Here is a 144,179-nt window from a genome sequence, read left to right on the forward strand (position 1 = left end):
GACCAATGTGTTGTGAGCTCTATGGTTAGACACCTCTGTATATGCCTACTTTGTAGCCTTGTAGCCTTAGTATGTGACATGGCTGTCAGAACCTGAACCTGTAAATACACATTTTCCCAAATAATTCTACGAAGTGTAGGGAAATGAAATAATTTTTTAAGCTGTATTTATTTTCTATTCTGATTCTTACTGGTAACAGGCTGGAAATTAGCTTATTTCTGCACAAGACTTTTTATAGGGTATCAGGCGAGTATATTGTGATGCAGCCCTTAATTCATCGTTCTGTTCATCCACGTCACCACCTCAGACAATAACTTTAATATCCACTGACTGATCAAACTCAAACTTTGCATACGGCATTTTTTTTATTGGGAATGCTTTCTTTAGATTGCTTTAAGGGTCAAAAGTCAAGGTCACTGTTATTATCTATAGAAAATTGGTCCATTTCAGAACAATGAAATGAGTTCCATTGAACCGATCAAACTCAAACTCGATGTTTTTCATTGAGAGGCCAGAGTGCTTACTTAAAATTGTCTTTTGGTTCAAAAAGTCGGACCACAAGGTCAATGCTACTGTAGATGGTTACCGCCCAATAACTCGTGTTCTTTAGACCAATAAACCAAAACAGTGCCTTCTAACACGACATGGGATTGCATTTTTATGTGAAAGGTCAAAAGTCAAGGTCACTGTTATTTCAAGTATAAATTCATGTCCGTTCAGTTCCATTGGACTTAATAAAATCAACCCTTTAAACACTGTTATATCCGCTTAATATCTCAATTCCTTAAGCTGAATATCTTTTGAAAGTTTGGTATCTCATCATTACCTCATTAGGAGATATCTTATGTCTCTAAGTGATTTAATGTTCGGCTATTCCTCTCTTGTATGACAAGTTCTTTTTGCCCCAGTTCTCGTTTTGTGAACCTGACATTTCTTAGATATGACATAAATTTACACGGCAGCTGAATAATGTGAATTTCTGTTGTTTGTATTCTTCTCTTCATTGTTTGATGATTTTGAGATTTGTTTGTCGAATAATATTTATCGATCAATTTACTTTTTTGGAATTCTTCAAAATTTTCAATACTTTAAATTGAATTATGTATTTTACAGTTACATAATCGTAAGTTGTAGCACAGATGAAGTAGGTAAGGATAATTCATCTTCACTTGTTAAATCTCGGCTCATTCCGTAACTATGTACTTGCGTCAGGTGGAACGTACGAAATAGGTCGAGTTGTTGCGAATGCTCTCCGTTTCGCTCCACTGCAAGATATAGTAGGGTGTGTATGATTGAAGCGTGACGTAGCGGAGCGGAATTCCAGTTTTAATTGTGATTCAGTTCAATATCAAGACATTGTGTGGTAAAAAAAAGGATGTGAAATTCGATCGTAGTGACTCATATTTTATTTAGCAGCAACCTTTTATGAAATGTGTTGTTAAGCTTCAACCCCACCCACCCACACACCATGTCCTTTTATCAATACTTTTGTAACAGAAATATCTTCGAGGATGATTCTATCAAACTATTCTTTTCGGAAACCCTCTTCCTGTAAGGTTATGGAACTTGATCTATTGTGTTTTGTATTACAAGGTACATCGAACACCGAGTCTAATACGTGTATTTCGAGTTGAAAAAATAACTTTCTTTCTTAAATCCTGTCTGATTTTGACATAATGTAAAATTGCCCGTACGGTACTATCAATCTGTGATTTTACTTTTTGTTGATGTCGATAGTCAGAATTCTGACCTATATAAAACAGGATTTTATCGATTGATGTGTAGGCATTTAGACAGTGTTTTATATGATTTATTATATTGTTATATATATATAAAAATAATACATCGAAATTAAAATACAAAGTCATTGACGGTCGTTTAATATCTCGATCAACTAATTTTTACGACAATTTCACAGTTTCAAGCACATTAAGGAAATGAAATCACAAATAGATACTCGGAACACTTCGGACAAACTGTAAATGGGTTATTTGTTTTATTTCATTTCATTTATTTGCAATGAAATTTTGACCCACACATTTTGGCAAATTATGGCAATGTTGTATTTTTTGCAAACGCTGTTATATTAGCAACCCACAGGATCCGCAATCAGTGCCGTCATCATTAAGCGTAACACATTAAGCGCGAAAGCTGGCGTCATTTTAAATAACAGGAGCACAAACATTCCCTCAGTTCTTACATCCGCAACATTCATTATTCAATAACTCCATCTAAAATATGAGGTCTGCTTCTAATGAACATTTATGAGGGACTTTCCTTACAATTTCGTTATCACAAACATGGTCCTTATATATGAACCCCATAAAAAACGGAAGTACATTTTCACGTGAAAAGTTTTAGTTGTGACCTTTTGTATACTACTGTTATTATCAATCATATAAAGTTGTGAGTACAAATGATGAAATGGCGTGCTTTTAGTTTACTCCCGACACTGTTCACACGGACACATGCGCAATGCGTAAAATCGTGAAGCCTGCACGTGCAATCATGGATGTTGCCAATACAGGCGAGTTTTCAACGAGACGTGTCCTTTATAAAGTGTTCCATCCAAAAAAAAATTCATTCAGTGAAGTTAGCGCAAGTGATGTTCATGAAACACAATGATTTATACAATTGCAGAGAGGAATGGCTCTCGGAAGTTTGCAGGTGGGTACTTCCACATCTATTGTTGCCAGGCGCTTTGGATATCATGTTAGCACTATCACCAGACTTGCTGGACGCTTCCAACATACGGGTTCTGTTTCCGATAGTCCCTGGACGGGAGACCAAGGTTGACAACACAGGCCCGAAATCGCTACATCCGGGTAACTCACCTTCGTAACCGGACCCAGTCTGCAACCAGAACAGCAGCTGCTATCAGAGTTAAAAGACGCCCAGTGTCCGCCGAGACCGTCCGGCGTCGCCTATGTGAACATTCCATTAACTGCCGACGTCCTTACGTAGGGCCAATTCTCACTCAGTGACATCGACAGCAACATCTTCAATGGGTAAGGCATCATCAACAATGGCGACTTGTTGACTGGCGACGTGTTCTCTTCTCATACGAGTCTCGATTCCATCTGATGGCCGATTGCCTGTGTGGCGTTGACGTAACGAACATTACTCCGATTGTTGTGTTCTCCGTTGACGTTGGCACAGAGATTCCTCCAGGAACGGAACAATTTGCCCCAGGCATTCTTCCAGGCTCTCAGCAATTCCATGAGACGACGTTGCACAACCTGTATCAATGCTCAACGCATTGTTGAATGATTTCATGGGGGTATTGTCATTAAATAGACAATAGAATTCATTTTATGAAATGAAATGAAATCTAGTCACATTTTGTTAAATTGCAATTTTTAACAAACTACTGATTAATCAGTTCCTGTTTTTTTAATTTCTTACAAAAACGTGTCTTAAGTCTGACTTGTGTTTCTTTTAGGGCTCAGTATATTTTAATTACCCCTAACAGAAAGTGAGGGGAAAATCTCTCTCAAATTTCATCTGTCTGTTTAATGTCTAACATCTGGTGTCTAAACCCGAGAGATCTGTCTGTCAAATGTCTAACATCTGGTGTCTAAACCCGAGAGATCTGTGTCAAATGTCTAACATTTGGTGTCTAAACCCGAGAGATCTGTGTGTCATATGTCTAACATTTGGTGTCTAAACCCGAGAGATCTGTCTGTCATATGTCTAACATCTGGTGTCTAAACCCGAGAGATCTGTCTGTCAAATGTCTAACATTTGGTGTCTAAACCCGAGAGATCTGTGTGTCATATGTCTACATCTGTTGTCAATACCCGAGAGACCTGTCTGTCAAATGTCTAATATCTGGTGTCAAAACCCGAGAGATCTGTGTGTCATGTGTCTTACATCTGGTGTCTAAACACGATATATCTGTCTGTCAAATGTCTTACATCTGGTGTCAATACCCGAGAGACCTGTCTGTCAAATGTCTAACATTTGGTGTCTAAACCCGAGAGATCTGTCTGTCATATGTCTACATCTGGTGTCAATACCCGAGAGACCTGTCTGTCAAATGTCTAATATCTGGTGTCAATACCCGAGAGATCTGTGTGCCATATGTCTACATCTGGTGTCTAAACCCGAGAGATCTGTGTGTCAAATGTCTAACATCTGGTGTCTGAACCCCAGAGATCTAAGTGTCATATGTCTAACATCTGGTGTCTAAACCCGAGAGATCTGTGTGTCAAATGTCTAATATCTGGTGTCTAAACCCGAGAGATCTGTGTGTCAAATGTCTAATATTTGGTGTCTAAACCCGAGAGATGTGATCGCCAAATGGTTAGACGGTTTCCAAAGTCTGTAAATAGATGATGATGAGTGAAGAAAAATCCTCAAATGAAATTTGATTGGTGATCAATATCATTATTAGAATAGACTGTGTTTTTATTTATTACATTTTGTTGGCGAGAATTAAAAATCCTAATAATGAGTGATACATTGTTGGAACTGCAATCAGCGGGAATATAAAATCGGTATATTCAAATGTGTAATTAATTACGTTAATCATGCACAACGATCTAAGTATGGTGCTTTAACAGAGGAGTGTCACGAGAATTCGATGGCGGGAAACAAGATAATTTATTGATAGAAATAGTAAATATACAAGTCTGCTAGACCCAAAAACCCATTGTAGTGGCAGTATCGGACACGTGACGAATTCCTGACATATCCCAATGGATCCTTGAGGAGGCCGTCCTCCAGTTCGTACCGGAAACCTATCCCGACTCCTGCAACGAATGGACGGAGATTCCGTAAGGCGGGACTATTAAAATACCATCCCCTTGCGTCTGCTGAACACTGAGGGTGAAAGAAAACGAAAAAAAACATGTAAAGGAAGAAAACCTATCAGACCCTTCAGTTGTTTGTCACTGTTAATGGTTATATTAGGCTCTAGTTAATTAGTTTTACAACCTGAATTAAAATGATCGTAAAAGTAATTTGGATAATTGTATGTGTAATCTTTGTGAAGGCGGAGGATATGTACACAAGACGTTTTGAAAAAAGGAAGTATATTCTTGACAGGAATACGAATTTGTTTAATTCTAACGTAAATGCATCTTCGCGATTGAAATGTGCTTCTCTCTGTTCCGAACAGAAATGTGACTGTATGTCATACGTCTACAATGAAACAACCAGGATTTGTAGTATGACGTCAATCGAGATTCAATCAAATTACATGGGAAACGATGAGGCGTACGTGGACAAACCAGGTGCGTTTTGTTCTGCTTGTATTAATTAATTAATTTATTTTTTCTTCTTTATTTAAAAAAAAAAATTTTTTTGGCATATTTATTCATTTTTTTCATTTATTGTTCTTTTTATATATACCTACTATAATCGGCAAACGATATCATTCTCGGTCAAAAGGAGAAGTTTATTACGGCTTGCTTAGTATTTCTGTGTTTTCCGTTTCACATGTACTTATAAATAGGTTAGTTTTATATTTGAATGTGCTAATCTGGTCACATTTCGTCTAAACCTTTTTCGTGTGAAGCACGGATTGATATAAATATGTCAGTGCGTGATTCAGTCTTATATTTTGTAAACAAACAAACTGTCCCGCTCTCTGGGCACAGAGGAACTAGTGCAATTCAGCTAAAATCTTTCACTTAAATAGAAGTTTACTCATCCGCAGACAGAGAAATCGGGCTCATCAATATTGAAGGACAAACAATGCCATATAATTAAGATGCCTTTTCTGGGAATAAATGTTTCAGTTTGATGTTTTACAATCTATGTTCAAAATACGATTTTCGATGAAAAAATATATTTACATCATTCAAGTAAAGACAGGACGGGCCCATATCTGTATAAAATACCTTGTATTTAAATAACGTTTCGTTTCCCATGTAATTCAGCGTCCTTAAGCAAAATTTCATGGCGTGTATATCTTTATCGCGGTAAATAAAAAAGGACATTGATATCATCATTAGTTAGTTTAAATGTTTTCCTCGGCTTTATAAACGGAATGTTTTTTTTTCAATAACTTGAAGACACAAAAGAAATCTAATATAGTCATGATATACGACAATAAATAACGGTTTTTGTTTGTTTGCAGGATGACACAAATTTAACGATAGGGAAAACTCAGAAATATGATTTTTGGCGGTTCAAGATTTTTATTGTCAACAACAAAGAATTGGAATACATTGTGTATACTATTTATGTTCGGAATAAGATTCATCATCTTTAGATATATATCTTATCAATAACACAAATCAGCGATTGAAAACTGTAACTTGGGAAGCTTTCGAAAACGTCGGTCTTCTTTAACAAGCAAAGAGTGCAAATAAAAGAAATTGTGAAGTCAGTCGTCAAATTGTCACTATGCATTTTAGTCCCAACTCTTATATAGCAAGTAGGCTGAGGACTGATTAACGATTCATTCATCCTCACCAGCCCCCAGCCCCAACCCCACCCCACTCCCTTTATTTGGCGTTAAAATTGGATCATAAAGATGACTCGGTCTGTGCCCCCTTTCATCTCTGTTCATCAGTTCTCCTTCCACTATCACCCAGATTAATTCTTTGATATATCTCAATTTCTAGTTATACTCTCTGTCTCTTGAGAAGATGTAATATCAGCTTTAAGAGCTTGCTTTACTATCCGCTTTTTCGTTATCTGTATTTGTAAATGTTGGAAAGAAAATAATGTTAAATTTAAAAAAAAAAACGAACTTGTCTCAAAAGGCTCAAACTTTAAAATTAAATTTAAGACTCCGTGAAACATAAGGCAAGCAGTATATGAAATTCCGACATCTCTCCTATATCTAGTAATTAATGTATTTATTTATTTCAGATTGTTGTTCTGTTCCGTATGTCAGAAATGCCTACGGTATTGTTCACTACACCAGTAGTGGGACAGCGTTCAACTATATATGTGACCCAGACCTGTACATTGCTGCCGGTGATCCGGCCATGAGCTGTTCATGGGTCACTGGGCAGTGGTCAACTGTACAGTTTCAGTGTCATGGTAGGTGTTTCAATGTTACTCAATGTTACCGACAATAAGTTTAATTTCTGCGTTTAATTTATCATTAATTCATTCGTGTATTAAATCCCGTACGCGAAAAAATAATAATACGAGAAACTGACTGCTTATTACAAAAAAGTGAAATGAAATAAAAATGTTACAAATTTAAGATTTCAGAATAATTAGATAGGTATTTATATAATGATGCTATTAGTTATGTTAATTACCTTAGCGACTAATCAGCATTAGATCCGAACACATCGTGACTAATTAGATGATGTGTACATATTTCTTTGTCGAGATACGTTATTTAAAACCCAATAATCTTTTGTTGTCCGCTTTCTTCCGTCGCCATATTTCTTCTTGTCAATTGCTCCGTTGAGTTTCTGAGCAGCTCAGTTTAATGGGTAAATAGATTAGACTATGGAAGTTAATATGTATGCTGTACAGACAACAAAAAAGTTCAAAAATTCAGTTTCTGAGCAGCTCAGTTTAATGGGTAAATAGCTTAGACTATTGAAGTTAAGATGTATGCTGTACAGACAACAAAAAGTTTAAAAATTCAGTTTCTGAGCAGCTCAGTTTAATGGGTAAATAGATTAGACTATTGAAGTTAATATATGTATGCTGTACAGACAACAAAAAGTTTAAAAATTCAGTTGTACAAATTCGTTTCTTGAAGCGGAAGTAAACTTAATCCATACTAGACATTCATTACACACGGATAATATCCCCCACTTGGAATACAATCAAAATAACGGTAGAATTTTAAGGCACACTCAGGTAGGTAGTTAGTTTCATCAGGAGATCATCAGACGGTACATTTGCAGTTTGAGTTCCGTGTACTATAGATTCTGCCGATTTTGACCGTCTGGTGTGCACATAGATTATACAGTTCTTGTACATACTGTAGAAGCACCGACTTGTCATCTTCAGCTGCACCCACTGCACTTATTTTTTCTGATGCTTTAAGAAGCTAGATAATATGTTATTATGCTTTTGTAATCCAGCTTCAGATAGTATAGAAGTAATTGGTCTGTATTTTCTGGCTGCCCAGCAAACAGAAGGGAGAGAGACAGGGTGCTGATGGAACGAATATCTGTTGACTTGTAATGCATAGGCGTCTGTCAGAACCCTAGCCTTAATAATTGCATTGATGGCCTCTCTAGGAGACTCCATAGCTGTCGCTAAAACGAGACGATCTTGTTGTAGAGGGTTTCGCTGAAAGTGGACAAGTCTCATTGATGGTTTCGAGCGCTGGTCATCGAAGCAGATGTTATACCAGTATCTATTGATTGCGTTTCGGACCTGTTTTCTATCTGGTTTTATGTCGTGGATTTCGAATGAGAGTGAAGGCTGATGAGAATTAAAATTTCGCCAGGTTTGTCATCCTTCATTGCTAGTTGTCTCCATAAGTTCTGCTGAACTGGGCGGCTGCGCAGAATAGTTTCCAGAGTGGTGAACATGCTGATTTCGACTTTGATGTCAAATGTAGTGGCAGCAAGGAGATACAGGTTGGCAAGCTCGCACACCTGTCTAGTAGTGTCCTTATTTGGAATTATGTTAACCCTGCTGTCTTTAGGAATATGATCTCCGTTGAGGTAGGAATGACTCCCTCTAGCCCCTACGTGGACCTGGGTATAACAAATATTGTGCACAGAAATTATCGGATTTACCTCGCTCTTACCATGGAGGCCGGCTCCCATGAGAACGTAGATTGCTGTTCGTTCCGTTTGGCTACTGCTGGTCATGTCTGTTCCACATGACTTCCCATTGTCCTCGTTCTGTCCTTGACCCCCTTACTTGTGTTAAGGACAATACTTCACATTTCTTACTAGAGAAGTTATGAATAATACCTAGACCTGTCTGTAGATCCGTGGTTGCTTATGATCGCACCAGTGTTAATTTCCTTCAGAGACCAGAGGAGATCGTTGTATGATAAGGAATGATTCCGACAAATTATTTTGGCAATTGATTTTAGTAGATCCGTTTGTTTGGAGCTTCTGAAGAAGGAGCCAAAGAGCTGTTGTAATGCTTAGGTTATGTAGGTCAGGTAAGACCTTGGTGCCAGACTACATCAAAAACCTTTTCCTAGTCAAGGGTCGCTAATGCAATTGGTCTTAAGGTATCCTTGGCTTCATTTAACATATCTGTCACAACATTATTAGGGGATGTTTTGGGTTGAAAACCTCTGCATAATCTGCTTGGTGCCTCCTATATGTAAAATGTAGTAATCAATTTGTGGTTGCAACACAGTCTCAAGCTTCTTATTTAGAGTGGGGAACACTGTTATCCCCTTTTGTCAATACTGGTGTGGTAGTGTTGTTTTAGGATGTCTGGAAGCTCCATGCTATGTGTGTAAGCACATGCTTGTCACATAGATGGCCATCGGTCGTCTGCCACATTTTAGATGCTCTGCTGTTAGATGGAGGTGGTCTGCAGCTTTGTCGACATGTAGTTTCTCTATTGCTTTTGTTACCAGTCCTGTAGATAATGATCGTAAACGTTTGTCCATGTTACGATACTATTGTATGGAAATCTGGGTCGAAATGAGCCTTCTGCTTTGGTGAAAATTGTACTTTCCATCCTTCAACATTGTCATCAGGATTGGTGATAATCCTCCAATCACTACCTAGGACGTCAGTGTGTGTGACCTTCTCTCGTCCTTGCTGATTGACTAGTTTGTAGTATAATTTGTGTGGGGGGTATACATATATTGTCCTGATACAACTAGTTCCTTGTTGCACGGGGGATTTTAGAAGCCCAGCATAGTTTCTTCTTGTTCTTACGCTCTATGTTGGTAACATGAAGAGGGTCAGCTGGTTTACCTGTATATATCTACAATTCTGTTATTTCAGTGCGCTTTGTTCTTTTTAAATGATTTTGTTGTTGGTTTTCTGCTTGATAGCATTACGGCTTTCTACAAGACATCAGTGAGAGTTTCGTCATACCTACAGTTCTTTGTTTCTTTAGGTGTCATATTGGTTCGGTTGTCTGTGACGTCGTAACGCTTGAAAGAGTCAGTATTGCAAAGCTTCCAAACGATCATACTTAAAAGACTCTAATCTGTTTTCTTCCTACTCTTTTCACTTTATTTGATTAATAAAAAAATGATTTTTCACCATTATATAATTTATAATACAAAAATACAATAGTTTGAAAATAATGTTTTTGTCCCGAAGCACGTTTAAACGTCATTTGCTCGCGGTTGCAAGATGACAGCGTCCAGAAGTTCACGTCGATTTAGAATTATGAATCGGCAACCAATGTTTGTTTCAAATTATAGAACTAAACATGCCCTTACGAATGATTTGTATATGACGTACATCATTGAAAAGGATGGGTAATTGCAAAATGAAGGCATAATTTAGATATAATTGGTGAACTGTGACGAGGTGACTGGTTACGACCCAGCTGTAATATTTTATATACGTGAATATTAAACGTACATATTTTCTCTTTTCTTTGCTCCCTCTTAATACTTGTTTCGTATAAAACTGATCAAATAAATCATGTTCTAAAAATCGTTTCCTAGCATAGAGTTTTATATATCTTTCATATAATGTTTCAACCCGACCGCTTTATCACGTGTCACATGATTCAATAATATACAGTTACATACAAATCCATGATATCAGTTTACTTCTAACAATAATCATATTAGCTTTCATCACGAGCGCTGTATAGTGTCATCGGACTCTTTGGACGATTTCAGCATTAACATTAATTGTAATTGGATTTATCGCTCAGTCATCAGCGCCAGGGTCATGTTCATGCGGTGCCTCCTCGTAGAAACTAATGGCTACCTCGCCGAACAGTATGCAAAAGGTCCGCCGCTTGGTATACAAAGGAATGTTTGTAACCTTTCTTGCTTAAAGTCACAACGACCAGTATACAGTTCTTTGTATGTTAACCTTTAGGTTATAACCGTTTGGACTCTTATAAACGAATGTAATCAGGTTATTTGCGTTTAATTTCAGTTGGCTGGGAGTGCGTGCCTCTTGATCTCTTAGACATCATTGCAATAATTTTTCCATTCTTTACGTTACAACAAATTTGCGAGTATGAAGGTAACCGGTACACGTGGGGGTACAGCAGTTTAGCTCCAGGGTGTAGCATCTGTCATTGCTGCAGACGGCGAGCATACATTTATTGAGTATATCAGTGCAGTGTGAAACCACGTACACCAGTGCAGTGTGAAACTACGGACACAAATATAGTGTGAAACTACGGACACAAATATAGTGTGAAACCACGTACACCAGAACAGTGTGAAACCACGTACACAAGTACAGTGTGAAACCACGGATACCAGTAGAGTGTAAAACTACGGACACCAGTACAGTGTGAAACCACGGACACCAGTACAGTGTGAAACCACGTACACCAGTACAGTGTGAAACCACGCACACCAGTACAATATGAAACCACGTACACCAGTGCAGTGTGAAACCACGGACACCAGTGCAATGTGAAACCACGGATACCAGTACAATGTGAAACCACGTACACCAGTGCAATGTGAAACCACGGGCACCAGTACAATGTGAAACCACGGACACCAGTACAATGTGAAACCACGTACACCAGTACAGTGTGAAACCACGGACACCAGTACAATGTGGTTCCGTGGAAACTAGTGTAGGAGGTATCCACGGACCCCAGTACATTGTGAAACCACCAGTGCATTGTAAACTATACCTGACTTTACTGCGAGTTCAAAGTATTGACACATAGGTGTGGGTTAATTATGTTTAGATATGATTTTGCACATTCATATTTTCTGATTTTTTATTCAAACATTTTATTTGAATTTGTGTGATACAAAAGGGATTGGGTCGTCAAACGTAATCCAAAACCAATAACATAACACAATATAAATATACATAAGATTGCAAATTTAAGCTTAATTAACACTTTCATTTAACTTGAGGATTACAATGGGTATCGGGGAGAGAGAGGGGGATGGGTTCGATAATGTGATCAAATTTATTTCGAGATCGTGGTAGTGATCTTCCTCGACTCTAACTATACTTACTACTGTTCAATACACACAGCCTTACTTACGTCTATCACTTCCCGTAGCACGATTGCCGTCTCCTTGTACAGTCCATACTTTCTTGTATTCAATAACGGTACCGTTTTTGTCGGGGAAGACCAGAAACTTGAACTCTTTAATGTTAAAATGATTGACAACTATGTCAAGTATCAAGTTCGAGTTCTTTTGATTTCTCGGGATTTACGACACATAAGATGTAATCACAGCATATTTAACTGACAGAGTGCGATTAAAGAATTTGCAAATTAAAAACAAATGATCAGTTTTTCAATATTTCATTTCTTGAACGCTAAGTATATAACACACTCTTGGTTATCTTTAATAGTAGTTTTTGATATATTTTTTATGTAAAATCTGCATATAATAGACATTGTAGTAAAAAATTAATTTCGTCTTCAATTTCTGCTATCATTAAAGAATGATGATAACAACAAGCACTCTCTGTCGTGCGTCGGGGTATTATTTCCTTCCTTTTTAGGTCATCTGACCCCAAGGGCCAAGATGACCAATGACCGCCGAACTTCGTTCATCGTCGTGCGGCTACCACCGTGCAGCGTGCGTAACACTTTTCTTTAAACTCCTACTTCTCATTCACACCTGGATGGCTTTCAACCAAATTTGGTCTGATGCATCATTAGGTATGAGTTATTATTTCATACTTTCAGAATTTTGATTCGACCCTTAGGGGGGATGTCAATTACATCCAGTAGTCCCTTTACGGAAATGTGTATGTACTTTTTTTTTTACATCAGGGGCTTTCTGGAACCCCCCATATCTCACTTGCATAGATCAGAATACTACAAACATAAGTATCAAATACTGAATATTGAGTCTTAATTTTGCTTTTTGTAGTAGATTAAACAGAAATTCTTTCAATATACTACACACAGCAAAATATGCTTTCCTACCTCGATTGACAACATGCCTTTGTGTTTTATAAAACTTTGTAATAATTCACCAGCCACTACTATATCAACGTTATTATAAAAAAAATCATTGTCTACCACCATATCTCAATAACATCATTTTTGATTTTGAACATTGGAAGTCATTTTCCAATCATTATTATATATACACAGTGCACCTTATATATATTGGAGTCTGATGTGATTCTGCAATCAAAACAATACCATCGGCATGTATAATCAAAAGCTTACTTATCATGCCAATTTCTACTGATGTACAATTTTCTCTAATAGTTTACATATGATTTATATAAAAATTGACGGCAAATTTCCTGCTTGGAATAACCCGATCTTGATATTGTAATGTTGCAACAAAATTCCATCAATACAAGATTTCCCATTTTGATAAAATGATTGTGTAATTCTCAACATTTTCCCATCAATACCATGTTTTATGATTTTGTACCATAACCACTTCTGTCAATTACATCAAAAGCTTTTTTATAATCTATAAAACAGAAGTAAAGCCTTGTTTACACCTTATTTACCAAAGTTTAAAGTGCAGAAAAAGCATTTATAGTAGAAAGTCTACCTTAAAATCCAAACTGTGTGTCTGTTACTACATTGTGTTCATTATCACATTCCATTAACTTCTAACCAAATGGTTCACCTATACAGCCTATCTGTGACACATCTCAGTAATTATTCGGATCATCAATATCACCGTTTTTATAAATCGGAACTATAAACACTTTCGACCCAGATTCTGGAAAACCGGGTTGAAAATAACATGAAAAGGATCGGTAAGACATGACTATAATTCATTCATATAGTCTATGAACAATTCATTGAAGACATATTCTACTCTGAAAGATTCGTCTTTTTTTAATTCTAGTTGCTGCTACCACTTCTTCCTTACTTATCGGAATACCAGTACTCGCGCTATTGACACCGTCGTCATTGCAAAATTCGTCTTGTGTTAATTCTGGAAATTAGAAAAAAAAACATTAATTCATTGATATGGTAGACTTTGTTGCTTTGTTTTTAGGTCTCGAAAAATATTAATAAATTTGATTTGGATCATTTCAAATCAAACATGTCACCTTCATATATATAAACTATTTTGTCGAATGTGATGAAATATTATGTCTTTTTCTTAATTACAAACAACCAAATAAATATTATCAGTTTTAGGTCCAGAGGAACAAATTCATTCAGTTCTCGATACCATTTAGGCCATTGGTCTCCATGATTGTTAGAAGAAAAAAAGATATGGTAGCAATCTTAAACGGAGTGACCATATTGAGAATATCGGAAAACCAAGTTAGAATAGAATAGGGCACCAGCTCTGTCTCTGTGTCTGGTATGTAAAATATTTAATTTTCTATCGACAGTAAGATAATACCTGTAAATCTGCAGAGTTAGAGAAGAATTCTAAACGCTGTATATGAAACTCTGTGTCTTATGTCAATGTCCAATTGCAAAGCGGGTTGTAGGATGGAAAACGAACAAGGTTGAAACTTGAAGTCGAAAATAAGGTTATAGTCATCGGCCTTACGTAGATTGTATGTGTAGTTTGTGCGCGCAACTATTGTGAAGTTTGTTCTTCTCCGAGGTCAGGGTTGGTTCAAGACTACTTTCAGAAAACAGAGATTATCTGCTGGTCCAAGAGTTAGAAGGTAAACATGCAGTTCTTCAAATTAGTGTGCATTACCGATGGTACACCCACCCATACCTTACAATATTCTAACATGGAAGAATGCAGGATCTGTATATTTTGTTTAAAAGAGTTTGACCATTTTAAATATACTCGAGTTTGCGCAGTACACTCACTGTCTATGTAATAATTATGGTTACCCCATTTACAATTATTATCTAGATCTACTCCCAGGAGTTCATGATTATCCACGAAGTTGACATTTACAAAATTAGTATCTATAACATGATTAAGTTCAATGCTTGAAACAAGTCGTGCTTTCGTTTAAACAGGGTTAAATTTTATCCAACCATTTATTTCTGGCTATCCCATCATTATTGCAAGTGTTGATAACTTTGAGATTTTTGGCTACTGGCGCCTTTCAACGACTATAATTGTGTAAAATAATTAAGTATTTTCATCCATATTGGTATTAACATTAAGAAAAAAAGAAGAAAAAAAAAGAAATATTTCTTTGTGAGGGCAAATGTAACGTTTCAAGTATTTACATGAATTTCTTATACTTACAAATTTAGCATATCAGTGACGTCATTCCATGTTTTTTTTCCTTTTAGCGCCTAGTGTAATGGCCCCAGTACCAGTCATTGACCCAAACAGTACTTCCTCATGGGCATGTACTGCTTGGATCAAGGAGGCTTCTTCCGCTGTACTCCACTGCACTTTCTTCTCGGTGGCCATTATTATGTCGTCTGCTCGAATACAGGTGCGCGTACGCGAAAAACTGCGCGACATACAAAATAATCTCCAAACATTAGAGAGTTCTCTTAGTTAATGTGCTCAGCAGAGCACGTTTTCAGAAAGTTTGATGAATATGAATTTTGAGTACGTTCTCACTGGAGCACAGACTTGAGCATGAGCACAAAAGTTGAGTTTGAGCACGAGAACGGTTTCGTGAATACAGGCCCTGGTAGCAGCAACCATGGAAGGAAGATCCGTCATGCTGTGAAACGTCCGACTTCAAATTAATAGTTTACAATTCAGAGGAATTAGTTAATTCTAACGATAACATTCTGGCACCAGTCATATAAAATATTCCAGAATTTTCAGACAGTGATCGATTTAAACTCATTTATTGTCAACCTTAGAACAAGGGATGAGGCACAAAATATTACACCTGTCTTCTCCCCATATACATTTACATTGGGAAAACAATTACTATCATAGAAACATGCGTATATCTACAATAATAATATTATTATCAAAATCAAACTGTATCTGAAGATATATATTTTGAATTAAGGTCTACGTTAAGGTGAGGATTTCCAATGAAAATTTATCGAAATTGAACTGGGGACGTATAAAAGAGACTGCAGTAGAGTCTCTGAATGAACGCAACATTCAAAGTAGTGAAAGTTTAGATCAAAATTTTCCTTTAATTGGTATAGAAATAACTATGAAAAGTAGTGAAAGACGTTTTCACAGGAATAGTCACAAGTACACGGAGCTTTATTCACAAGTGATTTTAATTAAAACCAAACAGTCGACTCAATGATAACGAAGTCTGCTAGATTGTCCTAACATACAGAAATGTATAAATGAAAAATACATGTGTTTACAAAATAACTCTAACGTTCGTGTCTGCTGATTTTGATTAACGATGTATGATATTATATGCATATCATAAATCCAGTCAGCGGATGTTTTAAGGGACAGGTTATCTGATTATGGAATTGTTAAGTGAATGGAATTCAACTGGATCACCAGATTATATCAAATTGATGAAATGATTAATGTCATTTTGTTAAACGAAACATATTTCGTGTAAGTCCTTTCCAATAAAAATCATAATTACAACGTTTATTTAGAAATGCGTGGAAACTTTGGCTTGTTTTTCAGTTTCATTATACACTGTGTGCATGTGTTAGTCTTTTTGAAATATTGAAAAAAATTACTGTTGAAACTAAATGCAGCGAAATGATGTGTGTGATACTAAATTAGATATTCGTAATATAGTATTAAAATATATTTTATAATTAGATCTCGTTTGTGACTTTCTGTAGATTTTTTTGTACTAATTTCTTATGATATGAATTCATTGTTCGCAATTAGTCATTTTCCCCTAAAATGGCATTCAGTGTGATCATTAGCATGCTGTTGTTTGTCTTGTGTTTCTGCCGACATGTTCGTTTACGCAATATAATATGCTTGATTAAGCTGACTGATTCTGTGTGTACATGTTATAGATTTCAATGATTTATAAACATTCCATGTCAGAAACAAACATGTTCATAACATTAATGTCGAACACATTTTCTAAATTAATTTGGTACAACTATCAATATATTTTTCATTCTTCGCTTATAAACTGTATAATAAAATTTTTTTTCTTTCCCGATCTCTATCAGTTAACCTTATGAATAATTTTATTTTATTTTATTAAAATCTTGCCTGAAAATTGGGGCAATTGACGAGAACTTAATAAAATCTATATCTGCATATTTACAGCGAGTTTGTTATGTTTTTACCGTATATCAGAATCTGTATCTAGCAATGTTCTTTTGTATCCCTGTTTGTTTGATGTGTTAATAAATATCAACAATGCACCACTTCTCCGTGACTTATAAATAAGTAATGATTCATATTTACAGTGGAAATAGTGCGTATATAGTGATAACGTATATATGTTACTTGTATGTTTAGTTTCATTTATTTTAATATTCATTAAATAACAACCAGATTCCATACAACTGTTACCGATATGATTTTCTGTATATAGAAAAATAGGTCTCCAAACGAAGCTGAATAACTGATTAGAATGTCGTTATAACAGGTTAGAAGGCTATCTAAATCCACAGGTATTACAGTAGGTATATAATACACTGTACATATACATAGACCGTGGGTTGGGAATTCATGCAAAGTCCCGTTGCATCAACCTACAATTATCGAAAACTTGTGTTATAAAATTATCGATTAGCTGTCAACATTTATCATTTCAATTCTGAATAAATCTAGGTATTCCATTGAACAAAAAAAATTCTCATTTAAAAAAAATAGTAAAAATCATGGAATGTTTTAATGTATCTTTTTCTCAGTTTTTACACTACTTATTAAAATCAATAATTTTCTAAATAAAAAGAAATCATTGTTTACGAGTTTGGTGGCAATTATTTGAATATCGTAAAATAATTAATTTTCGTGGATTTCCTGTGTACTCTTAATCCACGAATCCATATGTCATGGAACAGTTCAAAAATCGTTGAAAAATTAGTAACAGTGGATTTACTGAGTTATATCTACCATCAAAACATCTACAGAAGAGTATTATTCTCTATAACCACGAAAATTGAGCATCCACGAAAATAAAATGAGTTTACAGTATTAGACAATCATTGATTTGCTACCTGCGCATACATCGGTCAGGCGATTACTTTTTTTTTTTTTTTTTAGAAAAAGATTAACATCTTCTTTTTTTTTTATGACATCATTGTTTCACCATTTTAATTAAATCACACATGCTAATCATTTAAAGGAATTTTATCAAGTGATGCGGAACTTACCGTAAGTAAAAATTTAGATTGAGTGTTAGTCAATATGACATTTTGTTTTATTCGCTGTATATCCTATAGATGTCAAGGTCAGCAAATTTGAAACATACGTTTCGTTGTAACACTGTTGAAGTCATTTAACGTTTTCTAGATCAGGCGAAAATGTTTGTACTATTACACCTGGTTAATTAACCCAGAAAAAGTCCCCGTGGGACTACCTCATTAATGCGGCCGCGAGTGTGTACAATAAAAGACTATATTCTAGGATAGTATACTTTGAATCCCGAAAGAATATCTATTCTGGAAAATGAATAAAACTCAGATGTGTTTTGTTGCACCTGTCTGATCAACAGAGACATTCTATTACTAATTAATTAGCTTGATACACAACCGGAAGATGTCAATTACAATAAAAAAGAATACTTTATTAACGGAAAACGATTTCCGGAAAACCTATATTTACTTACCATGTAGGCCACGTTTCCCATGGTCTTTGCGTAAATCTTTATTTCATTCAAATTTTCACATTTTTTCATCGATTTCGAGTTTGAAGTAAGGATATGTTTACCAGTCTAAAAGTATATCCATCATTCTGTTCTTAAATATTTCTCTCTTCTGTACTGACCCGCGTGTGATTATTTGTGTTTGCCTGCTGTCTGCTATTGTTTTTGCCCTACCTAAGATGGCTCTCATGATCCTTCTCATTGACTCTCGACTTTCTCTATTACGTTCCAACTTTTCCTGTCGGAGACATTGCTAGCCTCGGACGTACCAGTAACAAAGCGATGAATTAATTATAAAACATTGTTTTGCGGAATCGAATCTGGTTCCATAGTTACTACATCACTATACAGTTTATGTGGAAAGAGCGTGGGATTGGTTTCATACAAACGATAATTGTGGAAGCGGGGGCGTATATAAATTTATAAGTGAGGAAACAGAATGTCAAAATAATTTGATCTATTTATTGTATGATGTTATGTTAATGATGTCTTGATGTGATAAATAGCATTTAAACACTCCTTTAGTCTATATATAAATTTCTTTAATTACATTTAAACGGAAATAAGATATAGATCGCTCATAGATAAGATTTCCTTTGTTTTCTTATCTTGTGGTTTAAATTGCAAATAAAGGTACTAAAAATATCCATTTTTATTCAAGAGCCCTAATATGAATGTAGATGTATTATTTATGCTCAGCTTTCTGTAGAATGCGTTCAATCTATTCTTTAATATCAGTGTTATTATTGCTAATCAATGTTTTTTTCTCCCTTTTTTTCCCGTAAACACGAGTTTCTCGTTTTCATGCGTTGTCACTCAACTTCAAGTATTCATGTCGACGAACATTCTACGCTCGAGAAAAAATATGAAGTCTACATGTTAACTTAGAAATGTTAAATTTTAAGATCCGTTTATCTGTTGATGGTCTAGCAGTTGAAGGTGGCCCGATACACAGATGAAACTAGGCAGTAAAAAGGTGCGTCTTGTTCATTAAGAACGATATAGCATATGAATGCTATTTTCTCATTTATCGTGAGTGTTATATACAGACGTTCGTGTTAATCCTATTATACTTTATAATGATAATAATCCTAGTACGTTCATTCACTTGCTCAAAGGCGAGAACAGGAAACAGCCATAATGATTTAGTAAATTATTTAAAAGTTAATTAAGGAAGGAGGTATTCACTGTCCAATCTAAACCAGAATGTGTATGTATGGAAATGTTTTCTTCTGTTCCACCTCATTGTTGATAGAAAAGTGCGTTCGTATGAAGTAGGTTCAAATCACATTTATTATGATTGTCTTGTACTACAACTTAATTATAACGTTTAAGTTGATATTTACGATGATGGTATTAAGAATGATGTATTGATGTATGATGGTACGACTGCCTTTGTCCTATTGTTTTCTCTTGGTGTGTTTTCTTACCAATAACTTAAAAAAAACACTGATGAGATAAGCAATAAAATAGTTTCTAATGAAAAAAATGAAAATTAAATTTCTTCTCTGTTTCCCGTAGCTTAGGGCTGGACACACAAAGCACAGGGGTTGGGCACGTACAGCACGGGCTAGACACACACACACGTCACAGGGGCTGGACACACAAAGCACAGGGGTTGGACACACACAACACAGGGGCTGGACACACAAAGTACAGATCTGGAAGCACAGAGCCGGACACCAAGCACAGAGGCTGGGCACACAAAACATAGGGCTGGACACACAAAGCACAGAGCTGGATACAAACAGTACAGGGACTGGACACACACAACACTGGGGCTGGACACACAAAGTACAGACCTGGAAGCACAGAGCCGGACACCAAGCACAGAGGCTGGGCACACAAAACATAGGGCTGGACACACAAAGCACAGAGCTGGATACAAACAGTACAAAGACTGGACACACACAACACTGGGGCTGGACACACAAAGTACAGATCTGGAAGCACAGAGCCGGACACCAAGCACAGAGGCTGGGCACACAAAACATAGGGCTGGACACACAAAGCACAGAGCTGGATACAAACAGTACAGGGACTGGACACAAAGTTCAGGGGCTGGACACACACACGGCACAGGGGCTGGGCACACAAAGCACAGGGGCTGGACACACAAAGCACAGGGGCTGGACACACACAGAACAGGGGCATGACGCATACAATACAGGAATTGGACACACGAAGCACTGGGGCTAGACACGCACAGCACAGGAGCTGGACACACACAAACGACAGGGACTGACCCACACAAACGACAGGGACTGGACACATAAAGCGCAGAGGCTGGACACACACAGCACAGGGGTTGGATACAAAGCACAGGGGATGCACACACAAAGCGCAGAGGTTGGACACACACAGAACAGGGGCTGGACACACAAAGCACAGGGGCTGAACACACCGAATCTCAATACCACCTTCACTTTGATTTCACATCCTTTTCCTTACCAACACATTCCTCATATGTACCGTCAATGATCGTTGTTAGCGGATCGGATGATCACTAGCGACAATGGGTTATATAAACACCAACTTTTGAAACAATTCATTCTACCGGGGTGTTGAGTTGAAGATTTTAAAAAATTGAGTAAACCGGACATTTTTAGCCACACCTCTTAGTCTGCAGCGTGTGCAAGGAACAGTACGTACATACCATCAAGCTGTCATCTTCTATATTGTATATTACATTACCTCTAAGTTTGAACCATTTTCAATGGAAATTAAACAAAGAATGACGTTTTCCAATATAAATATTGATAAGCTGAGCCCCTTTCCAGGGAAATATGTGAGACACTGGGGTTACAAAATCCACAATTTTGGTAAAGTTCTTTGATTCTAACATAAAATTTATTTAGGTGTTGAGAAGACGATTATTGAAATATGAGTCAATTCGATTCGATCTGGTTCCGCCTCTCACTCCCTTTTAGGGCGGGGTCCATAAAATTCAAACTTTTGTTTCACGTTTGACCGACATTGAAGATTTATGCAGTATTCCATTGAAATTTGTTCACGGATTTACCAGAAAAAGATGAAAATGCCATTTTTTTTGACGTTGAATGACGCCGGACAAAAAGCAATCATCATAATCCACCGCGAGACTTTGTCTCACCAAATGATTAAATCTTTCTTACATTTGAGGAATTTCTGCATTCATTTCAAATTAGAACCAACTTTCTATAAAATTATGGGTTGACAGTAGTTAAAAGTTTTTTAAAAATAATCTTCGAGTTTCAGTTAGAGTTCCCTTCACAGCCTATTATTGTACCGCTCTTGTTTGTGCGAAGACCTCCCCACCCCCCATTTTTTTCCAAAAACGATTTTTTATATCATAGCTGCCTTACTACTTTAGTCGATATGTTGTTCTGGACTCAGCAAATGGAACAAAGAGTTTAATATTGAAAAAAAGCGATATATATACATAAGCTACCAATTACAGCAATACAAAAAACTGGAGTTGCAGTGATTCCAAATTCATACATCACACCAGGACAATCAACACATTTCTTACTAAAACATAATTAAACACTGGTTCGTTTTTGTAATGTTGAACATTAAACCATTGTTCATTGCTTATGGGAATGTAAACAGGTCGAAACGTTTATTCAACGATTTGAAAACTTGTTGGATTTAGTTTTAATTTCCGTTGCATGAAAAAAGGATTTTATTTTATGGAAAAGTCTCAGAACGTTGTATATATTATAGCTATGGAAATCTTAACCACACACTACATCTATAAAACTCAGCAATCCTTCAATCAAGGCCTTCATTGATGTCTTTAAAGACGATTTTCTGGTACATAAAATCAATAAACTAAAAGGCAATTAGACTGGAAAAAATGGAAACCAATTTTAGATTTGGTTCGTTATATCGTTACCTGTATACTATGGAAGAGCGTTAGGGCCACTAAGGAGGGAGGGGGGATTGTATCAATAACTCGTAATTTCGAGATAGTAACTCAACATTCAACCTCCTAACCCGGTTTATTCCCTATATGTCCCTGTTGCTCTTTTATAGCGCGTGTAGTGTAGGTGTCTTATTAGCTTCATGATAATTGTGATGACGACGACGACGACGATGATGATGATGATGATGATGATGATGATGATGATGATGATGATGATGATGATGACGATGATGAAACTATTTTTCCTTGAGTGTGGATGGCTGTAATTATTAATTCACTGTTCTTCGTATATATAAATCCTTCAGAAAATAATAATAAAAAAAGAAAACGAAACAAGATTGCCGAACCCTTTTTTTCTCAAAACATAGATTTGTGTGATTAATATTGATAAATACCGTATATTCTATGTCATAATGATAATTTCTCTGGTCCCTTTGTCTCTGTGGCTTTCAGTGTATTGCACTGCATTTCCCACCTCCGTTTTATTTACTAGTAGCTGCTCCACGTCCCTCTCGCTCTGTTTGTTAGGACAGCAACAGTTATGTCCCTTCCCCTGCAAAACACATTTTTCTCCTCAAAAATATTTGTCTATCGTACAATGTATTTTGTTGGACGTGTTGATGTGTCCCACGACATCAGACTAATTTTGTCAACGGATCTAAAAGAAAAAAAAATCAAGGGATATAGATAGAAACATCATAATTCACTTTTGGGATATTTTGTCACAAGTCTGATATAGTTTTGCTTGTTTGTTTTTTGAAAATCACATTTTTATCAGATAACACTTTCGTTTTACATATTTATAGAAAAACGTTTTCAAGACAAAGTATTGTCAGTCTTTTTAGGACTACTTCAAAATGAATTAGATACAGTATAAACTATAAAGAGTTTTTAGTGATATTTCGATCTCATCGTCGACATGTAACGTTAGAAGATTGTGTTCTTTTACAATGGAAAATTGACTCTGATATAATCCTTATAACATAAATATACGTTATGATATCTTTTACCAGTAACGTACGTTCAAGTTATAGTATAACTGTTGTTGCTTGCGTGAAAGGAGGAGCAAGTTTGAATTCACTTCTAAATATCGGTCTTATGACCTTATGGTCTGAACCCAGTAAGAAGTAATATATATTAATAATGTTATTAGAAGTGTTGTGTTAGAAGGAGCACAAGATATGCGCGTCAGCGTTGTATTGGTCTTCCTAAACCCCGCCCCTCTACTCTTAACAGGATCCCTGTCTGATATATATATAACACAAAGGTTAAATCTAAATTAGATTGTATAAATAGTGTATAAATAAGTAGGTAAAAATAGTAATGTGAAGGAAATGAAAGTTAAGTGAATATTTTGTATTTTGAAGGAGATATGAAATGTCTGTCTGTCTGTCTGTCTGTCTGTCTGTCTGTCCTAGAAAATACTTTGTAACTTTGCCACGAGTAGACATATGTAATCTTGATTTACATACTTAGATATGAATGCTTTCAACGTGATCTCTAACGAGACATTTCCCGTGTATCAGAATAACACTTCAGACACCATAATTCTCTGTAAACGTCACATCTAACTTACATACTCTTCCTTGAATTCTTTAAAAGAAAGATGTTTGTTATCAATAACAATGTCTTTGATATAATACATGCCTCCCTAACCAACCCCGTCTTCTATAGGAGAAACCCATCTTAGGAACTTTACTATAGCATAAAGACTGAGAGAACACATTGTGAGGGGCTGTGGGAGTGTTTAATTTACAGAGGAAGCCATTACGTGTAGTATTTCCGTCCAAAAATTACTAAAAAATATTCATATCTTCATTAATCTTGCCTTGGTTAATTTAAGTACCTTGTACTAAACGATATTTTCAAATATATCTAAAGCTAGTGTTTTCCGTGACGAGAAATGATTCGCATCTAATATTTTTTTCATATGCGACGTTATAAGGCATGGCAAAACGACAAGATATGAGGTACTCCGGAAGATCACCTCCATTGTAATCACTAAACATGAAATTACATTAAATTTTATCAACTTTGCAATTCCATACGAAATAACACACCCCCTCCCCCCACCAAAAAAAAAAAAAAACAAAACAAAACAAGCAAACAAACAAAAAAAATCTGTTGCCTACGTCTTCTCTTTATTTCTTCAAAATTCTAACCGAATAACCGGGAAGTACAGTACATGGTTGTATCAAGATAGATAGCGCTTAAGTTTTAATAACTGTCCTATGTATGATATATAGGATAAGTAATTCACCTGTATATTTAACGATTTAAAAAGTTCATTGAAATTATCTTCCTCTACACATATATTGTCTTTACTAAAAAGTAACTCCAAGAAATGTAGATTTTCATTCGTGATTGCAATACAAATTCCTGAAAAGTACGCTTAACATTATGATTTATCAAGAACTTTGCAGGCTACCTTGATCATTCGAACATCTAGAATTTTTAAATATTAACTTAAAATTAGTAATTCAGACAACCGTATTCTTAGGGCTCGAGCCTATTGACAGAGCAGGACCTATTATGACAGACACGTGACTATTGACAGAGCAGGACCTATAATGACAGACACGTGACTATTGACAAAGCAGGACCTATTATGACAGACACGGGACTATTGACAGAGCAGGACCTATAATGACAGGGAAGGGCCTAATGACAGAGCAGGACATATAATGATAGACACGGGCCTATTGACAGAGCAGGGCCTATAATGACAAACACGGGACTATTGACAGAGCAGGACCTATAATTACAGACATGGGACTATTGACAGTGCAGGACCTATAATGATTGACATGGGACTATTGACAGAGGAGGACCTATAATTACAGACACATGACTATTGACAGAGCAGGACCTATAATGACAGACACGGGACTATTGATAGAACAGGACCTATAATGACAGACACGGGACTATTGACAGAGCAGGGCCTATATTTACAGACATGGGACTATTGACAGTGCAGGACATATAATGACAGACACGGGACTGTTGACAGAGCAGGATCTATAATGACAGGCATGGGCCTATTGACAGAGAAGGACCTATAATGACAGACACGGGACTATTGGCAGAGCAGGATCTATAATGACAGACACGGGACTATTGGCAGAGCAGGATCTATAATGACAGACACGGGACTATTGGCAGAGCAGGATCTATTATGACAGACACGGGACTATTGACAGTGCAGGACATATAATGACAGACACGGGACTGTTGACGGAGCAGGATCTATAATGACAGGCATGGGCCTATTGACAGAGAAGGACCTATAATGACAGACAGACAAGGGGACTATTGCCATATCATGACCTATAATGACAGACACGGGACTATTGACAGAGCAGGACCTATAATGACAGACACGGGACTATTGACAGAGCAGGACCTATAATGACAGTCACGGGACTATTGACAGAGGAGGACCTATAATGACAGACACGTGACTATTGACAGAGCAGGACCTATAATGACAGACACGGGACTATTGACAGAGGAGGACCTATAATGACAGACACGTGACTATTGACAGACGTACCTATAATGACAGACACGGGACTATTGACAGAGAAGGACCTATAATGACAGACACGGGACTATTGGCAGAGCAGGATCTATAATGACAGACACGGGACTATTGGCAGAGCAGGATCTATAATGACAGACACGGGACTATTGACATAACAAGACCTATAATGACAGACACGGGACTATTGACAGAGCAGGACCTATAATGACAGACACGGGACTATTGACAGAGCAGGACCTATAATGACAGACACGGGACTATTGGCAGAGCAGGATCTATAATGACAGACACGGGACTATTGACAGTGCAGGACCTATAATGACAGACACGGGACTATTGACAGAGCAGGATCTATAATGACAGGCATGGGACAGAGAAGGACCTATAATGACAGACACGGGGACTATTGACAAGCAGGGCCTATAAGACATGGGACTATTGACAGAGAAGGACCTATAATGACAGAACAGGGGACTATTGACATAACAGGACCTATAATGACAGACAGACTATATTGACAGACACGGGACTATTGACAGAGCCGGACCTATAATGACAGACATGGGACTATTGACAGTGCAGGACCTATAATGATTGACATGGGACTATTGACAGAGGAGGACCTATAATAACAGTCACGGGACTATTGACAGAGGAGGACCTATAATGACAGACACGTGACTATTGACAGAGCAGGACCTATAATGACAGACACGGGACTATTGATAGAACAGGACCTATAATGACAGACACGGGACTATTGACAGAGCAGGACCTATAATGACAGACACGGGCCTATTGACAGAGGAGGACCTACAATGACAAATACGGGACTATTGACAGAGAAGGACCTATAATGACAGACACGGGGACTATTGACATAACAGGACCTTTAATGACAGACACGGGACTATTGACAGAGCATGGCGTATAATGACAAACACGGGACTATTGGCAGAGCAGGATTTATAATGACAGACACGGGACTATTGACAGAGGAGGACCTATATTGACAGACACGTGACTATTGACAGAGCAGAACCTATAATGACAGACACGGGACTATTGACAGAGCATGACGTATAATGACAGACACGGAACAATTGGCAGAGCAGGATCTATAATGACAGACACGGGACTATTGACAGAGCAGGACCTATAATGACACACACGGGACTATTGACAGAGCAGGACCTATAATTACAGACATTGGACTATTGACAGTGCAGGACCTATAATGATTGACATGGGACTATTGACAGAGGAGGACCTATAATTACAGTCACGGGACTATTGACAGAGGAGGACCTATAATGACAGACACGGGACTATTGATAGAACAGGACCTATAATGACAGACACGGGACTATTGACAGAGCAGGACCTATAATGACAGACACGGGCCTATTGACAGAGGAGGACCTACAATGACAAATACGGGACTATTGACAGAGAAGGACCTATAATGACAGACACGGGAACTATTGACATAACAGGACCTATAATGACACGGGACTATTGACAGAGCACTATAATGACAGACACGGGACTATTGGCAGAGCAGGATCTATAATGACAGACACGGGACTATTGACAGTGCAGGACCTATAATGACAGACACGGGACTATTGCCAGAGCAGGGCCTATATTTACAGACATGGGACTATTGCCAGTGCAGGACATATAATGACAGACACGGGACTGTTGACAGAGCAGGACCTATAATGACAGACACGGGACTATTGACAGAGCAGGGCCTATAATGACAGGCATGGGCCTATTGACAGAGAAGGACCTATAATGACAGACAAGGGGACTATTGACATAACAAGACCTATAATGACAGACACGGGACTATTGACAGAGCAGGACCTATAATGACAGACACGGGACTATTGACAGAGCAGGATCTATAATGACAGACACGGGACTATTGACAGAGCAGGGCCTATAATGACAGGCATGGGACTATTGACAGAGGAGGACCTATAATGACAGACACGTGACTATTGACAGAGCAGGGCCTATAATGACAGACACGGGACTATTGACAGAACATGGCGTATAATGACAAACACGGGACTATTGGCAGAGCAGGATTTATAATGACAGACACGGGACTATTGACAGAGGAGGACCTATATTGACAGACACGTGACTATTGACAGAGCAGAACCTATAATGACAGACACGGGACTATTGACAGAGCATGGCGTATAATGACAGACACGGAACTATTGGCAGAGCAGGATCTATAATGACAGACACGGGACTATTGACAGAGCAGGACCTATAATGACAGACACGGGACTATTGACAGAGCAGGACCTATAATTACAGACATGGGACTATTGACAGTGCAGGACCTATAATGATTGACATGGGACTATTGACAGAGGACCTATAATTACAGTCACGGGACTATTGACAGAGGAGGACCTATAATGACAGACACGTGACTATTGACAGAGCAGGACCTATAATGACAGACACGGGACTATTGATAGAACAGGACCTATAATGACAGACACGGGACTATTGACAGAGCAGGACCTATAATGACAGACACGGGCCTATTGACAGAGGAGGACCTACAATGACAAATACGGGACTATTGACAGAGAAGGACCTATAATGACAGACACGGGAACTATTGACATAACAGGACCTATAATGACAGACACGGGACTATTGACAGAGCATGGCGTATAATGACAGACACGGGACTATTGGCAGAGCAGGATCTATAATGACAGACACGGGACTATTGACAGAGGAGGACCTATATTGACAGACACGTGACTATTGACAGAGCAGGACCTATAATGACAGACACGGGACTATTGACAGAGCATGACGTATAATGACAGACACGGGACTATTGGCAGAGCAGGATCTATAATGACAGACACGGAACTATTGACAGAGCAGGATCTATAATGACAGACACGTGACTATTGCCAGAGCAGGGCCTATATTTACAGACATGGGACTATTGCCAGTGCAGGACATATAATGACAGACACGGGACTGTTGACAGAGCAGGACCTATAATGACAGGCATGGGCCTATTGACAGAGAAGGACCTATAATGACAGACACGGGGACTATTGACAGAGCAGGGCCTATAATGACAGGCATGGGCCTATTGACATAACAGGACCTATAATGACAGACACGGGACTATTGACAGAGCATGACGTATAATGACAGACACGGGACTATTGGCAGAGCAGGATCTATAATGACAGACACGTGACTATTGACAGAGCAGGACCTATAATGACAGACACGGGACTATTGACAGAGCATGGCGTATAATGACAGACACGGGACTATTGACAGAGCAGGGCCTATAATGACAGGCATGGGCCTATTGACAGAGCAGGGCCTATAATGACAGGCATGGGCCTATTGACAGAGCAGGGCCTATAATGACAGGCATGGGCCTATTGACAGAGCAGGGCCTGGATCTCAAAGAGAGACCTTAGTTTCATGATTTCTCACTTTCGTGACAGACCTCAATCACATTATAGACTTCGGCCTAACCACAAACTTCTGTCTCATGACAGAGATCACTTTAATGACGGACTTCAAGTTAATGGCAGAAGTCAGCTTCATGACAAACTTCAGTCTCATAACAGATTTTGGTCTAATTACAGAACCTAACTAACTACAGACATTTAAATACTTAAAGACTTTATTTGAGTTAAGTAAGCTTATATCTGATATGACTTGATTGATGCGTTTTTGGCTTACAAGACTCCTAAATGACTCAATACAGAAAATAAATTGAATGATACAATCAAACAGTATTCACATTTACTTGTCACTGCTGACTCTGTTAACTATAAGGGCTGATTGATAAGTTGTGCGCTTTATATTTATGGGTTTGACTTTTGGTGGACATATTGCACTTTTGCCAGCAACTTTAAATGCCTCAATGCCACTTTTAAAGAAGTCATATTCATGACCGTTCAGAGAGTCCTTTACTGCATGTATGACGTCATCATCTGAACGAAAGTGGGTACCTGTTATGGTCTTTTTCAATTTTAGAAATAAATGAAAGTGTTATGGAGTAGGATCAGGCGAATAAGGCGGATGCTCAATCAATTCAAAGACACAATCGTTAATTGCGGCCATGACATTGTCCCGGTGAAACAAAACACCTTTATTGAGTTTTCCGCGGCGCTTGCGTGTAATATTTTCTCTTAACTGCCTAAGAATTGATACATAGCGTGTCATTTTCGTTTGTCCCTTCTGTAGATAATATACAATTAGAATACCATCAGCATCCCAAGATAAACCGAGACCATAACCTTTTCAGCTGATGGAACAGTCTTTTCCTTCTTTGGCAGAGTGAACCAGTGTGCTTCCATTGTTTAGAATGTTGTTTGGCCTCTGGAGTGAAATGATGGACCCATGTTTCATCCATAGTCACAAAGATTTGCAAAATTGTTAGCACGATCTACCATAAAGTTCGTCTGTTGTGCTTACACAACGGGGTGGGAGCTTTCTCATTGCAAAATCTCCCGTAAGAACGGAAAGTACTTTTTCCTATGGAATCCCAACTGTACTGGTATATCTCTCTGTAAGTAGACTGTCAGTCATAACAATAGCATAGACTTCATTGACCATTTCTGGGGTTGCAACAGTGACAGGCCTTCAAGGACGGGCGTCATCATCAATGCTCTGCCTGCCACGCTTAAATTCCGCCACCCAACATTTCACTGCAGTATATGAAGGGACATCATTCCCTAGGCCAAAAAAAAAGAGATGAATTTCTGCTCTTTCAGCGATTTTGTTCGTTTTGCATAAGTCACTTGTCTTGTTCACATTAGAACGATACCTCTTCGACATAAACTAACCAAATTGCACGAGGCTTCTGTTACACATCTTTAAAAGGTCAGGAAATAATAGAGCTAAAAAAAGGACATCCTTGCTTAACTTCTTCAATACAAAGCTAACAAATTATCAATCAGCTCTCATAAGGCCAATAATTTTAATTTTATGCCAAATGTGCTTGGTCTCGGAAGGTTAATTCTATGACGTAGAATTGATAGAGAACTCCATTATCATATATATGTATAATCATATACATATAATTCATTATTCTAAAACAAATCTTTATCTTCAATTTATTGCTTGTCGTTTTGACATAAATGTAAAAATGGGTCTTAGAGTTAAAATCTCCAGTAAATATATTATATGCCAATTTTTAACAAAATTAATAATTTCATTCTCAATATCAATCAATGCTTCATTAGAAGTGCATTTTGGTGTTTCTAGCGGTACATTCACACATCCTAATAATAGATGGTTACAAGTATATATCACTACCTACTGGACAAACGCTGGTGAAGTTTCAGTTACTAATAATGACCTCAATTAAAGAATTATGATTATTCAACTTGAACATGGTCCATTTCTTGTTATATACTGAAAACCATTAGCATCATAAATATAATGTTTCGGGTTTAAAAGATTAAAAGACGACATTGAAGTTTCGGGTCGAAAAGACGAAAATTTAGGTTTCTTAATTCTCGTCTTTTCTGGGCAAGAAGACAAGATTTTTTAATCTGAAAAAAGAATTAAGACATACAAAACTGTTTAGCTCAACAAGGTTGTTTAAAGTTAACTAATAGAGGATCAAAGTTGGATATGGTTTTCAACCCTGTATCCTTGGCAGCCTTTAACAAATTCTCTCCCATTCTCTGTCTAATTTTCTGATGTGTGTAGTACCCGACTCCGTGTACCTCGCCCCGTAAACCTTTTTAACTCTGGCGTATTGCTCAAAGTATTGTTGAGATTCCGGAGATGTAACATTCTGTTGATCCTCAAGAACATATTTGTTTTGTTAAATCGTTCGTTCATCATTAGCAGCGTGTGGTAAAACGCTCACCACATCCGCACACGTTTCTCAGGACAGTTCCTATGACAGCTAGGTGGGTTGTTAGCATTTCTCAAACACCTTATTTCACTTACTACAGAAACTGACGGGTGAAAGGTGCTTCTTCTGTGTATATGTACTTAATTCTATCAAACCATATCGACCAACATTTACTGAAAAAAAAGTTGATTTAGTGCCATTTTGACGAAAACGAAAATTTCTTGAATGATGATGATCACGATGGCGGTGGTGACGACGACGACGACGACGACGACGACGACGACGACGATGATGATGATGATGATGATGATGATGATGATGATGATGATGATGATGATGATGATGGCGGTGGTGACGACGACGACGACGACGACGAAGAAGAAGAAGAAGAAGAAGAAGAAGAAGAAGAAGATGATGATGATGATGATGATGATGATGATGATGATGATGATGATGATGATGATGATGGCGGTGGTGATGACGACGATGATGATGTATGTTGTAACTTTATAAGAGAGAAGGAACAATAACCATAAATTCCTTTATTGTATGATTATCTTATCAGCTACATTGGCTTAACGTGGGGAAATGCATGTCTGTGTTGTATAATATTTTTTATTTATTAAATGCACCATCTTGATATTTCCCATCCCGTGCATGTAATTTTGATCAATATAAAAAAACATTTGAGATATAATTTTGAACAACAACAGCAACAACAATAAAAATATCCTTAAATTGATTTCATTGAATATTTATGTTTCACTTATTTGACCTACGATCAAACCCTTGATTGATTGACTGATTTATTTATCAATTGATTGATTGTTCTTAAATATTTGTGTTGTCTATTTTTCCATTGATAACTAGTTTGTACTCTGTTGACGTTATTTTTAAGTCTGAATAAAAATACAACCTCTAATTCATTTTTTCTTCAATGTGTTCCACTGTCAATAGCTTATCTGATTACCAAAAGTTGCCGGTAAGTGCATATGACGGAACAAGCCTTCACAATACAACCAGGCTTGTTTTCTACTCCTTTTCTTACCTGTACTGAATGTTACCTGTTCGGAATATTTGAAGGAATTTGATTGGTTGTTCTCGGTCATGTGACTTTAGCCCGTCACGACGCCATATTTGTAGGATCTTTGACACTTTTACAGGTGGAACTTAGGTACATTCTAGTAGAAAGTTTGGGCAACTTGTAATCTACAAAATGAGCGAAAGTGAAAGGAAACCTCGTCTGTGTCATCTAGTGAAATGGCCAGAATTTTCAGGCTATGGTTTCAACTTGCACGCTGAGCGGGGCAAAGCGGGTCAGTACATCGGAAAAGTCGACGAAGGTTCGCCGGCGGTGGCTGCAGGGTTGAAAGAGTCCGACCGCATAGTTGAAGTTAATGGGGTAAACATTGGAAACGAGAATCACCAGCAGGTGGTGTCAAGGATCAAAGCTGGTGGTGAAGAGGTTACTCTACTCGTCGTGGATGCTGAAACTGACAGTTATTACAAAGAAAACCGCATTCTGGTGACAAGTACAGACGAAGATATATTAAAGTTTTCGGCAGCCCGCGACGAGCCACGCCCGGCAGAAACTGAAAGCACCCCACTAGGTAAATATTCCCCATTACACCAAACCGCCCCTGTGTACCAGAGTTGTAAAAAGAGACTCGGTATTGTTGGTGCCACACCCCTGACATGCGTGGGAGATCTGTGGCTATGGTCCTATTTAGTGACATTATCTATGCCACACCCCCCAACTGCTGACCTAGAAAGCATAACTAGTATTGTTTACATAGTGTATAAAGGAATTAGGTATATGCAATATCTACGTTTGTTATCAGCACACATAATTTATTCAGCATCTTGAAAACGAAAGGTTTACGGCAGTGAATGTTTTGGCCTTGTGTTACAGTTTAAGATAGACTGCATTGGTAGGTTAAAAAAATGTTCCCCAAAAGAGAGAGAGAGAGAAAAGAAATATCTCCCTAATTTGAATCGAAAATGAAGTTGAGAATATTTTCACAATTTATAGAGACATGAGTAGTTGTGAAATTAATGTAAACAATGTGATTTACAATTTTATAACAATTTTTTATAATACATGTACTTAATTGATAAATATATAATTATTCAGTAGCTACACACCTATTTACTTTAGTCCAGATATTGTCAGATTTTGAAAAAGATGTATACATGTATCAGTTTGGAATTTGCTATTGCATATCAATGTTATGTGTACATTAGTGATTAATTTTGACTCTTAATAATTTTATATTTTTGTAATTATATATACATTTAAATCACAGGAATTTGACTTGGCATGTGTATGAATTAAAGAGGTAAAATTTTTAAACTTTAGCAGTTTTCAGCATTCATATCTGCGTAATATGTATATCAAATATGAATTTTGAAAAAGATCTTTTCCAACATCAAAGATATTAACCGTGCAAATTATCAGGCTTGAGTTATATGTCAAATATTTCTGGGAGTGTTGCTTTCAATTTGAAAAAAATAATTTCACATCCCACAAAACTTCAAATATACACCTTGACAGTCACATATTTGAAAAGATAGCCAATTCATTACCAGAATTCCTCTCTCTCTCTGATGTACTTGTGGTTCAAAAAGATTGGTTAGGGAAATTTAAATCGAAGTTATGAAACTACGGCTGTGTAAGTATCAAATTGGGAATGGGTCAGATCACAGAACCATATGACTACATTGAACACTCCTTGATCCTAACAGATGCTCTTCCTGTATCCTTTCTGTTAATTTAAAAGTTATAAACAGCTGGTACACATTAAGTGGGTTTTTTAAAAGTTTACTTAAAAATTTGAAATTTTATAGAGAATTCACAGTTACATTTTGTTACTAGCTATATTTGAATTAAGTGCAGCCATAAAGCTGTGCACAGAATTTTTTTTTTTTTGGAATGAAGTAAACAATTTGTCATCTTTACTTATTAACATATTCATGCAAAGTATACATTGTGACAAGTTCCTAAATTGGTGATGTCACAATATTTACGTACAGCCATGTTGATGAACAGGTTGACAAGAGTCGTATACTCCTATCTCACATCTGATTTTCGTTATTACAGTTAACATACAATACTTTTGCATAAATGCATATAAGTGGTATGTGTTTAATTTTCATCATCACCAATGTTTGAAGTATTTTCATTTCCTATCTAAGAGCCCAGTAGTGAGTAATTTCATGTACAGCAGTTGGTTGTTGTATAGAAGAATTTATATATTTGTTGTATAGATGCAGCATTCCATGCCCTTTTAAAGCGAATTTTAGAAGATTTCTATGGTTGAATACACGTAATACTTTGGCAGTGTCATAAATGAGTGTATGATTAACACAAGAGTTTCATTCGTATTGAGTGACATCAACATTGATGCCATTTTTTTTCAAAGGTGAAACTATGTATCATATATGGAAAGGGAGACTTTTTTGTCATTATCTTTAGTAGACATAAGTCCAACAATCTGAATTCTGGTGTCCATCTGAGTAACTTCAATGATAAATGATCAAAATACCACATTTTTCATGTAAATATTGCTGTAACCTGCCCCATTGCTTGGTTTAATTGTCTTTTAAAGATCAAATCAGGAACATTATTCAGATGGACAGTACTTTTTGAATGGTTAAGACTATGCTGTTTCTAGTAGTATAAATGTGGTATTACATATAAGTCATTTAGAGGTTGTACTTTTTGAAATGTGATTTGATTTCCTTTTTTTCCCCGACTGCCTACATTTTTAGGTGATCATACTCCTGTTTGTAAATTGATAACAGCTATAAACAGTGTTTGTTTTTGAAGTGATAGTCCTAATAATAACCACAGTATGATGATTATTAAGTGTGAGTGTGTATAGTGATCACCTGAGGGTGCAGACAGACAAACACCCGGGCACCCCATGGCCCCTTACCTGTGACACGAGCCTCATACTTGAGGCGATAGCAGGTGGGGAGATAAACACTCCCCTTTGTGTATATAATGAAGTCAGTGCCAAGGTGTTTGGGTGGGTAGGGCTTGACCTGTCCATGACTGGCGATTTTAATCATTTGGGCAGTATTCTGGCAATTTCGCACTTTTGCCAATGCAGTTTCTAAATTGTTGACACTGTCTGTTGGAAATTTCAGCTGCTGGGTTTGATTTTTACTGGGGTCACTGATTTTGTGAAACTCAGAAAGCATTAACCACAGACCATTTGGTATTATTGTGATTGAGCATGACATTTACCTGAATTACTGTGGGAGCTCCGCCTTGGCCTCCCACATTATGTTCAGTGAGGTAGCCACCTGCCACTTCAAGGAGACCTTTCTCAAAATGACTGAATTGTTGATGTGACATCATTGACCTGTTTCCACTCAAGGCCAAGACATTGAAATCTGGTACTGACATAACTCTATACAAGGTTAAGATATCCCTGTCTGCAGAACAGGATCATATTTGGTTATATTTCTTGCATACTTACAAACATAATCATGATATTTCAAATTTTTTGTCGTGCAATGTATATAAACATAGATACATCATAAATGGCCGATCAAATATTTATGTGAAATTGATGACATTATCAAAATCTTCCTATTCTTATGGGACTCGCCTAAATTTTGAAGACTCACTATATCTCAAAGTGATTGGGCTTTCCAAAATTTTTGAAATAGTTTTCTTAACTCATCTAATAAAATCCCACTAAAGTCAATGGCAAAGTTCATTACCTTCACATACACAAATAGATCATTGTGCATTGTCAGGATCTATGGTCAGTAAATGACCATTCTGTATACCAGTGGCCATTAGGTAGACAATTGGCTTGAATATATAATCATGAAGCCACTTTAGGGATGGTCCCACTAAGAAGCAAAAGTTATTTATAGCTCATGACCACATTTGAAGGACATTGAGTTAGTTCATTCAATGGAGCAATATATATGCATTGAATTTTCAAATATTATCCATTAGTGGTTATTAAACAAGTCATCCCATGTCATAATTTTAGGACTAATGGTTATATGACACTAGCAGTACAGTGTCTACAGAACCCTGACCATGTATGTCTAAATTTCTTGACTTAATTAAGTGAATTAAATTTTTTTTCTTAGGTTTCTGGACAACTCAACGTCTTGTTTATGATTTATTATGAATAATCATTGGCCATCATTGAGTTTTCATAAAACCTGCAATTGGCTGGAGCACTTTTATGTTTCCTCAAATCTGAATTAACATCAAATGTTTTCATTATTTTCTGTAGTGTTTTCTGATTTAACATCATAATTTTGAAAAATGAAATAATTTTGGCACAAAGAATCTTACTACAATCTGCAGTGAAGCAGGCAACATATTTACCAGTCTATAAGAATTGTGTGTATATACACATTAATGTAGATTGATAAACATAACCAGAGACAGTAATTAATTACCAGACAAATTACAGGTTGTATACCCAAACCCTATCAGGTAACACTCAGTCCCCAGTTAGTACTTAGTGACCAGGTAAAAATGATTATGTTGTAGTTAATAATTGACACCTGGAATTATTGACCAGTCTGGCTACCTAAAGGTGGAGACAGCAGTTTCTTTACACTTCCAGGAACACAAGTATTTTAAGATACAATGACTTTGCTTTTTGCTAAATTAGAAAAACCATGATAGATAGAGATGAATGATATATCACCACTGTGATATATATATATCTTATATATTCTGTGTATTGCAATATTGAGGTGGATGGATTGGAGTGGAGGTGTGTTTTTGTTGTGTTTGTTAGGGGGAGGTGGGGGGCATCTTGATCTCCATGACAAGGAAATGTGTGCATGCATGTTTTTTCAAAGGACTGTCCCATGAAAATGCATAAGATGACATAAGACTATCCAATGAAAATGCATCAGATGACATAAGACTATTCAATGAAAATGCTAAAGATGATATAGGACTCTCCCATGAAAATACATTAGGTGACATCAGACTATCCAATGAAAACGCATAAGATGACATAGGACTATCCAATGAAAATGCATAAGATGACATAAGACTATCCAATGAAAATGCATAAGATGACATAAAACTATCTAATGAAAATGCGTGAGATGATATAGGACTATCCAATGAAAATGCATAAGATGACATAAAACTATCCAATGAAAATGCTTAAGATGACAAAGACTATCCAATGAAAATGCATAAGATGACATAAAACTATCCAATGAAAATGCTTAAGATGACATAAGACTATCCAATGAAAATGCATTAGATGACATAAGACTATCCAATGAAAATGCGTGAGATGATATAGGACTATCCAATGAAAATGCATAAGATGACATAAAACTATCCAATGAAAATGCTTAAGATGACAAAGACTATCCAATGAAAATGCATAAGATGACAAAGACTATCCAATGAAAATGCATAAGATGACAAAGTCTATCCAATGAAAATGCATAAGATGACATAAGACTATCCAATGAAAATGCATAAGATGACATAAGACTATCCAATGAAAATGCATTAGGTGACATCAGACTATCCAATGAAAATGCATTAGATGACATAAGACTATCCAATGAAAATGCGTGAGATGATATAGGACTATCCAATGAAAATGCATAAGATGACATAAAACTATCCAATGAAAATGCTTAAGATGACAAAGACTATCCAATGAAAATGCATAAGATGACATAAAACTATCCAATGAAAATGCTTAAGATGACATAAGACTATCCAATGAAAATGCATTAGATGACATAAGACTATCCAATGAAAATGCGTGAGATGATATAGGACTATCCAATGAAAATGCATAAGATGACATAAAACTATCCAATGAAAATGCTTAAGATGACAAAGACTATCCAATGAAAATGCATAAGATGACATAAAACTATCCAATGAAAATGCTTAAGATGACAAAGACAATACAATGAAAATGCATAAGATGACAAAGACTATCCAATGAAAATGCATAAGATGACAAAGACTATCCAATGAAAATGCATAAGATGACATAAGACTATTCAATGAAAATGCTTAAGATGACATAAGACTATCCAATGAAAATGCTTAAGATGACAAAGACTATCCAATGAAAATGCATAAGATGACATAAAACTATCCAATGAAAATGCTTAAGATGACAAAGACTATCCAATGAAAATGCATAAGATGACATAAGACTATTCAATGAAAATGCATAAGATGACATAAGACTATCCAATGAAAATGCATAAGATGACATAAGACTATCCAATGAAAATGCATAAGATGACATAAAACTATCCAATGAAAATGCTTAAGATGACAAAGACTATCCAATGAAAATGCATAAGATGACATAAAACTATCCAATGAAAATGCATAAGATGACATAAGACTATCCAATGAAAATGCATAAGATGACATAAGACTATCCAATGAAAATGCATAAGATGACATAAGACTATTCAATGAAAATGCATAAGATGACATAAGACTATCCAATGAAAATGCATAAGATGACATAAGACTATCCAATGAAAATGCATAAGATGACATAAGACTATTCAATGAAAATGCATAAGATGACATAAGACTATCCAATGAAAATGCATAAGATGACATAAGACTATCCAATGAAAATGCATAAGATGACATAAGACTATTCAATGAAAATGCTAAAGATGATATAGGACTCTCCCATGAAAATGCATTAGGTGACATCAGACTATCCAATGAAAATGCATTAGATGACATAAGACTATCCAATGAAAATGCATAAGATGACATAAGACTATCCAATGAAAATGCATGAGATGATATAGGACTATCCAATGAAAATGCTTAAGATGATGTAGAGATCTTGGGAACATAAGTAAGCTTTGGTCATAAAAAGGGTGTCACTGTTATCACGGATGATTGGACATGAATATTAAGTGCTCTAGACCACTTTCGAAAAGAGAGCTGTTACATTTGTACATATCTACATGGCAGGTACTTAAGCCTTGTTGGTCAATACACCTACTTAATATATATATGTACTGGTTGTATTGACAGATGCTTTGTTTAAATAAAGTTTAGTTTGGTCTCTGAAAACATTAGCAAGTCAACTTCCAGCAGAAAGATACCCGAGTCAAGGACTTAGTTAAACTTTTGTGTTTGTGTGTTACACGTATGATACCTGTAATATAATATAATACATCTCGTATATAGATCATACATTTTATAGCTATTTAGTCATAGTTAAATATACACGTGAGACAGACATCAACATCAAATAATAAGAAATAAAGTGCCCAACTGAAATATTACAGATAAAGTGCAAGGTGACAAGTGGTTTAGGTTGGTTGTGTATTTACATTTATCTTTGATGTGTTAATCACAGTTTATGCATACTATACAACATGCCATCTCTATTTTTGACTTGTACATGTACAATCTGTAATTATTCAAATCAAAATTGTGATCATGCATTAATAACACCCTGTGGGCTTCTTGTTTATTTGGTATGGTGTATTATATCTGTGTGGGCCAGTTAACATTCCTGTATTTAAGTGTGATATATGTACAGGCATGCATGTGGGCAGGATATGGTGTTGGGCGGGACAAGTCACACATGTATAATAGACATTTGTGTGCGGATGTGAGAGTGATGGGTGACAGGTAGAGAAGGAGTGTCCTTCTGCAGGTAGATTTTATCACTGAGCAGACACCTTCAGGACACTCACCAAGATCGACGTTTCTTCTAATGGAGCCGCAAATTATCAAAGGTACCATAATAATTGCAGCGTATATATGTAACTCGGATATTCTGATGCAAATTACAATATGTTTTTCTATTAGTTTGAAAACAGAAAGGGAAGTGTAGGTTAGAGTTAATATATTCAATATTGAATCAGAAAAAGTAGAAGTGGCTGAAACAATGACGGTGATGATTCATATCTATGTACTTGATGTGTTCCTTATGTATGTTCGAAAAGCAAAAGGAAATTTTACAATGTACAAACGGAGATATTATAGAAACAGTACTTTGGAAGACAGCATGGAAATAATGATACTGTTTCTTGGAAATTTACACAGAAATTGTGATGTGTGTATTAGAAAATGGAAAAGTACTTGGAAATAGCTATATACACCTGTAAGGGTGTGTCTTGGAAAGATGGTTGAATTCCATTGTTCCTCGGTGAGAAGTGCTGGAATATATATATACTGGAGACAATTATATTATTGAATGTATGCATTTTCTTTTTTTACAAAAGACTGATAGACTACAAGTATATGTATTGTGAGATTATTGACAGCAAACTAATGAGAAAAGTGATTCCTATATTGATCATCCACAAGATAATTATAACATCAGATGTTATTGAGATCAACTATTCTAATTCTAAGCTGTTTGAAAATTTAATTTGAATTTTATATTGTGACAAATTTTTGAAAAGTAAAGTGATGGTTTTATGTCAGACTGTGGATTTTTCCAACATTTTACCTGTAATAATGCCTGTTTACATAAACCGCTGTACGAATGGCAATAATGAGGGTTTTAATGTTAAAGGAATTCTTTAAGACAGCTGGTAAATCTGTAATGTTCATGATCTGTTAAAGATCCATTAGGTAGAACTGTTATAAAGTAACCATAATATTTTGTTCCCGATCAACACTGTCCTGGATATATACATTGTATAATGTACTGATATTTTGTAAAACTGATGGCAACACAATTGTCAGGTACAACTCACTCTGGGGGAAAATATGATTATAAAAAAAAGACAAGCTATATCCCATTGAATTGAAGACGTGCTTAATGCAGTCTGAAAGCTCTGATGAATTTATAAAAGAAGTAATAATGATTATGTAAAAGATCAAAAGAGCTTTTGATTAATGACAAGAGAAAAGGGGGTATAAAGACCAGGATATTGATTCTAGAAAAAGGTATCATTTATAATAGATGGTGTATTTGCCAAACATGAAGTAATTATGTGATCGCAATGGACTAAAAATGTTTTCATGAATGTTTGGTACAGATATATTTATATAGATCTTTAAAAAAGATGCTAGTTTGAGATGTTGTTAGATTTAATTTTATTTTCTAGACCCTGAGGATGAGCCTGAACCAGAGGTTGAAGAACAGGAACCTGAGCCTGAACCAGAGGTGGAGCAGGACCCAGAAACTGTGCTCCATGACTACGAAACTGTTCCTCCATATGTTAACCCTCAGGATGAGGAGGAGCAGGAGGTTGCTGCAGAAGTAGAGCCAGAACCAGAACCGGAACTGGCACCAGAACCAGAGCCAGAACCAGAACCAGAGGTCAGCGTGACCCCGGCGGTGGTCAGTGATGTGGTGGAGGATACTCCTGTGAAGTTTTACCCACGTTTGTGTCACATGGCAAAGTGGCCTGATTTTGTCGGCTATGGTTTTAACTTGCATGCAGAAAGAGATCGTACTGGTCAGTTTATTGGCACAGTGGATGATGCCTCACCAGCTCAGACGGCTGGCCTTAAGGAAGGGGATCGGATTATCGAAGTCAATGGATCTAACATTGAGTCTGACTCTCACCAGGAGGTCATTCGCAAGGTGAAAGCTGGCGGGGATGAGACACAGTTATTAGTGGTGGACACCGAGACAGATGAGTACTACAAATCTCGAGGAATTCGGGTTCACAATGGTCTGGAAGAGGTCCGTTATAAGAAGTCTGATCGCAGCGGTAAGATTTCTCTTTAAGTATTTTTAGGCCTGTTTGAAACTTTTGGAAAAGACAAATTTCATCTATTATTGTTTTTATATTGTTTTGATAGAATATACCATTCTTTGGATGGTTGGGTAGTGCAGTGGTAATGCACTTGCCTTTTACCTAGCCATCTGGGGTTCGATTCCCGTAATGGATGTGAAAAGGTATGGGGTCACCTGCCCGACCACGTGGATTTTCCATGGGTACTCTGGTTTCCTCCCACAATAAGACCATACTCTGTATACAAGTATTAGTTCTTATAAGATATCCTGTACCCTGTATATGAGTAGTAGATTATAAAGATCCAACCAGTTAAGAAATAATTGGAAATAAAACAAACATTCTTGTCACATCTCACCTCTGAGTATTCTGGCCTTTTGTCTTTAATTTTTTCTCATGGTTTTCTTACATTGATGTGAAAGCCACTATATTGATGTAACCTGATTCAGCCTGTTAAGTCCGACACTCTATCTAATATGACTTGTGTGTTGTCTTTTTTGTCAGGTTTCACATAAATAGTCATTAATCAAGGAAATTCTCTTTTGTGTTTGTAGAAGTTCAAGAAAACAAGGAGAACCAGGTCCCCAGCATGAACTCGGACAGTGGAGTCACTGCCAGGTTATGTCACATTAAAAAATGGCCTCATTTTCAGGGCTATGGTTTTAATTTACATGCAGAAAAGAACAAAAGTCATGGACAATTTATTGGTAAAATAGATGATGGATCTCCAGCGGAAAATGCAGGATTAAAAGAGGGAGATAGAATTGTGGAAGTGAACGGAGCAAATGTAGAAGTTGAATCCCACCAAGCAGTGATAGGGTATATAAAGGCTGGTGGTAACGAAACAAGACTGCTCGTGGTAGATTCTGCAGCGGATCAGTCTTTTAAATCCCGAGGAATAAAGATTAGTGGTTCCATGTCGCAGCTCCAGTACATCAAGACGGAAGACAGAGGTAAGAATTTACTGATAAATATTAATCAAATTAAAATTCAAAATTGAAAAATGAAAACAACAGATAGAAATGTACTTATTTTTACAAAAGATATGTTCATAATTTTCCTGTTGAATTGTGGAAGTTAAAACCATTTGAAAAGTAAATACTTATGTGATGTATGCTGGTACATATATAAAAGTTTGAAAAGGGGAAAAACAGCATAAATGTGTGTAGACATTTCAAAATCACATGTTAGGAAACATTAGTATCATTGTTAGTTTAATAGGGACACAAAAGTTATATGACAAGTACATATTTCATTGTTACCAATCGCACGACTCATTGAATATGGACGTAAATTGAAAACCTCTTGTATTCATGCTGGTGGAAATATTGGAAGTATTAACTTATATTGAAACTTCAATATATACTCTATATGTTTACTGTAGGTATATCAGGAATGTTGCCTACATGTGATGTAGGTATATCAGGAATGTTGCCTACATGTGATGTAGGTATATGAGGAATATTGCCTATATATGATGTAGGTATACTGTAGGTATGTCAGGAATGTTGCCTATGTGTGATGTAGGTATATGAGGAATATTGCCTATATATGATGTAGGTATACTGTAGGTATGTCAGGAATGTTGCCTACATGTGATGTAGGTATATGAAGAATGTTGCCTATATATGATGTAGGTATACTGTAGGTATTTCAGGAATGTTGCCTACGTGTGATGTAGGTATATGAGGAATGTTGCCTATATATGATGTAGGTATACTGTAGGTATATCAGGAATGTTGTCTATATGTGATGTAGGTATACTGTAGATATATCAGGAATGTTGCCTATATGTGATGTAGGTATACTGTAGGTATATCAGGAATGTTGCCTTTATATGATATAGGTATACTGTAGGTATATGAGGAATGTTGCCTTTTTATGATGTAGATATAACAGGAATGTTGCCTATATGTGATGTAGGTATACTGTAGGTATATGAGGAATGTTGCCTATATATGATGTAGATATATCAGGAATGTTGCCTATATGTGATGTAGGTATACTGTAGGTATATCAGGAATGTTGCCTACATGTGATGTAGGTATACTGTAGGTATATGAGGAATGTTGCCTATATATGATGTAGATATACTGTAGGTATATCAGGAATGTTGCCTACATGTGATGTAGGTATACTGTAGGTATATGAGGAATGTTGCCTATAAATGATGTAGATATATCAGGAATGTTGCCTACATGTGATGTAGGTATACTGTAGGTATATCAGGAATGTTGCCTGTATATGATGTAGATATATCAGGAATGTTGCCTATTTATGATGTAGGCACTGCTTATTGATTGGTTAGAATGGATCAAGTGTAGATGCCTTATATTCATGTACAACAAATATAACAGTGCATTGTATGAACAATACATAACTCTCCACACCTTGGCTTTAGCCTGTGTGTTTATCTGCTCAGTCATGTGCGACAGGCACTTACTCGCTATATATAGCTCATTATAATGGTCAGTTGGGGAGTGTTTAATTTGCTAGCTCAATGTCTGTGCATATGAATTTAGTTTCTCTAGTTCTAAATGAAGATGATTTAAGCCCTGGGGCTGTCACTTTAAAAGGCTGTGGGACAGGTAATACACATTGTGTAGCAATGTTAAAGGTCAACAGGTACATTACCTGTGTCCAGGTCAGACAGATGTACGATAAAGTTATATAAGTTTTTAAGTGTTGACCTATCTGACACAATGAAGCAGACAAACAATGGCCACCTTATATGTTAAGATAACATCTCTCTTAACTGATGTTTATATGATGTATACATGTGTTGTTTTATAAGCAATCTTACCTCAGAAAATTTGTGATTCTCTTCTTATAAAATCAACCATTTACACAAGGGTAAAGTGAAATGATAAACGTAATATCTGCAAAATTGAAAACATGAATTGACGCAAAATGCTTGATATATCGTTAACAAGATGAAATATAAAGTAATTGACCGTCACCTGAATGATGGCGTATGTATGTTAAAAAAAAAGAGACAAAAAAGTTAATTTGTCACCATAATTGTATCGAAGATTGAGTGAAATGACAGTTGTTAGTGACCACTTATGAGAAAAATGAAGGACAGTGAGAAAACAATAGTGAATACATATACATGTAGTTTGAGGAAGCTATATACTTCTAGAGTTATTATGTATGTAAGTAAGATATACCTGGAAGATCTGATGAGGATGACTCAATATACCTTGATAAGTATATATATATACACATATGTATATTTTTCCAGTCATACATTAACATAGGCATAACCAATCAGGTACAAGGTCAGAAATCTTTGTTCATGTAACATTGATTGGCCATCTTTAAGGTATAGATGATCGTGAACATTGGTGTAGCCCGGGGCGAGACACCAACTCGAGGAACAATAGACTTGATGTCTGTCTGCTGTAATATATACATATAACACACACTGTCATCGTCACATAGTGGTCTCATTACATTGGTAGAATTGGACCTAACATTTACACTAATCATCCATATATTGTCAGATGTGTGGGAAATCAGATATATCATATACATTTAGATTTTGTATAGGGAGGAATAAGGTTTGATAAATTCCACTTTTATGTGTACCACAGCTGTCTCTTTTTCAAAAATGAAAATAGATGTTTTTTATTAAAAATGACATTGACTTGTTGGCTTAAAAAGTAAACAAGATGAATGGTTGTAGCTGGGATGTATACGTCCCTGGTTGTAGTGTTTGATGAAGAACTTTGTCTGATACAGAGACCAGTTTGGACATTACTGTAATTATTCAATCATACCAATATCAAAATTCAAACCAACAATCTTGAAATTGTTTTTGAATGTTTATGATTTATAATGACGTGTCTGTCAACAACTTTTGTAAGTTTGATCCACGATATCATCACAACTTGAAATGTCCGTGATGTTCATACCGTATTTCACATGATTAATGATAGCCAAATATCAGGATCATGTAATTACAGAAAAAATGTAACGGTTTCCTAATGAGGTGATCCAGTAGATAAACAACTGCTGCAAAAATTACCGAGTGGTCTCATTTTTATTCCATCTGACTATCTGTTACCAGGTCAACTGAAAACTTATGTTTCCTATGTATCTTGAAACTGATTTAGTGTACAAAAACACATGATTGTCATTGATATATGACTTGCGTAAGCAAAAAAAATTTTGCTTTTAATGGGAAAAATGACTGCTTATAACAGAATTACTCAAACATGCAATACTTTTTTACTTAATTATTCTGTGATTTTGTCCTAGTCTGTACCATTTAGTACATATTTGGAATGTGCTTATGACTTACCAGACTGTGACTATCAGTGTAATTAAGTCTTCACTGAAACAGGTTTCTCAAGTTGTATGTATGTGTCACAACTATGGGCCAGTGTTCAAAACTAGATACCCAGTACATTCACAGTAATGATGGATTCAGCAACACTTCATAATATATATAACCTTATTTACATGTATTTTGTTTTGTTTTTTAACGACTTGAAGAATGCGTGAGGGTTGCATTCACAGGATAAAATGAAAGGGATGAAGTGTAATGTGTGAATCTTAACCATTGATTAGCATTAATTTTCTTTCAAAATGAACATTGTTCTAGAATTATCAGTTTATTTGTCTAGATTATCTACATGTAGATGGAATTTGACCTGTAATCATAGATATCAGCATGTCTCACCTTGAAGCTACAATATAGCTGAAATTCAAGTTTAATACATCATTATGTACATGAATGGAAGTGCTGCAATGTTATCGTGATCCTTGATTACTGTCATGACCTTATGTCTAGGTCAAAAGGTCAAACAATCATTAAGTGCTAAATTTTTAGTGAACAGATTAAGGTTAAAGGTTGTATATTGAATCATCAATTAACATATATCAAAAAAATCTTGTCAACTCAATCAAAGATTAAAATTTAGGAGAGAAATAAAACAAGCTGAATCAGTAATTAATTTCTGAAATTGTTTTTTATTTCTCACTAATTTAATCCATCACAATGCTGATTGGCTATGACAAATAAGGGCTTGAATATAACATTAAGCTGTCTTGAACAATTGGAAATGACTTGGAAAATGATAAAAAATATTTCAATTTTTACCTGTAATTAATTTAAATAAAACTTTTGATCAGTTTTAGACATTAGAATGAATGATACTGATTTTAGACACCATTTCAGTCTTGTTTTATATATATATATATATATATATTAATATATAAAGCAATATAAAACCCCATGTCTTTGAAAATTTGAATTGTCTAAAAAAATTACTTAAATGTTGGTGTGATTGGTACATAAGTATTATACAGGTGTAACATTTTGTAGGTATGCATATACATGTAGGCTAGAATAGGTGTGGCGAGTCTTATCAGGTAGACTGTTTATTACCTGGTATATGTCAAACAGATAATGGTTCACTGTATAACAACTGAGACATGGAACTGGAGAGGTTTCTGATTAGGTTAGCAATAGTCAGTTTATTCTATAATCCTATACATCCACAAGTATAATCCTCCAAAGATCTTGATATGAAGGATTTAGGAGGGGCCATACTAGCTCTGTTAGTACATTATAGACCATCAGACTATACAACCTCATGTGAAAGTCTGAGGTGTGTGGTTCGATCCCTACTGAGGACAGTTTGTGTATTTATAAGAAGCTGAAATCACAGATTGTCGTGGGGAAGACACTACCCTCATTGCTCTTTAGTTAGTTAGTTAGTTAATAAGTTAAATAGTTAGTTAGTTAGTTAGTTCATTAGTTAGTTAGTTAGTTTCAGGTTTTCCATTTCTGCAACTCCTATTGCCAGGTATCATCTCACCGACAAACATCCATGATAGGGCAACGTGTAGTGGTGGGATTCGTAGGGCCTCTCATAGGGTGTTCAGCTAAGTATCTACCAGCTATCACAGGGAGAGTCTGCCCAGCTGGCTTTAACAGTTAAACAGATATAGTCGAGTGACCATTATAATCTGATAAAATCAAACTTTTAGGTTCACTTCAAAATCAGTATACAAGTCATGTCAGAATTCATATAGATTAGAATATAACAGAAAAGTCTTTCCAGTCTTTCCTCAATATAAAATAGACACATTAATTTTATAAATGAGATAATTGTGAAGCATCATTAATTATGACATTATAATAGTGTTATTACATGTGTGTCTTACGATGGCTTATGACAGGGGCGTGATATTTTACTGAACAGACCAGTTACATGTGATAAAATACATATGATGCAAAGTCTTCATCCTGAGCTGTCATGCATACATCATATTAAGATTAGAGAAGAGACACACGTCATATTATTAGATTGTTTTTGACAACCTGTTTAACACTAACAAGGATTTTTACTCTACAATAATTCTATCTATGGCTGATTTGGACTTCTTCTTGTTACAGGGGCTCCAGTCAATGGACAAGCAGAAGTCGTAAGTATTCTTTAGAAAATTATAAACATGTAGACTAGTATATGGCTAAAAGATGTTGACTGAATGGTTTTCAAAGTTGATTACAGTACGCATATCAAATTTGTTCAGGAAAAAAAAAGATGAAAGAGATTTCCTTTTTTTAATCTTTTTAAGAAATACAGAGCTGAATCGGATCAGAATCCTGATACTAATATATTGCCTCGTGAAAATCAATACCAAAGCCATTTAGCTTGGCTTGATGAGAACTTTTATGCCCTGTTTTTTTAATACATGAAAAAAATTCATTTTTTTTATTACCAAATGTTACAGTCTTTAACTAATAGTCTTTGATCACACTTTATCAAATATCTGTTTCAAGCTAATGCACATTGTACCAAATTTAATCAATTCTGCTTTACAGTTTTACAATTCTGAATTTTGACCTATGACTCATTGACCTTTTGACTTGTGTAATTAATCTATGCAATATTTAATTACAGTCTCAGCCTCAACGCCAAATGGCTCCTACTCCAGCAGTAAACTCTGCTCCGCCTCAGACAAATGGCAAACCTGCTGACCTGTCCCAGGGGCTCCAAATGTCCGCCAAAGAAATGAGAGAGATGCTTGCTCGTAAGAAGAAGGCCGATCCAAAACACAACAAGATGTCTTTCCAGTCCAAACTTGAGGCCTTCCAGAAAATGTGATTGTTGTAGCAACAGTCTATATCTGGGATGTACAGAACACCTCTGTGGGCTGTACAGAACACCTCAGTAAACTCTAGAGGTGGGAAATATGTTAGAATGATGTTTCATATGTTAGAATGAAGTTTCATAAGTATACAGATACATTTGAATTATATTCGTGCATCTGGTAAAGGTCGTCCATATAGATTTATTCATGTAAAGAGTCGAGGTGGACTTGAAATAGAGATACAGTGATGTTTCTGATGTAGGTTGATAGTACAGACATACCTATGTATCATGAGAATTACGGTCTTACAGATGTATACATAGAACAGAGATTCCAGTTTGTTTTTTTCTCTAACTATGATAGGTTATATCTATTAGGTGAAGATTATGAATATCTGTATGAATGTGGGTAAGAGCTCTTTGTATGACTGCTACATTATATAAGTTCCTCTATGGCCAATGTTCTGAGTGTTGTAAACACACTCTAATCTAGTATTTTCATGAACTGCTGGATTGACTTTTGGTCAAGCTGAGCTGAAGCCTGGCGTATATATAAACATGGTTGACCCTCTTGAATTATTAGACGAATCCCAAATGAAATACCGCATTTTGCTACATTGAAGTCTACATTGATCATCATTTTGCAGTTTCTTGTACTCAGGACCAAGAATGTTAATACTGTGTGTTATTCATGTTTAATTTCCTAAATTTTGTAAGTTGGTAGATCCATGTCCTATCTCCATTCAACAGGAAAAGTAAGTCCAGTCGCCTCCTATAGAATCCATGTACATTTATTTTGTTCTTGTTGATTAACAAAATAGCATTTCTGAAAGTACAAGAAATAGGATTCCAAACTAAAATATCAAACTTCACCTTACACCTTAAACTAGTGATGTTCTGTTTAATTGACCTCGTCAAGTATTTGTTGGTTACACCTATTAGATAATAATTGAATACATTGCTTGTCAGTAAAATAAAAAGTGGCATTCACGTTTTCTATCTTTCGCAGAAAAGTCTTGAATCTCGATCATGTCAATGAACATTACGAAGTGATTAAGTATCTGGTTTAATGAGACAAGTCATCATAAATAGACAGATCTTATCACAGTAGTGTAGTGTATTCTTCATGATATTGCGACAAAAAAGTGTTAAGTACAAGGACTACAATTTTTAAATTCTTTATTTCTGCATGATGTTATCAATTTATCATTGCAGAAATGAGATGTATGTCTTTCCTTTAATTGGTGATTAGTCAATAATTGATTTGTTCACATGATCTAATGATCGATCATGAAATCACAACTTAACACTATGTTAAACAACACAGTGGAAGAATATAACAACACAATGCTGATTTATCCTCCTTGTTAATGCCAGAACATTTTTGTATGGCAAAACATCTTTTTTTTTTCTTTGGTTTATTTAATTTTTTGGAGTTCTGTAGGAATCCAATATGTTTTGAATGAGATTTAAGTCAAACAAGATTTGGTAATAATTATTCTACGGGTAACTTAGGCAGTATAACTTTCGATATCAAGTGTCTTTTCGGTCATTAGAATGCGACTAAGATGGGAATTGGATCTATCTGTTACTGTAATGGATGCTTGCTTTACATTCATTGAATGAGAATTCATGCTACCTTTATGTATGGACCAAGTTATTGATCATGACCTGGTGAGTTGTCAGAACCAAACTCGAGTACATTCCATCTTTGTAATGGGAACAGTAAAAGAACAACAGCATTTGTGAACCATTTAAAACACTAGCATTTCATCTATAATATATATTAAATGACCAACGGTGTATTTTCTATTCCATAACATGTTGAAATTTCATTAATTATACAAATTAAAAATTATTCTTGACCATGCATCTCATTAATCTGTAAACTGCAGTCAGGCAAATCTGGAGAAAGATGTGGTAATGTAGTCTGGTTAAGGATTTGTTCAGAATAGCGCCATTTGCTTAATAAAGAAAAAGATGGGAAAAAAAGAGAGGAAAGAAAAGAATGGAAAAATAGCAATGCTCACTTTATTAATGCCAAATACAAGATTGTCATGTAGTATATATATATATAATTATGTAGTTCACATGCTTAAAACTTATTCTTGTGAAAAGATAATTGAAAGTGTCTCAGTGTTTACCTTGGTTGATAATACATGTGTAAGTGTTTGTGATGATCTTTAAGGCTGTTCGCTCATGATTGATGAAGTATTACTGTCGGTGATTGCGGCGTTTTTGTGATAACATTTTAAATCGTGGTTAGTGAGAAATATATCGGAAAGGAGAAAAACTGGATATTTAGTATCCTTATTTACATTGTCCTTATGTTCATTGATGAGATGTTAGATTGCCAGAATATGACATTTTTACTCTGTATTTGGTTTAAATGACTGATACGTCTTTTTTCACAGTTCAGACATTCTTGTAACCAAAATAATTAACGACTGCCCGTTGTTCGTAACTGTAATGTTTATCAATGTTGATGCATTCGTTTGTACATTACTAAGCAACAGGCACTTGTTGAGTCATATTTGGTCATAATGTATTGTTTTTTCAAGATCTTTTTTTTTTAAATCATTGTTAAAGATTGCAAACGTTGTCTCATTTTGTTATCATATTTTGTTAAAGTTTGTGAGTTGTAGTACATCCCACTGTATTTGGCTTATCTCTTTTTAGATATTGTGAAGGAAATTTTTCAACTGCTGCGACTTTTTCATTGCAATATCATCTCTTGAGAGGTCACCACAATACAAAAAAAAAACATTTTAAAATGTCAACAGTAAAGAAATTTTACTTGATTAGCTGTAACATGTGTAAACTTTTTTTTTTTTTTTTAAATTTTTAGCTTCCTAAGATTTTTTAGGATGATGTAGCTGTTTGATAAATCTATGAGATATGAAATGGTTGGTTGTATTTTTTCTCACAATCGGAAAGAGAGATAGAACCACTTACAAATCATGGGCTGATGCTTAATCACTTAACTTCATATTTACTCATGTATAAGTGTATCATTGATAATTATATAGAGATGTTTATCATACTCTGGAGTATTAGTTAGATTTCAATGACCCTCCCCCCCCCCTTCCTCCCCCTCCCACTCACCCACCACACACTTCCCTCTCACTATTCCTAACATTGAATTTGTTTTCACGGATTGGACAGAAATCAAACTTGTAAACACCATTGTTAACTAGCACTTGTACTATATAGCCATTTATTTGCCATAAATCAATTTTTGATCACCAGAAAGAGTTCTGATTGTACTAGTAAAGATTTAGAAAAATTTGTGTTCAGTGATAATGTGTTGATGAAATCTGTTTTTTGCTAGGTTTAGCCATTAGGTATAATCTGTTTTGATAATACATGTATATGAAACATTCCAGATTTATTTGAACCATTCTCTGGTAATTCTTTTCAACCATATACATATTTGAGATGGTTCTACTCATCCCATTGAAAGCTGGATGAATTTCTGTCCAGATATAATTTCTGTCTTTAGTGCTCAAACCCAATTCCTTTGAACCTGGTTTTAGATATACATAAGCAGGGCCAGTATGGTAAAAAGATATTAGTGTGAAGAGTTAAAAGTTGCACGTTTAAAGGTGATGGAATTATGAGAGGGCCTGCCCCGTAAATGTTTTTGCAAAAATGATATCCCTTTTTTATATACGTTTTCCTTTTCATAGAAGGGACCAATTAATCAGAACTTGGACAATCGAGAAGTCTACTTTGCAGGATGTTTGGTTTTGTATGTATACTTTTGGTATTTTACCTGCAAAATCAGTTTGATAAAATATATAGTTCCAGAAAGTTTTAAACATATACTGCAAATGGACTTCACTACTGAACTGTGAAATCAGTTAGACAAACTTAACTTTTACTAACCAAACAAATTGGAGTGTAATGGGGACTAATTTGCCATATGTAGATATTTTTTTGTTACAACCAGGTTTTTTTTTTTATTTAATCGCCACAACTGAATATTACAGCAATAATCATTCAGCTTTATCATCATAATCCCGTATGACTAATATATTGAGGTCTTCACCTGTATATATATATATATATATCTCACAGAAATTTCGTCCAACTAAAATGTGATTATATATTTAACCAGTGGAGGTAATGTTTACTGTCTATAGAAGGTTGTGTGCTCTAGATGTTCATATGTTAAATCTTTAATGTGCTTCAACCCTGCACAAACACTGATGTACTGTATATTTGATCATTTTCAAACAGGATTGATTTATAAAATGATGGCAGACTTGCATATATACAGTATTGTATATGCTTTTCAAAGCAAGAACAAATTTCAACAGGAATTTTTGCAGAAAAAAACTGAGTATCTTGAATATATTGAATCTAAAGACAAGCTTCATCAGCATTCACATTTTATATTTTTCTTTTGGTATTTGGGCAAACTCTGAAAAATTTGAATTCTGGTTTGTGTATGCAGTGTATGATGGATTGTTTACAGGGCTGTATACTGTTACTTTGTGCTCGACATTCTGTGCTTTATATAGACAACTTTTGTTGTCCAGGTTGAAATGGACCAGAGGATTTATCTGGTATATTTATGTACGTAATTCATATTTTTGTACAATTATGTCATTTTAATACTTTAAATTCCTCAAGATCGAAAAGAAAATGAAAGGTGTGGCTTGTGATTTATTTATTCAGAGCCAGAAAAAATGATCTCTGGTTTATCTTTTGTGAACTGGCAGGTTGGACTTTTTCATCCATTATAAATCTTTGGAAAATTGAAAAGGAAAGGTTTTACATTGAAGTGAGGTTTAGATCATAGCTGCTGTGATGGATGTACATAGTAATATATGCGTTATACTGTCTATATATATACAAAGTGTACCGTTATAATCTTGTGTCCAGACACTTGATATATTCCAGGAACAAAATGTTATATTTTGGTACAAATAAACTTAAAAAACAAACACCATATTGCTTGTTTTTTATTCTACTGATAGGAATTGGTCATTGAGTATTGAAGTCATCATTTCAACTGTTTCTGGCTCTAGATGGTCCCTGTCAAGTTCTGGTGAAATTTGTGAAGTAATTTGAAGAAAAACTTGCAAATATGAGAATGATAATGTGTACAAAACAGGAGCAATGAAAAATGTCTTTTCCAGAGGGAAATGTCCTGCCACTATAGGCATTTCCACTAGTGAAGACTTGAGTAAGGTGACCTGTACTCTCAACTTCTACCTACTCATGGGCCAGCTAATATCTGGAATCTGGTCTCTCCCGTTTCTTCATAAGTAATAATACAAACATTAAAATGGAAAATTTTCTTTATTTTATATTATTAAATCAGTGCTACTATTCAAAGTGTAACTTACACATATATCTTAAATCCCAATGGGACACTCACAACATAGGTCACATGGTCAGTTTTGACCTTGACCTTACATTTTGAAACATTAGTACTCCCACTTAGCAAGGGCAAGTTCAGTCATCCATGCCGTTTACTATAGTCCGGCCGGGCTATCTTTTATAGTTTCACATGCCAATAAACGCTAACCAAATGATGACGCAGGTAAAGACCGTGTCTGGTTGCTCTGGTCTGATCAAATGTTGGTCAAGCTATTGTCTAGAAAACTTTTGGTTTTGTTACATATCCGTACCACAAACTACTAAGTTTGTTTGATATTAGTATAGTAAGACTATGGTAACTATAGCTGGTGATCAAACTTGCCTCCGTAACAATTCGCATGTACACATACCACTTAGAAAATAAGTCAGGGACTTTTACATAATCGTATCATCATCAACAGATGCATTATGGATGAAAGGCAATTTAAAACATACACCTCCCAACAATAGTTGGCAAAAGAGTTTGATATCAGTAATTACCACCTTTAATTGGTATATACTAGCAGGTTATTTCACAATTGTCTACCATAAGCTTTGTAAATACATAAGGAATAAAGGTTCTTATTAAAAGGGTTTGAATCCAGGTTTACTAGTCTTGCCCTCTGTATATTGTGGCTAGTTACCATGGTTACACATATCAAATAGTTTCCACTGTTTGGTCCGGACAATTACACTGAAACACCACAAGTTGGCCCAGAGTACATATACCACATATATCCAACAACAAACCTATCCACATATAATAAACCCACCCATATCTATTGCTGTCAATTAAATATTACAAACAAATGCTAATTCATAGACCAGGTATTGAACAAATCACATGTCATCTCATCTGAATGCTTCTGTAAATGTACATTTTTTAGTGGTAACTTATTTTAGCATTTTTCATACTTAGAGTATTTGATATATTGCCTATATAAAGCCACTATTACTGATGTACAGAGTCATCATTATTGTACTAGTCTAGAAACTATCACCCAGCTTTAAGATATTAAGTTCTGCTATAAGCAAAAGTATATAATAAGCTTTGAACCATTAATTAACAGCTTGGCAAATTTTGATTGGCTGATTCTAGAGCACAGAAGCCAATCAGAATACAATCTGATTTTTGAATGAACTAACCATGATTGTACATGTCAGACAGCACCTGGATTTCAGTCATCAGGTAAGAAGACCACAGTTTTATGATGTCTCAAAAAATACTTCCCTAGAAGAGGTGGGACAAATTAGATAAAATTGTTTCCTGAGTGAGGCCAACTGTAACTATCATGTTTTCTCTATTGCACTCTTCCCACTCTGATTTCCTAACATCTCCAATTCTCCTGGCCAGGATGAAAGCACACGATACAATAACTTCTCCTGCTCAGCAACTTCTATCAATTTTTTTAACTTCCATTCCATTTTCCATTTGGTGATGTTGGAGACTCAAGTTACTCATCAAACTTCATAAACTTAGCAACACAATAAGGCAGATTCACCCCCATAGATCGACCTACTACTCTTTCCAATGATACAGGTTATAAAATTTGCGAATCCCACACTTTACTGCTCATCAGTCCATGATACAACACTATGTTATTAAAGGTAAAATTTTAGATATATATTTTAAAAGTAATGCTTTTCATTTTTATAAATACTATTACACAATAACTTGTCCTAAGACTGAAAATTATTACTTTTAAGTTCATAACATACACAGAAATTTTACTTTTTAGTATATGTACCTATTTTTCAAACAATTCAACTTGATTTTTTAATTAATAAATATTATTGAAAGTATGAAATCAGAATTTGTGAAATCTGTTCATCACATTCATGTAGCACTTTTGAAACAAGATTTTCTGGTGCAGGTGCTGTTTATATCTTCAATTCCGTCTTCTTGACCGAAAATCTAGTTGGTCATCAGCAGCTTGTGGAAGCATCTCCTCTCCTGTCCTCTGCACTAGTTTGGCCTGCACGAAATGACAATCACCTTCAGGCACCATCTGATCTCCGAGAAATATCCCCATCCTTCATGCATAAGCTAGTTATAGGATGAAGGAAGTACTTGTAATGCAGGTATATGTATCATCAAGACTGTTTGGTACTAAAAAGTTTTCCTGTCACAGGGCAGACATGTTTGTTTTTTGCACAATGTACATGTGTCACAACTCCATTTGGATAACGCACAAAAGAAGTGTCACCAAAAGCCCGATTACACATCGCACACATCCTGAAATACAGAAGAAAAAATGATAATGCATTATAAATGAGATCACAGATACTATCAAACATTTTAAAACACTGCCAACACTTAGGTACACAATGACTTTCACAACTTCTTTCCTGGTATCAGCAATATCAATGGATTGTCTGGAATTGTAAGGCTTTAGTAGAAGAGCAAATTTGATGATGTCTAATACGGTAAAGAAAAAGAAAAAACAAAAAATTTCAGGGAACAAGATTAAATTGACAAACTCTTGGAGGCTATGATAACGCATTCGGTAGAGCATTTGTATACAAGGCCTCAGATGTGTGATTTGACCTTCCCTTCTCATGGCAGTTAGTGTTTCTCAAGAAGCTGAAACAGACCAGTCTGTAATGTCATAATTTTATTGCTCTGGATGGCAAGCAACGAGCCTTCTGTATGTTGTTCGGTGAGACAATCACCAGCTCCAGGTATCTTATTACTCTTATTTGCTGTGTTTAATTGCCCTGTGGAAAGCCACCATCATTTGGAGAAAGGTTTCCTTGTAGAACCCCTAATCCAACATCATGGAATTGGCAAAGTGACAGAATAAGATTGTCAATGTGACAGAATAAGATTGTCGATGTGACAGAATAAGATCGTCAAAGTGACAGAATACGATCGTCAAAGTGACAGAATAAGATCGTCAATGTGACAGAATAAGATTGTCGATGTGACAGAATAAGATCGTCAAAGTGACAGAATACGATCGTCAAAGTGACAGAATAAGATCGTCGATGTGACAGAATAAGATGGTCAATGTGACAGAATAAGATCGTCAAAGTGACAAAATAAGATGGTCAATTTGACAGAATAAGATTGTCGATGTGACAGAATAAGATCGTCAAAGTGACAGAATAAGATCGTCAATGTGACAGAATAAGATCGTCAAAGTGACAGAATACGATCGTCAAAGTGACAAAATAAGATCGTCGATGTGACAGAATAAGATGGTCAATGTGACAGAATAAGATGGTCAATGTGACAGAATAAGATGGTCAATGTGACAGAATAAGATCGTCAATGTGACAGAATAAGATCGTCAATGTGACAGAATAAGATCGTCGATGTGACAGAATAAGATCGTCAAAGTGACAGAATACGATCGTCAAAGTGACAGAATAAGATTGTCGATGTGACAGAATAAGATGGTCAATGTGACAGAAGATCGTCAATGTGACAGAATAAGATCGTCAATGTGACAGAATAAGATCGTCGATGTGACAAAAAATCGTCGATGTGAAAAAATAAATACACATCGTCAAAAATTAAAAATCGTCAAAGTACTGGTAAGATCGTGACTTTACATATCTATCAAAGCATACCTGACAGTGCATAGATCGTCGATGTGCACTCGTCGATCACAGCTCTAAGATCGTCGATTTTGAATAAGATCGTCGATGTGACAGAATAAGATCGTCAATGTGACAGAATAAGAACGTCGATGTGACAGAATAAGATCGTCAAAGTGACAGAATACGATCGTCAAAGTGACAGAATAAGATTGTCGATGTGACAGAATAAGATGGTCAATGTGACAGAAGATCGTCAATGTCCAACAGGATCGTCAATGTGAAGAATATAAGATCGTCGATGTGAAAGAATAGATAAAAGTCAAAGTGATTGATATATGGTCAATTTTCAACAAAATCGTTATGACTAAAAATAAGATCGTCGATGTGACAAATAAGATTGTCGATGTAATGATTGTCGATGTCCATGTAAGATCGTCGATGTGACAGAATAAGATCGTCGATGTGACAGAATAAGATCGTCGATGTGACAGAATAAGATCGTCGATGTGACAGAATAAGAATAAGATCGTCGATGTGACAGAATAAGATCGTCGATGTGACAGAATAAGATCGTCGATGTGACAGAATAAGATCGTCAATGTGACAGAAAGTATTCCAAGATGTCTAGAATAACATGCTGATTTGTAGAAATACAGTTATATTTTTACAATAATATCTCAAGAACGATTGTTTTTTTAAATGTAAGAAAACACAGAATACAGTATTTTTCTTTCTTTTTTTGCAAGTATTTAACTAAAGTCAGAGAGACAGCGATATATCATCCAATTATAATATACTGAAATGTAAAAAAAAATTCTTAAAAAACATAAATACACATCACAAAAATTAAAAATCAAAATATCCCCTGGTAAGTCTGCCTTTACATATCTATCAAAGCATACCTGTCAGTGCATACATGCACTTGTCACAGCTCTCTTGCATTTTTGTTGAAGTTATTGACGGATATTAAATTTCATAGCACAAAAGGTAAAGTATTTATAGAGAGGTATCTATTCAGAAAAAAATCTGTTTGTCCTACTTACAAAGAAACCAGCTTTGTAGGCAAGATTTCCTACAGATTTTAAAATTTATTTTCTTCATTTTGTCCAACAGGATAGTTAAATAAGAATATATTATCTTTTAAAGATTAGATAAAAGTAAAAGTATTGATATATTTTTCATTTTCAACAAAATGCAGTGTATACTAAAAATTACTAATATTCCTAAATAAGAGATGTAATGTGCTGTCCATGTATGCTTGGTGACATATTTCTAATAAATCAAAAACTTCCATTGTCTCATTATATCCAGCCAGTGTTTAGGGGACAGATTGTCTCACTACACAGCCAGTGTTTTAGGGGACAGATTGTCTCACTATTCAGCCAGTATTTTAGAGGACAGATTGTCTCACTATTCAGCCAGTGTTTTAGGGGACAGATTGTCTCACTATTCAGCCAGTATTTTAGAGGACAGATTGTCTCACTATTCAGCCAGTGTTTTAGGGGACAGATTGTCGCATTACCTAACCAATGTTTAGGGGACAAATTGTCTCACTACACAGCCAGTGTTATAGGGGACAGATTGTCTCACTATTCAGCCAGTGTATAGGGGACAGATTGTCTCACTATCCAGCCAGTGTTTAGGGGACAGATTGTCTCACTATCCAGCCAGTGTTTAGGGGACAGATTGTCTCACTATCCAGCCAGTGTTTAGGGGACAGATTGTCTCACTATACAGCCAGTGTTTAGGGGACAGATTGTCTCACTACACAGTCAGTGTTTTAGGGGACAGATTGTCTTACTATACAGCCAGTGTTTAGGGGACAGATTGTCTCACTACACAGCCAGTGTTTAGGGGACAGATTGTCTCACTACACAGCCAGTGTTTTAGGGGACAGATTGTCTCACTATCCAGCCAGTGTTTAGGGGACAGATTGTCTCACTACACAGCCAGTGTTTTAGGGGACAGATTGTCTCACTACACAGCCAGTATTTTAGGGGACAGATTGTCTCACTACACAGCCAGTGTTTAGGGGACAGATTGTCTCACTACACAGCCAGTGTTTTAGGGGACAGATTGTCTCACTATTCAGCCAGTGTTTTAGGGGACAGATTGTCTCACTATCCAGCCAGTGTTTAGGGGACAGATTGTCTCACTACACAGCCAGTGTTTAGAGGACAGATTGTCTCACTACACAGCCAGTGTTTAGGGGACAGATTGTCTCACTATCCAGCCAGTGTTTTAGAGGACAGATTGTCTCACTACACAGCCAGTGTTTAGGGGACAGATTGTCTCACTATCCAGCCAGTGTTTTAGGGGACAGATTGTCTCACTATTCAGCCAGTGTTTTAGAGGACAGATTGTCTCACTACACAGCCAGTGTTATAGGGGACAGATTGTCTCACTATTCAGCCAGTGTTTAGGGGACAGATTGTCTCACTACACAGCCAGTGTTTAGGGGACAGATTGTCTCACTACACAGCCAGTGTTTAGGGGACAGATTGTCTCACTATCCAGCCAGTGTTTAGGGGACAGATTGTCTCACTATCCAGCCAGTGTTTAGGGGACAGATTGTCTCACTACACAGCCAGTGTTTAGGGGACAGATTGTCTCACTACACAGCCAGTGTTTTAGGGGACAGATTGTCTCACTATCCAGCCAGTGTTTAGGGTACAGATTGTCTCACTATTCAGCCAGTGATAGCTGTCCCATATCTGTTCAGAGTTTCTGACCTGATAAACCCATCAAGCCGTCTCCCAATCCAGCTACCACATGATAATTACTGCTATGACTAATGAATATCTACTATAGTCATTTGGTCCCCCAGACACATCCCCAGACTTATAGTGAGAGATATTCAGAAAAAGATAATGTTTGTCCCACTTACAAAGAAACCAGCATTACAAGCAAGATTTCCTAGATTTCAAAATTTCTTGATTTTGTGCAACAGGATGGTTATATAAGATTACATTATCTTTTAAAGATTACTAGGAAGTAAAGGTATTGATATATTTTTCTTTTGGCCTCCTGGGGTCCTGTTTTAAGCCCATCCCCAGACTTTATGTAAGAGGTATTGTATTTGGCCCCCTCGGGTTCTGTAGTAAAACTATCACCAGACTTGAAGCCAGAGGTAATGTATCATGCCCCCTCAGGGTTTTCAGGGTTCTATTATAAGGTCATCCCCAGGCTTTAAGATATGATATTGGCTTATTGCTGGAGAAAAATTTCTATGAAATGACAAATCCTAAGTTACCTTGATATATGAAAAGTGTAGACTTAATTCAGGATCACTGTCTGCTTAGATCACATAATAAATTCTCTGTAGCTTAAGTTATGATCATGTAAACACAAATGCCGAAATAAATACATTTCTACAAAATGTAAAGTCATAAACTCGTTAAATCTATTTCCTTCTAAACTCATTAATTTATTCGCTGATGGGTTTATGACTAACTAATTAATTACTTTCCTTGACTCGAATCACTTTATGGTAATCAGCAACAGTCTGTTCGTTCACCAGGATACACTATCATCAATTACAATAGACACTCTACTTCAAATACCGTACTCAACCAAATAAACACACCAGTCACTATAAACACACTCTCCCCACTTATCTCAGGAAAAAATTATTGATTAGCTCTTAGTAGACAATAAGCCCATGTCTGATAATAAGCCCATTCATACTTATTTCTTTTTGGTAGCACTTTGTATAAGAATAGTATTAAGCCCAACCCATGACTTTGAGTAAGAATATGTTGAAGTACTCACACCACTTACATTAATTGTTGTTAATTTACTGATTGGCAATGAAATCTTAAAATTATTGTCTTCCTTTGATACTGTACCTCTAAGCATGAAATTTCAAAAGTTCAAATAAGGCATTTGCTTTTAAAAACCAAGCAAATGTACAGGTTTATCTGGTTAAATGCTCCTCTTTGTCCTATTAACAGCCTCAGTCATTTAATTGATGTTTCAGGTTTTGATGGTGGAGGAAACTGTATTAATCAAATTTCCAATTTATCCATGTCTGGTGATAGGCCCACCCAGCTCAATCACAATTTCAGATGATCTGGATATTTTAACATAGGATATATCATTTTCCTGTGTTTGACCACACCCCTGCTTACTAAGTACAGTAATAGTCATTAGTTTGGTGTTGTCTCCCTGGGTTTTCTACAAGATAAATACGGTACCTGAAAACTGGCAGGAAAAACTTATCAGAAGTTAGAGTTTTCTTCCACAGTGTATTATACCTTTAGAATAAATACACTCTGTTGAAAGAGTGATATTTCAATCTCTGTCACAGGTAGATGGGATTTTTTTTCAGTTGTACAAGGGATGGGTTCAAGTTCAAGGTAGGTAAGGTAAGTATACACTAAAGCAAGAAGTACATTATGGCAGGTATTGTAGGTTTTATTACATTTGTAATTTCTACAAATATTAACAAGTATTTGTTATAAACAGGTGATCCTTATAGGCAAGTAGTTTTAATATACAGATGTCATTTACATATCAGTTTTTGTTGTATACAGTTGGTCTTTATAGACAAGGTTTTGTTGTACAAAGATAGCCATCATAGACAGGCATTAGTAATGTACTTGAACCCTTTATATACAGGTATTTGTAATATACAGGTGGCCTTTATAGACAGGTATCTGTTACATACTTGAGTCCTTGACAGACAAGTATTTGTACCCAACATAATGCCTTTATGGAGGAAATTTTTATATACATGTGGTCTTAATAGACAGGTATTTGTTTCATACTTGATTCCTTTATAGACAGGTATGTGTTACCTACATGTTGCCTTAATAGGGGAAGGTTTTATATACAGATGACCTTTATAGACAGGTATCTGTATCCTACATGTTACCTTTATAGGAGGTTTATATACAGATGGCCTTTATAGACAGGTATTTGTTACCTTCTTGAGTCCTTTATAGACAGGTATGTGTAACCTACATGTTGCCTTTGTAGGGGAAGGTTTATATACAGGTGACCTTTATACACAGGTCTTTGTTACCTACATGTTGCCTTTATAGAGGAAAGACTTATATACAGGTGGCCTTTATAGACAGGTATTTGTTTTATGTAGATATATATTATAGACTCTAAGTTTAATCAGCATATTTTGGCTGTATGTCAGGTGAAGAAACCAGTAAAGACACAAAGAGAGAGGTTTACTGTTACATGTACTACTGGTGCACAATGTTACCACATCAGTACATGTAAACTTATATCCATTGTGTTGTCTGAATCAACAAGATGGCAGGTAGTCCCGAATTTCTCACAAAAAATCCCTCAATGTTTATGTGCTGTATTTATCCCGTGATAAAGACAATGTCAGAGGGTGGGCTTATTGTAGGACATGGATAGAACAATAGCTGACATTCCTTCTGAACCTTCAATAATATATCTGATACAGGAGGATGTATAATATAAAAATTATGTCATTTATTGGTTTTTCCTCAAAAACTGCAAAAGATGCTGGTGGGCTTATCTTTGTTCGTTTAGTGAGTTTACCACCCTGTGAAGCTGGTGGTTACATCACTGAACAAAATATGGAAGGCCTACCACATGCTGTCCAGAGCAGGGTACAGTGACTTGCCCATGGACACAGCCACCTTAGCACAGACTGGTCTGTTTTTCAGCTTCCTGAGAGACACACACTGCCACAGATAGGGAGCAGTGAACTAAACACCTGAGGCCTTCACCTGTGTTGTGTAGGTCAATGCTCTGACCAACTAAGCCTATGGGATTAGCTGTCTATGGTTATAAATCTAGACTGCCACCAAAATAAGAAATATCATTATGCAAATCTTCAAAGTTACACTTTCTTATACATCCTACATAAACTCAAACTATGTCTCAATCAGTAGATGACAGTACATGTATCATTTGAGTGACAAAAATATATTTAAATCCTGATTGAATCACTGATACCCCAGCTATGATGTCATAAACCTCTTAAACTTTGAAGCTAAAAATGTCAAAAATGCTGATCTTTAACATAGTGAAGCATCATACGGCTAAAAACAACATCATTTATTTTAGTGGATGAGGAATGTAAGGAAAGTTTGTGGTGTTGATGTCTTTGAGATTTCCTTATAACCACCAGGTCTCCTTAATTATGTCTCATGAATCATCAGATGATTTTTGTCTAAAAAAAAAAGGAAGAAAAAAAAATTTGTTGCTGCATGACTCACTGCTTTACAAGGGAAACATCGTAGCAAAACAAAACCATCGGATGAAAAAACTTCTAATTTTATAACACAACTTTAACATGATTGGTTGGTTGTAGCGTAGGATGAAATTTATTTACGAACTTGTATGTCATTCGAGACAACACCCTCGTAGACATCGCGACACAACACAACAATATAAATAACTACGTGTCCAGGTAAACAGGGAATCTCCCAGGTACACTAGGACAACCACACACCTAGCTGTCTACACTGGCAATCAGAGGAAGCAAATTACACGAACGTTTTCCTATCATGATCCCCTCCTCCCAACATGGTAGGTTATAGAATGTTATCAGGAATGCAGGGTTACTATGGGCTCTTATCTTTATAGCATGCAGACAGCCTTTCAAAACCTCTTCATGAGACTAGGTAAGATTTTGACAAAATGCTCCAAGTAGATATATAAGTAACCATCCGGTGGTCAAACGTCTGGTCAACTTAGCAGTTCATGTCTGGTCAAGTCAACATTACCTAGATTGTCAAATGGCGTAGTGGTTAGGCACTTGTTCATCACCAAGAGACCAGGGTTCAACTCCTTGACTAAATGTAAAATGTATTGTATCACCTGCCCGACCACAATTGTTTTCCCTGGGTACACCAGTTACCTCCCACAGTGCTTCCATCTGGGTCAGCACAAGCGATCAATCTGTTCTGATATCTTGTTTTGTTATTGTTGTGAAATGAATAAAGTTTATTTTAAAACGCCACATTGTGACAAGTCAATAACAAAAAACTTCACTACAGTTAATATCCAATATTAAGCTCAGGGGGCTAATAAGTATATTACTTATGATTCGTAGTCAGAAGTGGGCTTATTTCAGAACAACGATTAAACATCAGTTAAATCTCTAACAATGAAAACTTATGATACAACAATGTTGATAAATCTATTGAGTTTGTGGACTTATTGCCAGACATGGGCTTATTTGCAGAAAACAAAATTTCTTTGCTACAAGATAACAAAGTTCTCAGACCTCCGTGGCACTATTAATGGATATTGTCGAGGGTGGATGTTATCATCGCCAAACCCTAATGTCAGATTACTCAAACATGCTAAATATTTATAGAAATTGTCACCTTATTAATTACTAGGTGTGGTGTTGGTCACCCTATCATACCACAAGCTGTGAAGATAAATCACCATGCTTTCTAACTTAAGGTATTTCATTAAAAAAAAGGAAAGTAAAACCTTTCAATGTACATGCCATGTGCTCCAAGAATCTTTGATATTTTAAAGTATAGTCTGCATTAGATTACAAAATAAAACCACACAATAACCACACAAGCAGGAATGCCTGAATAGATACTTAATTTGATTTATGAAAATTTGTTACATCCCTTATTCCATATAAGACAATGCCTGGTAGTAAGCCCACCTTCAATTTGCCGGCAATTGATTCATTGTCCTGTAACAAGCCTACTCATTGACGTTGCACCTGAAGTCATGTTTTGTTCACTGGGCTTAATAAAATATTATCACAAATGTATTATATAACTTATCCAGGTAATATCAAAAACAAAAAGGACTTGTGTTAACTGACACTGTTCCCTGTAATTTTTTTTAGTCACATCACTAACAAAGAATCTATTGTCCTTGAAGTTGTATGTCGATTCACTTCAGGAAACAATATTTTTTGTTTACAAACCACGAATGAAGCTTTGTATCTCCCTAACTACATGTCAATAAATCTATACTACCATAAACATGTAAACAACCTGACAAATTAAATTTCTCCATAAACACGGAAGTAATAGCTCAAACATAGGACATTTTTTCAGTTTTTTTTGTGTGTACATTCTCACTTTTTTTCCCAGATATTAAATTCCAAAAATTTTTTTATATAGTTTTTTTGTCCAATAATAAGGAAGCTCTACCTTGAGAATGACAATATAAAAAGAGTATATCACAGCTGTGACCCTGAAATTTGACATTTCTAACTCATCTTTCAGTGACACTGTGGTCAAGTGTATTTTAACAGGAAGTCTTTCACTCTAGTAGAGTCCTAAATTGTTTTTTCAGGACAAAGATATTTCTCACCTGAGCATATCCTGTTGAGAACCCACTACAAACTACAGTGAAATCTCACCTAACAACCACCTCAGAATTACGACCATGCTGCTATTACGGGCACTTTTTTCATTAGTCATTTGGCCCCACCCCTCTACCTCCACGTCATATTGCAAATTATGTTGATAGCCTGGCAGAGAAAAAAATCTTAAAAATATCAGTGGGTTTAAATGTCATACGTCTTGTCAACAGAATCTAAATATGAACACAAAAGAAATCCTCAGAATTTACATCAGAAACAACTGTATCTCATATTTTCTTGTTCTAGAATCTTATGTATAAAGAACTTTCAGCAAAAAAATTGTGAACATATGTTTATTGTACAAAGACTGCAAGTCCCTAAAACTATTGCAAACCGCACAGTCATAACAAGATAATACGCAATTTTTTTTAGAAATGTACCAACACAATGAGAATGGTGATAATAGTACCATACTTAAATATTAATTATCTGGAGGTTGCTTACTCAACAGTGAAAAATAGCTGAATGGACACCTTTATTTAAGTCCTGTATAACTACCCTGGTAGCTTTGAAACCTGATATCCCTTGATTTGACAGTATACCAATCCTGTATCACACATTTAAATACCATTGCTCCTAGTTTCCATGTAGTGCTGGATTTCAAGTTTTGTAAACTGGATACTGTAAAATCATACATTTTCATGGGGAACAATTTTTGTGGATTTTTGAAATATATCACTATTTTGTTGACACTTGATTTTTGTGGCTAAATACAGCTCAATAAATCTACCTCAAATGATTTATCAGTTTGTAGACGTATAAATTCGTGGATTCAAAAGACCTATAAAATCAATGGAAATAAATCTCTCGGTAAAAATAATGATTTTACAACATTGTTCATCATCATACCATTTTACCCTTTATACAATTCACGAATCTAGAGTCAAAAACAACTGTCAAAAATGAGTTATTAAATACCATAGATACCATAGATACCATAAATATCAGATATCATAGATACCATAAATATCATAGATACCATAGATACCATAGATACCATAAATACCATTAATATCATAGATACCATAGATACCATAAATATCAGACATCATAGATACCATAAATACCATAAATATCATAGATACCATAAATATCATAGATACCATAGATACTATAGATACCATAGATATCATAAATACCATAGATATCATAAATACCATAGATACCATAAATACCACAGATACCATAAATACCACAGTTACCATAGATACCATAAATACCAGATACCATAAATACCATAAAAACAATAAATATCATAGATACCATAGATACCATAAATACCACAGATACCATAAATACCATAGATACCATAAATATCATAGATACCATAGATACCATAGATACCATAGATATCATAAATACCATAGATATCATAAATACCATAGATACCATAAATACCATAGATACCATAAATACCATAGATACCATAGATACCATAAATACCATAAATATCATAGATACCATAAATACCATAGATACCATAAATATCATAGATTCCATAGATACTATAGATACCATAGATATCATAAATACCATAGATATCATAAATACCATAGATACCATAAATACCACAGTTACCATAGATACCATAAATACCAGATACCATAAATACCATAAAAACAATAAATATCATAGATACCATAGATACCAGAAATACCATACATACCATAGATACCATAAATACCACAGATACCATAAATACCACAGTTACCATAGATACCATAAATACCAGATACCATAAATACCATAAAAACAATAAATATCATAGATACCATAAATACCAGATACCATAAATACCATAGATACCATAAATACCACAGATACCATAAATACCACAGTTATCATAGATACCATAAATACCATAGATACCATAAATACCATAAAAACAATAAATATCATAGATACCATAGATACCAGAAATACCATACATACCATAGATACCATAAATACCACAGATACCATAAATACCACAGTTACCATAGATACCATAAATACCAGATACCATAAATACCATAGATACAATAAATATCATAGATACCATCAATAAATGGTTACACCATGTTTACTTAGAAGCTGTCACAATGAAATCATTATACAAAATTCATTATAAATCTTGTATATAATTTCACATATACTTTTTTGTGTTGTGTGCTTTGAAAGCCATAAAAGTCAATCAACTTCCTTAAATGAGTAAAACATTGATATTAAAGCTGTTTAATCTGTTTTGATGTTAATAATTCAAATACATCTACAATGTTTGTCACAAAAATAGCTCACAAGTGTTCATGTTTCCTGCATTTATCAAACAATAAGCCCAACTATATCTATCGCTGAGTAACAAATATTATACTACTGATGAACAGATGAACAGCACCTTTTGGTATCAATTCTGACTTAGATACAATATATCCAAATTTGAATTAAACTGTATCATACAGCTATTTCGTCCTTCTAGGACTCGTCTGTATAGCTGAAACCTAGGAAGTGACAAACCAATACTATTTTAGTTTCTTACAATAAGCCCACTCCCTAACTCTGAGTAAGATTTTGTATTTATGCCCCTGGGCCTATTACAGGACAAATACGGTTTGTGACTCTAAATAAAGTTTCTTGTCTGCTCTGGCAACCTATTCGCAACAGTGTAACATTTCTCTTCAATACAACACCAGGTTATCTGCTTATAGGGCTTTGAATCTTCGCACCAGTGGTCATGTGATAAGACTTCACAGATGATGTGACGACTCAATCTCTCTAGATTTAAAGTAGTTTTTAGGTTTTAAGAGCAGAATCTATTATTGATTAAATTCCCTGCTTCTCTTTTTCATATAATGCTACAATAAAAGGGTATTTTCTGGAGTAGAACTGTACCTGGTATAAACACCCTTATCCATTTCTCTCATTGTTCAAAAGGTCACCCAGTCATGGGAAAATCTTGTATACGTTAACAGCAATCGTTCAGGAAGTCAATAAAGTATTTGGTACATTAATGTGTGTTAGCCAAAAAGGTTACAGTTTTATTGATGAGTAGGTCAGGATTCTGATCACATCTTATATATACCTTGTTGAATTTTGATAATGTAAACTTAAACTTAAAACCACATTATGCAATAAATTTCTTTTAAAAAATTACTTCGAATTCAAACAGATTCTAAAATACATCTCAATAAAACTGATTTTGAAATAATATTAATAACTGATAAAAAAAACCCCATGGCAACTAGATACTGTGTTTCCATACCGTAACTGTGGAGAAATCTGATGAATGCAAAAATGATGACAATGGAATTTGTGAAGTTCAATGAATTCCTGATATTGAATATTTAAGATTTTTCAAGTTGTATAAATGAGAGAAAAATCAATTTTTTCCATTATGTATTATACAGGTGAGGTTTAAAATACACAATAATATAGATAAGCATGCTTACTTGTAACAGCTCGTAAATAATGGCAACACTTAATCAAGCTTATGGTAAACATATGTCAAACATTTATCACAAACATTTATAGTTCTGTTCGGCAACAGTTGGGATGTAATGATATACAGAAGGAGGTAAAGTTGGGGGGCAGTATAATGACTACAGGAGTACCACTGGAGTGATAATTAAATGACTACAAGGGGTACAATTGGGGCATCAAAAATAACAACAAGGGGTACAATTGGGGTAACAAAAATGACAAAAAGGTTGCTTATTAATCATGTTAATTAAAGATTTTAAAGGGGTACAAATGGGCAATGATAGTGACTACAAGGGGCACAATTGGGGCATCAAAAATTACTACAAGGGGTACAATTGGGGTAACAAAAATTACTACAAGGGGTACAATTGGGGTAACAAAAACGACAAAACGGTTGCTTATTAATCATGTTAATTAAAGATTTTAAAGGGGTACAAATGGGCAATGATAGTGACTACAAGGGGCACAATTGGGGCATCAAAAATTACTACAAGGGGTACAATTGTGGTAACAAAAATTACTACAAGGGGTACAATGAGGACAATATAATTACTATAGTTTATTATGGGTACAACAGTGATATATGTATTGAACACAATTAATGGTATATCAATCTTATATTTGGGGTTTTAGATATGTAAATTTTATTAAAGAGCTTTTTGGGCACCGATACTGACATAAGTTAATCAGGGGGTCATTTGGGGTAATAATTATAACATAAATCTATAAGGAGTACAATGGTTGTAATATATTGGGTACAATTGGTAGAAATATATTGACCTCAATTAACAGGGGTATCGTTGGGGGTCATATATTGACCTTAGGTCAGGAGAGGTACATTGAGGGTAATATATATCAGGGGTACAGTTGCAGATAATGTGTTAATCTCAATCAGGGTACAATTGGGGGTAATATTGAGCCTCATTTCAACAGGAATAACACTGATGAAAATTTATTGCCATCAATCAGTTATGAAAAATGAAAAATATAAATATTTTATGACAAAATTTATTATGAAACAGGGTGAAGATTTACCACAATATGTTTTAACAACCTTCACCAACGATGATAAAATCTAACCTGTGAATATGAAATTAGAAAGCGATTTTTGTCTTTGATGGATCAGACAATGATAAAATCTATCCTGGGAATATGAAATTAGAAAGTGATTTTTGTCTTTGATGGATCAGATGATGATCAAATCTAACCTTGGAATATGAAATTAGAAAGTGAATTTTGTGTTTGATGAATCAGTTGTTATTTTGTAGAGATGACACATGTGTTTCATCCTTAGTAATGGTAATGCTAAAATATACATGAATCTATCTAACAAAATGGTTGCTTATTAATCATGCTAATTAAAGATTTTATTGACTTAATGAAGATATATGAAAATACATGAAACTTAAAATTTAAACAAAAAATCATTAATTGCTCACCTGAAACTTTGGAATATATATATATTGTGAATTAAAACTTCTGAACTCAGTCATTTGGTTTAAATAAGGAAGACATATTGAAAACTAATGAGTTTTACCACAGATGATAATATGTATGAGCTAATCTTCCTTAACATGGCTCTTTCAATAGTTTTTTCTTCTTTTTGCAGCACAGATTTGAAATTCCCCTTTTAGAATGTAATTTGAATAAAAAATTATATCACACACAAAAAACCTCCCTTCACTACATAGAAACCATGACCACAAAAAAAACCCTGACCACACCACTACAGAAACCTTGACTACAGAGAAGCCTTGACTACACTAAAACCTTGACTACACAGAAGCCTTGACTACACAGAAGCCTTGACTACACAAAAGCCTTGACTACACTGAAACCTTGACTACACAGAAGCCTTGACTACACTAAAACCTTGACTACACAGAAGCCTTGACTACACAGAAGCCTTGACTACACAAAAGCCTTGACTACACTGAAACCTTGACTACACAGAAGCCTTGACTACACTAAAACCTTGACTACACAGAAGCCTTGACTACACAGAAGCCTTGACTACACTAAAACCTTGACTACACAGATGCCTTGACTACACTAAAACCTTGACTACACAGAAGCCTTGACTACACTAAAACCTTCACAGAAGCCTTGACTACACTAAAACCTTGACTACACAGAAGCCTTGACTACACAAAACCTTGACTACACAGAAGCCTTGACTACACTAAAACCTTGACTATACAGAAGCCTTGACTACACTACCTTGACTACAAGACGCCTTGACTACACAGACGCCTTGACTACACAGAAGCCTTGACTACACAGAAGCCTTGACTACACAGAAGCCTTGACTACATTACAACTTTGATTACACAGAAGCCTTGACTACACTAAAACCTTGACTACACAGAAGCCTTGACTACACAGAAACCATGCCTTGACACAGAAGCCAAGCCTACACAGAAACCTTGACTACACAGAAGCCTTGACTACACTAAAACCTTGACTACACAGAAGCCTTGACTACACTAAAACCTTGACTACACAGAAGCCTTGACTACACAGAAACCTTGACTACACTAAAACCTTGACTACACAGAAGCCTTGACTACACTGAAACCTTGAATACACAGAAGCCTTGACTACACTAAAACCTTGACTACACTAAAACCTTGACTACACAGAAGCCTTGACTACACTAAAACCTTGACTACACAGAAGCCTTGACTACACTGAAACCTTGACTACACAGAAGCCTTGACTACACTGAAACCTTGAATACACAGAAGCCTTGACTACACAGAAACCTTGACTACACTAAAACCTTGACTACACTAAAACCTTGACTACACAGAAGCCTTGACTACACTAAAACCTTGACTACACAGAAGCCTTGACTACACTGAAACCTTGAATACACAGAAGCCTTGACTACACAGAAACCTTGACTACACTAAAACCTTGACTACACAGAAGCCTTGACTACACTAAAACCTTGACTACACAGAAGCCTTGACTACACTAAAACCTTGACTACACAGAAGCCTTGACTACACAGAAACCTTGACTACACTAAAACCTTGACTACACAGAAGCCTTGACTACACTGAAACCTTGAATACACAGAAGCCTTGACTACACAGAAACCTTGACTACACTAAAACCTTGACTACACTAAAACCTTGACTACACAGAAGCCTTGACTACACTAAAACCTTGACTACACTAAAACCTTGACTACACAGACGCCTTGACTACACTAAAACCTTGAATACACAGAAGCCTTGACTACACAGAAGCCTTGACTACACAGAAGCCTTGACTACACTAAAACCTTGACTACACAGAAGCCTTGACTACACAGAAGCCTTGACTACACTAAAACCTTGACTACACTAAAACCTTGACTACACAGAAGCCTTGACTACACTAAAACCTTGACTACACAGAAGCCTTGACTACACTAAAACTTTGACTACACAGAAGCCTTGACTACACAGAAGCCTTGACTACACTAAAACCTTGACTACACAGAAGCCTTGACTACACAGAAGCCTTGACTACACAGAGGCCTTGACTACACTAAAACCTTGACTACATTAAAACCTTGACTACACAGAAGCCTTGACTACACTAAAACCTTGACTACACAGAAGCCTTGACTACACTAAAACCTTGACTACACAGAAGCCTTGACTACACTAAAACCTTGACTACACAGAAGCCTTGACTACACAGAAGCCTTGACTACACTAAAACCTTGACTACACTAAAACCTTGACTACACAGAAGCCTTGACTACACAGAAGCCTTGACTACACTAAAACCTTGACTACACAGAAGCCTTGACTACACAGAAGCCTTGACTACACTAAAACCTTGACTACACAGAAGCCTTAAATCAAAAATCAAAGTTGGACTTTCGTCTACAGAATAATTTGTAAAAATCTGAAATAGAATTGGACTTCTACCTGAAAAGCTATGCTTAAAAAACTGGAGAAAAGATGAATTACTACATACAGAATCTGTGGTAAAGAACCTGAAATTAAACTGCCTACAGAAGCTATGGTAAGGAAACTGAAATAGAACTGAAGTTCTGCCTATTGAATCTGTGCTAAAGAAACTAAAATAAAAAGTTCTCTCAGGGTATTTTTTTTCAAACATTCAACTGGAATTCGGAAAATGTCCCCAATATTGATTTTCAGTTGATTGTGTGAAAATTTCAATTAGAATTCTTAAGTTCAACAGAAATAACCTGTATATCAATATTATACAATACAAACCAAGCTCAGTTAAGGAGTAAATAATCAAAAAATGAAATAACAGAACAATGGACAATTAGGGTAACACAACATGCCCTGACTATAAAATGACAAGGGTATAAAAGGAAGATTAAAAACAGAAAATACGAGACTGCTAATGATGATTTTTCAGAATCACAAGCCCTGATCTTAAGACAGCGAGATTTTCTCTTAATCAGTAACTTTTAGTTTTAGGACTTTGATTGACAAGAATATGACGGTAGGTGGTCATGTTTCATAAAGCACTCTAATGTTGAAATCTTAAGATTTGTGCTCTGTATTACTAAAACATGATTTGTTGTACAGAAAATTTCTTTGTTTTCTTTTGGCAGCTATAGGACAATCACAAAAATCAAATCACACAGATAAGTCTTCATTTTATGTACATAGATAAATGATTTCCACAGAAGTTTTTAAGACTTGAAATTACGTCTCAGGTTTAAACCCTGAAAAAACAACCCACTAAAATTTTATATTAACAAGTAAGTCACATGAGCTTTCCTTCACATTTGGATGCATAGAAAAAAAACAATTACATATGTAAGAAACTGTAAACTCACCTGTCGTCATTCATGGTGACATAATTACGCTGCATTTCTATAGAATTCTGTGTGACCTGTAAATTTTCTCCGCGAGACATCATACGTTCTATGCGTTTATTTCGACAAGAGTTCATACTTTTTCTAACAGTTCGCATCAGAAATTGTGACAGCAAGCCCACTGACCAGTTCTCCGGTATAGACTGGATTACCTACAACAAGCAGATGACAGTGGGTAATGTACACTGTAGGTTTCCAGGTACAAAGGGAGACAAGAAAAATTATCTATAGTGAAAAATGAAGCATTTTAAGTTAGTTTCAAGAAAGGGCAAAAAAAAATTTAGCAATCACTAACCATACCAACATTTGTTTATCGTGTTTATTGCAACAAATATTTAGCACTTTCGTTTTGTTTGTTTGTAGTAATTAGTAGATAACTGTGCAGGAGGCAAATCAAGTGATCTAGAGGAGAAACAACTAAGACAGCAAATGATGATTTTAATATGATTTATGAGAAACACAGACAATACATCACTTATGGTGTCTACCTTTACTGTATCAAACTCTGATACAGGGACCAAGGTGTGTAACACTGATGGTGTCTATCTTTACTGTATCAAACTCTGATACAGGGACCAGGGTGTGTAACACTTATGGTGTCTACCTTTACTGTATCAAACTCTGATACAGGGACCAAGGTGTGTAACACTGATGGTGTCTATCTTTACTGTATCAAACTCTGATACAGGGACCAGGGTGTGTAACACTGACGGTGCCTACCTTTACTGTATCAAGTTCTGATACAGGGACCTGGGTGTGTAACACTGATGGTGCCTATCTTTACTGTATCAAACTCTGATACACTGACTGGGTGTGTAACACTGACGGTGCCTACCTTTACTGTATCAAACTCTGATAGGTTGCTGTTGAGAAGAGTTACAGCTGGATGTACCAGGGAATCTCTTTGTCTGGAAAAAAATGGTATAATAAAACAGGGATAACATGTTCCAGGGTGACCTTCACACACATGGGAATATGGATTAATGGCAGGGAAATGATACAGGATTTGTTAGCATTACTGCTGAAACTGTCAAAGCCTTGATGGGGATATTACAAAGAGAATTAAAACTAATTACTTATAAAACAGTGTGATTGGGGAAAATTTCCAGAAATCCTGCATCATAACGATTGTAACAGTATAGGAGGTATTGTAAGGAGATGAATTCTGATATTTTTAAAAATTTATTTTGGCAAGTGATAGAAAGTCTCATAGATAGAGTTCATACCAAACAGAAAGAGCTGATCAGCATAATATGGTGAGTGAATTTTAAAAAATGAATTTGGTTTGGAGCTTTATCTACAAATTAAAGTATAACACCTTTTGTATGAAACTTCAAAATAAAAACTGTGTCTTCAAACTTTTCTTAGTTCACTACAGATTAACAAATGAAAATGTACACTCTCTTATTATCTTAAGAGAAAACTCACTTAACAGCAAACTATCCTAAGTTTAGTATTAACTCTTTTCAGTTCACAGTAAAATTTCTCGAGTTTACAGTTAACTCTCTTAAGTTCACAGCAAACTCTCAAAAGTGTACAGTAAGCTCTCAAAAGTGTACAGTAAGCTCTCAAAAGTGTACAGTAAGCTCTCAAAAGTGTACAGTAAACTCTTCAAAGTTCACAGTAAACTCTCTTAAGTTCGCAGTTAACACTCTTATCTGTAAGTACATCATTAAATCTGATAAGTTAAAGACAGATTTTTTATAAATTTCATTATTTTCTTATAAAATTTCATCAATTTTAAAACTCACTCATAGGACGGGTCAAGGTAAACACTCAGCAGTATATGAAACAGCCTCTTTCTCACACTGGGATCTTTGCCCTGAGAGTTGACAAGGCAATAGTTTTCAGCGGCCCCATAATCCTTCAGTTTGTGCACCAGTATACGTAAAGCTTTATCATGTTCCTCTAGCTGTTAAGAAAATATTCATATCTATATCTTCCAATACTCTGTACAGGTCAAAAGTATATGAACATACACTAAAATCATATATTTTGTGCATTTTTTAGAAACTTATTTTGGGTCCACTTAAATTTGAGGAAAGTAATTACTCATAAAATCTTCAAATACAATAAATCCATGTCATATTTTCAACAATTTATTAATTGGTGGACACCTGAGATTTTTGGATTAAAAATGTCGGTAAAATTAACAAAAAATAAACAATTCCATAAAACTGGTCAAAAGTATGTACAATCATAGCACAAAAATGAGATACACAGGCTGACTTGAATGATATATTAAGTGAGTGAGTAAGGAGTGATTGATTTTCATTTTTCTTTAGTATTTCTTAGTTATGTAGACACATCTATCTTTCTCCTTACAAAAACAGAAATGCACCTGTAAATTGTGGAAGAAAAAAATATTTGAAAATTTCACAACTGATGCAGCTATACTGACCAAATGTCCACAGTCAATGGATTTTCCACTGACCTATACCCACTACTTACTTTTCCATACAGTATAGCACATTCAGCAAACATGTCCGTTTGTTTGACCTTTCCGAGAATGAGTTGTACACGATATAAATTAGACATCTGCAGAATGTGACGTAGCTTTGACCTGAAATACATTTTAAAAAGTTAAAAAACATTTTCTCCAGGACACATACTACAAAAGACTTTATTTTTACTGCACTTTTACTACCTTAAAAGTGTAGCTGACACCACCCAACAATAAAATTACCATCCTAATCAACTTTACAACACAGTGCATATGAACATTTGCCATTTGTCTGACAATGACTTTGATGGCCCCTTGTTTTTTAATGAACTTTTCAAATACATGTAATAATTTAATATTAAGTCATTGGATATACGTCACATTCTTAATTTCAATGTATTAGCTCACTGTGCCATCAAAGTTTTAGGAAAGAAAATTCTAAGGTATAGTTTCACTTACCTGGCGATATCCAGCTTTTCCTTTTTGACACTGTTCTCCTTCATAAGCTGCAGGACTGCATCAAGATACAGCACAGCAAGGTGTGTATGATATTTCTCCTTCTACAAACAAAAAAATAAATAGGAATGCATCTTGTGTGCAAGGTATAGAGCTGTTTTTGAAATAATAAAGGTAATACAATTTGAATTGGAATAAGGTAAAATTCTACAGGAGTGAGAGTTATGTTGTGTTTAGATTTTTGGTTTGTTTATTTTGTTTTACTTTCTCTGTTGTGTGTTTGTGTGTGTCTTGAAAAACACTGTTTACTGTGCTAGGAAATGACTGATATTGTAATTGCATCTTAGTCAAGAAAATAATTGAAATTCACCATTTGGTTGGAAATATGAACATAACTGTAAGACTTGAAGTGTATGTGTATATGTGTGTACATGTATTTCATATTCTGGAATATGACAAGTGTGAATGATGTGTGTAAGTATGAGAGACCTCCTGTGTAAGGACATGTATGTAAGGTCATGTATGTCTTGGACAATAAAATGTTTGCAGAAAAAAAGGAATTTCTCTCTGAAATCATACGTTTTGAGAAAAATACAAAATTTTACATATAGGATCAAATAATGCCGCTCTTCCTGAAATTAAGTTTCAAATTTTTTTTTAAAAAACTGAAGTTGTTCTGACCTCTAATTTCTTTTGAAAGACTAGATGTTCTAGATAAGTGATGACAGCCTCTGGGAACCTGTGTAAGTAGTCAATCACTGCTTCAGGTCGTAAACGTTCTGACGGGGGCTCCTTAGGCGGCCGTTCCGTAAACACCTGTAACACCACAACAGATTCTGTAATCAAATCTATCAGTAGGTTTATATAGCAATCTGGCTCTTTCTTATTACTCTGAACATATTTCTGACATTCTATATATGTACTGTGTAACGATGAATTTTGTGTGAAGACAATCTGTGAAGGCACCCTAGCAAAACAAGTTCGATATTTTCTATTTTCTTTTTTTTGAAATACATCAATAGAATAAAGCACCATTATTATTAAATGTTTCACTGACCAACTTGATGAATTGCCCTCCATTGTCTGTTATACCAACACACTTTGGTCAACATAACGGTTACCAGCTTGTAAGAAAGGGTGCAACTCATAATCCAGTGCAGCTTATATGTGAATCAAATATAAAAAAAAATCTGTAAAAATTGGCTCTGCGACTAATATACCAGTGCAGTTTATAACCCAGAAAATATTATACTTTTTCCTCAATTGAGAAACCTTGACCAGCACAGACAACAAACCTCGACCCCTTGTTGTGAAACATTAACCAGCACAAATAACGAACCTTGACCCCTAACTGTAAAACCTTGACCTGTACAAAAAAAAAACAACAAACAAACAAACCTTGACCCCTAGTTGTAAATCCCTGACCAGTACAGAAAACAAACCTTGAACCCTAGTTGTGAAATCATGACTTGTACAGGCAACAAACCTTAACATCTAGATGAGAAACCTTGACCAGTACAGACAACAAACTTTGGCCCCTAGTTGTGAAACCTTGACCAGTACAGAATACAAACCTTGACACCTAGTTGTGAAACTTTGACTTGTACAGGTAACAAACCTTTTCACCTAGTTGAGAAACCTTGACCAGTAAAGACAACAAACCTTGACCCCTAGTTGTGAAACTTTGACTTGTACAGGTAACAATCCTTGACACCTAGTTGAGAAACCTTGACCAGTACAACAAATCATGACCCATCCTGTGAATCCTTGATCTGTAAAAATACTTTTACACTTAGTTGTGAAACCTTGACCAATACAGGTAACAAATCTTGACCCTTGTGAATTGTGAATTCTTGACCTGTATATAGTACAGACTATGTCCTTAAATCTCTAGTTGTAAATTATTGACCAGTACACATACCTTGACCCCTAGTTGTGCATCCTTGACCAGTATTGTATCAACATACTTCCATACCAACTCATGGTCACTAAGGCTACAATAAACAAAAGATTTTTTTTCATACATTCCTAAACAGATCAAAGTGGGACAGAACATTATCCCATATCTATCCCACAATAAGCCAATTTCTGGTAATAAGCCCATGCCTGTTAATAAGCCCACACATATATAATGCTTTCAGTAGAATTCAGATCAATTTCCTAAAACAAACCCACTCCAGCAATTCTAAGCTGGATTTTGTTTGTTGGTCCCCTGGGCTTAGTGTGGGATAAACAACAATCATGAAACATCATTAAGGAAAAATAGGATAACCAAAGAGGATGTCCTGGCCTACACCTTGACTTCATAAAAATCTAATTTTTTTTGTCTTAGAAATATTGAATCTATCTAAATCTTTACATCTATCAGTAGTTCTTATGCCCTTTTGATGAAACAGAAAAAAAATTGTACTGTAATTTTCAGGATACAAGTTGTATTTCTAAAATAAATCCTTTAGCAATTTTCAGTAAAACTTACTTTGCTAGGAACTCTGCGACAAACTCCACGCCCGGGAAAGTTTCGTCTTTGATTTCCTCATTGACAAGCCTAAAAGGATGGTATTCAATAAATTTGAAAAGTTTCATGCCATGATATAAACCCTACCACTTATAAGTGACATTGATTTGGACGTAAATGTCATTGCACATGTGATCATTATATCATTAACAACAAATTTTTATTTCAACTTTTATCAAATAAGAATCTAGTACACAAGCAGCAATGTTAAGGAAATGTAATTGTAACAAATTAACACTGTTTTCTGCAAAGCTGTGTCATTCATACCACATATTAATACCATAAGAAAATAGTGCAATGGCAATTAATTGTACACTTTATATTCTGGACAATTTAAATTCTAAGTTTCTCTTCTTTTGGAAACATTCATTTACGATTTTCTTTATATCCTCTATCTTTACTCAGACTGATAATCAAATCAAATGATTTATATTGAACATGCTCTGCCCATTACAAAAAATTAAATCAGACAAAGACTTGAAAGTTATTTTGTGTGGGACATCTTAAACTCTAGGCATCTACTTGGAAACTAACCTCATCCATACAGCGAGGGCTTTATCGTTTTCTTTGTGAACCTTGTACAGGAGTGCTAGAGCATGGTGCCTCTCATATTTCTCTAGACAATCAACACAATCCTTCAGGTCACAACCAGTATCCACGGCAATAAGGGGAACTAACTCTGGTGAATTCACTTCAGCATACAGTTTCAGTAAAGCAACATCTATCTCCTAAAAATAATAAAACAATATGTTTATACTTTTCAGATTATAAATGGAAAACTTTAGATGAAAATCATAAAACAATATTTTTAAACATATACTTTTAAGATTATACATGGAAAAAATTAGATATGTATTGTCAAATTACTGTTAAGCCTCTTTTTTTGATTTTTTGCAGGGATGAATTTTTACTATAAACCATGGGGATTTATAAGACCACGAAGATTTAACTTGTGAAGTAATAAGAAATAAGACACTTATTAATTCACATTCTCAGTGAATACTTAAGTACCTGATACAACTCCCCCCAAATCTAAAGACTTATTTGGTCAGTTACAATTAATTTAGATAAATTAAATGGTATATGATACAGATTATTCTTTACATGGTACAGAATTTGTGAATTCTGTTCTAGTAAAACATCTATCCCATCCCAGGACTCCAAGTTTTGTTTAAGGTTGTTCGAGTAACAATTATCTCAGCCCAGGACTTAAGATTTTGTTTAAGGCTATTCCATTATCACATCTACACCATCCCTTGAATCCACATTTTGATTAGGGGTTTTTAATATTTTAATATTAATCATTTGCCTAGAAGTAATATTCAGGAAATTGAAGCACAGATTTATTTTGAAGGTCAGTCCTGAAGAGATTCTATTCTGTTACAACCTCAAGAAAATTGCAATCAGGAAATTCATGCTGTATGGTAAAAATATTTTGCAAAAATAACACAAAACATTCTATTTACAGCAAATGTCTATAAAACATGGTGGATCTACTCCTTTACAAACCATAATATGATCAGGGGTAAAACTTGATGTCATGATACTATGGGGTAAATATCAACAAATTCTGTAAACAGAGAGCAGAGAGGTTCTCATGATATTACACCGATTTGAAACGGGACAGGATGGACATTGACAACAACAAGTCACCCCCACCCAACTCCCCTCTATAAACTAGCAGATACATATGAATCAAGACAAAGTTTTCATTCGACTGAAATATCAAATTATAGGAGAGTTCAATCAATGGAATACTGGTATGAATGAAAAGGAAAATACATGGAAACCCTTTAAGTATCTGACAGGCAAATTTTTTATTCAGACAATATTTTTTTTCTATTGACACAATTTTATAAAATTGTTTATTTTTGAAAGATGTCGAAACAGTATTTTTACATATAATAATGTTCTATGATATTCATGACATAATCTTATCATTAGGCAAAAAATTTTAGTTCATATGTTACAAAGGAAATTCAGTTCCCTTAACCTGCTTAAAACCGACTGCATCCTTTGTGCCTCGTAAATCCTCTAGATATAGTCGGAGAAAATTACGATATTCCTTCATAATGGCTTCATCTCCACGACTCAGCTGGTTCACATCAGCGATCTCATGGAGAGGTGGCACTGACCTTGTAAAGTTACAGTTGGACGGCAAGAGTCGTGGATATAGACTTAGCACCTGGTAACAAAGATTCGAATACTTACAAACCCAAAATCTCTTAAAAAAATTGTTCAGTTGTCTCCCCTTGCAGTTTTACAGAGAGTTTGTCAGTCCTTTTATAATCCTACTACCACATATATCTCAAATACCCACTAACGATGGGAATCAAATCCAGGGTCATAATGAAATACACGTAATCCATTTCAAACATCAAATGCAAAATAGCTTTCTGATTTCTTCTAGTATTGAAAATATTGTTAACCTTTGAAATCACTGTATTACCTGATTTGATCATGCTACCAGTTATATATACTAGCACTGATAACAGCCTTTAAAGGCTGCTAGTTGTAAATTACCTCTAAATGAGCAACTTTACATAAGGAATCACTCTTGATTTACACATTTCAGGGTCATTCCTTAACTGTAGTGATTAACTGTCTCTGAGATATTGGCATCAATTAATTTGTTTCCTTACATTTATTGATTCATTTATGACCATTTAGAATTTTCAGCCTATCAATCATGTCTAATTATCATATCTCCACATTTAATCTACATAACTTCATGTTTTGAATTAAGCCTAACCTCACCTTTAGATATCAAATTTATACCAAAATAGGAAAATAAATCCACCTTAAAAAAATAACAATTTTGAAAATTCGAGGTTTCTAAATCCCCAGAACTAAAAATCATATGAAATATCTAGTTTACCCAATTCTGTGTGATATCAACATCTGGTGCCTTACCTCACGAACATCTACTTTTCCTTCTTTAAACAACTCCCTAGCCTCCTCAAAGTGTTGCTGAGAAAACTCTATAAACGCTGCTTGTTGTTCAAATCGTCTGAATATCTAATAAATAAGAAAGACGGATAAAAAATAAATTTTGTTTAATTTTAAATAATAGTTTTCCTACCTCATGAATGGTTTAATGTCATGTGATCCCTGATGTGAAGGCCCTATAAACAAGTAATGCAAAAAAAGCTGAGCGACAGATTATTTCTAAAAATTACATGGCATAATGGAAAGTGCTTCGTCAACCTTGACACTTCTTGACTACAGAAACGGCAAATGGTAGGTTTGTAATTCTTACACACAATGAAAACCATGCTATTCTCAATGGCACAGAGTCTAATAACACCAAGTGCAATATGTAAATCTTACAAGTGATGTCACAACAGAAAAATGTACACATTGTAAATCTTACAACTGTTATCACACACACAGACAACAAGATTATAAAAATGACAACCAATAAAATTTTAAAAAATAAAAATTGTCAGTAGTTAATATTTGGGATACAACACATTTTTTCTGAAAACACAAATCATTTCTGTATATTCCGAACCTGTCTACTTTCAATTGTTCACTGCAGCTGACCACACAATATATATTGTCATAGATGTCCCATACAGATTAACCTCCATGCACCTACACTCCAATACAACTATCCAGGGGTGTAAATTGCTGTTTATACCTTGTTGAATTTATCCTTACTAAGGCCCACACGGTTGGCATTGCGTGCCAGATCTAAGGCCTCGGATACTCGCTTGTCTGCCAGTAACGCTTGAACCTACAGTAAAGAAATGTCATTTATAGATTTTACCATCAATTACCATGGTACATACAAGACATCTAATACTCTAGTGCAGTGTAATATGAAATCATCATAGTTCTATTTTTTATTGTTGAACCCCCAACACATCATTTCAAAGGTGAACATTTTTAAGGACACTTCAACGTTACACACATCACTCATCTGTAGACATATTAGTTACTTTTTACTTTTGTTGTTTATCTATGGACACAAGAATGAAAAAAATTTCTATACAAAGATTACATCCAGTTATACAATATAAATCTTGTATCACATACAGTTACATGTAAAGGTAAGAGTTACAAGTCACCTTACCAGCCTCGGCTATTGGAAATTTCCCTTACATGTGGAGATGGTGGAGTTACGAGTCACCTTCTAGTCTGGGCTATTGGAAAATTCCTTTACATGTGTAGATGGTGGAGTTATGAGTCACCTTCTAGTCTGGGCTATTGGAAAATTCCCTTACATGTGTAGATGGTGGAGTTATGAGTCACCTTACCAGCCTCGGCTATTGGAAATTTCCCTTACATGTGGAGATGGTGGAGTTATGAGTCACCTTCTAGTCTGGGCTATTGGAAAATTCCCTTACATGTGTAGATGGTGGAGTTATGAGTCACCTTCTAGTCTGGGCTATTGGAAAATTCCCTTACATGTGTAGATGGTGGAGTTACGAGTCACCTTCTAGCCTGGGCTATTGGAAAATTCCCTTACATGTGTAGATGGTGGAGTTACGAGTCACCTTCTAGCCTAAACTATTGGAAATTTCCCTTACAGTTACATGTGATAGAGTGTCTGGTTAGGAACTGAAAAGCCGTTAGTATGAGCCCAAACAGAACAGTGTGTCTTTGCTCCTTTCTATTACACTGGTATATGGATACACTAAATCCACATATTCATATGTCTATGAAATAATAAACATACCCCATCTGACAAGGCTGAGAACCACCATTAATATGAAATTGATTCCCCATCACCAAAAAACATCCTGGTATTCCTACTGAAGAAGAAGGATTTTAAAGAATTTTATTGATTTCCCCTCTTGGGCCTCACCCTGCCCACTCCAGGAGGATGACACCCACTGCTTATACAAATCTGATTCTTCACTCAAGGATGGTCCAGACCAAATTAGGTTAAAATCCACTCAGTTGTTCTTGACTATTAGTAATTTATAGGGAAAGTGTACAGACGCAGCATGGATAGGTGCCAGGTGAGCTAACAAAACAACAGTTTAACACAACAAAATTTAACAATCTTACCTGTTTTTCCCATGCTACAGGCACCAGTGAGTAGATTTCTCTTTGAGAAGCTACAAACATTTTCCCATCAAAATTTCCTATGAAGGATCCTCCTTGGAAAGGAATTGCTTGTTTCTGCTGTTGGTCAAGTATACTAAAAACAAACAACTAATCTTATTAAGTATTAAATCTATCAACATAAACAAATCATTTATCTTGTAATAAGTCCATTAGGTCAATGTATAACCTCTAACTCAAAAGTCTGGGGGTGGGCTTATTACAGGACAATATTGCAGAGGACCATCACGTAAACTCTAACTTAAAGCCAGGGGTCGGCCTATTACAGGGCAATGATATAAAGCATTTGTTACAGATTCTACTGTGTAGCTTATTACAAGACACTATATATAGCACTTGTTTATCATTACTACTGAACAGCAACAGATATCGATGAGCTTATTACTGGAAAATGCAATCACATTTGTTGGTAATTCTACTGTATCGTTGGGCTTAGTTGGTCATTTGAATAAACAGCAACTGGGCGGGCTTGTTACAGGACATTGATATATAGCATTTGTTGGTAAATCCTCGCCATAGAAACAGGTATCGCTGGGCTGATTGCAAGGCATGGGCTTATTGCCAATTAATATTGTAGGAACACAATTTGTTTGATTTTAACCTGGACAATCTTGTTTGAACCTCACCGGCTATCTCATTAGTAAAATAGAAACAGCTAACCAAATAGACAATCTGACCCCGTGTAGGATAAAACAAGTATTGTAAAAACATTTACTGTAATGGGGTATGGATTTTCATTCAATCATATATCAACAAATCACAAATCAGATCACTATAAGGTCACGCTAAAGAAAATCTTGGAATAATTTATTACGATAAGATTAAACTGGGAGTTAGAATGACAAAATGTACATTCTTGAGAGGATTTAAACAAATCAAACTAAAATGTAATTCCACATGACCTTCACCTTTTTCAATGACATTGACCTTTCACTTTTGCCTGATTTTCTTTACCTTGACATGATTTTTAACTTTTTCTGATGACCTTGACCTCTGTCTTGTGACCTTACCTGTGTATTGTGATGAACTCATCATTAAGGGCTATAATGTAGGGATGGATGTAGCTCACTCCCTGTAGATTCTCTGACCATTGTAGTGGAGGCCGCTGTGATATACCAGCTGATGTCACAAACATTCCCAGGGCACTCGGGCCACTCAAAAGGAACTCTTCCTGTTAGCGTAAGGCAATCAAACAGTTAGAAATGTGAAAATTATGATGCTTTCTCTGATTTGGATATCAAAATTAAGGTATTTGGGGAAACTTGGTGTAGTTCAACTTTGGACTGTTTCACTATTTTACCGATTGTAGGAAAATGATTTGACACCAGTGAAACATGTAACATTGTGGAAATATACATGTATCATATTAGTTAACCCCTTAACAAGTGATCTTGACGAAAAGCAGTGATTTTTTAAACTGAATAACAGCAGCCAGTGCCTGTTTAAATAAGGAAAATATGGTGATGTGTGTGAAGACATTCTTGATTTTTTTTATTATTTTGGGAAAAAAGCAAAGTTTTTGGCTAGGAAAAACCTGGTCTTTTCAGCATTAAATTGAAAGCTGAAACTGAAAAATTTTGTACTTTAAACAAGAAATTTGCAATATTAAACATAAAGGATGTATATTTTCAAACATTTATTTTATCTTAAAAAATTTTCTTTAAAATTACAACATTCTACAATACTTACAACTTGTTCCTTATTTTACATGTTTATATACACCTGTGCAATGCTTCATTCACCAAGTCGTTACCACCAAACTCTCTTTACCTGTCAGAAAATCCTTGTGGTATTTAGCCATACTTTACTTACCTTACTGATGCGTCTGATGAGAGGTTTGCTGTTTTCACTGTCGAAGGGAAAGAGATCCTGTAGGTGTCCAGACTCATAATTAACCATACAGTACTGGCTCATTGTAGCAACACAGATGTAACTTCCATCCACACCCTGAAATGTGGTCCAAAAGTTACCTTAAAAGCTTTCTACTTTTATAAAGACAGTTTTCATTAAACAGTTCAACCAGTTAGATCAGAGTTATTCGTTCACGAATAAAAGGATGAACCTATTAATTTTTGTTTTGCTTTCCAATAAGCCTTGACTATGCCTTTCTAGGCCTGTATCAATATGTGCAGGTCTGTCCCTACTTCTGCCCCAAATTTTTATATATAATGAGTCAACAAAGTAATTTGCCTTCATAAATTAAGAGGCCATAGAAGTTCAGAATGCCTGATTTCATGTTGTGGTCTCTTCATCAGGATGTGGTACAATGATCACGAAATAAATTGAGGATCTAATCAAAACAATTCAACAGCTTTTGTTAAGTACTGTTAACAAAAATGAACTAATTTGAATTGTAAACATTTAAGAAAAATGTGTGATTTCATAGAATCTGAGTTTAATGTTGATTAATCTATTTACATCATAAAGATCTTGCTGATGTTCGAAAAAAGTAGTCTCAAAAATATTTTCCTCATAAAAGAAAGTTCTCATTCATCATGACTTTATTGTCCTGTAATAAGCCCACCCCCGAGTACCAGGTAATGGAATAACATGCTAATTTGAAAAACCTCCTTTATAATGTCAAAATTCATTAGATGGTAGATATATCGTGAATGTTACTGGTTGATTTTCTCACCAAGGATACGGCGGGCTCCGACAAGGAGATGTCCTTCACATGAATAAGTCTATCCTCAGTGGCTGTGTAATACTGTATCTGTTTCTTCTTCAGTGCTACACAGATCTATAAAAAAAAACCAGATTCTTTGATAATTACTCTTTCACACACTAAGACTTAACTCTACCAATCTCACATACAGATCTACAAACAGGTCTCTTGGTCCCACTTTATAAATTCCTTCTCATTGAACCTCAGCATCCTAGAACTGTTATCCATTGAATATCCGACAGTCATAAAACTAATTGTTATCCCTGTATCTTAGATATTCATAGTATTTTTACCCTATATTTGTCAGAGGTGTCACACTCACCAAAATTTACCTGTATCACATGTCCCTAGGTTAAACTTCAGTACACTTACTCTCAGCTGTATATAAAGATGTCCAACAGGACAGCAGATAATTATGGGATTAACGGTGGCCTAATTTTATACCTACACTAACATCTGCTATTTGCTTTATCGGGACATTTCATATAAATTAAATAAACGAAAGACTGTAGAAAAAATCACTGTTCAAACAGAAGTTTTAGTATAAAACAAATATACAGTATTAGCAGGAGGGCATAGATGTATTAGCCAACACATGTTTTCCACATACTTTTACCATTTTTTTTAAAAACAGATGAGGTTAATTTATAACATGATGTACAATAAGAACAAGGAATTAACGTTTTAATTGAAATTTAACATCATTCTACTGCTATTCTCAGCGACATGCTATATGCATGTTATATTTTGCGGTAAACCAAAGTTGCTTTGAATGAACAATTTTACACATTTCTAGCTCCTCAGTAAATTCTGATTACTTCAAAGCATGGAGTTTGTGAATAGATGGACTTGGGTCCAACATGGATGATTGCTACCTTCTAGTCTGTGATCATCCTCCGATTACCGAATACCCTGTACTCCTCAAACTACTGACATGAATCAAGGAGTTTCACTAAGCAGGGCTTTACTATATTTTATAACTTAATGAGCACTACCAGGTTCCCCAAAGAAAATAAATGTCAACTTAACTTTACCTTAGGACTCAACATGTGAACAAAACAGTGATGATCTTAGGTATATAAAGGGCAATAACTCTTTCAAATGGACACCAACCTCTACACTGAAAGGACTCCCACGAACTGGAGTTTCGTTCAAACAGAAACATGTCACTCCTTTCACCTTGGCTCCACTCATGATTGGCTGAAATAAAAATAAGTTCATATAAGAGATTCTATTAAAGCTTCTGTTGAAAAATATCTTATTTATGAAAAGTCTTTCTTAAAAACCATATATATTTCTTTTATCTTGTCTGCTTAACAAAACATAAATAAACATAATTCAATTTTGAAATTATTTTTAAAATCTTTCCAGCCTACCAGGGATTTTTGGATTATGAAATGTTTTGTTCACAGAAATGATGAGACCTGGAAAAAAAATCTGCATTTCTGGTAACATGTTTTCAAAAACAGAGTAGGTCAGTAGCTTCCTTTCTTTTTTATATAAGGGTTATATAGATGGATTATATACATTTGTACTTGTTTGAAAATGATCTACAAAAGTAAACAAATCAATTTCCATACTTCATCTGACAAGTGACAAAATGTCCAGGGCCTGTTAATAGGCCAAAATGTATCTTTTGAATTTTCAGTAAAAATGCCAACAAATCTCATAGTTCTGTAATATTGCCCATTGAACAGTCAGGAACATTTTGAGAGGGGTGGGTGGGGTGTCTCCTTATATTAGATCGTGGCTATCTCACTGCACAACATAGAAAGTGCCCATCACATGCTGTATCCAGTGCTATTACAGTAAAGTGTCTTGTCTAGAGACACAACCACAACAACAAAGGCCAATCTGTTTGTATCTTTTGGTAAATGATGGCCCCATGGGCTTTTGCTGGATAAATATGGTCATTTTAGATCCAACCACACTAGATTAAATAAGATAAATTAAAACCCAACTTACCTCTAAATCAAACATATTGAGTAGAGTTAGAGTATTATCACATAGGACTAGGATTCTGTTTAAAGCTGATGCTGCCTTAAGTTGAGAAACTGGCTTTTTCTACAACAAATCAAATATATTTTATAAAATATACAATACATTTAAAAATATCAATTTCACCTGTACTTGACATAAGACAATTTCAAATGCCACAAACTGTTACCATCACAGTGTTTTTTTAATTTGTTTTTTGAAAATGAGAATAGAATTTCACAATAGTGTGGTTAAAGTCAGTAACATACATCATTATCTGTCAAAGTAAAAGCCCTTTCCCTAGAGATACATGCATTTTAAACAATATACAGTCATACATGTATCAATTCTTGCTAGAAAAATTTACTGTAATTTCCCATCATTATGGTCTCCATTGTTATGTTTAAGTGTGTGATGCCATTCCATTATCTGAAGCTGACATCATGTGTAATATACCAAATAAGACATTGATTATTCAGTGAACAGCAGCGCAATTAAGTGATTAAAAAAATACACAGACAGACAGGGAGAGACATTGACAGACCGGCAGAGGCACAGACAGATCAGTAGAGACACAGACAGTCAGGCAGAGACACAGACAGACTGGCAGAGACACAGACAGACAGAGTTATAGACAGACAAGGAGAGACATAGACCGGCAGAGGCACAGACAGATCAGTAGAGACACAGACAGTCAGGCAGAGACACAGACAGACTGGCAGAGACACAGACAGACAGAGTTACAGACAGACAGGGAGAGACATAGACAGACCGGCAGAGGCACAGGCAGATCAGTAGAGACACAGACAGTCAGGCAGAGACACAGACAGACTGGCAGAGACACAGACAGACAGAGTTACAGACAGGGAGAGACATAGACAGTCAGGCAGAGACACAGATAGACTGGCAGAGTCACAGACAGATCAGTAGAAACACAGACAGACAGGGAGAGACACAGACAGATCAGTAGAGACACAGACAGTCAGACAGAGACACAGACAGACTGGCAGAGTCACAGACAGATCTGTAGAGACACAGACAGACAGGGAGAGACATAGACAGATCAGCAGAGTCACAGACCAATAATGACAGAGTGTGTAATTTGCACAAGTATCTTTTCGAGTTGAAAATGCTGAAAATATGCTTCTACTTACTTAACATGTCAGACTAACATTATACAAATTGAAAAAAAAGTACCTCTTCAAAATTCATTTTCATCTCAATCATTTACTTTTAATTACTTTGTTCTCTTCAATTATAAATTCAACAGCAGACACAACTTCAGGTCCCAACTCTCCATCGCAAGTAATGGTACATGGAGCAGGAAATGTATGCATATGTATTTGTCAAAGAACAATGGTTTTCAACTACACAATAGATATACCTCCTTCAACTACATGGAGGTAAGATAAGAGAAATTCATATAGCGATTATTCAGAAAAAACTGATCATAATCAATTAGATGACCTCAGAAGAGATTGATTCCCATTACTGATAATAAGTATGGGGATTAATGGTCAAGATCTGACTGGTGTACTTACCAAAGCCAGGTATTTATGTCCCAATTTTTCATTATGAAATACAACTTTGCCGCTAGATGACTGGCGCTCTTCTATCATGTAATGTACCACAAAACTGAAAGAGGAATACAAAAATTACACACCATGTACTACATACAGAATGATTCTGAAAAGATTTTTCAAAGTTGATGGACTGGGTGGTGTAAAAGGGCAGGTGGAGAATGTCATGTGATAAGCCCACCAACTCCAGGATGTGGAGTCATTACTAATGTGTTGCACCTGGGCTTATTGCAAAACAGCTAAAATATGATCTCTGACACTGATAAGGAATCAGTTTTATAACATGGAAATGATAGTGCATTTGATGGAATTTGAAATGAAAATGAAACAAATCTGACAGTGTTTATTACTTACCAGAAATGAACTTAATTCAGGACAAATAAGGTCAAAGTGGATTAGTATTTATATACTTACCAGTCATTAGTTCCAATGTACAAGTTTTTTCCACAGAAATCAATACATTCAATCTGCAAGGGAGAAAAATTGAGTAAAAATCATGTTTAAGATAACAACACATCATAATTCAAAGATGTTCATATAATGACTAATTCAAAATATGAGAAATGTATTTCTGACCAGATACTATTAGCACTATATACTGTACCTAGTATGGAAATTGTATACATGTACCTGATTTTTAAAGATTTCAGTAATTAGTCATCAACTTGACATACTTACTAAGACTAAGATACAAAAGTGAATTAACAAAACAGTGTTTGTAGGTAAATTTTGAAGGAGAGGAGGTGAATTTTACGTTATAGCAAAAATTAAAGATTAATAGTGGGTAGATCATTCCTGAACATGTAAACTGGAAATACAATACAAATTTATATACATATATCCTCAAAAGTTCTTGTAACATAATAAATAACACAAAAATAAATTTATATGAGAACATTTTCTAAGTCAGATTATCCAAAGAGGAAAAAAACACTCTGGGATAAATTCAAATCTTTATTTATCTACATATACATATGTAATATTTACATATACATATGTAATATTATTGGCATTGACATTGGTGCCTCACGATAAGTAGCCATGATTGCGAAATGTGCCGACAATCAAACTGTCATGATGTGGGCAATCAAGCAAAATCTTCAGGACACTATCTTCCTCGTTGAATTTTCCTCCAACATTCAAAACAACCTCTCCAATGATATATCTACAGAGCATATTGTAAAACTTGTAAATGAATTAAAAATAAAGATGAATTCATTCCACCTGATGCTAAATTCTCATCACTTTGGGATGATTTGGTTTATTGCTACTTTACTCCCTATTAACAGTCAGGGTCATTGAAGGATGTGCCAGGTTTGGGTGGTTGAGGAAAGCCAGAGTTCCTAGAGAAAACCACCAACCTAGTAGTCAGTACCTGGTGACTGCCTAATACAGACCTTGAACTCATGACACAGAAATGATGGGCTAGTGATAAAGACATTCAGGTGCCTTACTACTCAGTCACCACATCCCTGCACTGCAGGATAAGTTGAAAACAAGTTTCAATGATAAAAACAGGAAAGGCTAACAGTAGACATAAAATGGAGCCTTAAAAGCTTCATGTGTGTCTAAACTGATTCTGTTAGGTGGCTGGGCAAATGATATATAGGGTGTTTGAATCATGAATTCAGTAAATCGGAATCTGTTTATAAAGGGATGCAAGAACCAAAAATTGCAAAGACGAAATTCAACCAAGTCACCGGAAATGATGTCTTATGACAAAACCATTCGTTTTACCAAATTGCTAGATTCGTTGTCCATTTTTTTCGATGATCACGTCATGATCGCGACCACATAAGGCTCAGTTGACTACATTTGCCCTATATACGTGTAGTCAGATTTGACTACATAGCCAAATCTGCCTATATAGCTAGATTACCGATGCTCCAGTGTCTGGCATGATTAAAACACCCGTTATGATCAGTCTTCCCCAGCAACAACACCAATAACGACTCTTCAAATACATTCTCCAGTTGATGGATACTACTTAAAATCGCCCAGCGCTCCGCTTTACGTACTACCTAGTGATATTCAAAACATTTATTTTATGTATGCTTATAATTTACTGTTGTAGTTTGGCATTTCAAGTGACAGATATGCAAACATGTACCTGTGTCTTTGCTTTATCGGACATCAGCTTGATCCGCTCGATCGCGGGGACCAACTCGAACGCTTTGACACTCATTTTTCTGCATTACATGTACTAGATTAAATGCAAAATCGTGCTAAATTGTGACACCTATACCGTTCCCGAGAATTTTTACAGGGCAGCGCCATTTTGAAAACAGCACCCTCACTCACTTCCGGTAGCTCCCACCCACTTCGTTTCAGTAACCGTAACTCTTTCATTGACAAATACGAAACATTTGCACATATCGTAAGTGTAAACTTTGACTTTGAATAAGATAGTTATCAAATCTAATAGATAACTATTATCAAATACGTATTCAAGACAATCATATTTTATAACAATTTAAAGATTTTTTTATACGAACGTTGATATCTGACAGCGGATTTTTCATCAAACAGGATTCTACATAAGTTGTAATTCTTTACTGTCTTCAACACAGTGTACATTCTATAATTAACCAAGCTCGTGAGTCTATCCTAAAATTCAAGGAATAAATCACCACAGTTGATAATTCATCTATCTATTTTGTTTATTGAAATATGTAACGGCTTCACGGTACAATTTTTACTCATTAGACAAGCGTATCTTTTCAGGAGAAACAAGCTTTACTAAGTGTGATAAAAACGATTTCCACAGCATTACAAAAATATCTAAGCAAAATTTAAAACATTCAGATGTATTAGATATTGTTTTGCCTTGTCTATAACAACCTAGATATTTCACAATAACGACATGACAATGACAAAAGTGTCATTTTCGTGTTATCATGACAATACATACAAAGTATAAGGAACTTAAAGCATGTTCTGGCTAGGTAACTTTGACTCAGTTTCCAACAGACTGGTTGTGATAGTTGCGAGTGCAAGAAAACATATTCGGATTTTTCCCCTCCCGAAGTTGTACAATTTAATATTTGATCATCGGAGCGTCACGGTGTTGGACCGACCGCCGGGAACTGAAAAAACGTTTGGAACTTTCACGTGTTATTGGTTTGAACTGAAGTTCTGTCATGCTTATCCGAATCTATGTTAAAGAATCTGAAACTTCAGAATCTATGGTAAAAAATTATCTGAAGTAAAACTGAAGTAATTCCTGCAAAATTCCATTGGAATGCGGCAAGGTTCTCAAATATCGGTCTCGCCGTTTTCGTGAGTTTCCCTAAAATTCTTAAAGTTAAATGGCCGTAACTCCAGAAAAAATAATTGACCACCAAATAAGAATTTGACCTGTATATCCAAACGTCACATTTCTATAACACATTTCTATATTCGTATCCGCTAAAGTGTACCAAACTCGGGTACAATTGAACTTGTGCCCTGTCCGGGACTCGAACCCACAATCTACGACACCAAATTGCTTAGCAAAGAAATTCCAAACTGCCAGATAAACAAACAAACCAAAATCTCTTCATTCGTCAATTGTATTACAATGTCCAAAATATTATTAATATGTAAAATTGAAAAAACACGTTTAGCTTTTTTAGCATACAATACCAGCTTCCGAGATGGAAACACATTTCATTATTTTTCTGTTTATGTCACGGCAATAATTTTTTTTAAAGTTTCTACATACATATATATATATAACAAACAATATCGTATATTTTATATACCGTATCGTATAATGTGTAATTTTTATTTACAATCGCCTGGAGATGGCCGCTAGACCTAAACCGCTAGCGAAACTACCGTGATGATTCCTCTTTTTCATCATTATAATTATTATTATATGTAGAGAGAAATAATAAAATTTGAAGCACTTCCATACCTAACCTGCAGACGCTTTACAATTAGTGTTGTAAGTGTTGTAGGCCTACGTGTATATGTTATCGTCATGCAAATGTACAATGATTGTCTGAAGCTCTATGAAAATTTTATACATTTAAATGCAACAGTTTTCTGGCATTGTTGCTACCGTTCAGAGGTAGAAATCACGGAGTACAGTTTTGTTGTTATTAAAATGCATATTTTGTAATATATAAACCATAAACTTTTATAATTGCAAGAACTCGAAAAATTGAAACAAATTTAAACGAATAGGTGCTATGTTATTTGCTTAAATTCTATGTAGAATTAGGGGTAGTCCGTATGCCCTGATTGTAGCCCTGAACTGACGGTAAAAATTAGAGTCTGATCGACTGTCAAAAATTGGTGCTTCTTTGTTTGTTGTTTGTTTTTCCTAGGACCTCATGGAAGAGAACTAACTTAACGTTATCTCTTCATTTCGGTGTACATATTTTTTCGCGGAAAATACACTGTTTAAATGATAATTAAATAAACAAAAAAAAAACCTACAGAACAAACTAACTAGATGTAACTATTGATTTGAGCTTATCTGGACATCCTCCATGGACCCTTACATGTACTGTAATTGATTATTGTAACGCTTTTGTGAACGTTTTCAGATTTTTCTAAACATTCAATCAATGAAACATTTGTTCGAGCAAATATGGTACGATTCCCTAGCACACATTAGTATTTTAGACATTCTTACACTGATAATGTAACATTCATTGAACGAATTTAGCCAGATATTGCTGTTGAACACATATTCTTATTTTCAATAAAGTTTTTGTACATTCTTACTGTGTCCACATAAAATCAAACATCTTTTGAGTTCACTTTTCGGTGGGGTTTTGTATTCCGTGACTAGTTATGCCTTGTTCACACATGAACCATCCAAAGGTCACCCACAGATCAATAGCGCATCACTCATAGTACACCAACGATCACCCAGATTAACCAAAGATCCTCCCCCACCCCCCCCGCATCCTCCGGCAACGAAAAAGGAGAGGGGCCGGATAAAGGAAGGAATATACATAATATATATATTGGAATTACCCTGGCTGCCTTTCGTTCGCAAATCCTTGTTCGGACAACAACTGGACCGATTTTAATTAGAATACACCAGAATGTTAAATATCATGTCTAGACGTGTATGCAGGTCTACAGGTTGCCATGGTCACAACACAGTTTTTTGTATAATGTTAAATCAATGTTGGTTAAATAATGTAACTTATGAAAACCTATCATTTGACAAATCAGATGTGTCTCCAGAACCGTTACTATGGAAACACAATAGAGGCTAATTGATATAATTAGGGTTTTGAAAAACAGAAAATACACTGACACTACCTCCCAAATATGTCATTTGGTTGTCATAATGACCAGGTCACTATACACAGGTTGAGACACTGTCAAATTACAATGAAAATTAAATTAATAGAGGCTTTGAAGAATTGTTATTACAATGCTTATATTTCTTAATCCTTGGCTCCAGGTGGAAACCGCACTATCACTTATTTGAATAAGGATAGTGGAATTTCACCTGGGGCAGAGGATATTGTTTTCCAAAACATCTTATGTCATTTGGTTGCAATGGTAACCGGGTCACTATACACAGGTAGAGGTATTGTCTGATTTTGCTGAAAATTAATATAATTGGGGTTTTGAAGAATGGAACTTGCAATGATATCATTTCTCAAAACATCCCATGTCATTTGGTTGCCATGGTAACCAGGTCACAATACACAGGATTTTGTGTAATGACCCATAAATTATCAGTCCTCATATCAATTTAATTGAAACTCGGTAAAAAAAAAGAAGCTTCTGGTTAGTCAAAATGTAGATATTGTCTGATTATGTTAATAATAGGTATGCTAGGGTTTTTAAGAATTGTGACTCTTAACCTTGTAAGTTTTAAAGGTATTCAATGAAGAATCTTCCATCCAGTACTTCTCCAAAAATAGCTTTATCCACTGAAAGGCCATATTAGTGGTAAAAAACCTGTTTAATAAATTACTAATAAAAAAGAAATAGTGAAAACCAACTAATACTGTCATAAGCCTAAATAAACTCGGGTGAAGATCCGAGGCATATGGTTTGACCACTGTTTGTGGTGGTCTGTATTTCTCATTAAGCCGACACCACACATCATATCCTGATATGGCTGTGTCCTTGGGCAAGACACTTAACTACAATGGCAATTGATTGCATGAAATGGGGCTTCCTTATTCTATTCTGTGAGGAAGACACAAAATGACCATTGTTGTTATCAAACCTACTAAATAAGAACAACACTCTATAAAATTTTCACAATTTATTATTTAACAATTTTTCTCGGTAATAAACTGCCTCACACACACATATTTCTGAAAGCATTTCTGCCACATCTGGTAGGAAATCCTTATGATATCACTTTCAAAACAACACTGTTTAGCAAGCAATTTATTTGAGTTTCAGTATCTCAAGTGCTTATATTTACTCAGCCGACATAACAGGTAAACTATCAGCAATGAAAAATTTTCATTAACAAAACAAAAGGCTAAACTTGCCAATACTACTCATCTGATATACAGTGTTTTTCACAAATATATAACATCATAATCATTGACATTCAAAATAGGTGTCTATCAATTCTATTTCAACAAACTGAAGGTATTGTGCTTGCAATACAAAGATGTCTACAACTGATGGAACATGTTGTGGACAATGTCTGTTAGCACAATTTATGGACATCCAACATAACAAGGATTTTAAAGAATTTGCTGTATTTCCACTATGTGGCCCTGCCCCACCTACCCTGGTTGACCAGAACCCATTGTTCAAACAAAATTGATCCCCTTGTCCCAAGCATGTCTAAAACCAACTTTGGACAAAAACCCAAGCATTCCTACATGAGAAAAATTAATGATTCTAAAGAATCTGCCCTATTTCCCTTGCTTGGTCCTACCCCTCCCGCCCCAAACCGCTGAATCCTCAAGTTTATTTAAAACTGATTCCTTTTTGTCAAACAATGCTTCAGGTCCAATATTGGCAAAATCCAATCATTTCTATAGGAGTAGGATTTTAAGGAGTATGCTCTATTTCTAATATTGGGCCCTGCCCCTCTGGCTGTTTATACCAAACTAGTTTCCCTTCACTGCAGCATGCCTCAGACCAACTTTGGGCATTATTCTGCAATTCTTAAAGAAAAAGAAAACTAAAGAAACTGGTAAATTTTCCCATTGGGCCCTGATCCTCTGGACTCAGAGGGGCACAGGCCCACTTTTTATAAACAACTGACTTCCCTACATCTAAGCATGACTTGAACAAAATCTGGATAGTGCCCTGCAATTCCTGGAGAACAAGATAGATATTAGAGAAATTAATAGATTTTACTTATTGGGCCCCCCCTCACCCAGATCCTTTGTTTACCAAACACTGGTTGTCTTTCCCAAAGGATACGTCAGACCAAATTTTATTAAAATCCACTAAGTCATTTATAACTAGCTGTGATTTATAGGAAAAGTTGACAGACGATGGACACTGCAGTATCTCTATAGCTCACTTAGCCATTTGAGCCAGGTGGGCTAAATATGAAATTTCTGTATAAGGTATTTTCTCTTTGGTGCTGAAAGTTCATCTTGTGGTATATTGAAGAAACTCAGCCTCAAGAAACATACTGTGTAACATAAAAGCAACAAAGGGCAAATGTTTGATACTTAATCATCAAGACATATTTACATAGCTATTGTCATGTGAGAAAAACAATATGTTGTCTTCCACATCATATAATGAATAATGGCATATCAAACAGCATCTTAACTTGAATAATTTCACAAAATTATGCTAACTGTACAATAAAAACAAAGGTGGAAGTGAAAGAAAAAAGTATTTTCTATCACTGTGTTAATGCTATCGGTAACTGTCCCTTCTGTCACACTACAGGTAACTGCCTCACTGTGTTAACACTACTGGTACCTGTGTCACTGTGTTGACACAACAGGTAACTGTCTTGTTGTGTTGACGCTTAAGGTAGCGGTCTTATTTGGGTTAACACTACCAATAACTGTGTCACTCTGTTGACACTACAGATTTCTGCCTCACTTTGTTGACACTATAGGTAAATGTCCCACTTTGTTGACACTACAGGTAAATGCCCCACTGTGTTGACCATAGAGATAGCTGTCTCACTGTGTTGACACTACAGGTAACTGTTCCACTGTGTTGACACAACAGGTAACTGGTCCACTGTGTTGACACAACAGGTAAATGTCCCACTGTGTTGACACAACAGGTAAATGTCCCACTGTGTTGACACAACAGGTAACTGTTCCACTGTGTTGACACTACAGGTAACTGTCCCACTGTGTTGACCATATAGATAAATGTCCCACTGTGTTGAACCTATAGATAACTGTCCAACTTTGTTGACACAACAGGTAAATGTCCCACTGTGTTGACACTACAGGTAACTGTCCCACTGTGTTGACCATATAGATAAATGTCCCACTGTGTTGAACCTATAGATAACTGTCCAACTTTGTTGACACAACAGGTAAATGTCCCACTGTGTTGACACTACAGGTAAATGTCTCACTGTGTTGACCCTATAGATAACTGTCCCACTTTGTTGACACTACATCATATTATCTTCAAAGGTTTTAGTGTCAAAAGCATCTTCCATTTTTGCTTTTCTTTGTAAAACAATGAGTTCATCTGCAAAATCAGAAAGTGAGAAAACATTATAACAAGAGGCCCATGGGCCTTAACGGTCATCTGACAAAAAGCAAGCCAAACCTAGAAAGTGGGTTGAGGTCATTCATTTGAACAAACTTGGTAGCCTCTCCTCCAAGCATCTTACAGGCCCAATATCAGCACTCATGGACTTTTGCTTGTTGAGAAGAAGTCATTTGTATATTTTAACATATTTGACCCCTGTGACCTTGAAAGTGGGCCAAGGTCATTCATTTGAACAAACTTTGTAGGGCTCCATGCCAGCATGCTATGGGCCAAGTATTAGCCCCCTAGGCCTTCTAGTATTTGAGAAGAAGTTATTTAAAGATTTTGACATATTTGACCCCTGTGACCTTGAAAGTTGTTCAAGGTCATTCATTTAAACAAACTTGATAGCCCTTCATCCCAGCATGCTACAGGCCTTATTTTAGTTGCCTGGGCCTTTTGATTACTGAGAAGAAGTCCTTTGAAGATTTAAAGACATTTGACCCCTGTGACCTTGAATGAAGGTCAAGGTCATTCATTTGAACAAACTTGGTAGGGTTTCATCAAAGCAAGCTACAGGCTAAATATTAGTTGCCTGGGCCCTCCAGTTATTGAGAAGAAGTCGTTTGAAGATTTTAAGACATTTGACCCCTGTGACCTTGAATGAAGGTCAAGGTCATTCTTTTTAACAAACTTGGTAGGGCTTCATCAAAGCAAGCTACAGGCCAAATATTAGTTGCCTGGGCCTTCCAATTATTGAGAAGAAGTCGTTTGAATGAAAAGTTTACGGACGGCGCACGGCGCACGACGACGGACGAAGCATGATGACTATAGGTCATCGGACCCTTCGGGTCAGATGACCTAAAAAGTTCTTGTTACTGGTGAATAATATATTTCAATATCATTATATATACATCCGGCATATGTAATTACAAGAGGACCAGAGTGCCTATATTCCTCACTTGTACATTAAACAATCCTGGTAAAACATCTGTTTATTTTCTTCTAATACAGCATTACCTCTATTTTGCCCAATCCCTTAGCCCCAATGGAATGTGTGTTTGTGTACATATCCTCCATTTCTACAAAAGTTTAGAACCATTTGCCCATGAATGCTACAGACCAAATATATTGTGAAGGGTCACATCTTCCAGTTATGCAAAACCTTTTTTCCTTTGTGTCAAGAAGTTTAAAACCAAACTTGGTAAAAAAAAATCCTCTGTTGGTTTACATGTATTTCCTCTGTTGACCCCCAAAGCGCCCCTGTGCTTCCATTGGGGCCACATTCTCTGTTTAAACCAAATTGAAACCTGATGGCCTAAGGGTGCTGTAGACTAATTTGGGAAAAAACCCTTTCATACCTAAGGATGACCTTTAGACCTTGAAAATTCAATGTAACTTTTGTTTGCAAACTTTGTTCAACTCCATTTATGGAAACCACCAATTCAATATCATATTTCAGTGGGAGGTGTTTGATGGTTTTGCCATATCTGACCCCTATGATCAAATCAAGGTCAGTTTATATATAGCATAGCTGTTCTCGCCTATTTCTTTCATGCTGGCTGCTACTAGTAGTTGAACTTGTGACATCACAGCTGATAGGGTGCCAATCAGTGTGGGTCACCCACTTGCTGATTAGAAGTAGAAGGGCAAGCAAAATTGTACACTTTACACATCAATATCTCAGTATGGGCCGGCCGAGTTTGATGCAGTTTTCAACATTTTGGATTTTGAATCATAAAAATGATTCTAGATCTTTATTCCTACTTTCACCGAGGGTACACTTTAAGACAGAAAATTTGTAACACATTCAAGTTAAGAAGTTTTATAACGCTCACCAGGAAAGAGAGATATTTTGTAATACTTACCAATTATGAGAGAGATTTTGTATTACTCAATAGTTAAGAGATGTTTTGTAACATTTACCAGTTAAGAAAGTTTTGTAAAAATTACCAGTTACGAGAGAGGCTTTGTAATACTTACCAGTTATGAGAGAAATTTTATATTTTGTAATTCTTACCAGTTATGAGAGAGGTTTTGTAATACTCAATAGTTAAGAGAGAGGTTTTGTAACATTTACCAGTTAAGAAAGTTTTGTAAAAATTAGCAGTGAAGAGAGAGGTTTTGTAACACTAACCAGTTAGAGAGAAGTTTTGTAACAATTACCAGTTTTATAAAACTTACCAATCAATATATTGATTGTCTGTCGTTTTTGTCCTTCCTTATCTATCCAATCATCATTATCAAGCTTTCCCTCGATATAAACACGTGACCTTCAAATGAAAAATTCAATTTATTAGGAATGAGACACTTTTTATCAATTAAAAACCAGCACTTTTTTTAAATAAAGATGTTTTGACATTTAGACCAATTCTGAACCAAAAGCCCTGCTTTGTCTTGGTGTACAAATGCAAAACGTATCTTATATATATCTAATAAATGTATCATGGTAACACGGATATGTGTTTACTGTGGATGAACTCGACCTCATGATTCCTATCATGAATAATAGCCTTCTTCTGCCTATAGTGATTCTTTCTTTACTCTACAAAGGCTTGACATGCCATATAGAGACAAAATCATTTACTAATCAATACACACATTTTGTAAATTATGTTGACACCAAACTGTTCATCCACTTACTTTTCATTTGACCATTCTGGTTCCTAATATCATATCAATATAAAAAATTACCTTGAATCTTAGTCAAGTGAATTCTGATTGATCAATTTTGCTTGATAATGTTGTAAGAAAAATATTGAGTTTACCACTTAAGAGACAGAAAATGTGACCTTTATTTCAACCAATGACAGCCACCTTTGTATGACCTTTATTGGTTCTCTGTAAGTCAGAATTTCCCACAATATGAAAAAGAGTGATCAACTTGAATGATCAAAATGGGAGATGATCATCTGTTTATAATTTTTTTTTTGCATGACAAAAACAGAAAGAAACCTAGACAGGAAATCTGAAAATAAATATTCCATCACATAGGTCTCGTGAAAATGTGACAATGTCAGAATCTATGAACTATAAGTTCAGTCAAAATCAAAGATGGCTGTCTGTCAGACATTTTGCTTTTCTGGTCTCATTTTCAAAATTGAAGGGCAAATTTAATGACCAAGACCAAACTACATCTATTATGGGATAAATCCACCATTTATACAAATTTGGTTCCCACTTTCCCCAAGGATGCTTTAGACCAAATTTGATTGAAATCTGTTCAGTCGTTCATGAATAGTTGCATTATATAGTAAAAGTTGACATGCCAGATGACGGATGATGGACGGACAACAGGGTATCCCTATAGCTCACTTGGAACTTTGGTCAGGTGAGCTAACAATTGATAGAATATCCTCACTAGGCCCTGGGACTGGTATTCCACTTACCCCTTCCCGACATCTTGCAGCTTCATTGAAATGGTGGGTTTCAATGACTTAATGTTATGCCAAGTTGTCCTTTGCTTTGTTTCATCTGAAGAGTGATAACATTTTCATTAATAATCATTTAATGTAAAGGTTGCTACTTCCACTTCTGAAGATTGAGTATAATACATACTTCTGAATTATTTCATTAACACAAATTAAATGTTTCATGAGTTGTTTGAAATGCAAAGCCAGTACTTGCAGGCATTCTGGTATACCCTATTACTATATTTTCAGGCCTTCATAGTAACTGCCTCTGTTTACAAGCTACCAGGTCACATAACACCTTGCTGTCACAAGTGACTTAGTTGCGAGGAAAGTGGGTCTTCCTTTGTATGAAAGTAATTGTCATCATATGATGCCTTTTTTTACTTTTACTTTTACTTTTAATATGCTTTCAAAACAGGAAACATCTCAAAGTGAAATTTCTTGATGTCAAAACATTCTGAGACAGAACTCCCTGTCCATGTAAGGTGGTTAGAACATTGAAATAACACATCATTGATCTATATTTGTGTAATCTGACAATTGAATGTGACATCAGCTGACAGAAAGCACATGTGTACCAGATTTGTAGGTATCCTTATGAACAACTACAGTATGAGAATGATCTAAACCTGTGATTGATTTTCAAAAACAACAAGAAAATACTAACATGTACACATAATCAAAGTCTAATCTCGAATTCAATATAACTAGGGCAAAATATGATGTAGGAAAGATTTACACAGAGACTGACTCCTGGAAAAGTACAAGGCCCATAGAGACTAACCATCACCTGAATGTAACAGAGTATCTTAAATTTTCGGTTCCTCTTTTTTTGCGGTATATACCTTCATTACAAGAAAAATAAATGCGACTATCCTCAGGACGAGATGGTGGTCTAGTGTCTTCATTTAATTTTGTATTCAAACTGTCAAGAACAGTGGCTTATATTTTAATGATAGAGAGATGGGTTGGGATTTGGGTTGGGAACTGAAAGAAATTTGTAGACAATATTAAAATGCTGAAAAGAACAAACGGCAACAAGTTGCTGAAATATTGTTGAATCAACATGTTATTCAGGAGAACACAATATCATATTGTAGTTTCCAAGCCTACAAAGTTTCAAACAAATTGGGGAAGGAGATAGACATCTTGAGAAGATGAAAATACAATTTAAACAAAGTGCAATAAACCTTTAAAAAATCACAAAGCAAATGTGAAAAACACTATTTCATGTGATGATTATGAAGTCAGCCAAGATTCAGTAAAAAATACTGTCAAACTGAGGGAAGAGATCTGTATACAGAATGCTATAACAAAAGGAGGCTTAGCTGCCTTGATGGTCACCTGAGATACGCAATATTGAATAAGAAGGTTAAAGGATAGTTATCAAGTGTCAAGATGTTGCTCATCAGCCAAAGTAGGTCAGCCAGGATCAATATGGACATATCATCAAGCTGTAATCTTTCACTCAGAATTGTAACCAAGTTTGAAATATTTCCACTGGAAATTAAACAAATTATGCACAAAAATCTGTTTTTCATACATAAACTACAGTAAACTTTACCCCATCCCCACAGGGAAATGTGAGATCCTGGGGCCATGAAATTCACAACCTTTGGTAAAGCACTTTAAGATGCTTCCATTCATGAATAGTATTTGATTCTACCATATCTGAATGATGAAGATTTTTAAAATCCAAGTCAATTTCACCCCGTTTGGCCCCACCCCTCAAGCCCCTGTTGGTTGAGGACTGTAGAATTCACAATTTTGTTTAACTTAGGCCAGGAAAGTTTCCTGCAAAATTTCATAAAAATCGGATCAGGAATTTTTAAGAATAAATTGAAAATGTTAAATTGTTTAGGGATGCATGACGCAGGACGAAGGTGAACACAACAGGTCACCAAGAGACTATCTCAGGTGACCTAATAAAATCAAAAATTAACAAAATCAAAGAGCTGTAAAAGGAGAAACAACTTAATGTCATGGTGATTAAAGCTACAAATGTTTCTGCCAATGTGTACTTGTTGTACATTTTCTTATACATTTCCAATCTGTTTTCTTTTTTTAGGGAAACATAACATACTTGTGTTTCTGTCTGTGTAGAAATGGTTTGTGCCCATTCGAAAATTGCAGTATTGGAGAGAATCCCCACCAAATCGAACATCTGATCCCAGTCTTCCAATCAAGGTCACCTTGTTGACACCTGTAACAAAAGGGCAACATACAATCTCAGAAAACAAGAGGTCCAAAAGGCCTGCAATTCGTTCACCTAGATGACTTAAAAATCATTTCACATCTAAATATTATTATTCACAAATACTGTGTATGAAAAGTTTTCGAAAATGTCTGTAAGACATAAATGCCCCTGCTGCTAAGGCCTTGACCTTGGACACCTGAAACACAACAATATCCAAAGTATACTCATTCTCGATCTGTGCATAAAGTTTGACCAAATTCCATGAGAGAATGAAGTTGTCAAGTGTTTAAATTGAATCCATTTATGATTTTCTATATACAAGAATGATCTTAGCCTTGTATAAAGTTTTACCAAAATCTGTCTTAGAATGAAGTAAAAAAAGGTGCTTACATTGAATCAGGATGGACAGTATAAGATTGGAGGTGATGCAACGGAAAGGGAAGGACAAGGGCAATGTATATACATCAAAGTTCAAGACATATAGTCACGAAAAGATCTTCATATGATCATTTTGGTGGAGGGGTGGGACTGGAGAGGTAATAAGTGTAACTCGGAAATCTACACCTTTGGCAGTATAGTGCATGGTTATAACCACTGAAGGATTAAAGCGACATTATGATAAAACAATTTTACAGTATTACAACTGGCTACTGACAACTGGCCATTTACTTGCATGTTTATCTAATTAACTGGATTTTTTTAAAACATTTTTTAAAAGTACATTGCAACTTCCACAAACCAATCCTTCTCGAATTCAATCACCTCTTGAAACTGAAAAAATGTTGATGTAATTATAGTTATAAGGACCTTCCCAATACAAATCCTTCTCAATTCCGAATGTAAGCCTGTCATAGTTGGCTTTGTATACAATACCTACCCTGATCGGGACGATTTCAATAAACATAATGTATGTAGCTATCTCCAATGACAAATTGAAACCATATCAAATGAGTCCATTTGTTTCACTGAAGTGAAAAACTGTAACAGATATGAAAATGAGTACTAATGCAGAGTTAGAAAACGGCAGTTTCACAGCTAAATTATGAGCTATATTGATACTGTTATTTGAACTTCAACTAAAGCCGCTTTAGATTAGATTAAAGCTAAAAGCCTAAATCAAACCCCAACAGCTAGAAGTTGTGTTTTTCATTACTCCTTCAAATTATATTTGTATGTATTAATTACATATATCAAAATCCAAGAAGATCTAAACATTTTCATTTTAAAGGGATATTCTGCCAAGGTTACAAAATTAGTGGCTGTTCTGCACCTTTTAAGAAATCATTTTAATGACTTCAAACTATTGTCAGCATCAAAATGTCTCTCCTGTGGTCAGTTTGGACAGGCCAAATTAGTAGGAATACTCCCAACCAAACTGTCTAAATATAGTGCATCAGGAAATCTGGAACTAAAAGGTCACTGGATCATAGATTTTATGCAGAGTATCAGATAAATACACAAGTGTGTATGCTGTTCAATAAAACTTCTGCTAAGGTCAAAATTTTGTTACTTCATTTGGCTTATTTTCTGTTGATTTTATGATTTACACAAATATTTCATCCTGTTTCGCTTATAACAACCCAAACCTGTCAAATTGGGCCCCAGCCATTAAACTATGCCAGACCTAACATTTATTTAGATATATTGATTCCGCTTCCTCCAAGGATGCTTCAGATCAAATCTGGATCAAATCCCAGCAATCTTACAGAAGGGTAAGTTTATAAAGAATCATGTTTGCATTCCTGTATGTAGCATTTTTGGGGGGCCCTTGCCCTCAATCTCCAGGGGGCTGACACCCATCATTTACCACTACACCTATTGGTTCTTTATCACCCAAATTCTTACTAAATTTTGTCAAAATACCTTAAGCCAAACAACAGAAGTAGGAATTAAACTTATTCCTGTCCTAATCGTACTGTCCTTCACCCTACGATGCTTCAGATCAAAACTTGGATAAAGTACCTTCATCACAACAGCAGAAAGATTTTGTAGACATTCCTCTATTTCCCTTGTTGGGCCATACCTCTCTGTTCCCAGGACTGACTTCAATTTAGATGGACAAAATTTCAGACAAAAGAGATGGACCTAATTTCAGACAAAATTTATACTTCTTCACCCAAGGATGCTTCATCCCAAAATTCGACCAAATTTTGCCATACCTATTTTGTTGTAGACCCTGCCTCTTAGACCCTCGGATCCAGAGGCACACCTTTTCTACAAAATTCCATTCTCCTTCTGTGAAGGATGAATCTGACCATTTCTTGAATTCTGACTTCATGAGGTGGCCTGATGGAGCATACAAATGCTTTCACTTCAGGATGTTCTTTCATCTGATTTCACAGACAGAAAGCATGTATTTTGAATTTGGCGGTACAAGAAAGCAAAACATGATAACTCTTACTTAGGACCCTTTGAACAAACATTTCTGTTAACCATTTGATAGTCTTGGAAAATAACCCTTAAACTACAGCAATTCTTGTGTTGGATGACTACTCGTTTTTACAAATGACAGATAAGCCTGTTTATTAACAGGAATTCTTGGGTCCTGGACAAATTTTTTGGGGGTCACTTACTTTTTTCATATGGTGTGTCACTACGGACAACAGTAGTTTTAGACGGAAAATCTTCATCTACTTCGTAACTGTAGCTTCTGCTTCCAAACAACCGAAGTCTGCTGGTCTGAAATATATACAACAAAAAGGGTTAATGTTACAACACAGTAATATAGCCTGAAGGTCAAAGGGTTGTTTTATGTCAGTGATATCTACAGCATGAACAAGGTTTTGCTTAAAACTATCAATTAATATATTTAGATGTACATTGAGCACAGGTGTGAATGGACTGAGTATTGAAGCTTTACTGTCAATAAACTCGCAAATATGAGCTGTAAAACATACCTTGTTTTGGTTATTTTTATATTGCTGCCGCTGGGATTTGTGAAACTGACGTATGTATCATCCATGTAATTTGTAATGGTGTTCGGGATAACCAAGAAGCTGTAAGCTGATTGGCTAACGGCATTGTTGCCTAATCAGAATTGTCATGGGCTGTCAATATTTATTTAATACAGTACAATAATAATGAGTTAATACATGCATTCATTAGGTAGTTCTTTAAGCTGAGTTGTCTCATTCTCTGTCTCCTTCTGTCACTGTGTTAGTTACTCTTTACTGTATAGGTGTGTGTTTGAATATGTCCCCATGTGTTGACTGTGTTGTCTGTGTTCAGGAAGAAGCCAGGAGCTGACCTCTAAAGTGTATATGTTGTGGATTCCAGTGGTGGTCTTAGGTAGAGGGCTTTGTCGTGTATTATTATGTTTGCTACTTCTGTTCTCCATATATGTTCAATGATTTATGATTTATATTTATTAATAAGTGACTAAGTAGAGCCCCAGACTATAACTTTGGTAGCTCCATTCACGAAGTCACTTCTCCCATGACTGCATGGGTCGCTAATATCCAGTGATTTTGTTACAGCAAGCACTTTATGGTATTATATGTGGTAATTCAAAACCAACAAGCTTAAGCTACCAGTACGATCAACTTTAAATGAAAGTGTGGCCGGACTTTCACTACCCACAATACACTAACTACAGCACACAATGAGAACAGTTGACTCGTCGGCAGATTTGAGAAAGATTATTTTGACAGACCAAAAATCTTTTCAAGCTTTCATGTGGAAATGAAATCATACTGAAAGTCTTAAATAATTCACATAAATCTAACAAACATATACATTAATGGTTTGAAACGCATGTTACCAAAATACTGTTGCAAAATTACAATATTAACCATTCAAAATAACAGCATGTGTATTCACCAGCGTACCTGATTTCCAGTTGAAAGTTTGTGAACTTTCATCTCTTTCCATGAACAAGAAAGACACAGTCTCTTACATGGAAGCAGGTGAAAGGTTCCAACTTGGTTTAAAATCTGTTCCGTTTCTCAACTGCAATATTTGCATGTACTTACAATATTTGATTATGATTAAGTATATGAATGTTTAGAAATTATCCAATAAGCATATATTGCCAGTGGTGAGGTAGTTTTTTTTTTATTTTGGGAGGAGGAGTGGGGGGAGGGGGTTAAGAAAAAGCTGTTTTATGCTATACTGGTTACTTTATTTTTAAGAATTTCTCATGTCAAAATTCTTAAAAATACAACAATTATCTTATACTGATTTTCTGCATAACAATTTTTAATAGTCTCAGCAGTGTTTACAAAATTATGATATAAAGGAGCACGAACTTCACCTGCTGAGTTCTACCCTTGCCAATCAATATTGCTTTATAAAAACCTAAAGGTTCTGAAGACAGTCTACCAAGCCAACCGAAACAGGTCAAAGAATAAAACCTAAGTTACTGAATCCCTGGTGTTGATGCTCCATCCAATATCTTCTTCTTAAAAACTTAAGGATCAATTGCATTTATGATTTTTTAAAACAGGAGTAAAACCCTGAAAAGCTAAGAGCAAAGAATCGAACCCGGGACCCCTTAGTCTGATACGCAACTGATTGAGCTAAAGAGAAGTTCTCTCTTGCCAAGTGGAATATTGCAGCTAGTATTTACCAGTTACATATTAATCTTTTTAACAGGTGTAATCTGCTACTATGGCCATTCAGCAGACGAGATGAAGTTGACAATCTGAATCGTGTTCTCTATATAAAACAGTTACTTAATATTGATTCATTAACCAATTCATGTGTGTGCTTTCTTTTTTTTATATAAATCTTGCAAAATTTAAGTAAACTAAAAGAACGATAGCGATGCCTTGAACCCGACAGTTTCACATGTGGATCTTGTTGATCAACTTGCGTTCGCATTTAGGCAGTGTTATAGCAGAGACGTATATATACAAAAATAAAACCGCGGATATATGATTAGAACCTTTCGAATTCGGACTCAATTACATCGCAATTGATGCATATGTAAAAGTCATTTGTTAACAATCATCGCTTTGGCTATCACGTGATAATCATAATTTATCATCAGATTTCTTGTACGTTACTTACTGTTCTGCACGCTGCGCCAAGTGTCCTTTGCATATTGTTTTCTTGTTACCAAACAGGAAACGATTGAAAGAAACACGTGCAAGAAAAAACACAGTCTCACTCAATCAGACGCTTCTTGCACATAATACTAAGCGGCTAGATGACTGAGACTTCTTAATGAGTCGGTGTATACCACGGCGAAAATAGCGGATAAACTCGGATTGTTTCATGTTTTTTCTCCCCGTGAAGAATGGGGATGTTGATCATGGTAACTTTCAAATATAGCTACATTGATTCTGTATTTTGTGTATTTTACACCTCAGTATGCGCATAAACTTTGATTGGTCTAAATATGAACTTAGCATTTAATGTATTAAATAGCTGTTGCATCAAATACTTCAATATCTCTGTATTTTTATGCACATACATGTATTTCCATAAAACTTCATTCAGTAAATCATTGAATTCAGTTCTCAATCCTATTACAACAATGACCTTGACGTTGAAGTTGAAGGTTGGATAATGACCGTCCTTAGTTGCTGTTTTAAGTTGTGTCAGTGGACATGATACTTAATTCCATTGGCCAAATTCAGTAGACATCAGACAGACCTCCCACATGTTATTCAGTGAGGTGGCCATCAGCTACTAAAACATGCTGTCACATAACGATCCTATATCTGTTTTCAGGACCTTACCTTAATGTTCACAAGGAGTAACTGCAGCCTTGTAAAATCACAAGGTTGAAATATATATATGTGTGTGTTCTTCACATTTTCTGCCTGAAAAAAATTCAAGTCAGTGGGTTGGGAACTTTTTTTCTTTTCAGTTCTTTTCAAATGCTGTTAGCTTGCATCTGATACTGACTTCTTAAGTACTGTACATTGATCAGAGAATGGTTTATGCACATGTTCCCAGGGTTTTCCATAATTTTGTTAGTGGTAGGCCGTGTAGTGAAAGTAGGAGGCTGGCCTGCCATGTACATGTAGTCGTGTATGGAACATTATTACAGAACTGGATTTGTGTAGGCGGCCAAATGATCAAAGTAGCCGGCCAAATTGGCCGGCGATCGGCTCTTATGGAAAACCTTGTGTACTGAGTATGTGTAAAGTGTAGCATGTGTGTATTATGAGATGGTTATCATGCTGAATATCATGATCTGTCATAACATCGATGCTGTTAGTCATATCTATATCCTGCGCTAATATATAATGTGTTCAGGATTTTTTTTTGGTCAGATTGACAGATAGACATTAATGTGATTCCTATATAGCCTCCCTTCCTTCCCCAACATGCTGATGGGGGATGAGAGTGGGGCTATAAATAGAAAATGAAACAAAAACTAAAATATACAAAATACGCAATTGGAAAATTTATCAGAATACTATCTAAGCAATGTCAAAGCAACACAGTCAGAAAGACGCTAGAGATACATAGTTGTCTGGAGCTTGTACCTGGTCTTGCCTTTTGTTTTTGATTGAAGTTAATGATGATTTCCATTTTTGTTTTTAAATCTATAGTATATTCTGATGTCACCTTTTGGTTTCCATTCATTGTGTCTTGTGTGTTTGTTACTATGCATTGTATTTTATTTCTGTGCATGTTTTATTGTTTTTTTTTAATTTTTTTTTTTCTAAATACACAGTGATAACACCCAACATCATCAACCATTTACAGAGATATCCCCAAACATAACCAACCATACACAGTGATAACACCCAACATCATCAACCATTTACAGAGATAACCCCAAACATAACCAACCATACACAGTGATAACACCCAACATCATCAACCATACACAGTGATAACACCCAACATCATCAACCATACACAGTGATAACACCCAACATCATCAACCATACACAGTGATAACACCCAACCTCATCAACCATACACAGTGATAACATCAAACCTCATTAACCATACACAGTGATAACACCCAACGTCATCAACCATACACAGTGATAATACCAACCTCATCAACCATACACAGTGATAACACCCAACATCATCAACCATACACAGTGATTACAACCAACCTCATTAACCATACAGTGATAACATCCAACCTCATCAACCATACACAGTGATAACACCCAACCTCATCAACCATACACAGTGATAACATCGAACCTAATCAATCATACACAGTGATAACATCCAACCTCATCAACCATACACAGTGATAACATCCAACCTCATCAACCATACACAGTGATAACATCCAACCTCATCAACCATACACAGTGATAACACCCAGCCTCATCAACCACACACAGTGATAACATCCAAACCTCATCAAACATACACAGTGATAACATCCAACCTCATCAACCATACACAGTGATAACACCCAACCTCATCAACCATACACAGTGATAACACCCAACCTCATCAACCATACACAGTGATAACACCCAAACTCATCAACCATACACAGTGATAACATCCAACCTCATCAACCATACACAGTGATACCATCCAACCTCATCAACCATACACAGTGATAACATCCAACCTCTCAACCATACACAGTGTTAACATCCAACCTAATCAACCATACATAGTGATAACATCCAACCTCATCAACCATACACAGTGATTACATACAACCTGATCAAGCATACACAGTGATAACACCCAACCTCATCAACCATACACAGTGATAACATCCAACCTCATCAACCATACACAGTGATAACATCCAACCTCATCAACCATACACAGTGATAACACCCAACTCATCAACCATACACAGTGATAACATCCAACCTCATCAACCATACACAGTGATAACATCCAACCTCATCAACCATACACAGTGATAACATCCAACCTCATCAACCATACACAGTGATAACACCCAACCTCATCAACCATACACAGTGATAACATCCAACCTCATCAACCATACACAGTGATAACACATACACAGTTCCAACCTCATCAACCATACACAGTGATAACATCCAACCTCATCAACCATACACAGTGATAACATCCAACCTCATCAACCATACACAGTGATAACACCCAACCTCAACCATACACAGTGATAACATCCAACCTCATCAACCATACACAGTGATAACATCCAACATCATCAACCATACACAGTGATAACATCCAACATCATCAACCATACACAGTGATAACATCCAACCTCATCAACCATACACAGTGATAACATCCAACCTCATCAACCATACACAGTGATAACATCCAACCTCATCAACCATACACAGTGATAACACCCAGCCTCATCAACCATACACAGTGATAACATCCAACCTCATCAACCATACACAGTGATAACATCCAACCTCATCAACCATACACAGTGATAACATCCAACCTCATCAACCATACACAGTGATAACACCCAACCTCATCAACCATACACAGTGATAACATCCAACCTCATCAACCATATACAGTGATACCATCCAACCTCATCAACCATACACAGTGATAACACCCAACCTCATCAACCATACACAGTGATAACATCCAACCTCATCAACCATACACAGTGATACCATCCAACCTCATCAACCATACACAGTGATAACATCCAACATCATCAACATCAATCATAACATCCAACATCAACCATACATAACATCCAACCTCATCAACAATACACAGTGATAACACCCAACCTCAACCATACACAGTGATAACATCCAACCTCATCAACCATACACAGTGATAACATCCAACCTCATCAACCATACACAGTGATAATACCAACCTCATCAACCACACATAGTGATAATATCCAACCTTATCAACCATACACAGTGATAACATCCAACCTCAACAACCATACACAGTGATAATATCCAACCTCATCAACCATACACAGTGATAACACCCAACCTCATCAGTCATATACAGTGATAATACCCAACCTCATCAACCATACACAGTGATAACATCCAACCTCATCAACCATACACAGTGATAACATCCAACCTCATCAACCATACACAGTGATAACATCCAACCTCATCAACCATACACAGTGATAATATCCAACCTCATCAACCATACACAGTGATAACATCCAACCTCATCAACCATACACAGTGATAACATCCAACCTCATCAACCATACACAGTGATAACACCCAACCTCATCAGCCATACACAGTGATAACATCCAACCTCATCAACCATACATAGTGATAAACAGAACCAATAACTCAGTCTGCCACAAAGATAATATTTTTTTAATCATTTGCTGGGTTTATTTCCCTCAAGATCAGCCAGCCATTTTGAGACAGGATAACCTTGTGGTAGCTGGTTACTATCTCAATGAACAACAAAAGGGAGGCCTGACACATGATTTCAAAGCAATATGAGCATAAAATGACTTTGCTAGGACCAATTCCCAACCCATGTTCCAAATATATATACAGGGTATGATAGTCATTATTACACATATATATGGACCATGGGTTGGGAATTGGTTCCCTGTGGACACAACCGCGTCAGTACAGACTGGTCAGTTTCTCAGTTGAGAAACACGAACCAACATGAGTTGAAGAGTGTAGAACCATGCATCTGGGATCTTCATTTGATGTTATGTAGGCCAACACTCTACCATGAGTTATGTGTTTAAGCCTGATATATATTGTTTAAACAATTTCAGATTAACAGGACAGATACATTGCTCTATTCAGCACAATCAATTTTTTTTTCAGGTTATTACTTTTTTTGAAAATCAGTGCATCGATGAATTGCACATCTACGATAATTGCTATATCAACAACATACAAAAAATTCAAGGAGTGCAATAATCTTTTAGCATAATACGAAAAGCTCAAATAAGACTACAAATAAAGCATTTACATTAGAAAAAAGAAAAAATTTCTGGCATTGCAAAATGCATGTTGACATTTTGTGCCATTTTGTGTCAGATTAGCTAGAAATGACAACTTAATACAGCTTATTTATTTAATCTCCTTTATTTACCTGATTATATATTATTATCAACATGGCAGAAAAAATAACAAGAGGTCCATTTGACCTGTATCAACAATCTCTTATAACTATTGATCAACAGAATACCGAATAGTTGGTTATATTCATTTATTTATTTAATCTCCTTTATTTACCTGATTATATATTATTATCAACATGGCAGAAAAAATAACAAGAGGTCCATTTGACCTGTATCAACAATCTCTTATAACTATTGATCAACAGAATACCGAATAGTTGGTTATATTCATTTATTTATTTAATCTCCTTTATTTACCTGATTATATATTATTATCAACATGGCAGAAAAAATAACAAGAGGTCCATTTGACCTGTATCAACAATCTCTTATAACTATTGATCAACAGAATACCGAATAGTTGGTTATATTCATGGAGGATTTGATATCACGATATTCATGATCACTTAATATTGTGCAAAATTACACTCCCATCAAACATTTCTACAGTTAAAGAAAATTTCAGAAATATCCGCTACGCTTGTACACATGGGCATCAGTTTAAGGATATGCCTGAAATTTAACACCTGTGATCTAGCCCAAAACCAGGACAACTGTGAAATATTAGACCCTTTAAAATAAACAACTATCCAGTACATAGCCTGAGATCAGTATGTATTACAATGAACAGTCTAGTGGTTTTAATCACATATAGTATACTTAAGTATAGTCTGTTTAAAAAACTGAGCACAAAAAGAGCATACAGCATAGGTACCAGTTTCCTTTCTTCCCCAGCTAAAGAATTTAGTTTTGATGGTATCAGTGCTCTCTTGCATACAAAACAATCACCAAACCAGCCAAGTCATCAGATGTAGTGAATTGACAATGTAAAGGTTTAAAAATATTCTACAAGTCTTTATATTTCAAATTGAAACAGAAACATTTGCTCCAGAAATAATAAGTCCATATTTATATAAGTGACGTTTACAACAACAGTTGTCATGGTAGTCATCTTAAATATATCCTATGTTGTTATATATAGACTTGTCTGCTGAAAGGCTCTTAGGCCATAATATAAGTGAAACAAATTTCCAAAGTTTCTGTATAACACACTTGTAATATGACCTAGCAGAGATGTGATTGGCTGAAGGTTCACATCGTCTCCATTGTGACATCATAACTTCAAGGCCTTATATTCAATCTTCCAAAGGAAGTTTAGAGACAGAATATCAGCAATATAGATATTGTATGTCTTATATACTGTTTCCATAAATGTTGAACTTTTTTTTTATCAAAGTTATGAGATAAACAGAATCTTAAACACAATTATTTCATATATCTCATATGCATGAAAACTAATATAAGATCCTCTATTTACAATGTGCTATTACACTTATAACTAATGATAAAAATAACTACTAATCAGAAATATTATAATTTATCTTCCTTTTTAAATCTGTCAAAAAGTGTTTTACTTTTATCATGTCCAAGGAAATTCAATATGCCAGAGATATTGTCTATCTGAATATTTTGCGCTGTGCAACTTTTGTGAAATTTCCATTGATATACCTTTTTGCAATTTTTGGAATTTCATTTCTTGCGATTTCGTTTTCTCATAAATATGAATGGCCTCTAATGGACAATGCTAATATAAATACTAGTGATAATTCTAACATCAACTGGAGTTCTAACTGACCAGTCATACTTGATGTTGACTAGTATTTGTTTATTATACTACCATTCACGACTCTAAAGTCTTCAAGTGTATGTAGGTACATCAGTTCTATAGATCTATTTCTCATACATTAACAATAAAAAGAAGAAAACATGCAAATGTTGTGAATTTAACCTTTTGCAAATTTGAAAGAGTCACTAAATTCGCAGATATGCGCAAAATATCCAATATACTGTTGTTCTGGAACATCTAGAACTGGCTTTTCTTTAAGAAATTTGGAATAAGGATATTCCAGGTGAGTTTTGGAGCTCAGATGGATCAAATCTGAAGACCTAGTAAATGACCATATCACTATACTTTGTACTTTGTAGTTTGATTATGCTAAGGAAAAAACAAGTATTGAAATACTTTGAGCAATTGAATTTGATTTTCAAATCTAAAATTCAAATAAATCAATGACATGATAAAAGAGTGTAAAAATATTAAACATGAATTAAATAAGAAAAACATTTTACAGGAGTAATAAATATTAGTACATATTTACAATAAAAACATGAAGACTAAAACTCCACAGGAGATATTTCGGCAAATTAGTCCCCTTCTGACACACTGCCTCACTTTTTCTTTGATATAGGTCAAAGTTCAAAATGTAGGTCAGAGTGAGATGAAGTTCAAATACCGTCCTACAGTAATTGATTAGATTATTAAAATCTCCTGATAAGACAATCATCCTAGGTAGAAGTTGGCAGTACAGTTATCATACCACTGTTAATCATGTAATTGTCTGCCAGACACTTGTATAAACTATCAGAAATTAGTGCACTAAAGTTGGATGCAGCTGTGTGTGACAAAAGTACATTTTGGCAAGTCTGACACCTGTCTGATGAATAATGGGTAAATCAAAGGGATGGTATTGGAAAAAATGGGTCCAGGAATGTTGTGTATTAACGGTTTAAGTAATTGAGTAATGTGGGTTCGAGGAAGTAAGGTTTTACTGAATGTTCAACCAACTACATATCAAAAATAACCATGCTCAAAGAAAAAATGAACTTCAACATATGGATCTTAAATTGATTGGATTCATAACAAAGGCCAAGCTATAAAGTTTCATTACTCAGGTAAAAAAATGTCCCCATCATGTGAGTAACTGCTCTTTTTTATAATTTCTTTCTTCCACTATAACATTCTAAACACCTATTGCATGAAGATTACATTCTTATTGTGGCAGTCAAGCTGAAATATAACATAAGCTGATATCAAAATATTGTCTTAATATTATTTCACAAATTTCTGTAGAGTTGGAAATATTTGTGATCATTACAGATTGCACCTTTGAAAACATACTTACAGAATAAAAATCACAAAAAAATAAGTATTATATGACTAAATACATGTAATGTATAATATATGTATGGACATTTGCAAAATCTAATTACCAAGAACAAGCCTGAACGGTGCAGACCAACCACAAAATATTAGCCCCATGACATTGAACAATTCTACAGTACCAATTAAGATGTGATACATCATATACATGTACAACACACAACTATATTTAATTGATGCTAGTAGCAGGACTGACTATTTACAAGGGTTAATCTAGACTTTACTTCAGTAGCAAAATAGGTCTAGATTTTGTTTTGTAAAATATATTTCTGTAACTGGTATGTTAATGTTTTTGTGCTGTCTGTTTGTTTGTCCATTTGTTTGTTTGTATCTTGTCAACTTTAACCTTGTCCATTACTATTGCACCGTAAGAGGTAGGGATTTCATATTTAGCACGCATATTCCTAGGGACAAGACCTGTCCGATGGTACCAAAATTTTGGACCATGTGACCTTGATGTGACCTTAGACTTGCATTTGAAACATTTAAACACTGACCATAATTTTTAACTAAAACTGTCAAATCATTTCCACAATGTTCCACAAAGTGTACATGCAATAAGTACATGCCTTACACAGTACAGTTTTAATGTCCCACTTCAGGATTTGGTTGTACGAGTGAAAAAAGTTAACCAAGATTAGAATGCCTCCAAAGGATCTCAGGAATGATGTCATAAAAACTCTTTTAAAACCATGTCAGTATATAGAAAATAATGCCCTGTTCATAACACTTTGTATTTGTTCAAATAACTTCGATGAATGTCATACTTAACCCATATCTATGTGTCCACAGTCCAAAATTTCACTTTTTTCAAAATGAACTATCTGCAGTGTCCCCTTTTTATTTTATTTTATTTCTAAAATGGACTTAACAGAGGTTCCCTTTTATTCAAAATGGCAATCCAAATATCCACAATTCCTCTTTATCATACCATTCTCGCAACATCTGTATTGCATATGAGACAGTTTTTATCTTACACAGTCAGGTATGGTAAAATGTTGAAAATCCAGGTAATAAAATTATTCCAAGTTTGAAATGTGTAAAATGATTTCTGGAATAAAGTGTTTGATAGTGATTGTAATATCAGAGTTTCATTGTTACGGTGTGAAGGAATGTTGAAGAGGAGCTGAGATATCTTGATCTTGGGAAAAGACTTGACACTTTGAACACCTAGAAAGAGAAAGGATACAGTTAATCACAAAAAAAATCAACTGAAATATCACTCATAAATGCTACATCATTATATCATATTATATATCATATTTAAAAGCCATTCCCAAAAACAGTCACAACCAAGCATTTTCTGTAAGGAAGCATCAGGTGAAGAAGAATTGGCCAAACAAATCTCAACTCAAAACATTGTGTGGAAAAAGAAGTCAGACAGACTGACATAGGCAATTACAATATCCCTTTGTGAAATCTGATAAATAATTATTATTTCAATTCACTGATTTGAACTGAAGTGGTATTTTTTAATTCTTTAAGTACAGCAATTAACCTTCATTTTGGATATTGTAATTTAGAGCTTCTTTCTATATACTTACCACAAACAGAGCTACGAGAATTCCCCAGATGGCCCCTGCCAACACATCACTCCAGTGATGCTTGTTGTCAAACACACGGGAAATACATGTATAAAATGCCATTAGGAACAAGATCAACTGAAACCAGGGGCGGAGAATAACTGCGTTTCTAAACTGCAGACGAGCCTGAATGTACAGCTGAAACATTAAGTATGTAATATAATTAATTACGTTCAAGAAATGTTGAAGAAGTAAGTGATCAAGGGGAACAACTCTTGAAAATATGGTTTTTGAAATATTGAAATATAATAAATATGTGATGGTACATAGATCACGGAAATATCACAGATATATATGTGGACAGTTAACAAATTGCATTCTTGTCAGCTTTCCCAATGCAGTTTACCGGTAAGTTTTACCCATTTTCACTTTTATGCCCCACCTCCCATTAATATTGATCAAACATGGGGTAATCTGATTTCAGAGATCCTGCTAGGTTATCGAAATTGCGAAATGAATCCCTCCATGAAATATTTATGTGGTTTTAAGAACTGAATTCTGGCATAATGAAAAAGAGTTATTGATTTTTCTACTAATAGTATTTGTCTGAAGCATCAGTGTTTTTACTTCAACATATATGCGTAAATGTAGCTGAAACATTACTTCATATGCTATATAATTGTCAAGGAATGATGAAAACAGTACTGGCAATATTAGAACTGTATCACATATCATTTGCCCTTTGGAGTGCCTGCTATAATCAAAGTTTGTAAACTGAATCACAGTCTACAGTGACAGAAGCTCAAATTTTACTCACAATTAAAAACAGCATACTGTAGACCGAAAAAGATGCATGACCAGAGGGGAAAGACAACCTGTACATAAAGAGGAGAAACCAAATTACAAAGATTCAAAAATACTTCAAATTTGCACAACTAAAACACTTTCTAATCACTGGTAATAGCAATTGTTATCTTTTTCCTCTCTTTTCATTTTGGTAAGGTTTGTTTTGGGAATGTCTTTGTTTGTTCTCAGGACTGAAGGTCATATATATGGGGATATTATTATTGACATCATAACATTAGTCTACAACTACAAATGACTACACACTGTACACAAGAAGAGTGTCCACAGAAGGTCAGGCCAATTTCCTTCATGGAAATAGAAACAATAAATCAATTTGATGTTTAGTGAAGACTGGACATAAATGTTAATTTGTTGGCTTTTTTGTAACGGCTGCAATATGTTTACAAAGTCAATACATGTATCTTTTTTCAAACAAAAGAATTTACTTCACAATAAGTTTATTGTTTGTGTATACTGAGCTGGACAATATATTCTTAAGAACAGTACATCAGTAATATCTGACCTACTGTTACCATGACAACTGTATCTCACTTTGGTGATGTATCATCCTTGTGCAATCCAGTAACCTTTGACCTACTGCTATCATACCAACTATCTCACCACCTGTGTAATGTATCTCAAAGTGCATCAGAAAGTTGTATCCTTTGACCTACTAATACCATGACAAATATCTCTCACTTGGATGATATATCCTTCACAATTGCAATGGCCTTTGACCTACCTTTACCATGCAAAACACCTACCTTGCTTGGTAAATGACATCAACATCTCCTGTACACTTATATTCCTCTATGTATCCCATACTGCAGTTATAAGTGCTTGGGTCAGGCCGGCACACTGAGAGGAAATGAGGGCGAAGTCTCCCAAGTGAATACTTGGATAAGCCACGTGCCAGAAACTCCATCGCAGCTCCAAACATAAATGGCAAAACTATGTTGTACACAGCACAGAGGTACAAAGTTAACTTTGAAGGAGAACTACTATGGGCGTCATGATTTTCATTGTCATCTACTGTTGAAGTTGATACTGCTTTCCCATTAGTATTGTTTTTAGGTATCCACAGAGCCTCAACAATTAAAAACTTGAAAAAAAAAAAAAGTTTATTATGCAGTAATTGCAGAAAGCATAGGTAACAGTGATTCAATAATTTTCACCAACTTGAGGAATCAACTTTCAATGCAACAAAACTTAAGATGTACAATGTTATTATATACACTGAAAATGAAATAGACCATAAAATATATATTTGTTGTTATAATTACATATCATGTAACAGCTAGTACTTACCAACAAAAAGTTAAGTCCAAACCCTACAACGTAGAGAGCTGTAGATGGTATAGTTGATTTGTGAAAAGGGTAACTGATACTTTCATCGTCACAGTAAAATCCACGGCGAAACGGAGTCATGAACTGATGGACAAGGCCTGCACACAGTGCAACTGAAATATCAAATGTCAGAAAAGAAGCTTAAGGTTTATACGAGTTACTTCCCTTACATCAAAATATTGCAACGTACTCTACCGTTTTGCAGTCGTCTGATTTGACGTAAATACTGTGCATTAAGTTAGAAACGCTAATGTATGATAGAGAAGAATACTGGTAATCAAGAGAAACTAATTTTCCTGCCTGACATGACTCATAACTTCTCACGATCAGGTCACATCAGCATCAATGTTGGGAACCAATTAGTAGTGTGGCTTTACATTCGGATTAAATTGACAGTTTTTCCCTACCACTTCCAACCAGAATTACATCCACTGTAACCGTAAATATGTTCCTTTTCGAACATGCGTACGAGGCCTCACACTTCGGTGAGATCTTCATCTTGACGTCTCTTTACTTCCTACCGGAAGTTTACAATGAAGGTACGAAAGTCACAGGAACTTTGCAAAATGGGAGTCGATTCCGGATTTGACAATTACGGGTTTTTGACATCGCATGCAAAAGTCGACGGTGGGGCCGGGTCCAGGTCCGGGGATCGAGTGTAAACAAACGACACACCGATCATAATAAATGCAAGATTAGATGTGAATTATGCCTCATTCATGGGTAGAACTGATGTGTTTCAATTAGAAAGGTAAACAGATTGTTTGGAATTCCGCAAAATCTTAAATCAAACCGTATGGTAACTGTAATTTGCAAAAGTTCGGAAAATTTAATGACCGAGTGCGGCGTACAGTTCCCCCCTCTAATCCCACCACAACCCCCTGAAAAACACATATGGCTGATTTCAAAAAAATCGATATTAGAGTTATTTCATTCAAGGTATTTAAGTGGATTTATTATATGTTAATAAAAATTGTTCTCGATATATTAATTATTTCTTTCCTTCCTGGTAAAGGTATCAGGGCTGTGGAAAGCCGTATACAAATTCACCCCCCTCAAAATCGACAAGTGATTCCAAAAGAATCTTGGTTTCCTCCATTGTTTGACCTCCCTTTTTTCTTCTTTCCTTTGTTTTTTTTAATTGTGTGAATTCGTTTTGCTGATCAGTCATAAGTACGGGAAAGAAAGGACACGATTAGGAATCAAGGGGACCTATCAGGTTCATGTGTATATTCTTAACTGTATCACTATTTTAGTTAAGTAAAATGTGACTTGCTAGTTACGGCAAACTTTGGGGACTAAAGTTTGGGGACTAGTCGTCTGTATTCAGCATTTTCATCCACATGCAATACGGAAAGAAATAAAAATGGATAGCAGCTTTTTATGAAAAATTAGATACAGCAAAACCAAACGATAAAGAAGGGCTGTCAGAGGCAGGTTATACTCCCTGAATAGGACAAAATTTAAGTATGAAAAATAACCAAGGGCAATAACTTCTATATTTTGCAAAAGTCAGTTATGATTCTTGTACACTGCCTTTTCCACATCAAGATCTATTTACCTATGAAGTTTTATGCTGGTATCTCTTATAGTTTGAGTGTAGTGCTCTGGAAAAAAATTAAGTATGAAAAAGAAAAATAACAAAGGGCAATAACTCTTAAATTATGTAAATGAGAGTGATGGTTCTTATGCACTGCACTGTCTACCTATGAAGTTTTATGTTGATACCTTGATATCTTTTATAGTTTTTGTGTTATGCTTCAGAAAAATTATGATGGACAGATGAACAAATGTACAGACAAATCAGGGACTATAATTAGAATTCAGCATACAGGATTTTCATGTTCTTTAATCCAACAGAAATTGAAAGAAAAGTCAAAATCTAAATGGGAAGGTGCACTAGCCCCATAATGAGATGTTTTTTATCAGGAGAAGATGTTCATGTTTGGTCAAAAGCTCTCAGACCTCAAGTTCCTGGTTCCATATATTTCACAATATCGCAATGAGACCTGATTTGATAGTGAGAATGGATAAGGCAGTAATAACTTTTGTGAAATGGTTTGGTTGAACATACAGACATGCCAACAACACAATGTTTACATTAGTTCATGCCTGAAGTTAAGCTAACTTTGTATCATTACAAACATAGGAAATCATTGACCTGATCATTTGGGTACTCTAGATGGATTCTTTTGAGCAGAATTGCTATCAAGTACAGGAATGAAACAGTCATACATTACCTTTGCAAGTGAAAGTTAGAACTGCATTTTCTTGAAAAATAAGCAACATTTTCCTTATCAATTCAATTTTCATATAATCTTGAAATATATTTTTGTTATCCTACTAAACAGCAACAGAATAACATTTTCATGCTTGGTACTAGTGTGATGGGGAAGCAAGAATATTGCTATAAAGAAAGTAAAGTTAATACTTGGGAAACTAAAATCACCAAACAATTTGGTAGTGAGCAGTTCATTTTAATGGGTTGTAAGATGAAGTTTGTCGTGTCATTGACTTTCAATTCTGGTAAGAACATCCAATGGATATAGTCAACATGTTTTGTATTAGCTCTTATTTGGCTAGCTAGAGATTTCTTGGAATCACATGAGTTTTACAAAAATTGGTGTTGTTTTTGCAGCAAAGTAACATATACGGACAGCTACATATAGATTGCAGTATCCCTTCTCCTCAGATGTCAAGCAGTTTTCAATTGCTAGACCACTTGATTTAGGGAAACAAAGGGAGATCACTTTGAAAAGACAGCTTCTGTTTCTGTGGATTTTGATCTAAAACAATAAACTTTGCTTTTATCAAATTTTATTTGATCACCAGCTGACAAATATGAAAAACGTGTACATGCACGATGTTGAAATCCAATGCAAACCAAGATACAACATTTCACAGCACTTGTTACAAATATGGAATAATGGTAGAGGATGGAATGCCAATACATATTTTGTGAACGTACATTGTAGTTTATATAATTTCAAAGAGAAATCACAACTTTGGTGCATACAATGTGTATATACTGTACATGTATATATTTTGGCGGTGATCTTATTTTAGCGCTCTTTGGCCTGAAAGTATTGTGCTGGATTATGATCAGGCTCATTGCAGTTTTGTATGTTGTTTACATAGCAATAACTGTTGATATGAATACATTACTGCGCTACGTTTTGCAAACCATGATAATGCCTAAAACATAATTGCTCCAAATTAAGTACATTTGCATGAACACATATTAGAGAGAGTGCTCTCATTGAAGTTTGGTAAATATTTTAGACTTTAAGACACAGTACTAAGTATTTGAAACTAAGTAAGCGTTTTACAAGTCCATGCTCTTCGTTTCCATGTTAACATGTTAATGAATAAGGAATGCATGCCAAAGTATCCCGGTAAATATTGAATGAATTTCACTATAACTGATGATAGAAAGAAGCATATTTTAAAGAAGATTGTACAAAAGACACACAAGTGATTGGCACCACTCAATACAAATTGAGGTATGGTACAGGAGAGCAAAACAGTGAATTAAACTGCATCATACAGCTATTTTGTACTTCTAATACTCATCAGTAATGCTAAGGGCTTAAATGTTCAAACTAGGAAGTGAAACATCAGGTAGAAATATAAAAATCTAGATGGGGAAATACAGTAAGACTATGATTCACTGCTTTCACTGTACAGTACTAGTATTTACTTAGCCCCTGCCAATCATTTCTGACTTTGTCATGTGACATCTTAATTTTTAGCATAAAACTCAAATGATTGTGAAATTAATTAAAAAATAAATGTTTAAACATATATTACATTATGTACCAATTTAGAGCTTCTGTGGAAAAAAAGACTCTGAAGCAGTGAAATCATAGCGCTACTCTGTAAATGTGAGTGAACAAATCAATGTCACTTCGAAAAAATTCTGATGACAAGATCTGGATGACAGAAAACATGACAAAAATTAAGTTTATATCACAAATAAATAAATAAAAAATATACATTTTGCATACCTGGGTATATTAACAAAATAATTTTAAAAATTCAATATTAACATTGTATTAAAACATTTATCTACTTGACAAGAAGCTGGTTGTGATCAAAGTTTATTTTTTGTTATAATCAACAATGACATGTTTACTCTAAAAAACACACCTGACAAAAAAAATACAATTTATTTCTCAGAAACAAATTTCACAAAATTAGCTTAAACACACACTTGACAAAATCTTACAATTCAGTCCCTCAGAAACATACTCTGATACCTGGCCAACAATACAATTAAATCTTGCAGAAACACTCCACTAGTCTCAATAATACATACATGACCAGTGTATTCTCTGAAGCTCGCTATACAAATTTCTTTCTTGAACACATTATCAACTTCATCATTCTGACACACACCTGCAGCAACAAACTGGTATCCCTCCGAAAAACAATTTAAAAACAAAATTCCTCTCATACAAAATCTCAAAAGTTTAATCTCTCTCAAAAACACATACTTCACCTTATAAGCTTCCAAGACAAAACACAAGATTAACAGCACAAATTTAGTCTCTCTATCTGACAAATTTGCTCTCTATAACATACATTACCAAATTAGTCTGAAGCAGTTCAGTCTTTATTACTCACTAAACAAGCGCCTATCTACAAGGCAAACACTGTGAAATATCTCCTATGAAATCCTTTCCTCCTCATAGACATAAACACAAAAGCAGCCTGTGATGATGGAATAAAATGTATTATTTTTCATTGACAGCTGATAATCACACTTAATATCCAATATACAAATAATCAATAACATTTTCCAAAACTTTACGGTAGCAGGCCAGATTATATTTTATCATCTGAAAATATATTTACTGATGGAATTCAACATCCAATATTCATGCAGATGATCAAGATGAAAAATAAATATTGTGCTGGTATGCAAATTATGCAGAGCACCACAGTACAGGAGGCTTATATTTAGATGTATTCTTGTGGCGTCAAATGTCATAAATTAGTATATTATCTTTATTCTGTTTCCTATGGATCAAATTTATCTCATGCATAGCCGGATCAAAATTCATGAAAAGACACTTGAATTGGTCCTGCATTACTTGGTGTGATCCAATTAACATTTATTTACCCTTCATGAAATTAGTGCTTAATACTCATGACTGTTATTTTGAAAATAGAACATAACTGTTATATATACAATTCAAAATCGTAAGAATATAATCAATTACACATTTGGATCTGCCATGTATGTGTACATATATGGTTTTTTTGCCATAATGTTAAGATGGAGACCTCCGCTGTTTCAGACTTCAAAACGCAGTAGTGGTTTTGTAGCCATAATTCAAACAAAAAGCATAATAGTAGTATTCACTAACTACCATAGGCATTTTTTACGCAGGTCAAAAATTTTCACAATTGTCCTTTCGAACAAGACAATCAAAGCTTATTTTTTCAAAGATTGAATTTTTGAGATCACCTCTCAATTTACGCCCTACGAAATAAGTGAAAATATCATCCCGACGAAAATAACCAGCTATATGATATATGGCATAACAGAAGATATCCGTACACTGATTCTAGTCATTTGTGACATTTGGCTTTTTTATGTTTTCATCAGCAGTAATATGGATGTCAAGGGAGACAACTCTTCTACTGAAAAGTCTTTAGAAAGTTCATATTGAAGAATTGTTTGTCTGACATTGATTTCTTTGCCTGATTGAGAAATGTTTTATTTGCATGGGTCAGGCACAAAAAACTGGCACTAATTAGCAACATTATCACAAAACTGACATCTCAACCAGTATTTCCACTCGGAACACTTTTTACAATGATCACAATCAAGGAGCTCTATCTTTTCTTCATCTGCCGCACAATGTCCATCCCAGGTCCATCCAGAATATCACAATAAAGATCATCTTCAATTTTTAACACAGATTTTGTCATCTAAATGCAATCCCATCCATCAAACTCTATCCAAAGTTTACTAAAATGGGATATGTCTATATTCCAAGAAAAAGATTAATTCAAAGGAATATTCCATAAATGATAATATGAAATTTAAGGAGATTTTCAATATGAATGTCCAATAAATTTGAGTTTTTGGCTACTTTGGAACAGGAGGGCGAGAAGGCAGACTGGGTACTGATGGGAGTGTACGGCGAATCCTTTGGTGTGTAGATGGCATGGACGGTTGAAGGACAGCATTGGCAGTAAATGGCCGGGTAGAGGGGACAGATCGCTCTGCTGCTGCCGATGGTGTACCTCTTATCACTGGCTGCACAACATCAGAGTAGATATTACTGCGATCATATTTCCTCCTACAAATTGAATTTTACATTATAGAAACTCAGAAATAAGCACAAAATCTTATTAAGTTTACTTCACAATAAACAAATATTCATGCAATTTGATCACATGATGGTTACAATGACTTGAGAGGTAATTTTTTTCTGTGTTGTTTAAAACTATGTGGTATCATTCAAATCCCAAGTGAAACTTTAGAAGCATCGTTAACTAATTCAATGTAATTATGAAATTTGGGTGATATAACTTTTTGAGTTTGAATCCATTTGAGACAAAAACCTTCACGGGTACTTGTCTTGATAACGTTACTTAATTTCATAGCTGGTAAAAGGCAAAGGGATTTCTGTATCTATAGCTTATCGATCAAAAGTAAACATATTTTACCTGATATCACTTGAGCCGGAAGAGAGAAGGCTAGGTTCGTCTGTAGATGAGGTAACTGAGGGAGCTCGGGGTAGTCCGAGATTATCTGACACACGGAGTACACCACGTACAGGACTGCTTCCTCTTACCACAGTGTTTGGCTTAATAGGAGGACTAGGTCGCAAGGGGCCTCTGGACTTTGGACGGACACTCTCATTTCCTGATGCTGGCTGTTTGTTCAGTAGTGACAGGAGAGGGTCATTAGCAGTTGATTCCTGTTCACCTGATAACTGCTCGTTTCTGTGATGATCCTTCGTAACCATTTTGTGATTCAATTTGTTATCTGTGAATTAAAAAAAAAGAAAAATTCACTTTTACTCATTGTGAAATTTCCTGCTTTTTACCCCTATGCAAATTGCTTGACAATATGGTTGGTACCCATAAAGGAAACTTCAAATCTGAGGGAGACGTAGATTTTTAATGAAACTTTTGTAATGATATCAGCATGTTTTTGGTGTTACATGTGATAGAATCAATATTGGAACAAAAATTGCCATCTAGAAGATATATACTGTAAAATCATGCATTTCGTAGAGCTCAATTTTTTTTTTTTTTTTTTTCAATGAAAAAAATATAACTCAATAAATCTGCTTATTTTGACAGCTGGTTGACATGTGTGGAAGAAGAATACCTAAGATATCAATGAATATAAATCTCCTGCAAAATTAATAGCTTTACATTATATGAAGACCAACATCACTGAAGTTTAAGTTTACTACAAGTAAATGCAAAAAGTTTTCAAATCTTTCTAAATGGTATGAGGATGTAAGGCTTTAATGTATCTTGGTACCTTCCTCTGTTGTATTTGCACCAAGGGGAGAGAATCCAAGGTCGCCATCAATTTCCTCGTCTTCATCAGATGTGATTTCCTCCCCAGAGAGACTGATGGCATCATCATGATCCACAACTAAGACTTGTGGAGCCTTTGCCTCCTGGATCTTTATCATACGCCTGCACAGTTATGAAAGTATATGAGTATTTATTTTACATTAAGCTCAGAGAGACAATTGACTCATGACCTTGATTCCAATTCAGAGAGTGGGCTTAATTTAACAGAGAATTTGTAGGTAGTTCTATAAGTTTATGACTTATTGTCAGATATGGGCCTATTATGTGACATATACCATATCAGAACAAAATGTGTTTATGAAACACTATGCCCCGGTTGCAACAAAATTCTAAAGTGGGACATTAAAACTGTACAGTATAAGGCATGTGCTAATTGCATGTACAATTTTTCAACTGAATGCCACAATGAAAGCCACATGGTGAACAATATTGGAATCACTAGAAAGGTCTTGTCACAAGGAACACACATGCCAGATATGAAAGCCCTGCCTATTACATTGTAAAAGTTATGGGCAAGGCTAAAGTTGACAACAAACAAACAAACAAACAAACAATCAGACAGCATAAAAACAATATGTTCCCCATGTTTCGAGCTCTGGATTGCATACAATGGGCCTCCTGTATGTTGTTCAGTAAGGTTGCTGCCAGCTACTAAAAGGCAACCCCTGCCTCAACATAAAGTGTCTGTTTGGACCCACAAATTCACTGTAAACATTTCATTGATAAAAATCAATAAATATCCTAATGGCTTACTTTTCATGTTCCTTTTTCCAGGCTTGTAATTCTGACATAATCTCTGATCTATCTCTGTCATCCTCTGGAGGTAGATCATAGGTATGCTCTGGCTGATGTTTAAACTGAAAAGGTCAAAAAACATTTTCATCAAATCATCTAAAGCTTGTGACATTCATTCATAAGGATTAACAAATCTGTTTTTGATTTCTAGGGATAACTGCAGCTGTAACTGTTAAAGTACGACCCTCAAAGGATTACAAAGAAGCATCTTTCTATTCTTGATTTCTGACGTAAACAAACTACTGCTTTCTTCAATCTCAAAAAGTTATACATACACCCATCAAGAAAGGTGTATTAATTTCTCATTATTTGGGATAACTCGGTAAACAAAACAGCCTAACAGCCAAACCTATTTCCCCTTCATTGTTAGAGCCTACTCTGATAAACTGTTTCTCTAGGCCTTTACAATTACAGCAAAGGTACACTCCTTTTTCTATGACCCTAGTATCATTTCTGCTTCTTAAAAACTCTTTAAAGTGTAAACTATTACAATCACTTCCGAGTTAGTTTTTTCAATTTATTTGGTTTTTGTCAACATCTTTTGCCCCTTTAGGGAGTTTTGTAAGGACAAATTTACACAGATGTTTCTCCCATAACTGTCAAACAGACTCCAGCGACCAAGTTTTTGGCAAACCTACCTGGGGAAACACTTAGGAGCAGTACACAAATTACCACCACCACTTTTCTATATAGCTCTTACTTGACAGTGATTGATATTGTGACGTCCCACACTTGATGATTGTAACAAGCATGATAACTTTTTCTGAATATATATATGATATATTCCATGTACATAATATAATAAAATTGTACCTATTTCTGATTAGTTAAGTGCTTTCCTATCAAATCTTAAGATGCTTTACAATTAAAAGTGTTTACAATCTTACAATTTTATGTATATGTAAGCAGGATTAATCAACAGGACAAAGTATTTGTTCTGCTAACATTCTCTGGTGTTCGTATTTGTATATAAATATATATATAATGACAGACATCGAAAAGTCTTCATATTTCCTACGCCACATATTTATACGTTTCTCATATTTAATGTCATTTATTTTAAATACAGTGAAGCATTTAATTTGGTGATATTGAAGATTGTTCAAGGTCATGATTCAAACACAGCTGATATAGCTATTGGTACCAATAGGAAATAATAGCATGATTCTGAAAAGATCATTATTTTTTGTGACCAATGTGACCAGTGACAGACCTTAATTTTAAGTACCTATACTGAAACAAATTGTTTGAAGACAGCTCCATTCCCCAGCAATCAACAGGTTAAATAATGACTCCTGTGCCTCCTGGTTTGGTGGGAGTTACTTTATATCTTCTTATTTTTGAGGGAAAAAAAATTGCAAAAAGTAAAACTAATACAGAAATTCAAAATCTTTTTAATGAGTTCTGTAAAAAATACATCATTTCTGCTTTAAGATTTTGGTGAAGCTTCAAAAATTTGTACCAGTGTGAACAATCTTTGCAATATCTGACCCCAGACCTATAAAGAGGGTCAAACTGATTTATTCAAACAGACTCCAGCAACCAAGTTTTTGTCAAACCTACCTGGGGAAACATCTTAGGAGCAGTAGACTCTTTGTTGTCTGGTCCTGTTATTCGTCTCCGTGACAACAAAGCTTTAGATGGGTTACCACAAATGACATTCCCTAAAGTTAAATCACTTGACGCCTCTTCTGACTTTCCATCTGAAAAATAAACAGACCGTTTAGAGATTCTTCTTCTTCAAACATAATATCACCAATTGTTTGAACTGCTCAGTGAAGACAAAGATAGTTTACTGATCGTGTGATACAATGTAAGAAGCTGGCTGTAATTTGTGTGACTGGTCATATATTACAAAGCTTGCTGTAATTTTGTGACATGTCATATATTACAAAGCTTGCTGTAATTTGTGTGACTGGTCATATATTACAAAGCTTGCTGTAATTTGTGTGACTGGTCATATATTACAAAGCTTGCTGTAATTTGTGTGACTGGTCATATATTACAAAGCTGGCTGTAATTTGTGTGACTGGTCATATATTACAAAGCTTGCTGTAATTTGTGTGGCTGGTCATACAAAATCTACTGTAATCTGGTTTTTGATGGGTCAATATGCTACCTGGCATAATCTTGCCTGTGACAGGTAAAACAGAACTTGCTGTAATCTTGTTTGTGAAGCATCAAACAAAATTTGCTGTAGTGTTATTTGTGAAGGGTTACACAAAACTGCAATCTTGTTTGTTTGTAGTAAGCTGTATTTCAATAAATGTGAAATTACATACCAGTAGGGCTTGTGTTACTAGCTGTTCCAGGCCGTGCTGTGGCAGGACGTAAACTTCCTGATGTAGTAGCAGGGCGCCTTGACCCTGTGAGAGGACGGAATCCTGAAGAAGGTCTGAGAGCACTTCCTGGTCTATAAGCTGTGGATGGGCGTAGGGAGGCACTGCTAGGACGACTTGAGTCTGATGGGCCTGGAGTATCAAAAACAGAGTTGTTCTCTACACACATCATAAACAATCCAGGGTCATTTACCGTGAAAACCTGAAGATTTGTCATCTTAGAAATACTACCATATACACAAAGATTTACTATAGAATCAAAAGTAGAAACATTTATCATTTAATCATTTACAATTTAAGACAAAAGATTGCAACCCAGTTTTCTTGGTCTGCATGACAATTACGAAATGTTTTTTTTTTCTTCAAATAATGTGCATTATATAACTTAATATTATGTAAATTTGTTGTTTGTGAACGATGTCATATTTTGTAAACAGTCCATAAATATATGACATCCTGTCAGGTCAGAGTAAGTCACATTTTTCAATATAATTATTGTAATGTGCTCATTCTGCAATATGCCATGAGGCCAACACATATCCTATGACTGAAGTCAGATGGTGGGCTTATTACAGAACAATGAAATAGATAGAGAGCATTTGTTAGTGATTCTATTGAGTACCAATAGAAATACGTGGGCTTATTACAGGACAATGATAGAGAGCATTTGTTAGAGGTTCTACTGAGTAGCAGTAGAAACAAGTGGGCTTATTACAGGACAATGATAGAGAGCATTTGTTTGTGATTCTACTGTGTAGCAGTAGAAATTATTGGGCTTATTACAGGACAAAGATATATAGCATTTATTTGATTCTACGGTGTAGCAGTAGAAATGATTGGGCTTATTAAAGAACAATGATAAAGAGCATTTGTTTGTGTATTGATTTTCTTACCTCCTCCCTCTGAAGTTTCTAAACTCTCCAGGGAGCCTGTTAGTCCCAAATCTTTTTGTAATTCCTCTAAAAATGTCCAGTCAGCATCAAACACATTTTTTGCTTTACTAGACGCTGAGTCTGTTGTTAAGGGCTCATCATCCAAAGTGACAAGGTGAGGTAAACTTTTCTTTACTTCCTTTCTATAGTCATAATTTGCCTGTAATTCATAATCATAAACTTGTCACTTGATTGAAACTAAAAACGATACCAATTATAAAGCTCTTCATGGAATAGAAAACCTGTGTTATTTTCTTTTAATAAGTGTATTTTGAAACATAACAAAATATAATTTTTTTATCAAGAAATACTTTCTACAAGTGAAATAAAAACTTACATCCTCACTGTCAGGAGAGGGGTGAACACATAGAGGGTTTGCTTCTAATGTAAGATTCGTCAATTTCATACAGAAGGACAGATACTGTATTTGTGATATATCGTCTAAATTATTCCTGCAAAAAAAAAAAAAAATAAATAAAACAAGTTGACTGATTTTATCATTATATCATACTATAAATTTCAGACAAATACTATACAAGTTCTCTTACAAGCCATTTAAATCCATTAACTGAAACAAAGCTTGAATTCAAGATAAGGGTGGGCTTATCATTGGAAAAAAAATATGGAAGACTTAATTTGTTTGCTTTTGACCAGTTGTACATAATGCAAACATTTCAAGAGTTATCACCTGCAAATACCTCTGTAGACTTTCTTTCAGATTATATTTCATTTGTAATCACCTGTTTTTGTGATCAGCTGTCTATGTGATAACCTGTCTATTGTAATAAGCTGTCTATTGTGACCAGCTGTCTGCCATGGTCTCCTGTCTACTGTGATAACTTATCTACTGTAATCCTGTCTACTGTGATCACCTTTGCATTGGATCACCTGTCTACAGTGATCACCTGTCTACTTTGATCACCTGTCTACTTTGATCACCTGTCTACTTTGATCACCTGTCTACTGTGATCATCAGTCTACTGAGATAATCTGACTATTGGAATAGAAAGAGTAAGTTTTTAAGAAGAAAGGGCCAAATATCTCCTGATATCCTTATTATATAGAGTTACTTACCCTTCTAAGTCAAGTATTTGGAGTTTATCTAACATACTGAGAGGACTGATGTCTGAAATTTCATTATAAGATAGGTAGAGTTCCTGAAGACTGCTCATCGAGGATACACCATCCAGCTCTACCAGGGAGCATCGTGACATCCACAGCACCTGTACAAACCGTAGTGATGAGCCCAGATCCCTGAAGTATAGAGAAATGGACATTTAATACTGTACAAACCATAGTGAGAGTCCCAGATCCATGAAATATACATAGAAAGAACAGTTTATTCTGTAAGATTTGTAGTGACAAACCTAGATCCATAAAACAGACAGTTAATAAAGTACAGACTGCAGAGACAAACCGAGGTCCCTGACATGTAAGGACAGTTAGAACACATCAGTTATATGAACTGAAATCTCAGGCAGGTGTCAATGTCATGATCCTTTTTATTGGATAAACCAGTATTATACTAACCTAATACAAGGGGTAACACTATTAGACAGACGTAGTTGAGTCAGGTTTGGAAGTAATGATCCGAAATTCCCGAGACTGGTGTCGGAAGTGTTCACTTTTAGCTCCAGACTGGTCACTGAATCTAGATTCTGTACACCAGTGAGTAATTTCTACAAAACAAACAATATAGATATCACAAATACACACAAAATAAGTCTGAATCTGATCAGCGGGTATAAGCAATATCTGTCTGTTCATCCATTTATCTTCCCGTCTGTCTGCAAAATATGAGCACTTTGTCAATAAAAACAAAGTAAGCTGGGGCTCAGATATACCTCCATCCCCAATTTTTTTTTCTTCTGATCTAAATCCACGGTCAAATGTGACCTTTGACTTTAAACATTGATTGATGATCAACAAAAGAGACGAGTATAATTACAGTTTATCAGGGATTTCCTGTAAGTAACAAGGTTGAACAAGAATCTAAGAGACACACAGAATTACGATGTGCTATTGTAAGTTACCCTGTAGTTCATATATGAGAAAAAGTATACCAAGTTTCTTGTCTGTTACCATTTTCCTTGGGCAGATGTATAATATGTTTCTTAAAAGTTACCAGTTTTCCTCGGGCAGAGGTATACTTTGTTTCCTAGAAGTAACCAGTCTTCCTAGAAATATATTGTGTTTCCAGTAAGTTATACTTTTTGCTATAGAGAGATAATGTGTGTTCCATATAAGTTACCAGTTTTCCTGCAGAGAAATATAGTGTGTTTTCTATAAGTTACCAGTTTTCCTACAGTGAAATATAGTGTGTTTCCTATAAGTTACCAGTTTTCCTACAGTGAAATATAGTGTGTTTCCTATAAGTTAACAGTTTTCCTGGAGAGAGGTATAGTGTGTTTCCTCTAAGTTACCAGTTTTCCTACAGTGAAATATAGTGTGTTTCCTATAAGTTAACAGTTTTCCTGGAGAGAGGTATAGTGTGTTCCCTATAAGTTACCAGTTTTCCTGGAGAGAGGCATAGTGTGTTCCCTATAAGTTACCAGTTTTCCTGGAGATAGGTATAGTGTGTTCCCTATAAGTTACCAGTTTTCCTGGAGAGAGGTACTGTTCCAGAAGAACATCACTGTCCTCTAACACTATTGGTTCTGGGTTCACTCTTGTCTCCATAAATTCTGTAATCTGCACCCCTCGGGCCAGGGCGCTGACTGGCCTCGCACCAAAGTCTGAATTCATGTTTTGTAGCCTGTAAATATAAAATAATGCTTTATTCTTTGATTCACATCATATCAGCAATTGGAACCAGTTCTATTTGTGAATATGAAAGGAATTGCTCAAACCACATTGACTATACATAATAAAAAAAATTATAAAAATTTGCAAGCCATGAATATGTCCATTTATGAATACTGTCATGTTTTAAATGGGGATAATTATAAAAAGGATTTCTATTCTGCTGTAACTTACTCCAAAATAGCCCCTCTTCTATTATGAAGACTATATTATTCTTGTTCTATTTACAGAAGATTGTGCTTTCTCTTACCTAATTACCCTAAGCTCTACTAATCTATCATAAATTGGCACTCTGTTAAGCCTCATACTCAAATTAAAATGTCTTGACTTTAAAAATCATTTTTCCATAGGTTTTAATTGCCTACAACACACTTAGGTGACAGATTATTTTTCTCTTCCATATTCCATTTAATATATCAAGTTGTTGGGATAAATTGAATGGTCGTGGAATGTGTGTGAAAATTAATAATATTATTCCATTGCCATGATCACGAATAACATGACATATTCAAAGAGACAGTCCAAACAAACACGGCAGTGAATCTGAAGAGCTAATTGCAGCAATCTTGGGATTGGGCACTTGGGTGTGGTTTGCATCACAGAGTAATGCAGAATACATTTGTACATCAGAGTAGATTTATTATCACGTGCTCACAGCTAGCTTATCATGTGATGTCACAATCAGGTAAGTTACAATCAGTTGTCATACCTGACTAACTTACCTGTAATATTGACTTGTTTACATGGAACATTTGCTAATTTACCTATGACATTGAATAACTTACAGTAAATGTAATATTTACTTATTGACTTACCTATAACACTTACTAACTTATCTGTAACACTGAGTGACTTACCTGTAACACAGGGTATCCTGTGTAAGAGCCATGGGAATCAACTGTCACAGCAGATCAGCACCGTGTCCACTGGGATACACTGCATAAAAGTATCGTACAATAATGGCATTGTAATAGTGAACATTACCAAAACAAACTATTTAAAGACGGCTTTTGTTTATTCTAACATGTACACTATCCATGTTCACCTGTAAATCAATAGACAATTCAATGGAGAAATCTGAATCTGTTTTACAAAAAGGAAATTGTCATCAAACTTCTTCAAGTCTTATAATGACTCAGAAAATGTAATGCAAGGAGGTCAAATGGAACAAAAAAAAAGACAAAACACAAGTTCAGATTGGGAACTCCCCTAAAAAGCTGTGACAATCAATAAAATTTTTGTTAGACTTAAAATCTAATTGTATTTTATGGCATTTTACAATGTATGTAAAACAACAACATGTCAAAATATTTCAAAATTTATTGATTTTGGCTATAACAAGTTTTGTTTGAAAACTTTTTGCCTTTTGGAAAATTTTGATGATTTCATTCACTCTAAAATCACAGGTTTTTCGGAAGCTTAAAAAATTGTGACTCACAAAATTCTTAGTATTTATTTTTAGGATATTTCGTATACTATTACAGCCTATCAGCTGACAAGTAAAAATTCTGAGGGAGTCCCTCACTTGATAGTATGTGAGTTTGCAGTAACATAACATTTTCAATATCCAATAACACAAACTGTGAAATCAGATTATTTACAAAATTTAGAGTTATGATAAAATAAGCTTCATGCATGAAGATATGCTCCCCAATCTTTTATGTATTTCCCTTCAAATTCATGTACGTAAGAAAAGAAAAGACAATTACTTAAATAAATAAATCACTATTCATCCAATATATCAATGTCACAATTATGTGACTTTCAATAAATATGAGGCCAAAAACTGTAACTTTTGGCACTTTTTCATAATTCCTTATAAAATCAATGCTAGTTTAGTGCTTTGCTTGATTGAGGAAACGAATCGAAAACAACACAATATGCGTAATTGATGTAATTTTTTCATGTGTAGATGAGTGCTGTGATTCCAATGAGTCTGACTTATAAAAACATCAATATAACCGATGTCTTCATAGCTTCCATAACAACGTCGATTTTGTATAGATTTTCTGACTTGAAAATTACCTGAATACATCCCTTTCGCCAACCAATGAAGAAAGTACGTCCTGCTACATAGCTGTCAACTCGCAATTTATGTTTGAAAGCTAATGATAACTCTTCCCTGTAAAAATTAGTTTGTATGCGGTTGCAACGGACGCAAGTTCGCCATGTTGGAATTCCGTATAAATTGCGCATGTGCAAAATCGACTTCCGATCGGAAACTGTCATTTGCAGCAAAAAGCGCGGGAGAGAAACACGTGTGTACACAAAGTTGTAAACATTAGAAAACTCCATCTGTCAACAAGTGCTAGGAACCAACAATGCCTCGTACAGAACGAGGTTAGAATATTCATTTTCAACTTTGCATTGAGAGCTAACGTTTATGTTAAAGTACAGATTTCTAGTTACGCTAAGTCTGTGGTGAATGTGACAAATGGAGAATTTTCAGAAATCAGAATGACCGATGAACGGATATCGAAACGACACGAATAGAAATCCAGAGCGTTGTTATTTTCATTCATAACAACATAAAATATTGTCATAATTGTAACGTTTGTCTGAATAAGTTCTTTATTTTTTGAGAAGTTCCAACAGAGCCTAGTATAAATGTTAATTAAACATATTTTAAGGGAGGTAACTCGTACATATGTGAGGTTACAGCCCCTGAAAACCATGTTTCCTCTGCCATTAGATAGGATATTATATTAATAAGTCCCAAAATTAGACATTCTGACAGACGGCTATGCTGCTTAGACAGTTTCTCATTATCTGCCTGTCAACATTAATGTTTAAATCAACATTTGTATATTTGTCCTCCTTCTGCTACAACACTGCATCTATGATTGGTCCTATTGTGCACTAGTGATTTTGCCTTGGCAAGATGAATGGTCCTAATTGTCTTTGATTGTTGTTCAGTGAGGTAGCCACCAGCCACTTCAATAGACTCCACTTCAAAATTACTGTATTTGTTCAAATTGTTGTTGGGCTATAAATTAAACACAACGAACGAACCATTGTCATTCATCTGTCTTTCAGCTATACATGTGTCCAGTATTTTAGCACCCTCCCTGTTCATGCAACAGAATGAATGATTTGTTGTATGTTATACCTACTTAATTTGTAATAATATTTTTTGGACACATTTCTAAATAATTGTATTTGATGCTTCCTCTGCTGTAAAGTTTTAACACTTGAATGTTGTTTTTTATTAGGAGTTAAAAGGAAGAGAGACACCGATGAAAATCCTCCTAAAATAAACAGCAACAAAACTCAAAGCAAAACTGAACAGAAGGCAAACTCATGCTATACTCACTGGTTGATGAAATCGGAACCTGAAAGTCGAATAGAAAAAGGAGTGGATGTGAAGGTAATTCCTTCTGAAGTGTTTTTGTATGATCAACTGATCAGTAAGACATACCCAGCGATTTTGTATAGAAATAGCTGAAAAAAATATCACTTCTCAGACCAATGGACTATGAGAGGGTTCTTTCAGGTGACTAGTTAGTGGTAAGTGGAAAACGGTATACTTGTATGTGGGACAAGCTGTAGCAGGGCCTGTGTTGGCTGCTTATATATATTGACTGCATACCAAAGAAGGCTATGGGACAATCCGACAATTCATGATTGCTTATGAATTAGTGGAACAATCACCACTTTGGTGTCTGTTCAGTATAACAGGAATGCAGGTTAGTCAGGTGTCTTATTGATAGGTTTAGGACACACAAATATAGTAGTGGCAGGCATATATATAGGTAAGTCAGGTATAGATATGGTAAAGGAATCAGACAAGGTTGTGTTGAATGGTTAATTAGTCAGATGTCTGGTTAATGGGACAAGTTAATGTTGTGTGGTTTAAGGGACACACAAATCAATGATGGCAGGTTAGTCGGTTGTGTGGTTAAAGCGGCTATTACCTTAGAAGTTAACATCGGGAAATGGAGAATTTGGCTTATGAATAATAAATATATCCATAATAAAGCAATACATTCACCTATAATGTCAAATTTGTTGTTTTTGTGCATATTTTCGGTGTCAGAACATTGTTTATCTTGACTATTGTTTATAAACATGTTCAAGCTCGGTTTATTATGAAGAAAGCCAAGTGGGTCACTTGGCTTGTCACGTGATGAAGTCATTAACTTCCGCTGCAAAGAAAAAATGGACTACGAGGAAAATGTAAACAAGTCCACATGTCTTATGGTTGGCACTTGCTTTTGCACTTTTCTGCTAATTCTTGTTTGCAGTAAATTATTCTATAGTGTTATAATATATCATTTTTAACAATCAATCTTAGTAATTCGTTTTGTTTTGGCTTGTATGAGAATTGTATATGTCAATCGCGGGCACTATTCTAGTGGGGCCCCAAAAGGGATAATTACAATCAGAAAAGAAAAAACTCATTGTGCAGAAATGCACAGGAATTGATACTTTGTCTGTACACATTAATATATATTGTTTACCATTTAACATGTATCTATGTGTTTATTATGAAGGTTAAGTTTATCATCACGGTTGTTATTCTCACAGTAACACCAGTACCCCAATTGGGCCCCTTTAACTTTAAACTTGCCCATAACTATTGGGACCTTGACCATGACCTTTTGACCTATCAAAATCAACATTGGCCATAACTAATGTATCATAAGAGGTATAGCTTTCATTTTTGCCATGTGTGTTCCTTTTAGGTGGTACCAACATTTTCCTCATGCGACCTTGATTATGACCTTTGACCTACTTTTGAAAGTTAAAAAAAAATCAAACCACAATGATGACAAATGTGTTTCACAATGTGTGTTTGCATTTAGCACATGTGTTACACGTAGTTTTGATGTCCCACTTCAAAATTTTGTTGCAACTAGGGGCATGGTGTTTCAAAAACACTTGTTGTTTTCAAATGTTTGGTAGGGTTCTTTTTACACCTGAAGACACTCTTTCCCATTCTGGATGGTTGTTCAGTGAGATAGCCATGGCCACAAATTTATACAGTGAAAGTAAGGAACCCTGCCGCTAAATGACCCAGGATGGTCAACATTGCTTTATAATTTCGTAACAAAATATGCATAAAGAAAAAGATACAAAATTTTACCATGATCTTTCCAGACCTTAATCTTTGCTGCAGTGACCTTGACTTTTGTCAGTTGACTCCTTGTTTAATTCAGACCAATTTTGCTCCCTAATTTTACAGCAATGTATGCACCAGTAAAAAGATATAAAATTTGACCTTTACCTCTGACCCATTGACCTTGATTGTGGAAGGGAGCGAGAGAGTTGCATGCACATCTACTTATCGTCCTTTATATTGATATGAATTTCATTGGAATTAATTCAAAGGTTTAGGTATAGCAATGTTTTATGAACAGTATTATCATACACAATGAAATCTGCTGAAAATATTGTTTTTGTTTTTAGTTTGGCATAGAAGATCTGAAAGCTTGTGAGAATCAAACAGCCTGTTGGGATGGAGTAAGGAATTATCAGGTAAAAAGTGAGATAAACAGAAATTTAAACTATACTTAATCAGGCCAAGGACTAGAAGTAGAACTTTCTTTTTTTCTATAAAATATTTTTAAAAAGTGTTCCAAATTAAACTTCCCTCATTATAGATACATTGAGTAATACAGGCCTTTTGGGCCTCTTGTCTTTTAAAACAGCAATTGAAATGTGTACAAGTCTCTTGAGCCTCTTATTTTGTTGTACACTGAATGTTAGAGATTCTAAGTCTATAGTATGTTTTGTACATTCTTTTTTCATGTGAGTCTATGAAAGGACATCTATTTACTTATCTGTCAAAATTAATTTTTTAGGGAACATACAATGGTTTAAAAGTAAATGTCCATCACCTGATTTTTAGATGCATCTATCACCATGACCAGCTGCTAGCTAGGCTATTTATAGTCTGGACCAAATTTTACACCACAAAAAGACCCAACAATGCATAAATTCTGCGGAAAAGTTATAAAACATGTTTTGAAATTAGGTGATGAAGTAGTTGGTACATATTTACAAATACATGTATATAAGATCAAAAGATTAAAAAAGAAAACATGAAAATGTTATGAAATATTGTGTTTATATAACAACTTGGAACCATTTTATGCAGATATTACTATGCTTCTTCTCTGTTTGAAACAAAAATAGATTTTGTCTCCACTGTTCAATTTATCTCCTTCGTCCATGCTGTCGAAGTTTCATACACTACATATTTGTGATAAGGTCTTAAATTCCACATCATAACTAAAAAGATATTTGAATATTTTCAATTATTGTATGGAAGATATCAGGATTGTATAGATGAGCAAACATGTTTGAAAGAGTAACTAATTTCCGACGTAACTCTAAAACTGGAAGATTGTATTTTAGTTTCATGTTTAATACCGCCACAGACTTCCTATCAATATTGCAGTCAGTGGTACCATGCCCTCAAGATCACGTTTCTTACATGATGTCTCAAACAGATGTGTGAAATACTTCTCTATTTTTGAAAATTATTTGATAATAATGATTAACAGTGGCCTGAGGGTTGGGGCCAAAAGGGGTCAAATTGACTTGGATTTCAAAAATCTTCTCAACACCCAGGTATGGTAGAATCAAATACTCTTCATGGATGGAAGTATGTTAAGGTGTTTACAAAAAATGGGTCTTGCTTTTTCTTTCTGGGGAAGAGGTTAACTTTACTGTAATT

At 35.4% G+C, this 144,179-nt stretch overlaps 7 protein-coding genes across 7 annotated transcripts in view; 2 read left to right on the top strand and 5 right to left on the bottom strand.

Annotated features, from left to right (window-relative positions):
* Positions 1-20,258: 20,258 nt before the first annotated feature.
* LOC132554221 (keratin-associated protein 4-7-like) lies at positions 20,259-20,825 on the bottom strand. The gene has a single exon (XM_060218531.1). The coding sequence runs from the start codon at positions 20,823-20,825 to the stop codon at positions 20,259-20,261; it is 567 nt and encodes a 188-aa protein (XP_060074514.1).
* A 12,406-nt stretch (positions 20,826-33,231) lies between these two features.
* On the top strand, positions 33,232-50,997 carry LOC132553760 (Na(+)/H(+) exchange regulatory cofactor NHE-RF1-like). Its single transcript, XM_060218032.1, has 5 exons — positions 33,232-33,625; positions 42,099-42,710; positions 43,289-43,687; positions 49,144-49,172; positions 49,652-50,997. The coding sequence occupies exons 1-5, from the start codon at positions 33,232-33,234 to the stop codon at positions 49,853-49,855; spliced, it is 1,638 nt and encodes a 545-aa protein (XP_060074015.1). The 3' UTR covers positions 49,856-50,997.
* Positions 50,998-56,856: 5,859 nt separating this feature from the next.
* Positions 56,857-94,381, bottom strand: LOC132554591 (transforming growth factor-beta receptor-associated protein 1-like). The gene is made up of 22 exons (XM_060218918.1): positions 94,231-94,381; positions 92,535-92,587; positions 92,082-92,175; positions 90,529-90,627; positions 89,677-89,763; positions 88,534-88,638; positions 87,711-87,845; positions 86,909-87,069; positions 85,842-85,974; positions 84,466-84,561; positions 83,736-83,840; positions 82,816-83,007; positions 81,357-81,550; positions 80,784-80,852; positions 80,229-80,301; positions 78,989-79,123; positions 78,311-78,411; positions 77,860-77,971; positions 77,160-77,320; positions 76,244-76,316; positions 75,370-75,560; positions 56,857-57,446 (listed from the first exon to the last, which is right to left on the bottom strand). The coding sequence occupies exons 1-22, from the start codon at positions 94,303-94,305 to the stop codon at positions 57,305-57,307; spliced, it is 2,586 nt and encodes an 861-aa protein (XP_060074901.1). The 5' UTR covers positions 94,306-94,381; the 3' UTR covers positions 56,857-57,304.
* Positions 94,382-98,334: 3,953 nt separating this feature from the next.
* LOC132553837 (single-stranded DNA-binding protein, mitochondrial-like) lies at positions 98,335-111,431 on the bottom strand. Its single transcript, XM_060218123.1, has 6 exons — positions 111,354-111,431; positions 108,917-109,022; positions 106,230-106,349; positions 104,123-104,207; positions 102,918-103,006; positions 98,335-100,730 (listed from the first exon to the last, which is right to left on the bottom strand). The coding sequence occupies exons 1-6, from the start codon at positions 111,384-111,386 to the stop codon at positions 100,651-100,653; spliced, it is 513 nt and encodes a 170-aa protein (XP_060074106.1). The 5' UTR covers positions 111,387-111,431; the 3' UTR covers positions 98,335-100,650.
* Positions 111,432-120,223: 8,792 nt separating this feature from the next.
* On the bottom strand, positions 120,224-123,564 carry LOC132553709 (phospholipid phosphatase 3-like). Its single transcript, XM_060217982.1, has 6 exons — positions 123,465-123,564; positions 123,019-123,170; positions 122,475-122,812; positions 121,682-121,739; positions 120,886-121,062; positions 120,224-120,511 (listed from the first exon to the last, which is right to left on the bottom strand). The coding sequence occupies exons 1-6, from the start codon at positions 123,553-123,555 to the stop codon at positions 120,425-120,427; spliced, it is 903 nt and encodes a 300-aa protein (XP_060073965.1). The 5' UTR covers positions 123,556-123,564; the 3' UTR covers positions 120,224-120,424.
* A 5,580-nt stretch (positions 123,565-129,144) lies between these two features.
* LOC132554006 (leucine-rich repeat-containing protein 56-like) lies at positions 129,145-138,423 on the bottom strand. Its single transcript, XM_060218304.1, has 12 exons — positions 138,355-138,423; positions 137,291-137,450; positions 136,226-136,374; positions 135,770-135,949; positions 135,033-135,147; positions 134,657-134,855; positions 133,707-133,895; positions 132,988-133,127; positions 131,383-131,486; positions 130,571-130,731; positions 129,742-130,063; positions 129,145-129,371 (listed from the first exon to the last, which is right to left on the bottom strand). The coding sequence occupies exons 1-12, from the start codon at positions 138,384-138,386 to the stop codon at positions 129,158-129,160; spliced, it is 1,965 nt and encodes a 654-aa protein (XP_060074287.1). The 5' UTR covers positions 138,387-138,423; the 3' UTR covers positions 129,145-129,157.
* A 1,349-nt stretch (positions 138,424-139,772) lies between these two features.
* The window catches only part of LOC132553869 (thymocyte nuclear protein 1-like), an 11,385-nt gene continuing 6,978 nt past the window's right edge, over positions 139,773-144,179 (top strand). Inside the window, exons 1-3 of the mRNA XM_060218152.1 lie at positions 139,773-139,837; positions 140,710-140,864; positions 142,907-142,975. Coding sequence (XP_060074135.1) covers positions 139,819-139,837; positions 140,710-140,864; positions 142,907-142,975 — 243 coding nt within the window. The 5' untranslated portion in view covers positions 139,773-139,818. The remainder of the gene's footprint in view (positions 139,838-140,709; positions 140,865-142,906; positions 142,976-144,179) is intronic.

The sequence above is a fragment of the Ylistrum balloti genome, unplaced genomic scaffold (assembly GCF_031769215.1).
Source record: "Ylistrum balloti isolate Yb309-2 unplaced genomic scaffold, AGI_CSIRO_Ybal_v1 Utg369640, whole genome shotgun sequence".
Taxonomy (NCBI): Eukaryota; Metazoa; Mollusca; class Bivalvia; order Pectinida; family Pectinidae; genus Ylistrum; species Ylistrum balloti.

Coding starts and splice junctions, on each gene's coding strand:
- LOC132553760 (XM_060218032.1), top strand. CDS start 33,232: ATGAGCGAAAGTGAAAGGAAACCTCGTCTGTGTCATCTAGTGAAATGG. Junction 33,626..42,098: donor AACTGAAAGCACCCCACTAG/GTAAATATTCCC, acceptor TTTATTTTCTAG/ACCCTGAGGATGAGCCTGAA. Junction 43,688..49,143: donor CATCAAGACGGAAGACAGAG/GTAAGAATTTAC, acceptor TTCTTGTTACAG/GGGCTCCAGTCAATGGACAA.
- LOC132554221 (XM_060218531.1), bottom strand. CDS start 20,825: ATGCCCCTGTTCTGTGTGTGTCCAGCCCCTGTGCTTTGTGTGTCCAGC.
- LOC132553837 (XM_060218123.1), bottom strand. CDS start 111,386: ATGCAAAGGACACTTGGCGCAGCGTGCAGAACA. Junction 104,208..106,229: donor CTACACAGACAGAAACACAA/GTATGTTATGTT, acceptor ATCACTCTTCAG/ATGAAACAAAGCAAAGGACA. Junction 100,731..102,917: donor GACAATCAATATATTGATTG/GTAAGTTTTATA, acceptor CTGATTTTGCAG/ATGAACTCATTGTTTTACAA.
- LOC132554591 (XM_060218918.1), bottom strand. CDS start 94,305: ATGAGTGTCAAAGCGTTCGAGTTGGTCCCCGCGATCGAGCGGATCAAG. Junction 89,764..90,528: donor TCAATATGTTTGATTTAGAG/GTAAGTTGGGTT, acceptor TTTTTATTTCAG/CCAATCATGAGTGGAGCCAA. Junction 87,070..87,710: donor TCATCAGACGCATCAGTAAG/GTAAGTAAAGTA, acceptor TTACGCTAACAG/GAAGAGTTCCTTTTGAGTGG.
- LOC132554006 (XM_060218304.1), bottom strand. CDS start 138,386: ATGGCTCTTACACAGGATACCCTGTGTTACAG. Junction 133,896..134,656: donor AGAAACTTCAGAGGGAGGAG/GTAAGAAAATCA, acceptor TTGATACTCCAG/GCCCATCAGACTCAAGTCGT. Junction 131,487..132,987: donor CTCCTAAGATGTTTCCCCAG/GTAGGTTTGACA, acceptor TGACCTTTTCAG/TTTAAACATCAGCCAGAGCA.
- LOC132553709 (XM_060217982.1), bottom strand. CDS start 123,555: ATGAAGATCTCACCGAAGTGTGAGGCCTCGTACGCATGTTCGAAAAGG. Junction 121,740..122,474: donor GATGTCATTTACCAAGCAAG/GTAGGTGTTTTG, acceptor CTTTATGTACAG/GTTGTCTTTCCCCTCTGGTC. Junction 120,512..120,885: donor TTCTCGTAGCTCTGTTTGTG/GTAAGTATATAG, acceptor TTCTCTTTCTAG/GTGTTCAAAGTGTCAAGTCT.